The following is a 116,763-nucleotide window of genomic DNA, read 5'->3' on the forward strand; positions in this document are numbered from 1 at the left end:
GATTTCTGACACAGTTAACCGTCTTTATAAATTCTAGGTTGGTATCGATGGAAATAGTTCCGAATGAGCCTGAATCTGTGACAATTATGTTTTCTGCCTCCTTTGATGACAAAGACACTTATTAACTTAATTTTGCTTTCTTTGTGCTGATGTAAAATAATATTTTACTATTTTTATTCCACTTTACTATTATAAAAGCGACATCAAACGAGCTATATATAATGTGATACGTTTGATGTTTAACATGCGTTATAACTGCGATTAAAGTTGATTTGTAAAGACAAGAATGTCAACATGGTACAGACGTTTGCCTAACACATACAAAGTTAACGGTGCCACGACCACAAAAGAAACAAAAAAAATAAACAAAAACAATATTCATTCACGAACAGTTTTTAAAAATAAATTTCCAATAAGTCATGTTAGAAGTTAGATACCTAGAATAAGGATCAATGTCCTAAATAAAAAAGCTCCCAAACAATTTTCATTGATAATGGTATTTCAATGTCGACATTAATAAATCTACAAGCAATACACTATATGCGCACTATTTAAAGCAAACACTACGTTCATAATGATTCCCACAAATGGTTGGAAGTTTCAAGTAATTCATTCTCGTTTGTTCTATAAAATAAAAACAAGTCACTCATTCCCATATATTCAATAACTATTAAAAACTCTTAAACTGGACAACCTGTGAAATGATAGTTATGTCTTTGGAACTTTTTTGTTTTAATACACTTCCTTCCTGTTATTGCAATTTTGCACCTCAACATTACCGGGGAAGGAATTCTAGTTACATAACTCAAAGAAAGTTCTTGTCCGTTATCTGAGCCGAAACTCACTATCACCATAAAAATGCACGCGAGTGTTATGGCAAGGTGTAAAGTAGTGAAAAGTCATTGACACTAAACTCACTTTGGAGATATAACACACACAAATTCATTAACGCTGTACTTAAAGCATGTTGTTACAAGGTTTATTTCGTTTGTAGCTATCAAGATAAGTTTTGATTCTTGATTTTTTTATTGTATTCTTTATTTTAGTCGCTTGAGAGCTTGTGATCTACAGTATAGTCGACAATACTAACATTTGTACATACTCGCATTATGAATCAGGCATACTTGAAAAGGTCGGCATGGGTAACAGGTACTAATCTAAAATAATGTGTGTTTGTTTTCCTGGTTATCCTAGAATCGTCTTGATTGCTTTGCTAGCCATATTAATCTTAAATAATGTGTGTTTATTTTGGTTATACGAGGCATATTCTTTATCGCCATGCTAGTCGTACTATGTGTGTTTGTTTTCCTTATTTTGCGAGGTTTCGTCGAGAATAAATGAATAAAAAAAATCCAAGCAGCACGTTTTTTTTAAGAAGTCCATGTTTGTTTCTTCTACTGGGTATCTGATGTATGGTCATTATCTGCCATGTTATTCGTCCTATCGGTTCTAGAATAGTGTGTTTTGTTTCCTGATTATCCAAGATGTCAGTATTTTCCGCCGTAATAGTTTTGATATTTCAATACAGAATTATTAAATGGAATGCGAAACAGGAGGTCCTTTTTTGTTTCCTCTGCAAGTAATTTCTGGTATGGTAATTCTCCGCCATACTATTTGTGTAAGTCGGATTCCAAAGTAGTTGAATGATGTGCCCGATCAATGTTTGGTTTTTAAAGATATCCATGTTTTAACATCTACAGTTTATCCGAAGAAAGGCTCTTATCCGTCCTGTTAGTCGTGTTATTCGTCTCCTTATTATTAAACTGAAATGCCTGACAATTGTTTGTTTAAAAAGTTGCTAATGTTTTAATTTCTAAAGGTTATCCGAAGTAAGGCTCTTATCCGCCCTGCTAGTTATGTTATTCGTTTCCTTATTAATGGAATGGAATGCCCGATCAATGCTGTTTTAAAAGTAGTCTATGTTTTAACTTTTACAGGTTATCCGAGGAAAGGCCATTATCCGACATGCTTGTCGTGAGATTCGTTTCCCCATTGGTTAAATGAAATACCTGACCAACGTTTGTTTTTAAAGTTGTCCATATTTTAACCTTTACAGGTTATCCGAGGTAAATCCATTATCAGCCATGCTAGTTGTGTTATCCTCTTCAAAAAAAAAAAAACTATAAAAAAATGCCTAAACGAACTGCTTAGCTAGGTCTGGTATCATTTTCCCTAATGGTTGAATAAAATGCCCGATCAGCGTTTTCCTTTACTTGGCATTGTTTGTTTATTTTACTGTTTATCCGATGTATGGTCATCCGTAGCCTTAGTGTTGGTTGCCGGCCCTGATCCGGTATTCGATTTGAACATGGCGCCGTTATTTTGTACTGCAGATTCAACCTTTGAGTGAACAGCATGTATCTGAAACAATTAAATGTTTAACATTTCATAACAGGGTATGTTTATATACAATCAACATGTCTTTAACCAAACATTTATCATATTCGCTAGCTAGGCCTAAGTGTCTTGTCTTGTTTGCCATAAGTGTGCGAAGTATATGGGGATATTCGATAACGAGGAATATTTTATTTTTTTGTATTCTTATGGCCATTAAAATAAGGGACTGACATTCGTTTACAACAAACAATCTTAACTCTAGACTATACAATGTCAAATCGACTTGTTATAAGTTCGTGAAGTAAATGGGATTGGATATTCAATTATGTGACAAGTAGCATCTCCTTAATTACGAACAAAGATACAACTTTACATACTCCACGCCATTTAGAATACAACGTGGAACATTATATATGTTTAAATTTGTTAACGAATTAATAATTGATTGAATACTCACTTATCTTCCTTTCTAGGAATAAAAAAATGTATTGTTACAAAATAAGATTTAATAGCCATGCTAATGCAAACCGTTATCCAATGATGTCGTATACCTTTGGTAGAAATACCACAAGCTGTGTGACTGTAGTTCCAATGATGATACATCCGGACGTGATCCCATACAGCATGACAACCTCATTCTCCAGGAGAAGAGACAAGGTGAGGCCAACCGCGCTCAGGACGACCACGTTGTACAGACAGAGGCCAATCTGTTGAGAGTCGTTCAGGGCCTCGATCTTTACCTGAAAATGTTCATGGAAAATAGAACCTAAATAAATTTAGTTCCAATATTTTGGCAACTGAACTGCTCATGATTTAACGTACGACAAATAAAAAACAACAACTTGTTCTCGCTATTAAGTTACAATGTTGATATACGGTTAAAATAACATAACATAACATATCGAACTGTTTTTTCTGCATTAAATGCTTTCACATTTGTAGCCTTTAAAATACGTATACAACACATTCAACAAATATGAGTGTAGTCTGAGTGGTGTTCACACATTTGTGTTTCTAGTTCAATGTCTTATTGGTCATTGTCTTGTGCGTCGTAACAAACTGCAATGTAATTGTCATTAAAGTTTCATGGTCGTAAGCGTTCAGGGAATTTATCATCCGGATTTTTGGGAGACTTCCTAAAAGAAAATTTGAGAACTTCTGGATGTTTTGCTTAACTAATGGACTAAATGGTCCTATTTACAGGGTTTGTTATGTCTTATTTTATTTTATTGAGAATTTCGTCAAGAAGGACTTTGTGTTTATCTTTATTCATATGGCATTAATGGACATCTTAATTTGTAGTGTTTCATTAGATATACTTTAAACACATCGGAAAAGTTACTACGCCGCAAAAAAATATTGCTCTTAAAGTAGTATAACTATTTATTTACAGGCAGGTCATGAAATATTTAGATGATCCACGGACGGCAGTCAAAATATAAGGAGCGTCATTGGGGAACAGCGTCCTCACACGATATGTTCTACTTACATTTGCAAACAGCGGTGCGGAACGTACACAATAATAAATCGATTGAGTTCCAATTTACAATATATTATTAAAGGATCGTGCAGGGAACTCGAGTTTGACTGACCGTTTCAAAGCGAAAATGCTATCATTTATCAGGAAAGGGTTTTTCGATGCGTGTCTTGGTCTGTTTGTGTTGTGTGTAAGTATTTGAGTCTCTTTTAATGTCGTTTTGGTATTTCATATTTAATTGGTTTAAGGATCACAGTCGAAAGATAACGAGCGTCATTGTGGGACAGCGTCCTCACATAATATAAACTGATTGGACTTAAATTTGCAAACAGCGGTTCGGAACGTACACAATTTTTAAAAAATACTCATCATTTATCGGGAAAGGCTATTTTGATGCGATATGGTCTGTTTATGGTGTGTGTACGTTTGTGTTTCTCTGTTAGTGTCGTTTGGGTCCTTAACTAGTGCCTCTAAAAACGGTTTTTGAATTAATGACTACTGGCCTTGTACAAGTAGTTTACATTGTTTTATTAGTAGTTGTTATATTGTGCAAACATGCTTTACATCTCAAGACACCAGATACAACTGCAAGATTATTTTTTTTAAAAATGCATAAAATTGATACCGCTGTGTACAACGCATTGCATAACTGATGAAGCACAGCGAAGTGTTTGCTTATTTTTTCACTTAGACGAGCCGTGTCAGATATATGTGTGTTATTGAAATCTGTATAGCTACAAGCTGTGGGACTAATACGAACCAGTTTAAATCATCCTTACAGCTTTTCATTTCAAAAACCTAATTATCTTAATGTACAACTCGAGCACAGCTTTTAAAGCTTTACATTGAACAAATAGTAATAAATCAATCAAATGCCCCATACTAGCAAAGCCTACATTCCGTATACAAGTACCAATAGTTTTTTTTCTAAATTGATATTAGTTAAATTATATAATACAGCTAAATTAACTTAAAGATTAAGTATATTTCATGACACATATAATAAATATACTCGTTAGTGTAGAGCATGATCGTTCTTTGCTGTTATGTTCTAAAATTTCACATCCTTGACACCTGATTCATTCGTTTATGTTTTCTTAAATGGTGCATCATTTAGAGCTGACTCATTTTTTATTTATTATAATAGCGCCTTCTGGATACCCGACTTGTATGTTTGGTCTTAAATGGCGCCTACTTGACACTCTTCTTTTACGTATGGTTTTTATTGGCGTCTCCTTGACACTGGACACAAACTCGTACGCATTGTCTTAAATTGCGCCTGCTTGACACCTGACTCGTACATATGTTTTAAAACGCCTCATCCTTGGCACCAAACCCGACCCATAAGAGCCGACTAAAATGGTCCCTTCTTGACCCCCGACCCATGTTTCGAGCCAGAAAAAGCGCCTCAAAAATACCCGACTCATATAAATAGGGTGTTTCATAATATATGTCCCCTTTAAAAACTACGTTTTTCCTAATTTCCTGTTGGCCGGGCTTTTAATATGGCACAATCCAGGGAATTGTCCAGAAGTGGTAAAATCATTCAACGAAAGCAAATCATCAATTACCGTTAATATCAGAACCATAACAATAAATATTTGAATTCAGTGTTGAATATAAAACAAAAGAGGTTTGAAGAGGGCCAAGAGACAGACCGGCGGCCTAACAACCATTGATGTCTACGTCCCGTTTTAAAATGAGAAGTATGTGGAACTAAAGAAGATATACGATATGTAAAACATCTGAAAGGTCTGTTCTTCGGGTGTTAGTTGACATTGACAACGCTGCAAGTTCTACCAGTGTTTTTAGACTTCTAAAGAAGGATTTAAAGCATACACCATAAATTGTTTTCATAGCATTTATCATTTGAAACGTAAAAACATTTCAAGCAGTCATTTGTAAAATGGATGATTTAGACGAAGCCTATTTCCCTCTCAATGTCCACGTAAATAAAAAGAACTGTAGGTATTGTAGAATTGAAATTATTATAATGAGATATTCTTGAACGCTGAAAAAGTTACAGTCTGGGTAGCCTTGAAGTGTTGTACGAATTATAGAGTTGTTCTTATTAAGAATGATGATGGCAACAAATGCCATGACCTGAATGTTTGGAAAAATATATTTTGCAAGCATTGCTAAGGTAAGCTATTTATATACTATCTATGTTGTTAACGTAAGTCGGAGCCATTTGTAGAAAAACACTGGTGTCATAAGAAACTTTCAACGAAGACTTGCAATCGTAAATGCAGAATAAGGACGTCATGTGGAACAAATATTGTAAGCAGACTTATTAACAAAGCATACTGTAACGTAGATGAAATTATAGGTTATTTAACATTGTTCTGAATGGTTTAAAATAGCGCCTCCCTAATTGCCGGCTGTAATTATGGTCTCAAATTTCGCAATCCATTTACCAGACTCATATTCATGGTAAAAGAAATGTACGGCATTGATTCCAGACGCATGTTAAAGGTCTAAGATAGCATCTTCTTAATAAGCTTTTCAGCAGTTACTGCTTAGCAAACATTACAGTTGGGCGAATTCGATGACATATTACCTGACTAATTAGGTCCTTCACAGACGATTTCCATTTCGTGCCTTTTTTCTCTGTCGTAATGAATACGTTGAATGATTTTAAGTGTGGTTTTCCAACCAATGTTTTAAAGCGAAGCAATACATGTTGGAGCATATGATTTTCATCAAATACCCCTACGTACCGACTCACAGATGGTGTTCGGGTCATGTTTTAAATATGATAAGGCATTGTAAAGGATGACCTTACGTGTCGTGTTTCCCAGGCAAGGAATGCTCCAAACGACAGAAGGGAGCCCTCTATAATGTAGATGGCCCAGCCGAAGTACACCGAATAATCAGACCTGCACATGCGCACAAACGGTCGAATTTCAGCGTCGTTTCCTTCCATATGCACCTGAAAACAAAAATCAAATAATAGTTAATATCTGCATATCGACTTTTAAACATACTAAATACTATATTGAGCTTGTCCCTGTCGTTTTAATGTCTTTATATCATTATGATTACAATGTTAGAGTTTGACTTCTCTAAGAACACCTTTATACAAACAGTATAACACGAAGGTCACCTCTTTTTCTAGGTACTGCACTACCACCGAATGCGGCCCAACTGCCTCCCATGCAATAAGGACGCCGGTAATCACAGCAACTAGGATACCGATTATTGCAAGAAGTTGGTAGTCTTTTATTGTCTAGAAATGTTTAAAACAATTGTTAAGTAAATTTGTTTTTATTAACTCGGTTTAGGGGCAATTTACAGGGAACTCAGTCGAAATTAAACAAAAGATGCAAATAAAAATGCTTGTCGATAATAATGTCGACACATGATTCAGATGAAAGCCAAATGAGCATTGGCCGTTGTGTTTCTCGTAAAAAGTGGGTTTTATAAATTATTAAAATTTGAAACCAGATATTACGTACCTTAATACAAATATTTAGAGACTGTTCGTGCGTTTTGATTTGTTGCAACACGATACCATTAAGATGTTGTTTAAAACTCTTACCATTCTAAGAAGTTTTTTGTTGGTGAAAATTCTGTAAACTCGCCATGTTTTAGTGAATAGCGCACCAAATGTCACTGTAAACCCGATACAGAAGAGGCAGACGCGAGCCTATACAAGTAGAAAAAGGATAAACTAACAGAACCAAACATTTACAAAAGGAAAGATGTAAAACACTATCGAATACAGTTTTGTCCATTCCAACATCAACTTTTACGTGGATTGGTGGTGTTCGTACGTTTGTATCTCTTGTTAAATTTTGGCCCTTACCTTGTGTCTCTAAGGATTTATAAAAAAAACTACTGGGTTTGTCCCTGAAGTTAATAGTGTTTTATTGTAGCCTTGTTGCTTATATGTATGTGAAAAATGCATATTTCAAAGATAATATATTAATATTACCTTTTCCATGTCGGTCTAATTAAAGTTGTATTTGAAAAGCATGAAAACCCCATATACATGTATGCTAATTATGAAAAGAAACAGTGCTGTTTAAAACAATAATTGAATACCCATGTAACAGTGCAAGTTTATAAACAAAATGGCAACTACAACAAAAATGGAATACGCATTTATTATATACAAGTGAGTTTTGGGAAAAAATTTCAGGACATTGACAGTGTCGATATTTCACAATTCATTGGCAATGCTTGAAACAGTACCATCATACCTTGCACAAGCCTACGTGGTATCCTGGACAATAAGTACATTAAAAATTTAACATTAAAGGACCGTAACTTTGCATGAAACCACATTGCCTTCACATATCACAGCCATATTTTCTGAATATTTGATGTAAACGTATCGGTTTAATTGAAACTGTTTATTATAAAATGATATATGTAACGTTGTAAACAAACTATTCCATAGTTTACATTTTCCATAATCATCAGTAGAAATATACTTAAGTAACAAACAAGAGCGTCCCGTAGTGATCGCAAATACGTGTATGTTGTTCCTAATGGTTTCCTCCTGATAACTATGATGGTTCTTCCTATAAATGCAAAAATTGTCACATGCAAAGCATTTTCCAAGATTTGAATGAAAATCTTGAATTGGTTTTGTATTGTGCAAGGATGATGTGTTGTATTTTTTCTTCGACACACAGGCAAGCTTAAAAGGACCACGACATCACCTTGCAAACAGCTCCATGCGTCGTCTCTGTCGGTTTGAGAAAGACAGTTGAGTAGCACATCATACATCCAAACAGTAACACGTTGTTAATGTTCGGAGAGGCCATCTTCACTGATCTAGAAAAAAATAGTAAACGATATGTCGACTACTGGTTGACACATAGGATTAAATTAAAATAATTATATACATATTTAAAAACCGTTTCATATTGACGCCCTACTGTGTCTTGTACAAGTGTGTGAGGTAACACAAAGCATGACATGCTCTTCAACATTGGTATGATTCATAAAACAATTATGAATAAAACGTTCATACATGTTTCGTGTTGGCATTCTCTTCAATAGATACTTAAAAGGCAGGACTCGAAATATGAATATGAAATGACCGCACATTACAGTGTAGACATACCACGTGGTTTGTCACGTCACATTTGGTTATTGCAAGAAGCAAATATATTTCGCTTTTATAATTTGTTTTGGATAAATCGCTGTAAGTTTGATATTTCCATATCATTTTTACAATACATAGGGCAGACTTTGAGTAAAATTGAACACTATACCTTGTTAATGAGCGATATGTTGAGCAATTCATATTTTTATCCAAATGATAAAAAAAAAATGCTTTTCGTAATAATAGAATACAAAAATTCTTGTTATTGAAAAAAATAAAAAACCTTTTTGGTCCAAAAATATGCTAATATGTATAGTTACCACGTTCGCCTATCAAACGGAAGTTCCAGAATGTAAATTCTATCCACAGGGTATATATAATCCTACACATGAGGCCAAAATTCTATAGAAATATGAAATTTTTGAATTCTGTTATTACGAAAAGCAAAAATAATTTGGTTATAGGAAAAAGAAGTTTAGAAAGTTACAATGGCCAACCTCTCTCATTTTTTCCGCAAGCACAATTGAAACATGTTTTCCGATAAATGTTGTCTTACAGCATTAGAAAAACATATACATGTTTATATATGACTAATAAATACCACAATCATACTGCTTAGTAAGTCACACAATTTATTTATCAGGAAACTCATCCCATCAACACGTTGCACGTCGTCGGTTTTTGACAAAAAAGTAGAGGTATTGCGTCGTCGGTCGCTTTGAAATGCGAAATAGTTCACATTAGTTGTGTACCAATTTAAACCCTGAAAGAACAATTGTTGTGCATACACGTGTTTCTTTTTACCGAACATGATGTTGATTCGTTCGAATCGTTATGTCACGTGGTCAGCTTTTGTCTTGTGTTAGACCTATTGCCCACTAACACGACTTTTACATTGGGGGTCTCTCGTGTAATATTAGTATAGTCTTAATGGCTGTAAGTTTAAACAGAACCTCTGCTTAGTTCTGGACTATTGTGCCTACCCCTTTTTAAGAAAGTTTGTATTGTTTTAACGTACCTGTTTCTCCTGAACACAATGTTGAACCCAAACAAGGAGAGAGCCAGGATAATCCCACAGGCTGCCAAGGTGCACAAGGCTATGTACATTACTGGAGGGATGGTGATCTCTCGGTAGGTCACGTATGTAGAGTCACGTGGTATTTTGTTGTCTGGAAGAAATATGTAGTCTCAATTTGTAATGGCCGTCGTGTTTATACAGGTAAGTAAGAACAAAGACATTAGTCTTAAGCCATGTTGGATAGGAGCATTTTCTTTTTTTTATACCAAGCAAGTCTGAAGTGTTGTCTAGTATTTTTACGGATTGTTTTAGCGTCTATAAAACGTCGCCTTGTACTTCGTTTTTAGCTTTATCTTTAAAAATAAACTCAAAGAAATCCCACCATAATCAAAGACGAAAAAGAAATATAATGGAGTTAAAAAATTTCTTCGAGGAGTGACAATTTGTCTGCTATAACCATCTTAAACCGACAAAGTTATATACATCCGCATGTGGGAGATATTATTGTTCAAGCAACTTAATGTAAAAGACATCAAACTAGCCAATCAAAGTGTAGCGATTTTTGACTGTGTAAACAAGTCGATTTATTTATTTGGTAGTGACGTCAAACTTAATGTTTTTGTTGGCAGTAAACTGGTTTCGGTTTTATATCGGTTTCACGAACTGTGATTTGTTGTAACTGTTTCAAATACAACCAAAACCAGTTTTAATCGTTTCTTAATGAAAACCGAAACCGGTTTTTGACACTATCGAAACCATTACCGGAGGCGGTTTCATCGGTTCGTTCCATCCGAAAACTAGTTTACTTCGAAAACAACATGGCGGAAATTGATCAACCACGTTTGTTGAAACTCAATCTTTTAGATAACAATGCCTTACAATGGGCAAATGAGCTGAATGAAAAGAATTATATTAGTAATTGTGTGGCTCAGTAGCTCCGCCATTTTATTGATAATGTACACAAAACCATGCACTTGTTACTTCAAGCAAAACTATCAAAACCGGTTTCGTAACTGCTGAAACCATTGAAACCAAAACTGAAACTGGTTTGGTATCAACAAAAACGCCCTAAGATATTCAATGTACAAACAAACCATAGTCAATTGGTATTATCTTAACAGGTATTGTTCGCTGGGAAATACTATGTAAATTCAATGTCCGTTCTAAAAATAATTATTTGTAACATTATACAGTTGTTGCATGGGCATTTGTGTAACAGTCAAAATTGTTGTCCCGAGGTGGAGAGGATGACTTTTGAACTGACGTCCCGAGTCAGATAGGCCGAAGGCAACAGTTTAGAATGTCATCACCGACACCGAGGGGCAAAAGTTTTCACTGTTACAAATGCCAATGCAACAATTGTTTTATTACCTGGGGCCGTATTCAATAAGCATCTTAGTAATAATTTTCAACTTAGTGAAAAATTGCCATTTTTCTAATTTGAATTTTAAGAAAACGAACAATGTTTGTACACCAAAAATATGAAAATAAGCAAGAAAATGGTCTAAACAATATATGCATATGAATAAATCTGATGAAAAGTAGCGGGTATTTAAAATAATCATTGTCAAAAATTACGAAATTCTCACTAAGTTGAAAATATTCACTAAGATGCTTATTGAATACGGCCCCTGATTATATATTTTGTTTAAACACGAAAGAGACAAATGCCTTTGTAAAGCGAATATATTGAAGTTTCACATATTGATTTTAATTACAAATACCGGAAATTCACGAGTTTAAACGATATGCAGTTTATATTTACCTATGATGGTGCCTCACGCGCGTTTAACAGTTCAAACTCTCAATAGTTCAAAACATTGTAATGTTATTTACTATTTGTAAAACAGTCAAAAATAGTGAATTACATTTATATAGGGCATCGGTTAATAATTTTGAGTGATATTTTCAAAAACCTTTTCAAAGCATTTAAAAACAATTTCAAATGACACATAATAAACATTGTTTGCTAGGCACCCAAAATCAACATACTTTTAAATAAAATACCTTATGTGCGTTTAACCGATAATATATAGGTCGGTTATAGTTATTACAAATAATTCCCGTAAATTATCACGGTCGCTGTGGCTCACTTTGAATCAATTCGTATAATTTGTAATATATGAACTAAACCCTTTTCATGCTCAATTGTTTTTAAACAGAAATGTTATACGGTGAGTAGAAATACTATAACTAATTTTCAATAATGATAATAGGACGAGCACGATTTCAACATATTTGTTTATTTCACAGTACTTTTAGTTTACAGTCCTATCTGTAATACTATATGCTTTACAATATTTATTTAAAAAAAACATTTTCACTCTCCAGATAATATGCCAAGTTTGAGCAGGATATAAGGATTTTTTGTGGCAATAATACTCGGAATGTAGAAAGGCAATTGATATATGTACAAAACAGAGTACTCAAGACAGGATCGAAAAGGAAGCTTTAAAGCTAATGATCTGTTACGTCAGTAATTCAATTTTCTTGTGCCGGTGAAAAAGACGCAATGATTTAAACTATTTAACTGGTTATAATATGGTTGATAGGTTGAAAGTTCCCAGGGCTTATTCACCAAAAATTGTGAAGAGGCCTAGCCTTTTCATTTTGGGAAATTTAAACGTGTGAAATTCTGCAAATTGGGAAATTTAAATGCGTAAATGTCTCAAAATGGGAAATCTCACATATGAGGATTTAAGAAACCTTTTAAACACAGGTCAAGGTATCCATATGAAACTTGGAACTCATGTTACAAAAAACAGGCTCATATCATACATGTGAGTTTACTCCTAGCTGATTTTTTTCATAAATTTTATGACCTTTTTAATATGAAATGTGTACAAACACTACACAGGGTCAAGTTTGAAAGGTCTAAAATGTATCGACTTCCAATTGATACACATGCAGATCTTATTGGGGGGAGACTTTGACTGCACTTTTTTAACATGACGCAATGACAAGGGAGGGAGAGAGATTAGTTTTAATCTTCATAGAGTTGATTCTAAATCGAGGGAAAGAATTGATAACAATATATGGACTAATTGGTCCTCGAATAACATTTAAATTATACAGCATTCTTCTGATGTTAACTTAAAAGATAAAAAGAATAATTTGCTCAAATAGAATAATTTTTTATTGTAAATTTTTGAAGTAAGATCTTCCTTTTGGGGAAAAATATGCCATTTTTCCCAATTGTGAAGTAGCTTAATTTCGGCCCCTAGCAAAGAAGGTGAAAAAGCCCTGAAGGTGTTATACCTTTCCATTTCAATACTCCTTTCAGCCAATTTATTTGCTTGGTATTAGTCGCCTGTGTAACATAACCGACATTCACCCTTTTTCCTCCTGAAATAAATAGAACTTCAAGGAATATATTTTCTTTTCATTAGGAAACAGTAATTGATCAAACGACGATAAATTGTATCATTAGAACGAACGGTTATACGAGTAGAATTATAAACATAAAGTGGATGCTTTTTGCAGTGACAGTTCAAAATGTTTAAAATTCGTAAAATAGGCAACAGCGTTAACAGTTTCATTTGAATCCGGTAGTCAGTTTGTTTAATGGCAGGATAAAAACGAACGTTTCAAACATAATATTATCAAAATTAAGGCATGTTCTAAAACATTAAAGACCTTCTACCTAGACTTTTAACGTTTATACCAAACTAAATGCAGAAATTTTTACAAGTGGGTATTTATTAAGTTCTATGGCAAGAGTTATGCTTAATTTAATTCAATAACTTTACATATATTGTCTCCTTCTTCCTTGTATAATGAACCCTAAAATGAATCAGTATTCTAAGGCTGGAATCATAACCCTACATTGCAACCTTTATAAATTACCGTATAAATACAGACATAATATTTAAAATATATACTCTTAATATCACTATCCATATAATTGTCAACATTTTAAGAACACAAAACCACAACAGATATATTTGGAAATTGAATACATACGTTCATACATCAATATTTACACCTCAACTTCCATTCTTTCGGACTCCACACACATTGACCAACCCAACTGCGTTCATACCCCGATAATGACATTAACCCCGCAATTCATTCCTTAATTAGTAGTTGTACTATATTAAGTGTTTGCTTAGTATGTTATGACACATAATGCTATATATAATAGCAAGGAAATGGTAAGTAGAAAAGCAACGGTTTAGTGAATAAACCTTATGACGAAATGATTAGTTGTGTGTAATCTCAGTTGTTTGTTACTTTCCTTTGTTTAGGCAACGCGGATGCATTAAGACACATACAGCTTTCGAGATGCCTTGTGGATAATAAAGATGATTCCATAACACATATTAATAATATCATTAAAACAGCAATTATACAGCGTCTCGTTGATTGACATGCAAAACACATGCAAATTGTCTCCTATAACAAGTGTTCCAAGTTAAATTATTATAGCCCCACCGATTTGTCAGTTATGGCAACTGCAAAAACAATTGCACGACGCAAACCATGATGCAAATGACTTTACGGGTACCATAAAACACCATTGGTTTTCGAAATAGCAGTCGAGGTAATATCATGTTAGTTATATATAGTATTGCCAACGATAAGGATACTAACTATTTTGAATCCCGGATCTGTAAAACCGACCCTTGACAATTACAAAAGTACCTTGAATGCGTTGTAACACCATGCTCTTGTCAGGATCAGCGCCCCCATCTTTAAATGAGATGCGGCCGGATATTCCGACGAGTGACGAGTCCGCCATACAGTTAATTATGATATCGTTAATGTCGCCGTCGGCGTATGTAAACTCGCCGAGCGTTTTCTCATAACCTGTTTGAAAATCATAATACAACGTGGCATTTTAAATTCCTTGAGGTTAATTTGAGCACTTTCTTGAATATTTTGTATCACATGTGTTACGTAATTTAAGGAAAATGCAGGGATTAGAAAAATACAAACTCATAATGCGGTGTATTGCAACCAGAAACCTTAAACTAATAATTTAGCTACACAGAAAGTCTATAAATTGATTAATTTTTCCCCCAACTCAGATAAGTAGATCCAAAAATTTAACCATGCTAGTAATTCTTATCTTGCCCTCGGACAATGCTAAAACAAGTACCCGTATGGAACTCCTTTTTAATGGTCATCACATTGTAATTAACTCGTTTGTTGAAGACTGTGGTCTGTAGCATCATAGAAACATTGTCTTGTGGCAATATTTAGAATGCTTATTAATCAATTCTCGCTTCAGTTGTCCCCATAAAAAAGTTTTCACGCATCTTTCAATAAATAATGTTTCACTATCCTCAGAACTACTTAAAGACCGATCTGACTACTAACATAATCTGAATCACTGCGCGCATATCCATGACAACCACGAATTATCACATATCCATACGCATTTATTTCCACTACGCACAACAGAATTCTAGCAAAAAAATGCTTCACTCTCCTCAAAACTACTTAAAGACCGATCTGACTATTAACATAATCTGAATCACTGCGCGCATATCCATGACAACCACGAATTATCACATATCCATACGCATTTGTATCCACTACGCACAAAAGAATTCTAGCAAAAAAAAATTTTTTTCTTAATTTTCTTAAACTGAGGTGGGAGAAAAAGCATATACCATAGCCGCACGTGTGACAATGGTTCACCCCAACCCACGCGCAGATTGTTAAGCGGAAAAACTCGGTAAACCTCGTTTCCGCTAAACATCCCATACTCTCGGCCATGGGAGATACTTATAGTTTTATTTTGTCTTCTGTCGTATTAGTTAGATTACCTGAAGTAAAAACTTGGTATGGGCGTAGTGACCGTATTTTATTTCAGATAATCTAACTGACTAAGAATAGACCCTCATTGACTGACACATTGTCCATGCATCATCTGACTCAAGGAGTGTGTATTGGATGAGAGGCAGAAGACGGACCCGCGAAAGTTGAAAATCTTAACGATTAAGCTTAGTACCATCTGCAATTTCATTGGATGAAAATGTAGGTTATATTCTAAACCGTATCAGCCTTGAGGTCACACCAAAGAAACGCTAAGCATAACTTAAAAAAATCTGAATATAAGTATAAACATTGGTTAACTAAATGCATTTATGTCGTGTCCTTCTTGCCCAACATTGCTCTATTACCTCTACGCGTTAATTCAGAGTCGGTGCAGTTCAGTGCTAAGGCGGCAATCCAGATGTGGTCGTACGACTGGCCGACAACACTTTTGTACATATCAAGGTCTGTATTATAGCCTGGGTCGTTGAAGTAGCGGTCCAAGAATTCTGAAACTGTAAATATTTGTGTTTTGAAGGTGAATGACACATTTTTTCCTAAATATTCCTGTTCTACATCATGTGACATCAAGTCATATTGTTTACAAGCTCATTGGCATGTTGTTTAAAGATTGTTTTAACATGACGGAAATTGTAGATTTTCCATAAAATATCCAGAGCTTAAAACTAATCGAGCAACAACTATTTTAAATAAATGGACACATAGTTATCATTCACAGTATACCCAATACTATAAAACCACTTTCACCATATTATGCAGCTTATCATTCATTATTTCATACATAAATTACTTATGTTTAAGTTTTATGTTTTTAGCTATTCAACCATGTGACATACAAAACAAAACAGGATAGGGTGAACATATAAAGGAACGTTATCACTCGATGTGAGAATATATATACTGGCGTACTCATTTGTTGAAGATACACGGATAATTTGTTAGAGCTTGGTTGATTTTCAAAGAAATGCGATAACACCTCATGAAAAGAGGCATTCAAGTAAATAGTTAAATTCATGACCAATTGAATAAGCATTACGGGCATAATAAGAGCGACGTCTTCCAATATCGTTGGAGCAGTTAGTTAGCATTTTACTGACCGTTCCAAGGCGTTTGGAAATGTATATAACAAACTAGGAGGCAATTCACCTTGTCTTACATTTTGTTTGGTAACTAAATTATGGAGGTTTAAATATCGTTTACCCTTACACATGACTTTGTCCCTTAATAACAGTCACATATTATTGTAATACATTTTCCATCCATGGTGTTGTTACAACGTATGTCATAACGCTATTAGAATTGAAAGCTTTTTTTTTAAATGGAGAAATTTATTAGTTAATAACAGAGATTTGTCAGTTATCCCGTTGCCGATTTTTATGCTGATATTAGCTATGAACCACTGCCATTCGGGGATTGTTCTTATATGACTTGCTTTCAAGCTTTTTGGTGCAATTCGAACAATTATCAGTGTAATTACAACAGTGAAGACTATCATCTTCCAAAAAGGCTTTAAAATATATTATAGTAAATACATTATGATCAAGAATGAGTACCATACGCTTGAAACAGTACATAATGTAAAACATATACCGTTGTTATAAAAGAAAAATTGCATATGTTTAAATAAAGATAAGTGTTTAATAAATCACTTTCAGTGCTCACTTGATGAATATCAACCGATTTCCCTCCGGGACAGCCATTTTCTACATTGTTAAATGTTCTTGACAAGAAGAATAGCATGAGTCATTATAAGTGGTCTCATTAATTGCACCTCACAATTTCTCGATTTAACGATATATTGTTAAGACATTCTTTCATAAAATGAATGAGTAGCGAATGATTTTTCTTGTGCTTTTGTAACAAAACTAGTGAGCATTAACCTTATCTCTAAATTCAAGAAACGTTTACGAAATCGAGGATTATTAGTATAAACAAACATGAACATCCCATGCCATTTCATTTTAAATAGACGCATTCCACGATGTGTTTCAGTGAAGTCAGTGAAGATGTTTTGTTGCCTGAAAAATGTTTGCAGGGTTTTGAAATAAAAAAATATTTATGCAAATTCAGCAATTATTACATTGGAAATGATATTAACTAGCTTAGAAGCCAATAAGTTTACAATGACCTTTTTAACGATAAAAAAGGTCAGTGATACTGTTACTCAATATGCCAAAGTTGAGGTATAACAGCTTAGTGTTTGCCCTACATTGTCAGCCAATCAGGGGCGATATATTTTTAAAATGACCAGTTTCTTATTTGTGAAGAATCGTTACTTATTGCTGAAGACTTTTCATGAATAAGTTAATTGATATAACTGCCCATGCGCATATAGTCCCGCCTACTGTTTGCATAGTCAAAGGCGCGATTTCAGTGTCAATGCTGATTTAATTGACGTCACACTATTTTGCAGTGATTGACAGGTTTTTTTGACATGCGCACGGATTAATTGTAAAGCGGATTTTTGCAATTTGAAGGGCTAACACTAATAAGTCGGTTAGAATTTTTATTCAATCTCATTATTTTATAATTTTATATTGCTTCATGTTGTTCTCATGCTTATAGAATTTCATATTGTTTCTGATTTTAGATTTTTGTTTAACAGTATATACAACCATCTTCATGTACAATCTTATAGTTACATAAATACTGTCTAGTATTAACCAATATTTTCAATACGCTTAATTTCATAGCAAATATACTTAACAACTGAAAGGTCTGACTGACCACCTGGCCTGAATATGTATTTTAAAATTATTTATGTACAAATATTTCATTTCTGGTCCAGACAGTTATTGTATAAGACTATATAACATTCAGTGATGGTTAACTACTTTCTTATGCAACAACGTCAGGGTTTTGAATATATATACTGTCTTGGTTTAAAAACAAGCCATGTTTCATTATCATTTAAATTCATTACTGGCATGTTACTCTGGCTAATGAACACATTTAAGTTTGAACAAATTCCTGGGCGATACTATTTCCCGGTCCCGGTCTCATCCGGTCCCGGTCTCATCCGGTCTCTGTTTTCATAATTTTATAGTAGGTATCGGGCGTGATCGTGAAGGTGTGAATGACCGCGGGGGGTAATAGGATTACAAAAGATGACAAGATTACAGTTGATTAACGTGCTAAATAAACAACCATAATATATGAATGATAACTATTTCACCATTTATTTTATATTTTATTTCAATAAAACAAATAATATTTCATATTTTATATCAATAAAACAAATAATAAATTATGGCAAAGATAAAACAAAATGTACACATGTACGAAACATTTGTCATGAAAAACAAACATTTTTTATCCATATTAAATTCAGTTATAAATTGTATGTACTTTTGATGATGGTAATACAAATAGAAATAATGCATGGATACATGTAAATTATGCTGTAAATTTAAACACTTGTGAGTTAACTAAGTAATTCAGAAATCCCGACTTTTCTTGTTTACCTATTGATTTTGTTGCAGGAAATGCAATGCCACGACCAGTTGTCTAATGTATTCTTGCCAACAGATCGTCTATTTTTAGTTTTTATTCCGACGCATTTCATGTGGAATTTTTTTCTGCATTTTCTATTTTCGCAAATGACTATGCTATCGACGAAATCTGGCATTTCACATGAACATAATGTTTTTATTTTAAAAGTCTTGGGGATACCCGAAAACGCTGCCGATCGCGACTTTTCATTTTCTTTAGGAAACGGATGGAATGTTTGATTTTCTAGACAGCTGACAAGATGCTCCCTCATCTCACTAACAACGAAATTGACATTTGGATTTACACAGCCATTCTTAAAACAAAATTCTACAGCATGCGCAATTGCGAAGACACCACAGTCATGTCCATTCGGTTGTTGTTGAACTCGCGGCACTTTAATCATTAGCTGGACTTTGTTACTGTTATATATTTGTGTTAGTTGTATTTGAATATTGTTCTTGAGTAATTTTATGTTTTCACCTAAACTGTCAAAGTAATAACTGCTATCAGTGTCTCTGGTCGTCTGCATGCTAGTTGTCCAGTGATTTGTACCATCAAAGTGAATTTGAACTGAAGGTGGTTGTTGTCTGGAAATTTTCTTATCTGTACTCCATGATTTATATTGTTCAACATAAAATGGCGCTGTAGTTGTATCTTGCAGACCATTCATTTGCGGGAATTGTTTTCTTAATACGGCAGATACAGCGTTCATGTGTTTATCAGTTAACCACTCGTTTTCGACAATGAGATCTTTTTCGTGTAAAGTCATGCCCGGCAACCACGGTGGAGACTGCTCATTACAAAGTTCAGTGTTTCGAGTATTTTCCGAATCAATTAATATTTCGCCTTTTACGGGAGACTTATTTATTTTAGGCATTTTGATGATCGTTTTAGAATTAATATCGGGTAATTCCACTGAAGTATTTATGTTTTTGTCCTGTTCTAGCTTTATTTTCTTACTAGCGATTAAATCATCATTTTCACTTATCTCGACCGCTGTCCGTTTACTTTTAACCGGAGATTCAAATAAAATTTCGTTTATTTCAGTGTCTATTTCTTTTGCTAATTTGGAATCTGGGGCGGGAACAGCCGTTTCATAGTCACTTAATTTTGGTTTTTTGTGTCCAAATCGTTTTTGATTTTTTGGTCTGTTTTTATACCGCATTAGGCTTATTAATTTGCGTTCTTCTTTAGGTTTTGATACATCTATTCCAATACTCTTTTTTGCAGCAATAATATGATAACAGGTACCTGTAGATGGACACTGGCACACCTCCTTGGGAAATAATTTAACGCTATAAATTGAATCTCCAACACCGCGAATCATGAACGCATTCATTTCGGGAACATGCCTTACACCTTGATTTTTTAGCACTTTATCTGCCAAATCTTCTTGAGAAAGAAATCGCTTTGCTTCATCTTGGTACGCAGACTTATTTACTGTTGTTTCTTTTTCATTTTTATTTTTTTGTTCATCAACGGTTTCTGTTTCAGATTGGTTTTTTACATTTTCTTGCAAAAAGTCCTTAACATGAGTTAAAATTTCATCTGGCTTTATCACTTTGTTAGGAAAAATAAGTTCATCGAGTGAAATTCCGAAATGGTCATATTGTTTTTTTAGGGAATAATTTCCTAAGCCAGCACGACCCCTCAGAACCTCACAGTGTATGCCGTTTTGTAGGTAGAATATACTTAGAATCATATTGTCAACTGGTAGTTTTTTGTTGTTATTCACCCACTTAATTGTATGATTGAAGCTTTCGGAGATATTTGTGGTAACACCTGATTTGGGGCAGAAAATACCAGCTTCTTCTAACAACCATCTACCTGAGTGTGTGACAATTTCTGGTTTAATATGAGTTTCGAAGTAACTATTAAATGCAGCGCACCAAGGTCCACTTAATTTCTCAAGGGCGAGTTCAAATGTTTCCAAAGATTCTTTCCGAAGTAACGTATCTAAGTTTTGTAAATACAAGTCCGTGTTTGCAGTTGGGGACTTCTTTTGTCGCAACCACTCACGCACATCTCTTTTGACGTGGTTCCAGCAGTGGAAAACGGAAGCATTATTTAACGTTGCCTGAACGGCTTTTGTCAAGGCAGGTTCGCGGTCTGCTACAAAGTATACCTTTTTTTTTGCCAAATTCGGACATTTGTCTTTTAGAACAGTCAAAAATCGTTCATGGAACTTCTGGTCCTTTTTCTCATGCAACATAAAGGCAAGTGGAATGGTAGGTTCACTTTTAAATAAGAAATGTTTGTACACTATTGGAGTTAGGTAAAAGTTCCCACAATCAAACGTAGTGTCTCTAGACAAAAACATTTTTTTCTTCCTCGCCATTAACAGACAACAAATTATTAAAATCTTCAATTGTTTGTTTCATTCCCATAATAACTGTCAATGATGGATACAGATCGATTTGGTGAATAAACCCATCTAACTGAAACGCTAGTTCTAATGAATTGTATATGGTGTCTTGCGAAAGTCGTTTGTTATTTTCTTTAATTGCGGCCTGGTTTTGTTCTTGTTTTAAGTTTCGAGGTGCTTCGGACGCAGCCGCTATACCGTCGACAGAACTTTTCATGTCATTATAAATTTTCCCCGGCGCAATTTTTTCAAGTTTAGATTTTATATCATCAAAGACAGACGGACACGTTCGAGTATATGTTCTTGTTTCAGTCTTTTTTGTATTACCATGCTGTATAGGTTTGCAAACGGTATCGTCTCCAGTGTAATGAAATAGGAAATATCTATCACTTTCGATTAAGTTCCATTCAGTTCGAACAAAATCACTAGATGGTAGCGTTTTACCATTTGCAATAATTTTTACGCGATGTCTAACCTTACAAATATTGGGTGACTTTTTTGGCAGTTTTTTTACACCATCGTTAATCCATTGATAGTGATCACATCGCCTATCCAACTTATTTGTGAATTTCAACGTGTCAATAATAATAAGTTGTCCAGCAACTGGTTTGATTGCCCTTTCGTTACATATAAGACTGGGGTCGATTGTACCATCTATACCATGTATTTTATTCCATTATATTACATATAAAAGCAAATAAGATTGTCAAATTAGTTTAACAATCATCGGCAATAACATACGTTGCCTGAGGCCATAAGTTCTGAACCGGGAATTATGAGACCGGATGAGACCGGATTTTACGAGGAGAGACCGGGAAATAGTATCGCCCCAAATTCCCTTTTTGTTAGGTACCTCTCAACTATGCTAAGCGAGTTTTATAATAAAATATACTATTTTATAAATACAGATTATCAGTGTTCATTGACCAGAAACTGCCAATTCATTCATTATTGTTTTCATATATATTCACTAGTAATGTAAAATAAATAGAATTGAAATTTCAACTGATTTGGCTCTCTATGTACCAGGTACCCTCCAAACCAGAGCACAAGTGGTCTTAAACAAAATACAGCATAGATCAGCTAGGTCTTAAGACGTATATATTGACATCAAATATACAGTCAATCATTACGACCTGAAACAGTTCGAACAAAAAGACTGAATAACGGTCTATAAAACGGCTGAAAATAAGAAACCACGGTCGCTTTCTTAGATTTCTTTTTCTCGAGAAAAAAAAACATTTTATAAACTCTAACCTATACTCAGAGCTCTCAACGTTGTATTTTTCCAAACCATTACACAATATTGAGACATTAAAAATATTAGCCTGATTTGAGCCAGGCTAGTCTGCTATAATTTACGACTGAAGTTAAAAAGGCGCCGTCTCCTGCCAAGGCATCCTTGTTCTTGTCCAATCCAGTACACATAATTGTTAATTAGTAGTATAGGTCTTATAGAAAACTAAAAGCCGGAGCAAGCGGATATTTATTGCTTAACAATACGGTGTCATGAGAAGTTACTTAACTAATAAAAAAACAAGTGTCATAAGAAATAACTGAACTAATTAAAAATCATGTTTTATCAGAAACGACTAAACCAATATAAAACAAGAGCCATATGAAATAACTGAACTAATAAGAAATCATGTTTTATCAGAAACGACTAAACCAATATAAAACAAGTGCCATAAGAAATAACTGAACTAATAAGAAATCATGTTTTATCAGAAACGACTAAACCAATATAAAGCAAGTGCCATAAGAAATAACTGAACTCATTAGAAATTATGTTTTATCAGAAACGACTGAACCAATATGAAACAAGAGCTATAAGAAATAACTGAACTAATTAGAAATCATGTTTTATCAGAAACAACTGAACCAATATGAAAACAAGAGTCATTAGAAATTACTGAACCAATTAGAATTAGAATTAGAATTGAATCGCATATGGTTGAATGAATTACTTCGGAGGAAAACCCCGTGTATAAGTATACATGTTATTCTTTTTATCCTCGTTTTTAGTGTGTGTATGTATACCACGTGATAAATACGTCATAAATGCTACATCGAATGGCAATATGTGCTTCGCATGAAGACATAAAAAAGACAACTTTTCTTTTTCTTCACCATTTTGATAAATTTCCTCAAACACTTCGACAAACCAGTTTTCAAAATAATGTTTCGACTGTTTTCCCTCAGGCGGCGGTTTTGTGAAAAGGTTTGTCGAAGTGTTTTAAGAAACTAAACTACCAAATGCGGGACTCTGTAAGTGGCGTAGGTTTTATTTAAAATGGTGAACAAATAGTCTAAGGTATAAAGGGCTGTCACTGTTACATTTTTATACTTTTATTTATTGTTACAGACATAATTACATTATAATTTGATTAACCTCGAAACAGTTATGTCGAAGTGTTTGATGGAACTAATCACCTTATCAAACACCGGTAAAAAACTAAGACGGGGCCCTTTAAGCTGCAAAGACTGCCCTTTGTTTCATTTCAAATGGTGTATTAAAAGAAAAGTTAACTTTGTTTAAAGTCTTCATTTGAAACAAAATATAGCTTTTAGAGGAAGCATTTATGACGTAATTTATCACGTGGTATTTACACACTACTTTTTATTAGTATTAAGCTTGAAGAAAAAACAACGATGTGGTAAAATACACATTAACTTATTACATTCTGACATCTGTCTTATTTACAGAGCGCATAATTTACATATATATTGCATAAAGAAACAACAAAAATTTACCCGTCATTCCGTGAATACCCCTCTCTTCTCTTGGGTTAAAATTAACGGCTGAAGTTAAGAAGGCACCCTCTGCAACCAAGGCCATCTGCTCCTGAGTACAGTCAATGTCATCCTGTTTCACCAGCCAAAAAGTACTGGGGTACCAGCCCGCAAACACCCATACGATCTTGGCGCCGTACAGACCTACCTTGTATGCCTTTAATAGGCAAAATATTAAATTTATTCAATTAAAGGTTAACAATTTTGGTGAATGAGCTAGTCAAAAACAAGATAAAATGCGGAATTAAATAAGATTTTTTGAGGAATGATAGCAGTTAAGCAACTTAAAGGTTGATTACTTTTTTCCGGCTGTGTATTACTCTCAGAATTGTATATAGAACGGATCATTTACTGAAAAAAAAAACAATTTTGCATTGAACTTTCAATATTATGCATGGAAGCAAGTATTTAATGATTCAATATTTTAGTAGTAATATTTCGCTCTGAATACATTGCCAACACGGACAATTCATACAACAAAATGTATTTTTCACGTTGATTGGCTGTTCTTCACCTGGTATTAATAAATACATACCGTTTGATTCATTGACTGTTATCCGAAATATTGAATTAATACTGAGATGCTCAGATATTGATGTTCATAATGCAATGATGCAACCTTGATGATGCAATGATGCAACCTTAATGGTGCAATGAAGCAACCTTGGTTACGCATTGATGAAGTCTTGATAATGCGGTTTGTTAAATACTGAAAATGTAATGATGCAACCTTGAAAATGCAATATTTTTTTAATCTGTGTTCTGAAGTCCGACTGTTGAAGCTGAACATTTATTATGAAGAAATGGTAAGACCTTTTTAATGAACGGCTATTTAAACATAATATAATACTATTCTTACGGCACACAGCAATGATCTCGCTCCGTCTTCATACATCGCTGTCATGATTATCCTGGCATCACGTTTCTGTCCATTTAAAGAAGATATATATGATGAATACTACAATATATGTTTGTATTCCAAACATCAGTATATACTATTATACGAACAGTTACACATTCGTTTGTTAAACAAAAAAAGGTTTTAATTAGCTGTTGTTTGGCAATCGTCCTTACTTTCTTACGATTTTTTATCATGCAATGTTCGTATATTTACTTTGATGTCGAGATAATGCCATAATATTGTGTGTTTTTTCGATATATTTGCTTTTTTTAGACCAGGATTAGAGTACTTCCGCTTAAAATCTGTATTTATATGTTATAATGTTTATTGTTTCTTCGACACGACAACATGATTAAAAATTGTGTAAAGCGTCATTTTAGAAGTTTTTTGTATTGAAACCTTTTTGTTCCATCCATTTTCCACTTGCTTTAATTTGTGAATAGTATAAGAAACTTAAACAGTACCATCTGAGGTCAGTAATATTTAGTTATTACTAGAAGGTACAGTGATAATTGACCTACGGCTATGTTCCCTAGAACTGATGACCGAAAACCCGTATACAATGATTACTATTTGTTACTGATCTGTTTACACCAGACCTGTTAAATTCAATCGAGAAAGACGAATGACTACTCGTTGAAGCTCACCTTCAGGTTCTCGACCCTAGACATGGGATCGTGCACAAAAATCTCCTGAGTAATTATGATGGCATTCATGTCCGAAGCTCTATGGAAAAAGTCCTCCGTGACCTAGGTCAAAAGAAAAAGAAGACCGTTATAGTTGAAATACGAGATTCTTTTAATGAACATTTAATTAATGCAACCTTTTTCCACCAAGCATTTTCAACGCACAGTTGTTCCTTATTTTTTTGGTTTCGAAGCATTTTCGCACAGCATTTTAAAAACACACGTAAATGATCCCAACCAATTACGTCATTGAAGTATTGATTAGTACCTTCTAGTGTGATCGATTAACTATTTCGTGTTCTCATCATGAGAAAATGATGTTACTTTTGATCAAAGTATCGTCCAGGTTTCATTTCTTATCATAAAACTACGTCTACTTTTGAACTCCTTATTTTGAACTTGAACCTAAAATATATAATTATAATTTTCAACAAAATGATAGTTTCTTATGTACATAGTTATAATTGTTGTAGTTTCTTGCTTATGATACATCATATAATTTCTACATAAGACGGTGAATAGTTTGAGCAAAGGCCTCAATTCGAGCCAGAGTGCATGCTCGTAGCGCTTAATCCTAAAACTATCAAAGACTTAATGCAATCTGTCGGTTGTCGTCTGCGAGTGTATGAGTGTTAGTACTAAGATGGTTTAATTGCAGCGATGATGCTCATTATTGCCAAATCATTATGCTCTATATTGCGAATAAGTGTTATGTAACTCGGTTTATATCGGCTTTATGACAGTATAACCGGTATTTTTGTATTTAAGTTCGCGGAAGCGGAGCAATATTCTCTATAAAGTACACATTTAAAAAGTCTTATTTATGGTTTATAATATGTTCTTTTGACGGATATATTATTATTACGAAATAATGCCATAAGACGTGTTTAAACTATGTACGTGACTGGTTGAACCTTTCAAATATGTTGGTACATGCTCAAATATTGTCTTGTATTGACTAAAGACCCCAAATTTGAAAAGCGTTAGTAAAAAAAGAGGCTACCAATACATTCAATCAAGGTTGAAATATCAATTATCTTATGTATGAGTTATTGTGGGCGAATGGATATGTTATCAGTTTCCAAAATAAGTACTAAACTATCGTTGCCGCTCCCACTACAACCAGGTTTCTTTTATTCCTTGTTACTTTGTTCTTCATTTCCACGTTCTCAAGAATGTGCTGAAACTAATTTTGTAATAACTTGTAGTCTATCCCATTTGTTCTATTCGTGTGATTGTTTATTTGTATGTTTAATTTGATGTTAACACAGGAGATCAATCGTATAAAAAAAACGAACATTACCGAAATGTTCGCGTTACCACAGAAAATGTTCTTAGTGAGTAATAGGAAGTGCCAATACACATTAAATTAAGTAAACATGATAAGCCATCATCACGATATATGTCATACTAAAGTAACGGTACCTACCACGGAGAAGACCTCAAGCGCTTGATGGATTGTGGCGACCTTCTTCCAATTAAATTCCCGCATTAGTTGAATCCTCGCCTCGTTCACCATCTGGTCCGGGGTCGCTATCCGAAAGAACTTGGGGAACCGCTTCCGGTCTGATAGGATGGGCGAGGAGGAGCCGTAAGATAACTAAAATGAAAAGGTTTGAAGGGCGGTTGTTCATTTTGGTTTGTAACCCCCTACTTAACTCTGTTTTACTGACCGTTCCAAGGCGGTAAACCAATGTTTGCTTACATGGTTACGATATGTTCTAGTGTTTGCATCTGGCATGTTTTGTATGTTTGTGTCCTCGTTTAGCGGCTATTGGGTTATGGTATTGTTCCTTAAACAGGGTCATTGTAAATTGTTTGGCTGCTGGGCTTAAAAACCTTCACATTTTGCTTATAGTGCACTCACAAAGTCATGAAAGCTATTTGAAATATTTCTTCTGGATTGACCGGAGTAAACTAAGGTGACATAAAATTGACATGTTAATCCGAAAAAATATTATGAAATTTCTGTTTCTGACGAACAAGTTTATGCTTCATAACTTTTTAATAATCCATACAAAATTATATCGTTAAAAAACGTGAAATTAAACAAGGAAAATGACTTCTTTAAAGATGAGTTCTTGAAACAAAATATAGGGTTGAATATAGCATCCTTACATGAATAAGCTTTCAGTCCTTTGATTTTATGAACATTTTTTAATTCATGTTCATCTTTAAAACCATTTTTGGCTGACTCGGAGTGTTTTGGCATGTGACGTCAAATATTGTATATGGGTAATCATTTGGAAGAAAAGATTGGCTAATATATGTCGCTTTTCTTTTAATAATGTTTTCTTTATTTGTTCCCGGCCTTAGTACAATGATGCTTTTTATTATGAAACTCTATAATCACACAGTTTTAAACCTTTAAATGTATTTACTGTGTGTGATGCTCATAGTTTCAAACATTGAATGCATCGTATCTTTGAAAAGTTTTTGCATTAGGTCCTCTGAATTGTATTCCTCCGTCTGCAGATAAAGTTAGACCTCTAATCATTGAAGAACTTGGGGTTTACCTATAAGTTTATTATTATTTGATTTATTTTTAAGCTTCCTCGAGTAAATGCATACTACTATGATAAGATTTACCTTTTACGTTTTTTCTTTATTTGGGATTGTTGGGATAAGAGTGAGGTTTGTGCACTGGTTTAATCCCCCGGTAAATTTACATTTTACTGACAGCTCCAAGGCAATACCTAACAATCCTTGATAAACACACCTAGCGTTTTTAAATTTGAATAGAAATTTTAAGATTTACTAATTTAAACGAGATTATGGCAGTAACTTGAGGGGCAAATGTTGGATGAAATACCTGGAAATATGATTACGTTCAAACGTTTACATTATTGATTTATTTGGGATTGTAGGGATATGAGTGAGTTTGTGCACACAAACTGGTTTAAAATAGTATGTATGCACTGTGCTGTTTGTGGGGTTTTGTGCTTCCATGTTTCTTGTTTGTGAATTTTAGCTCTACTGGTCAAAGGCCAAAGGTAATGTTTATGTAGTATGTGCGTCCGTGCGTCTGTTAACAATTCCTTGTTAACACGATACAGCCTTCAGTTTTGATTGAATCTCGATGAAACTTGTTCAGTATCTACATATCCATTAGAGCTTGGTTCCTTTTGAAAACCAGATTCGCCCACGCATGCCTAGATTATGGGCCTTGATAGTATAAAAATCAGTGCGTCTGTAAACACTTCCTTGTTAATTTCGATACAGCCTACGGTTCGATTGTTTCTTGATGAAACTTGTAGGATATCTACATATCCTTTAGAGCTCGGTTCCTTTCGAAAACCATCCAGATCTGCCCATGCATGCATAGATAATGGGCCTTGTAATGATTAGCTTATGGGCATTGATAGTATAAAATATGCTATTGTGTAAAACATGTTTGCAAATATGATACAGCCTTCAGTTTTGACTTTATCTCGATGAAACTTGTACAGTATTCAGATATCCGTAAGAGGTTGGTTCTTTTCGAAAATAGTGATGTTGACCACACAAATCCCAGCCAGACAAGCATAGGCCCTTTGTGGCCTCTTGTTTGTTTCTATGTTCTATATCTTTGGCGTTTACCCAGTGCTATTTAATCGGGTTTAAACGTTTTGCTACGGGGCTTGTTTCTGTAGTTTTCGCATAAATTTTAACGAAACTGTGCAGAGAAAAAAACAACTTGACAAGTGTACAAAAGTTTTTTTGGAATTTTAATCTAAACTTCAGAACGATTTATGTATAAATAAATATTCATAAAATAATACTGTTGATATTGTATTCTATGAGGAATATATTAAAGGAAGAAAGCCATCTTTTCAATGGGTACATTTCGGAGCATTAATTTTCAAATAGACAATAAAGTGGTAGAACATTTCGCAATAAGAATATCGGTATGAATGGATATATGAATTTATTTGAACGCTGCATCAATGTAACGGACCCCCAGGGCCCCCTCCTGAGTTTTTAATTCATGCAAAATGCCTCACTGGAATCACTGATACCCTTAAACCAGACTAAAAATAGAAAGATCTAATACATTATCTGTCAATCTTGTGTATGCTTCGTATAAATGGCCGAAATTGGTCAAATGTTGCAAGTTTAAAAGAAAACAAATGTTGCCATTATCATATTCTAGTCACATTATAATCATGTACAAACGCACTCATTGTGACTAATATCCACTGTTTTTGTTATAGAAAATATTTCACGATTCATCGTGCAAAATTAATGGTTCGTATAAAATGTGAAAAAATGCTTGTTTCCATGATCAGATCATCAAAAGTTCAAATTCACAGGTCATTAGGTCGAGCCAGTATTCATTTTGATTATATTATACGTTCAATACACATATAACTGCAATTATACAGGTAATCACAAAGTTATCCTGATAGTTGATTTTTGTAAGCATGAGATAGCAGGAATAAGTCAAACTAGCAATTAAAATACACATATACAGAACTGAGTAGTAAGCATTTATGCTTTTTGTGAGCCCTCTTCAGTATAACATTATATGAGTTAACACGTGGGATGAGTGACAGGTTGACATATTTGACTCAATAATACACTAAAGTGGAATAAACAAATTTTGTTGATTTTTACAATTGATGGCGTAATCTAAAGACAAGAATTTTTTTTTTAAATATATATATAATCATGTATTTCTATATTTATTTGAACAGCATCTTATTGATTGTTGCAAGATGTTTAATTGATAACTCTGAAAGGGAGATGTAAATATAATACTGCCATCGTTGTAAATATCTTCAATATGATTTGTTTCCGTCATTAATCTCGAACCTTGTATAACGATCGCATGGCGTCCATTGTGGCTAGTGTTGGGAATTGGACAGAAACATAGCTATCGATAATCGGTTTCTGATACCGATCAATGATCGATTATTAATCGATTTAATCAATGATTAAATAACCTTTGATCATAGTAGTTAAGGCATACAGATACAGTACATGCATCAGTTTTAAGCACCAATGTTCCCTGACAATATTGTTTGTAGATTTCTTTGTATAAATGGCATTATTTATTCAAAACGCAACCATCTTTACGTGTTTACAAGTTACTATTACATAACATGAGACCACATGCTCTATTTTTGTCTTACATTTAATACCGTATACATGTGTAAAATAAACATATCAATTTCTTTTTAATTATCACCCATAAGACCTCTATCTGAGTAAGTACCAGAAACTATAACATATATTGCTATACCTGAGTAAGGTTTCAGAAGAAAATATTAATTCATGGCCTTATCTGAGTAGGATTCCAGATGAAATTCCTCAAATATTATTTCGCTTTGGTAGGATTTAAGAAGGGATAAGCTATATATGGCCTAAGCTGAGTAAGGTTCCAGAAGGAATTATTAATTTATGGTCTTAACAGATTGGAGTTACAAAAAGGAACTAGCAATATATGGTTCCATACATGAGAAGGATGCTAAAATGATTTAGCAATATATGGTGAGTTAGGTAAGCTTCAATAAATTACTAGTAATATAAAGTCTTACCTGAGTAAGGTTCCAAAGATATGAAACTTGTGCGGTGGCCGCGGAGCACGTTGAGCAGCCGTCCCCGAGCACCATGTGATATGGCAGACCGGCTATTAGCTCCCGGAACATCCGATACACGGCTACACCCTCGCTGCACTGAAATAATGAAATAAAAGCTTATACCTTAGATATGCTAAGGACGTGTGTTGACTTCTCACAATTTCGGTTAACTGTTTGGCATATTTATATAATTATGAACAGGATACATACTAATACATTCGTGTTCATCTAACATTAGTTAAAAGCTTCAAGTGCATTGCTCGTTTGTAGGGAAGACAACATTTGGATACATGTAAAGCTCGGTACGACTACAGGACTAGGTACGTGATAAATCCACATCAATAAGGTCAAGGTCAACTCTTTTAAGGCAAAAACAATAAAGGCAAAGCACACCTAGGGTTGTTTTGATAGCCATGAGGGAACTGTTAGTAGTGCTAAATCAAAGTTATGGTATCATCAATATGTATCAGTTTACCCTACACACAAGGACATGTCTATCTCATCTAGGTTTTGTCATCTTCCTTTTTGAGAGGCGACAACTAGGCCAAATCACAACCAAACTTAATTACGTTTTGAACTCGTTTACAGCCGAACTAATATCTACGGCCCAGTTACCCCCAAAACCCATCTTAAGTTATCCAGATTAAAACAGTTTAAAAAAATCAACGATTCAACTCGAGTGCCGTAGCCGAACACCTTATATTGACCAAGATACCTATCCCACTGAAATCATTTAATTAGTTACCTTTCCAATAACAATTTTCAAAACAGCACCTCACTCCTCCACTCACCTATAACACTGGGGACCGATTGGACTTATTATTTCTATATAAAGTAGTATTTTCAAAGCTTACTTGTCACAACGTTGTGTCCGGTTATACTATTGAGGCCAATGTTATTGCATAAACTAAATATGCATGATTAAAATTAATAGCGCACTTCTCCTGATATTTATATAATTCTTGCTAATACAGACAGGTAGTGTGTTTGTGAAATGAAGGAATATGGAATTTTGAAAAAAAATCAATAAGTTTATTCCTTATTTAATTGTCATAATGGTTTCCAATTTATAATACTTCAAACACTATTAGGTTTTCACGATACAATAATCATGATAAAAAAGTATAACAGCGCTATTTTGTTTTGCCTGTTTATTTGAAATGGTTAAAGGACAGACCGGTTAGATCCGTCCATGACTCAAGTAGGATGACATCATAGTAATTGTCAAAAACATTTTAAAATAAATAAACTGATACATATTGATGAATAAAATAAATAAATATGGAAAAACTGATCCCCTATATAGTTCCATATTTCACATGCTTAAATACAATTACCAGAGCAAAATGCTTTCTACAAATGTTTTTTGTTTCTCTAAGTTGCGACAAAAAGAAATATCAAAAGACTAATTTCCTTACATAAATGTCTTTTCCGTGGTAGAAAACAGTTAAAGTTATTTTGTTTTTTATTTTATATTGATTATTTTGATATGGGAAAGACACTCATTATTTAAGATTTATAATATTTTCGATTCAACTATTTCTGCTGCTCTGGACACATTATTTAATTGCTTTTGAAATATAGTTGTTTTTGTGAATTAATTGAATATATAGATTTATATTTATATGAAAAACTACCAAAACAAGCACAGTTGCCAACAGTTAAATTCAGTAAAAGGTTGTAAAATAATAGTTATGGAAATACATATTTGAGCGGACCACGTGACAATTTATTTGAATGATTTGTCACTGCAGTGATGGTTAACGTAGCTATATATGTATACAATTATGTTATAATTCATGAACAAGTGCTTTTTAAATATGATATTAAAATCAAATCTCAGAATGGTGTATTTTTGCAGGTATGCCGTGATGTGTACTCCTCAGCATTCAAGAACCCCATAAAGATTGAATTTCGGATAACAACTATTGATAACGATTATTCGCGAATGTTTTGTTTGGTGTCAAAGAGTACTTAATTAGAAATAGAATAGAATGAAACAAAGAATACGAAGTTCTAATTTACTGAGATAGAATTAATGTCATGAAACTGACATTTAAATTAGCCCTTCGTTCAGTAATAAAGATTGCAGCAACCGTATGCGATTTGGTTCCAACTTGAAGATAATGAGATTCATAGCAACAGAGATTCAAAACAAAATTGTGTGACAACGTGAGCGACTGTAAATCTTAATTGAATTCAGGGCAGGACTATGTTTGTATTGAGCAAATCATTTTTGCGCTTAACTCGGCTTAAGTATATTTGTTTTCAAGAAGTTAAAGACCAATATTATTTGTTCTATTTTGCAAATACAATTACACAGCTTTGTACAAACGGTGTTTTTTGCTTTTCTATTTTTAAAGATCGGGAAGGGACTCATTAGCTGAAACAGTCATCTCAACGCCTTATATATCATTTACTGCCTTAGCCTCTATTGATGAAGTGAAAGAAATCTCCCCTCTTCGAGTTTTTGTTCCCAAACTATTTAATTAATAGTTAACTCGCTGCTTTCAAAACGGAATTTCTCGAAACTTGAAATGACTTGTAAACTATCTTATTTCTAGAACAAGGGTATTTTTGTTTTCGAAAACTGGTAGTGTGATATGCAAGTTCGGTTACTTTCAGCTTAAAACATTAATTTTATTGGCGCCGCACTGAAGTGCGCGCCTATTATGGAATGGGAATTTATTTTAGTTAGTGGTAGGAGCGGTTTTTAAGTTGATTGACAGTTTGGTTTTACTGTTATTTTATTATGATTAAAAAATGCAAATTGATGGCGATTGCATGGGTGTTAAAAATGCTATTTATGGTTGAATAGATTGTCTTCAATTTATCTTCAAAACATTATATCGGAAGAACGACAAATAAGTTTAATAACTGTTCCCGATTCGTTTACGTTTTCCGATTGGTTACCTGTAATATCATGTGCCGAAAATGTAAATATTCGGAGGAGTTCCGAATGAAATGTAAAATGTGTGGACCGGTAATTATGTGAATGGGAATAATTATGTTTCATGTTGTTTTGTTATGTTTACTGCATTAATAAACCATGAGGTACGCTGTTTTCTTTAATTTAATCGATATTGGAATTAAATGTTCACATAACTTTATTTGTTAATGTGTTGAAGGTGACATTAGTAAAATTTTATTACGATTGCCCCCGAGTTGTTTTATTTTTAGAACATTACACATATCCGGATGTTGCTATTTTTAGAACCAGAAGGTATTTCCCCGCTATTCATAGGTCAATAATGGAATTTCTACATCGTCGATTAATAGTTGGAAATTCGGTGAAGTTTTTTCATGAATATACGTTTAAAATAAGTAAACATTAAAAGTGCACACTGACAGTTGATTACGATCTAACAATTTGAGTCATTACAGTAAAACATGGATTATAAGTGAATTATACGCGTAAGAGAAGATTTTCTGTCGAAAAAACTAATGTCAACAATCAGCATGGAACTGGGATATTCGTATCAAAGGGCTATTCATGTAAGTATCCTTGAGTAGTTGTGTACGTTTATGTGTTCAAAAATGTTTGTTTTTTAATTTATCTTTGGAATTCTTAAATCATTTTTATTTGCTAAATGTTAAGACAGCGTTTTAATATTTCTACTGGTTGACGGTACATTTCCGAACAGGGCACACATCCCGAACACCGGCTAAAACACGCGTTTGTTTACCGTGATCGATTATTCGATGATCAAGATCAATACAGAGGCTTGCCTTGACTACACTTGTGAAGTTTCATCTTGTTTTATTAAGTATTTTTCTAAAAAAATGCCATTTAATGTTTATACCTTAAAGATCAAAATGTAGTACATGGGCGAATGACGTCAGAGGGCGCACGCGCATCTTTAGGTTTTGCAGTTATGTTGACCTACATTCAAGGTATTTATAAATAGAAATCACGCTTTACATTTGAATTGCATGTTTTAAAAAACATTGGAAACAATAATTAACTTTGCAGTTAAGTGTTTATTTAATATAGCGTACTTATTAATTATAATTGTATGACCATGTATTTGCGCTTTTCAAGTGTTCGGTATTTGTGTCCTCCAAAGCATAAATTTAAGGGTGATTTAAGGATTTTCGACATGAAATTGATGAGATCGTGAAACTGTACTTCGACAGATGTTGTCACATTAACCAAAGATGTTTCATACGCAATTTAAACTTACTTGAACAAAAACTCTCCAAGATAATTGTGAAAACCCTCAAAAAGTGTTCGGATTTGTGACCTTAGCCAGTACATGTACTATAAATATACTTGTTACATACATGTACTTTACATCTACTTAAAATGCACCAGTCAATTGTAACCACGCCCCCCCCCCCCAGGTCCGAGGAATAGCTAGGACTTTGACTTTCGGTCCAGCCAACCCCAGGTAAAATCCTCGTCCTGCGGGGACAAACTGATGGTCAAATCCTCGCCATATACCCCCGTACCCCAGAGAGCCTATAGGTTAGGCATACTCCCTGCTCAAAGACAAAACCACCGCATTCACCCGGCACTGCGAGGCCACCTGAAAGGTAAAAACACAGCCCATTCCCCCGGCTATCCCCGGCATATCCCCAATCCTGGGGGGCCGTGGTTACAATTGACTAGTGCATTATATAAATGTTACATATTATTAAATGTACTTATGTAGATCATTTATGTAATTGATATGAGTATGTAATCTTTTATTTGATTGTTTTATCTTAGAAAAATATTAGACTTAAAAATACCCATTATTTGTTAATAAACTGCATATTTTCAAAATAAACCTGTATTAAAAGATGATGTATGGTTTCGGGCTGTAAGCCACGACAGCTTGGACACAAGCGACATTCATTTGCTTGGTGTAGGTCTTGTTGAACGCCATACTGTTGTGAATCATTATCAACCATATGCACAACAACTACACATTTGTGCCTACCAGCCCTTACTCTTGGCTAAAACGAATATTAGTGCAGAATGTATAATTAATACATGTGCATTTGTATTTTACGGTTGTAGTTTCTGTTGGTTGATAATCAGAAGTCTAATTTCTTTCAGGCAGGAAAATGACTGAATATTACTATTATATGAAAAATTCCAGCCTGCATTAAATACTTTGTTGGATCATTGAGATAGATTTGACATCCATGTCTATCCACAAGGCAGTCACATCTGATAGAGATGATGTGAGTATTTCATATAAAACATATTTGAGTTGGTGGTTGTTGTTTTATAAACTCACTGTATTCAATAATCCAGTGGTGAAGGTGGTGATGGTGGTGGTGATGATGAATTTTATTGATAAATTTAGTAATTTTCTTTATATTATATACATGTATGTATCAGCTTATTGTTGTTGTTTTTAAATAATGTTGAGAAATATTAAACTGTTTATATTTTATTTTGTATATATGTATGGCAGTATTATTATCTATACAAATTAGTTAGAAAGTACTTTTTATTTTATTTTACAGCACTAAACATTCTAGATGGGTAAAGAACCTGAAGGGGCATGAAAACCAAATCAGCATTGACTCAGCATTGAGTAATTATCATCTGTGCACACACTACAAGTACAAACGCATGGGAACAAACCAAACTTCAAATGTTGAAGAGTGAAGAATTATTGTGAAAAATTCTAAATGTTAGAATACCATTGACTAAATAAAACAAATAGACATCGATTACCAACAGAGTCTGTTTACATGTTATAATATTAAAAAGACATTAGTTGAGATCTTTTACTCTGACATTTTTGGAGGGGCATTACTGCCTACTTAGTGTTCTTCTTTCTTTACATATATATATATATATATATATATTCATTTAAAAGTACATTCATTGTTTTTAAATCTGAATTCTGAGTTAGTATTATATTAGTAAAATTCATTTATTTGAATGATTACATTTATGAATTAGTCCAATTAAGCTTTATCAATTTTAACAAGAAAAAGCATTTTGTTAGTTATAAAAACGTATAGTTACATGACATTATGTATATGTTCTTCAAACTGAACGGTAAATTGTCTTTTTAATTGTTCATTAGACATCATAGAAAATATATAAAATGATTTCAGCAGGTTGTCTTATTATTAACTATTTTTTATGAATTTATAAAACTGCTATATATTTTCAATCATCGAAATACTGCTCTGTTCCGAAGACTCACAAGATCAATCAAAATGATTTTTTTCCATGTATATCAATAACATGTTCGGTTGAGCTTAATTTTTCTGTTAACTGAAGTTTATTTTACCAGAAACTGTTGTGTTTATTTCATAATCTCTGATAATGTGGAAAAAAAATCAAATATAATAATAGACAAAGTATTTTTAATTCACGGTAAAAAAATCTTCAAAATTTGGATAAAAGTCCCATAGTGTTCCATGATAAAGACTATGTTGTTGGTAAAAGCTTTATAAAAGTGTGTATTACTTATACCTTAATTCAGTTTAAATAATTATGGCCTTTAAGGATTTGTGTTTTCATATAGATTTCCTGTTATATTGAGCTTTGTCAATTTTTGTTGTTGTTTTGTATTATGTACAATTACTACTTCTATTTCCTAACTTTTGTCTCATTTGTCAAATTGAATTGTTACCTATTTAAATGAGAAAAAAAACACACACTATTTTTAAAGATGCACTCTTACTCCCATATAAGACTTATCACAATTAATATTATAGTATTATTGTTTTGATTTTTTTAATGGGTTGATATATGTCAACAACAATGTTTCTAATGAAGGATCTTGAGTTCAATTTGCTAATAAGAATGAACATAAAACATGGTATTTCTGCCTTGTGATACTATAGTAGACCACAGTAAATCTTTTAGCAATCACCAATCATTTTATATTTGTCATGCTTTCTGTTATTATAAACAGGGTCACAAGCTTGTTATCAGTAAACAATATTTCAGTAAATGCATTATTTAGTAAGTAGTTATTGTTTTATCATTCAATTTGATGTGTGTTATAAATACAATTATATGTATTAATTTCAAATAAGAGTTTCACTTTAAAGATGCTCATTTAAAGATAATGAATAGACACACAAAAACTAGACACATTTGATACTAATTATATGAATGATTATTGTTTAGGTGACCTCTGATTTGTTTTAGAGATATTCATAAATGGGTGTTATTCTTTATTGTCTTCAGTTTCTTATACATTTAAGGATTTTTATAATTGCTTTTCTGGTATATATTACAATGTAATTTAATGCAAATGAAAACACACTTTAAACTAGACACATTTGATACTAATGATATAAATGATTATTGTTTACATGTACTCTGATTTGTTATGAAGATATTCATAAAGGGGTGTTCTTCATGTTATTATACATTTTGGACTTGATTTAGTATTGCTTTTTTGGTATATATTCATTTAATGCACAAAGAAATTATTTTAAGTGTTCAGTATCACTTTCACACATTGTTTACTATTATATTTTTGCATATTTGGCCTATTTATGCTTATATATGTGCATTGTTGTATTTCAAAACCTTTGTGAACAATAGAAACAGTATTATTTCTTTCATACATAGTCTGATACATATTCAGTTTGAATGCGTTATTTTTATCATATTTAAAAAATTTGCCATTGTCCAATAAGACACATGCTGTTTTTGTGTTAATATCAACTAAAAACATCCATTTTTCAACTCTTCTTTACTATGTAAATGAAGAAGTTAACATAATAACTCCATTGACCAGATTTTAATGCAATTTTACATTACATTTTAGTATTATTAAACAGCTGAAAACAAGGCATGTTATGTTATAAATGTATTTCATCTAGTAAACAATGTTCACTTTTTAGTTCAATAATTATGTTCTATTTATGTTTGCAACTTTCAGACGAAATGATAATGTTTATTAAAGTACTACAAAAATTGTTAAATTGTTATTTTATATCATTTCCTTATGATGAATGAGGTAACTTTTTCTACCCTACAAGTTGTCATTCCAGCATGGTGACGTTCCCCCCGACCCCTATATGATTAGAACTGCAGTGTACATGAACAATAACTCTATTTCAGCGTATTGCAAGAGTTATTCCCTTTGTATCTTTTCCAGTCCGGCGCATAACTAGAAAACTACTTTTTTGGAATTTCATTAAACATCATTCAATGGTATTTAGCACAACGAGAGGAAGTGCAGTGGACAATGACTATAGCTCTTTTTAAGCTAATTACATAATTATTGCCCTTTGCCGCTTTTTCTTGACCAGAGCATTACTTTAAAACTACTTATGGTATTGAAATAAAACTTGGTATATGGGTAGGTGGCAATGACAAAAAGTACAGTGCACAAGCAACCTAATTCTGTCGTGTTCATTAATGTACCCCACCCCTAATGCAATGTTCAACTTGAAACTCTTCAATTTCAATCCTTTTGCCTATGTTGTCAAGCAGAGTACTACAAATATTGTGAGAATTTCATGGATGCGGTTCAATGCACCATAATATGCTTGTTGGCCTTGACATTCCTTGTTTTTCAACATATAACAAATGCATAAACTATTAAACGGCGCCCTTTGGTGCTTTGCATCAATGGTCTTTCTTGTACTGATTATAACGCAAGCTGACAGATTTAAGAATCACGATCGAGGCCGTTTCCTTGGAATAGACCAGTGCTGAATATCCATTTTGAGAGATCACGAGAACTTACCCCTAATGGGGGATGAACCCAGGACCTCTTGGAGAGGTAGACCCTTATACCACTTGACAGTTTCGTGCACTTCTTTTATGTACTCTTCTTGTACTTTAATACCTGCATATATATCACGAATTTCAGTCGATTTTGGGGTTATATAACGCCTACAACGACAATAATAATTGGAACCGAAAGAGAACAACCGTGCCTAATCTGTAGATTTACAAGATCAAGAGATCATTTTTAGTGCAAAGATATAATCAACGGTTATCAATGAAGTTTTTTTAAGTGCACTTATTTTCAAAAAATGTACGAGAACATTTTTATTTTAAGCTGAGCATGAGTACGTAACCAACTTACTCCGCCGCCATTTATTGAATGAAAATTTTAAAGTTTGAATGTGTTAGCAAAACAATTGCGGATGATCATTGGATATCAAACATTTTTCTTAGTTTTAGAATGTGTTTCATGGTACATGGATATTCAGTCATATTACTGTCAAAGACCAGTCTGTTTCGCTTGAAGACAGGTCGTTTTCCACGTAATGATGAGGAAAACGCTAGGTTGTTGACAAATTTTGAGGCGTGGGTGGCGTAAAAAAAATCAGTTAATCTGTAAATTGTGTGAATTACGTGTTACAACGCCAAACATTTCAAAATACATTTGAACGATGATATAACATTCTATTTATGTCCGAACAGTTGTGTTCGTCTGTAATTTGTTTGGTTTGAAAACAAGTGTTCGAACATTCAGCTTCAAGATCAAGGAAACGTTTGAAAAACGAGATAACTATTTTTCTAATAAAGAATTGTTAATTTCCAAATATATCTTTACTTTTACTTGTGAAACATTTCTTAAAATAGTTGTGCATACATTTTCTGGTTCAAAGTTAAGTGTTCTGTTTTGATAAAGGGGAAGAAACTACAATGGATTTTAAAAGTAGTTCTGAAAGTGGATATTTTCAATCCTTGTTTTGCAGTGAAAATATCAAATTCACTGTTGTTATTTCACTGATAAAACTCCATATTTCATCGAAAAGCATGAAAGAAAGGGTCCTCACTCATTTTATTAAAGGAAACACTAAAACGAAATTTAGTCAAAATAATAAATATGGTATTCAACTGTATTAAATGCTTTTTAAAAGCTTGGAACTCCACATTATTTGTTGAAAAGATCAGTATAATCGAGAACATTGCCAATTTACGTAAATAAGTGAATTCCCATATAAATAACCTTCTTGATTGCGAACTATTATTTCGGGTAAAACTTATTGCATACTTATTGCTAAAAACTTGCTGCTTATATATTATGAATATTTAAAATGCCAATTTTCAAGGTCATCGTGCTCTCCGTTTTTGAACAGTAACGAAAAATATTGTATTTATTATAAGTGAAAAAAACAATTAACGTGTATGTAACTTTTATTTAAGGCAAAACAACAAGGGGCGGATATAATCTAAAACGACTTTATTTTTTTGTAAAACTATTTTTAGTTTTGTATTGACTTTAATATTGGTATATTCATCCGACCTAGAAGTTTCTTTCCAGAAATAAGGTATTGCTTGTTTTAAAATAATTACTTCCGCTATCCAATTCGGTTTATTGTTGAGTGTGTTAAGAATACAGTACATGTTCACCGAATTCGACGAAATATCGTTTATGTAAGGTTCTTTAATAGTTCTTTATTAGAGTACCTTTATTTAACTATTCCTATTAATGTATTTCCCTATATGATTTATTTCCTTATCCTGTAGTAGCTTTGGGTGTTTTGTTTGAATGACTGGTGGTGTTTAAACTGAATCCATAAATAATAATAACAGAACATTTTTTGTATTATACATTGAAATTAATATGGAATAGGATACAATTCTTCCCAACATAGTAAATTCATGTAGTTGCATTGTATATGTGTCGCGAATGAAAATGGTTCGTCTCTCAGGGCGACTGGAATAATCCAAATACACTTTCATGAAGAAATAAAACAATAAAGTTTCCAAATTTATCAAACGATGTTTACGTCTCCATCGAAAACATATGAGTGCAAATTCATCAAATTACACACAAGACAAATTCACACAATGCCAACATGTATATTATAGTAATAAATCATACCTGGACTTATCCAAATACATTTTTATAAAGAAATAAAACAATAAAGTTTCCAAATTTATCAAACGATGTTTACGTCTCCATCGACAAAATATGAGTGCGCTGTGCACGAGGAAAATACCGCGACCAGTTGTGCACGAGGCTAACTAGTAAATATAGAAAGTGAAAGCGAAAATGAAAGTGAAATTAGTATATGAATTAGTGGATGATAGGAATGATTGAAATGCCTGAAAAGGAATGAAAGAATAGGAAAATGGATTATCACAAGAAAGATGGACTTGGGAGGTATGTGTACTGGATAAACATACATGTAGACATATGACACTAACACAAACATATAGAGCAGGGCAAATTGACCCCGCGACATATGATTATATCCAAAAATTCAAAACCTTACAGCGTGTTCCCAATAACTGTTTTACGCTTAATTGTACTTCTATTTCAACTCCAAAGAAATTACAAAATCATAAAGTTTATTGTCTTCATTATCAGGCGTTATGACATTGTCAGCAACTAGAATTACAACTTTTGGAGCAAGTTTATTCGTAATGTTAAAACATATATTCTATTTTCAATGAGGGTTGTTGATGTGCACTTATATTGCTTGATATAAAGGTATGAAAACATTTTTCTTAAAATATTTGCTTATACTTTATACACATAATCCAATGGGGAAATAGGTCACAAGTTGTTAATATATTATCGTCACCTTTTCTATATGTATGCAAACATTTTAACTTTGATTTTGATTATTCATACTTGTTATCAAATGATTATCCAATTAAGTCTAAAATGTTATGTCAGAACGTTTGATAAAACTCTACCGTAATACCATCAAGTCAAGGACTTGTTCTTCTTAAATCATTAAAACACTCTTGTAGTGTTTTTGTTTTCATAAAAATGCCCCCAAATTGTTTTAGGCTTATTAGAATACACGTTATAGTCAAAGTCAATAGCATTTTATATTGGTTATTATGATCCTCGTCTTTAAAGTTTTATGTTTATTAATCTAAAAGTTTATAAAATTTCACCTCCTCATTAAAATTTTAGTATCTAAAATTTTAAGGCATTCAGGTTCCGTCCATCTTAACTGAATAAATGAAATCCTAACAACGTCTATATTTTCAGGATTTAATTTTTCAATATTTTTACAATTTTGAATACGGTTTCCCTATTAAAAAAACTACCTTTGTTTGTTTGTTTTTCTGAATCATAATTCAACTTGCCTTTAACTACGGTAATATTAACGAAAATTATATCGTCCGGATTGTTGTATAACGATTCATATAAGAATAATTTATTGTTTTTATTTTCGAATTCATTAAGACGGCTATGGCGAGTTTGTGGAGTGTATTTTGAAAGGTCAACCATTCTATTTCTAAATGTTATTACCTTAAAGTGTAATGATTTGTTGAATAATTGTGTCAAGAAGACTGATGAGTTTAGTTTTATACTTATTATCAAGAAGATAGTTCTTTAATAAAATCCTATACGCTGGCATACTTATCTTATGGTACATGAAATTGTTTGTCCGGAAAAATGAAAGCTGGCCGATTTTCATGGAACTTGGTACAATTACTTCTCAATCAACGTACCTCTACTTTATCAATGTATGTTTAGAATAAGGAGATTTTAATTTATTGAGATACAGCCACCCCTAGAAGTGCACGTGCCTTTTTGGGCTAACGTTGATAAAACAATAAAGCATACTGACTTAACGGCCGGTTGTATTTCTTTCTTAGGATATTGCTTCTTGCATTTTGAAAAAAAAATATATAGTATTTCGAATCTTAAAGTAGACAAACATTTATTATTTTATAGGTCTTTTAACGAAAAGTTGTTAACTATGATGCAAAAAAACCACTTCTTTCACCAGGTAAATATGACGTTTATTTTCAAAACTGAGTCCGTGAGGCCATAATTTGATTGCATGGATAGAAAAATAATAGAAAGCATAATGAAAAATATATATTAGTGCGAAAATGGCCAAACAGAAGTATTTATAAATGACAACAAGTTCGAATCCATGCGTTATTATGTTACGATTTGTATCCATTTCTTTGATTGATTATTATATGTGCCAAATATTCTTGATTTTATCGATTTGAAACGCAATAGGGCATGCGAGCAATTGACCAAGAAGCGCTAGCACGCTTCATGGAATTTGCTCGTGTGTCCTACTGCGTAATACAGCATAAACGCACGAAAATGCGATCAATCCTTAAATGAAATTAATTGTCTTCCTAAGTTTCAGAGTTGAATCATTAAATGACACTCACCATCGAGTCTATGTAAGTGTACGTTAGATTGTATCCGGGTAAGATCCGAGGATCATTGTTGATGTCATGGAGCGCCATCTTGACCGGAAGAAGCACCGCCCCACCCCCGACCCATCCTTGACCGCTCATTGGCAGCAACCCGAGTAACCGCAATGTAGTGTTAGCCTCGTTCCCATAGCAACTGTTCATGCATAAAAGGAATATCGCAAAATACATAACTTTCATCATTTTTCTTCAAATTTATGAACACATGTTGTACTGTTTTTCTTATTTATGTTGCGATAATTACAAAATGTATTCATGAAGAGAATAACAATCCTTTTATACGGAACTCATGCTTAAGTCCTTGTGCTACACGCTTCTCTAAAAGCTTTCATATAATTGAAACACATTGCTTCTTATTTTAAATTTATCGGATATATTATTGGTTTGCTTTGACGTATTATTTCTCATCAGCTAACGACAATTTTGTTTCAAAGACCTGAATTGTGCATTAAACTAAATACGAAACATTGCCTGTAATCTGAAACGAAACATTCCACAACAATCATGGACTTATTGAAGTCGATTACATATCTCATTACATATCTCATTTAGTACAATAAATTGGCAATTAAGAATCCATGACAGTATTCACTTCCCAAATGAAAAATGGGCTTTAACCCACTTAAACGCGTTTGTGTTTGTGTTTTTTTTATTTCTATAAAATGTGTTTTACGCGGGTTTTTTTTTTTTTTTTTTGTTTTGTTTAAAGATGTTAGTTTTTAGCGGAGGTTTTCGACAGCATATGTGAATTTTATGCACAAAACAAGTAGGCTTAAGTAGATATCTTTTCGACAAAAGTGAGCAAAAAGCATGCCTTTTACAATTGAAGTGAGACTTTATGTCCCTGAAGCGGGGTTTTTACTCTAAAAAATGAGTTTTCAGACACAGAAGTGAGTCTTTCAAATTGGATGATTAAAAAAAAATGCGTCTTTTCATAATTAGTGAGTTTTTCGCAGAAGGAAGACACTATAATCAGATTCAAATTACACCCGCTTTTTAAAGCGTGTAATTTTGCTATGCTGACTTTTAGAGAATTCAAACATTCTTTAGTGTTGATTTCCTTCCTTTTATAACTATTATTTATGAAAAAGACACAAGATCAGAATAACATCATTAAGAAATATATTTGTTAGGAAATGATCTAAGATAGTGTGATATTTTAATTATCACGAACAAAAAGTAGGCTTTTCATCAAAGTCAACAAATGCAAAACAGTACAATTTCTAATTTTTCTCGTAGCATCTGTTATTATGTACTCAAGAAGAGCGATATCTTCAAAAAATGTCCTTATTTGAGGACACCATGTTTGGTTTTATGAAATCGGTTGAACGTTAAGCCAAATTAGGGGATCTTCTAAATTAACTAATCAGACAAGACCGATTTTATGTAATATATATAATAAAATCCGGGTGTTTCATTGGTTGACATAGATCAGAGAATGCACTACGACCTTTCGATAATGTTCTCTCCCTGGGCGATTTGGGGTTTATTTAAAATTCTAACTTTTTATTTCACTGATGAACCATTTTTTGATAATGTTAAAAAAAAAATTAAGAAAAAGTGGAAATTTCCGGTAACCGACCGGTCTGTGCCGAACGGCTAAAGCGGTTGTCTGATTTAATGAAAAATTATTTCATCGGCCTCGTAGTGCGCGGCTTTCGATACGTTTTGCTCACTTACAAGTATGTAGGTAAAAGTGAGTATTCAAACTCGTTTTTAAGGAAAAGAATGGTTTGTTGTTGCTTTTAATTTTAAAGCTCGCTTCTAAAAGTTATGTGCGTTTTTTTCATCTATCAATGGGTTAAAAGTTTGTTTTCTTTGATCTTAAAGGGAGTCAAATATGCGGGGTTTTTTTCATCGTGATATGGCTCTTGGTAAGCTAAAAGACCCGCTTAAACCTGGTACCAATACCATCGTGTTTAACATAGGTCAAACACTGTTTAACACCGAGTTTTGCTCGCTTATTTGGGACGGGGAATAGGGCATTAGAAATAATTTTGATCAATTTTAGGGATGTTTACACCAAAGATTGTCTCCTAAATTTTAAGCGACTCGCTTACAGCGTTTATATTGGTATAACAGTTACTCTGTTTCTACAGATGACATAAATTATATAATTAACTATATATGATACCTGAAATAACAAATGAAGTACAAATTATAGGGAATAAAAAATATTGCTGAAAAGGAACCATATGATAAAATTATGGCACCATTTTACACTGAACAATATGTTTGTGGAACGATGAAATCTCTTAGGGTATATATGTATCAAATATCATGTGCCACCTATGAGCATTCAGTAAATAAAATTCAGCTTTGATTATAAGGGTACCATATGTCAAAGGTTACTTTATTTCCACTATAATTTTTAGAAACAGATTAAGAGTATTGTACCACTATATTGAAAGGTGCCTAACTAATAAGAATAGTCATGTCACACTTCTTTGCTATAAAAATAGAAACAGCACAATGTGTATACAATTGAAATATTCTAATGCAACGTATTTATTTTAGTAAGTAAAAAACTTAAATGCGACTTTTTTGAAAACATGATAAAATCACTTGCAGCATTATTGCACTTAAGGGGCGATCTTTCCCAACTATTAAGTATTAATTTCAAAAGACATATAGGATCGCAAATTCAAAACGCATGTCTCAGCATTACATTGCATGGGGCTTTTTTTAACTTGCATCTACAATTAATTTTAATACTTAAAGGTTACTAAGAATAGGCTTAAAATCGATTACATGACTGAACATCTTTCAATATAAACTGGCCAACTAAGTGTTCTAATAACAACAGCATAATCATAAATCATGTAAATTCAAAAGGCAACAATTATCAAATTTGTAAGTTGATTTTCCTTACTCTCCGCGCACCACAGCTGAATACTTTGCCAACTGCCCTTCTCTTTATATATATTAGGTCGAACAACATGTATAGGTATATTAATCAATCTTCACAATATTTCATTCGGGAGATGAATACATAACTCTGTCAATATAGCTGTAAAAGTTTTCATCTTACTTTTTTCCCCTGAATAGTATTATTGTTTTCCCATTATTACTAGAGATGAGCAATCGGCTGGATGTTTATTATCGCTTGCTCGGACAGACAAACCGATGAATTAATCGGATAAATTGAAAGTTTGAATGATTTTATTTAGTGTCATTTCGCATCGCGTTAGTAGGTGCATGTAAACTAACTCACACTTATTTAATGGATTAGGAATCAAATAAAATAAAGAAGCAAAATAATAATGTAGTCTGTAAATTTGTATCTTTTTCCAACAAATTGAGAAGCACAGATATGTCAAATTGTCAACAAAACAATCACAAATATTAGATAAGTTGTGTGTGAATTTAATGTAGGGTCAGAAAACTGAATATTCAATGAATCATGATGAATCACAATCAGTCCCTGCCTAGAATAAATTGATAACAAACTCATAATATGATAGAGCATTTACACTCTCAACAATAATGACTGGTAGTACTGGACTCAAAGTTAAACGTATAATCTCAAGTAAATATCAAAGAAATTATCACTAACAAGTTGCCAAATGCTTTATAACTGGATACACGGGTGATGAACAAAAATGTCACGTGACCACAATGTGGCTTTTTGTCTAAATCTATGACATTTTAACACTAGATACGTGTGTTTGCATTCCGGGACACTATTTGTTTCGAAGAGTTCTTGGAAACTATGCAAACATGAATGGTGACCTATACACCGATCGAAAGACAAAACAATGCATTCTTTTTTTGCGCTATGTCTCTTGAACGAACTCCCGCGTATAACAAAAATATTGATAAGAAACTTACCTGGGATGACGATCAATCGAGCCAAAATACTACTTGCGTTTGCATGTGTGGTCATGTGTCCTTTTTTGTTCATCACCCGTGGGATAATAAATATTACAACTTCAACTAATATAAAGATACACTTGTATTCAAAATCAATACATTCACTTGTATAACAAACATACATTTTGAGTGATAAACCTTTCACCACTTACCACATAATGCGTTTATGGAAAATATGTATTACTGATAACAAGGTTGTAACCATGAATTTAAAAGCTGAAGACGCTAAAATATAAAACGATTGGTGAGTACTAAAATATTTCATAAGATTATCATTCTTCCTCATCACTTGTTTTCATAAATCTAGTTAATCATCAATATGATTCAATATTCGTATTCAGGAATATAAACATATATAAGCGTACGACGCAAATGTGTTTTTTTTTTCTAATACGTTAAATGGATTATCGTTAGATCATGCGAGATATAGTCAAAGCTAATCAATAACATTTCAGATCATTTTATAATAAGAAGCAATGTGTTTCAATTGAATGAAGGTTCTCAGAGAAGCGTTCCGATTAAAATGATTGTGATTCTACTTGTAGATATTGTTTTGTAATAATCACACCATGAATTAGAAAAAAACAAACAATATATATATATATTTTTTAAAACAAATATGACGAAATTTATGTTTTATGCGATATCTATAATATGCATGAACATTTGCTATGGGAGCGAGGCTAACACAACGTTGCGGTTGCTCGGACTGCTGCCAATGAGTGGTCAAGGATGGATCGGGGGCGAGGCGGTGCTACTTCCGGTCAAAATGGCGCTCCATGACATCAACAATGATCCTCGGATCTTACCCGGATACAACCTGACGTACAATTACATAGACTCAATGGTGAGTGAATCACTTAATGAAAATCAAGCAATTCTTTAGCATAGGAAGGATTGCTTATTTTGTACAACTTGAGTCGTACACACTTTTTACTGTTATTGTACTAGTCGTGTAGCTTTAATATCTCCGGGAATGACGGTAGCAATGTTAATACCTAGCTATAGATATGTTTTATGTGCTTAATTTTATGTTCCCCTTTTTGATAATTCTACTGGCAGTAAAAATTAAAAGCAAATATACTCCTATTTCGTACATGCCATTATCTGGGTGATTGACAATAACTACATTACGAAATGGAAAAATAGTATTTTTAAGACAATCATACCTAACTAACAATTACTGCTTGTAAAGGACAAACAATTAATTTATAAATAGCCTCAATATTTCATATAAACAAATATCGAACGTAGACTTTTAACATCGCTCAAAGCAAATTAAACAAAATATATAAATGTTTCCAATACAATACTTCCTATTTTTTGCGAATTTCTTAGATCGGATGAATATACAAATATATACTTCCTATCAAAGTCTATACATAACTACGTTTACGTTTGCAAAAATGCTAAAGCAGTTTGGGATATTATCTGCGATCTGATTGTCTCTGCCTTGAATAAAAGTTTACTCACTAAAATTGTTAATTCTTGCGTTGTTGTACAAAAAAGGAGGACCCCAAAATCATGAAAATAGGCGACCTATATTTATTTTTAATATCCATTATCTATTAGCAGTATTGTTAAAGCAGTACGGCTGCAATCAGTTTTACCGATTCTTAAACATCTCAATCAAAAAAGTAATATATTTAAGTGTATATATACTTAACATTAGATTAACTGGTGACGCTGTGGATAATACTGGTATTTTCAGCAAAGAAGTTACAATTTAAGGATTTCTAAAATCTTTTGATACAGTGGAATGGAAAAATATTTTAATAGTTGCGCTTCATAGATTTCTTTTGTTGTTGTTGTTTTTGTTCAAAATGTGTGAAGACCCTTCATTCTAATATGATATCCGAAATCGCAAATATTGGATTGATCTCTGGATCTTTTCTATAACGTAGTATTCGGCACGGTTGTCCTCTTTCTGTTTTACTTTTTGTTTGAGTTGATGACATTATACAAGCCCTACTAAAAGTGTGATACGCAGGTTTAAAATAATTAAGGTTTTAAATTTAATAAAACAAAAATACATGGTATTTGGATAGGGTCAAAACTCACCATATTTATATTTATTTTTATGACATAATTTATTTGCGCAAGCAGATTTAAACCGATGAATAGTACCTATGTACCATTCATATTACGGTTTGATAAAATTACAGCTCATTTGAAAAATGAAAGTATTTCTATATGGTCTTTTGTTCTATTAATTATGTTACTTATATAATTGTTTAAGCAACTTGTACAAAATCTACTAAGCACGATTTTAAACTATTGTTGTTGACAGCTCTTTGTATGTATTGTGGGTAATATTTGTGTATGCTCTGTATCCAAGAAGAAAAGTCATAAATTAACAATTACAAAAAGAAAAGAAAGGGTTCTAGAATTCATAGGAGATGTCAAGCTATCATATTCATACATGTTTTCATGTCGTCACCAGTATTATAACTCACAAACTCTGGTAAAAAAACAAATGATCATTGTCTCGATTTCCAGATAGCAGATCGTTACGATCTTTTAACGAAAAACCTCTAATGTTCCATAATTTCATATTTGTTCCCAATATAAATACACATTGTAATGTAAATTTACGAGTTGTATTTACCTCCAAAACAGATTAATTTAATCCATATTTGTATTGTTTAGCATGGGTTTTTTCACCCAGAAATGATTACAAAGCATTCCAAAGCTGAAACATCACCTCCAAATACATCCGTTGTCTCAATAGCGGAAAGAATTTTATGGTTTCCAAAGCTGAAACATCACTTTCGCATTATTCAGTTGACCTAACAGAGAGTTGATTTTTAATTAAATTGTTCGGTTACAAAAATTGAAGAGGGAGATATCGTTTACGTAAAGAATCTTTAGCCTACGCAATACGTGCTCAAAAAGGCGTTGCAAAGACTGTTTCGCTTAGTCCCCACCCCGTTTTGTAAAAGAAAGAAAAACATAGCTGAGTAACTGGATCTGCAAAAACCTTTAAAATGCATTGGTTCTTTACATCTTGGAAATGTTCTACTGAAAAGCAAAGTTGATTTATGCAATACAAACATGGCTGAATTAAGGCTAACAGTCGCTCACGATGGCTAACATTAACAAACTGTTTGTTTTGTATCCCTATTGATATACAGTGCATTCACTGCAAATGGGAACCAAATGGCAAACGTTTGCCGCAAACATCATTACTGAACGAAAGGCTATTTTTAATACCAATTTCACGACATCTACTTTTATCTCTGTAATTTAGTCTCTCGTCGTCTTCGTTTAATTCCATGACCAAGTAATCAGTACCATCCACCAAAATGTCAGCTAATAATCGTTTTCAATGGTTGATATCCGGAATTCAATCTTGATTGGATTCTCGAAGGCATGATTATGTGCTCGTAGAACTTCACAAATAAACAACATTTTGTGAATCGATATCTCCACTTTACTTGATTAGAACCAGGCGTGAATGATTACTTTATATATATATATATATATATATATATATATATATATATATATATATATATATATATATATATAATATGTCGTTGTTATTTTTGTGACACTATAGTTAGGACAAAGCTTTAAAATGAATTTCTTTCAAGATATTGATTATATATTTCTTTGTTTATCATATAGACTGCCTGCCTGTAATTTCAAATGTGATTAGAATAAAAGAAGAAGAGCTTTGTTGGTTTCAATCATGCAGATATTGTGCAATGATAGTGACATGTTGTCTTGTGTTCTTTTGCTCATTGAAATAAGTTTAACCAAAGTGGACACAACCGTTTGACAGGTAAAACAAATATGTTTGTGGAAAAACGTATGCTTAGAAAAAGCCAACTTAGGGGATGAATTTAGAAGTAAATGAGTCAATCAGTTCATAGTATGAGGTGATCTGAGGAGCGAGATGAATTTTGAAAATCACAATTGAAAATTGAAAATCTGACCAATAAAAAAGATTTAACGGACATTTTGTTTCATTTAAGGTGTTTGTTTACGGTACGCGAGTTGATTCGTTAATCATACGTTTAAGTCTGGATAACTTGAGGTGGTATTTGAGGGAAACTGGAACGTCATGCGTTTAGGTTCTAAACGAGTTCAAAAAAGTTATTATGCTTGGTTGTGATTTAGCGTAGTTATTGCCCCTGGAACAAGGTACTCACGATATCTATACGGGCTATTCACCTACCTTTGTATTATATATTGATAATGTATTGAAACTATCCTTTTTGTGATTAGGCGCATTTTTTGTTGCAGTTCCACATTGGTTATTTAAAAACCCGTACATTTGTGCCTTTATTGTAATTGATTATGGGGATGACTTTGGCCATTTGGCCATTGCTGTGAGACATTTAACACGCACATAGTCCCTGTGGTCAGACAAAGCGAGACATGGTTTCCGATGTTGTCTTCCCATCAAACGATTAATGTATTAAAAAACTTTTATCATGCAATATTGAAAAAAAACCTATTGATGTCATCCTGTCTATAATAATATAAATACGTCAACTTGTTTAGAAGTTTTGAAAAAAGTCTTCAAACATCATGACGAAACGTCGTTTATCTAAGTATAAAGCATTAATTTCAATACTTCAGTGCACAGAGGGCGTAGCCGTGTATCGGATGTTCCGGGAGCTACAAGCGGGTCAGCCATATCACATGGTGCTCGGGGACGGCTGCTCAACATGCTCCGCGGCCACCGCACAAGTTTCATATCTCTGGAACCTTACTCAGGTGAGTCCATATATTACAAATTATTTATTGAATCTTACTCAGCTTAAACCATATATTGCTAAACCCTTCTAGAATCCTTCTGAAGTAGTCCCAAATATAACTAATTCACTGGAATCTTATTAGATAAGCCCATGTATTACTAATTTAATTATTTGTTGGAACTTACTCAGCTTAGGCCATAAAGGAAGGTGATATATTACAAGTTCCTTCAGGAACCTTACTCAGTTTAGGCCATATATTGCTAATCCCGTTTTGAATCCTACTTAAGGAAGGTAATATATAACAATTCCTTCTTGAACCTTACTCAGTTTGGCCATGTATAACTTATTCCTTCTGGAACCACTCTCTGGAGAAGCCCGATATAACTAAATCCTTCAGGAATCTTACTCAGGTTAGGTCATACGTTGCTTATTCCTTCTAGAACCTTATTGAGATTAGGCCATATATTACTTGTACATTTATTTTGACTGTTGACTCAGCATTCCGCCATAAACAATTCCTATTCAACACTCAAATCGTATGGTTATATTGGTTGCAGCTTAACGGCAGTGCATGTGCACTTAAACTGAGAGGACATCTTATCGAAGAGCGTAGGGCCAAAGCTTGTACGATCAAGAATTTTACTTGAATACTGCTTTTAGATCTCTTGGGTTTGCAAAAAAGGCTCTATTTTGAACTTTTGATTATGTTCTGTCATAGTAACAAACATTTTGATCACATTTCACACTTATTCATTATTTATAACCCTATGAATCGTGAGAGATTCTCCTTAACAAAAAATATATTAGATACAAGGCCGCGAGCGTTCCTTTGTCCAAGAATTTCATGTGACTTGGAGATATCTACATTGGTTATAAACATTTATATCAGAGTTATATGTCGATTGCTTAATGACATCGTCTAAATTTGATATTGACATCATGTGTTTTCATGTTTATTTTGCAACATTTTATTACATGTATTTACAAGTTCACACTTACAAAAGTAAATGAAACATAGTTCTATACAAAACCTTTTTTTAATAGTTTCTACATACTAGTGACCACATAGGTTATCCTTACCGAGGAAAACAACTATATGATAGGCTCTGAATTTTGAAAGTCGTTATTTTTCAAACAAATTCTTCCTGAAATGAAATAAATGATATGAATGTATGTTTACAAAACATAATTATACAACGAAATACTTTCAGAAGCGATTTACAGGTTATACATTGCAATATATTTGTATACAAGATTTATCTTACAGTGTACTTGAATTAACTTATTAGTCTGGTTTAAGGGTATCCGTGATTCGGGAGGGGTATATTGCATTATGCTGGAGGCGCTAAATATTTGGATGTGCTCGAAACTCAGTGGGAGTTGGTAGGACCCACTAAACAGCGTTCACATCTATGAATATATCAACTTATAACAATCTTCTCTTTGCCATAATATCCATTATCTGGCGAAAGGTTCTACTACTTTCTTATCAATTTGAAAAATAAGTGTTACGTAATGCAAAATACTCCTTTGTGTTGAACGCTCGTGAATTGTAAATATGTGTAAACATCCTTCATTATATTTATTCATAGAATAGAATTTAAAAAAAAAATAAACGAAATATAATTTCAGGAATTTTAATATTATCAATCCTTAAATTAGGATAGAAAAATCAAAATAAACCCGTTTGATCATTTGTCAAGTTTTTTTCTCTGCTCATTTTCGTTAGAAGTCAGTCTCCTTTTTAACTACACGTTTGTTTCAACTATATACTTTTTACCCGCGTCATAAAAATCCTTCCTAAATGCATTTCGTGATGTTTGGACTTTCAGTCATTTGATTATATTCTGCGTTACTAACAAGGCAGTATGATTAGGTTACAAATAATGGAGTATGATTGGGTTTCTGTATGCTATCCTCATCCGTAATAATTACTCCGTAAAAGAGTGGGCATATGGAGGTGAAGGCCACTTTCGTACATGATGGATCGACATAGTACTTAGTCGTATCATCAACCAAAGGACTGGATATGGCGACAGGAGCTATACTTACAACGTCGACAAAAGATTTAAAATTACCGGTGATGAGGGAGTTGACAACGGCGACGGGGAATGACGACAAATTGCGGGCGAGTAACCGCCGGTTTGCTTGAAGCACCTATGGTGTTTAATTACAAAATTCAATAACAATGGCGACGACTGGAAAAAGAGCGATAGAGCGACTTTGACATGGACAACATTATACCAGACAGCATAAAACAGATATTCACTTTCCTCGTCTACTATGGGTCATAAGGCTCTCAGCCTTTGGCAGAGTTTCATTTTTAATTAATAATAATATGTAATCACACGCAAGCAGTTATTAAAGAAAACAATGACAGCAAAAAAAAGCATTTCTAAATTACACAAAAACCTACTTTTTAAATGAAAAAAATGATAAAATCCTCAAGTGCCCTATACCCATTCCGATCGTTCGAGTTATATTCGCAATACTCATATACGTGTTCACAGAACGTCTTTCAGCCCATTCTCTCTTTGATCCAGGTTATAGTGCTCGTTATTATAAGTATCTTCCATGGCCGAGAATGTAAGAAAGGTTCATTCCGACCCGAGCGTAGGGTGTTTTGCGGAAACGAGGTTTACCGAGTTTCCGCAAGACACCATGCGCGAGGGTCGGGATGAACCTATCTTTCACGAGCGGCTATGGTAGATGCTTTTTCTCCTACCTCAGTTAAACAAAACTAAGTAAAAATATATTTTTTGCTGGAACTCTTTTGTGCTAAGTGAAAATAATTGCGTATGGATATGCGATAATTCGTGGTTGTCATGGATATGCGCGCAGTGATTTCGATTATGTGAATAGTCAAACCGGTCTTCAAATAGTTCTTAGGAGAGTGACGCATTATTTCTTGAAAGGTGCGTGGAAACTAATTTATGGAAACATTTGAAGGGAGAAATAATTATTTAGCGTTCTAAATATTGCCACAAGACAAGGTTTCCATGATGCTACAGACGACAGTCTTAAACAAGGGGGGTAATTACAATGTGATGACCATAAAAAGGAGTTCCATACGGGCATTTTATCTTCGCCCGTGGGCAAGATAAGAATTTCTAGCATGGTTAAATTATTGGATCTACTTATCTGAGGTGGGAGAAAATGTCCTCTGTAATGTCAACACATGGGAACTGGTTTCTGTGAATTTAAATGTTTTTAAATTTGAATTAAAGAAGCGTATATCCGCAGTGTTGTCGAACTAAATTTTTATTTTAACATTAAAATGTTATATTACATTTACTTGAAAGTCATAATAAGATATTACTTATTTACTCTTTTGTATTTTGTTCGTCAGTTATATGTCATCCAAATTAAGTTCTTTCACTCACTTCTATGATATTCTTGCACCACACAAGGAAACATATGAAATAAAACATTTAATGACTTTATGAGTGCATTTCAGGTAAGGTATGTCGAACATATTTTTTTCATCAATAATTCAGTGTTATCTACTGGGCAAATGACTCTGGTTAAGGCACAATGCCAAAGCCGAACAAACACTAAACGAGAGATGCAGAGAGTACAAAACACGGACATACGACAAAAAAACGTAAACATATTAGCAAATGTTGGGGTTACCGCCCTAGAAGGGTCAGTGAAACAGAAGTTGACTAGGAGGTTATAACCCTTAATTTTAATAACAACAAGCTTTCAAACATTTCTATTTCAGTTATCATACGGCTCCTCTTCGCCCATCCTTTCAGACCGTAAAAGATTCCCAAAGTTCTTTCGGATAGTGACTCCGGAGCAGAAGGTGAACGAGGCAAGGATCCAACTGATGCGGAAATTTGACTGGAACAAGGTCGCCACAATCCATCAAGCACTCGAATTTTTCTCCGTGGTTTGTACAGTCGATCTTACATATGAAATACATTGTGGTGATGGTTTCACTCGCAATATTTGTTTACACTTTATATATCAATTCTGGAAACTTTATCTTAGGTCATGAAGACATTGTCAAATAAGAATGAAGGAAGGCAAAACGTATTCGCTTCGTTTTAAGCATTCTAAAACTACTCACCTTTTTATAAATACTTTGTGGTACAAAAGGATTGTTCTTCGATTCATTGAACTTAAAATCAAAAACTATATAGTTTATCATATCAAAGGAACTCGTTCATGTTTAGTCAGCACCTAATATGAGTTTACACGGTAATGCATCTGAACTCCCTTATAGTATATATTTTACACTCTGATACCCAATATAAAAAAAACCTGGTTTGGGGGTTGGAGCAAACCCACGCTTGTACAGTCACGGCAAAATTAGAAAACTGATACTATGTTCATTCGTCCTAAAGGACTCATAAATATGCCGACGGATATTTGAACCTTTATTGAACACTTTGGTAGCATCAGGTGATGATGTCAATGCGCTACAGTCTTTTGCTGAATCGCGTTACAATGCCGCTTTGCAAATTCGTGCACTTCAGGCATTTTTAACATTACATTAGCACTATTGCCTAATGATGCGGTAATAGTCAGTTTCTTTGCTGTTTCGAGGGCCGTAACCATCATATAATTAAACTGTCTTAATACTTACGATCATGCTTCCGCCAACTGGATTGCCGTATAGAGTCTGATTTAGAAATAATTTAGAAAGTTTCTGACGGCAAACCCCAGATTTGCATGAAGTCTTTAAATTGGTTTTATTAATTGGGTTGCTAAGCGGTTCGCGCATGAACGCTGGCTATAATCGAGACTTCGTTAACAATCCGCCAGTCTTATCCCGAATCAATAGGTTAGTTAATCAAAAATAAAGTAATACTACTACATACTTATTAAAATAACCTTTTGTTGAACATTATGATTATATAATACAAATTAGATGTTAAAAAATCAATTTAAGCTCAAGTCGAATGTAAACACATAAGACAGATTGCAAATACTAATACTAATACTAATACTAAAAATAATAATAATAATAATAATAATAATAATAATAATAATAATAATAATAATAATAACTTTATTTCATGAGTTTTTTTGTTTAATAACGAAATTGGTTTACATCATAAACAAGTATTTATAATCCTTTATATTTCCGAGTGTTTTCCTCCGCGCAGCGAACATGCATTATCTTCAAACCAGGAAAAAAGAATCAACTGTGCGTTAATAATGCTTGGTGGTAAGCCTTTGCCTGGACGGCATTTTCCTTAAACAGATCTCGTCTTTAATATCAATTAGTACGGTCTTCCTTTTCTTTTGAATAGGTCACGGACGACTTTGTTCGGAGAGCTTCGGATCTGAATGTCACTATAATTACCCAGGAGATTTTTGTCCACGATCCCATGTCAAGGGTCAAGAACCTGAAGGTCAGTAATAACGAGTAGTCATTCGACTTTCTCGGTTCCATTTAACAGTTCTTGGGTAGAGAATCTTAAGGTCAATAACAACTAGTTATCATTATATTTTTCTTGGCTCTTGAGTAGATAACTTAAAGGTCAGTAACAACTAGTTATCATTGTACTTCATCGGTTAAGATTACAGTTAAGGGCGCAAAACTGTAATATCAGTAGTAAGTAGTAGTCCATGCATTTTCCCGACTACGCTTAACACGTCTGGGCACAGAACCTTACAGTACGTTTTATATTGAGTAATCTGGTACATTTTCGGCTTCGTTTGACAAGTCTAACGTGCATAACCGTTAGGTCAGTTGCAACTAGAAATAATAATTTCACACTCGCGGTTTCGTTACACAGGTCTATATAACAGAACCTCAAGGTCAGTAAAAACTAGTAACATATAGTTTTAATTATATATTATCGACAACGCTTAACATGTCTACGGTTCATAGTACGATGGTCAGTTACAACTAGTTATAGTTGTGTCTTTTCTGATATCTTAATCAAACCTAGGGTACAGAACCTTTAGTTCCGTTAAAAGTAGAACATTTTAATTTTTCATTTACGTCTATAGATTATCAAAGATTGCGCATTTGACTCAACCCTAACCCTTAACCTAACCATAACTTTAGTTATGATCATACAATGATCTCCTGTTGTCTTGTGTCCTTTTTTCCAGTTTTTTTAATGTAAAATTTCCGGGTTATAGATTGGCGTCCCGGTATCTTTCACAGTTGACATTGAAGATTTATTTCGTGTTATAAAAACAACAGTTTTTTATCTGATCTTCAGGAAATCAGTCAGAATACTAGGTAACATGATATTTTACTTTTTTAAGCATAATAATGGAAGTATGAGTCATCTTGGATCAACGACTGGCCCAGACCAGTGTAAGTGTGTGTCTGCAGCATTTAATTTTAATTTTACCATTATAAACATGCATCTTGCAAAATTGCTTTTATAAAGATAAAAAATTCGGCCTAATGCGGTCTGTATTGACCCTTTGTACTTTTGTATTACGGGTAGAGGGTATATCCATAGTTGAGGGACTCTCGTATTCATTTAATGTTGGCTAATATTATTGTCCTGTTTGAGGAAGCTTTTGATGTTACCATTCACAATGTTTGATGGATAAAACTAGTGCAGTCTTGTATTAGTTCTAAAAATATTACTAAAATGAAGTCAATTAACAGAAATGATAAGACTGGTATCACAGAGACTACTTTGATACTATAATAGTTGTTAAACAAGGGTCAACTCTTTTTCCACTGTTATAATTAACATTAAAGATGCAATAAATCTTACTAATCTGACTGAGTCAGATTTAACTTGTTATCATTTGTATGCTGATGTTTGCTGATTATATATTTTCCATAAAAACAGGTAACTTTACAAACTCAATGAGAATGTGTGTATTGGTATTCGTGCAAATTTGGTCTGTAAATAATGTGCAAAAATTTGAAAAGACAGAAAACTATTTATAACCTCGGATGGCTTAAAAATTAGAAAAATATAAAGGATTGCTTCGTATGAGTTATTTTTCCTTGAACTGTAAATACGCCTTATAAGCGGTCAAAATATTAGGTGAACAACCTTTTAATAACCAAGAAGTCTTTCGATTTCAAAGATTTGATTTAACTCTGCAGACCTCTAACGTTGCAACGTGGACGTACATGGTGTGTTAACCGTAACATTATTCAATCGGAACACCTCGTTCATTTTTCATCGAACGAACCTCGGATGCATGCCGTTACATTAGTAGAAGTAGTTCGTAAAATTAATAGTAAATCTATTGATTAATTATAGCGTTTTAAGGTGTTATTTGAATCATTGATTTCAAATTAATTGCCAGTGAAGTGTCTAATTGCATAGATAATTATTTTTCCTTAGAGTATTAGAGTAAAATTCCCTAGGCTTTACTGATAAATTGAAATGACTACGCGATTATATGCAGCATAGTTACGTGTAAAGAAGTCTGATATTGTAAACCATCCATTTACATCCAAGGTTGTTTTCGATGAAAAATGGCGGTAGTTCTCCGATATATCATTGTCATGCGAGGAGCGAGTACTAAATTAATGGGTGTAAAAAGGCTGACTGCGCTAAGTCCTTGTTAACCAAATATATATAGAAGTAAATAGCACTCGTCATGATCACGCTTGCTATGTTTTATTGGTGATTTCTATCAATAATTTTGGTCTTGGATTTTGTTCAATATTTTTTATACCTCATAATAAAACAAACTACTGTTAACGCAGAAAATAAAAATATCAGTATGTAAAACATGGTATGAGTTTTTATCTAATCAAAAAAATGATGGTTATCGTTTGTTTGAAACTGATTTGTATTAGAAACTCACATCATCGATGTTTAAATATATATAATAATGCTATAATTTATGTCGCAGAAATAATATTTGTATAAGATATGCGTGGCTGACACTGGTGAAATAACAATACTTCATGTGTGGTGTAAATCAGTGAGAGCATTAGAGCATTATAAAATATGAAAATCAGATAGGATAAATTAAATAGTTTAGCTGCTTTAAGAAAGACCTTTCTGCTAAAAAGTAAATAGATTCGTTCTGCTAAATTTTAACTTGGCTTAATTAAATTGTTTTCCAAAAAACATGTTTGTTAGGATTTTCATATTACTTTTTATGAATGGATATAATTCAATTCTTACATACTTTCATACTTATGACATGAACATACCTGTGGTATAATTGTTTGCAGTTATTAATATTTGATATATGTCTAGAATAATAATAATAATCATGCATGCACATGTCCAATGGTAGGCTATGCCGATTGCCCATAAACTCTAAACCAAAACCATAGTTGTTGTTTCTAAAGCATGTAAAACCATACACTTTTCATTTCATACTGCTGTTTTGTATGCATGCATTACTATAATATTATTCTTAATATCTATCTTCTTTATATTGTCAGGAGCATGATGCGAGGATCATCATGACAGCGATGTATGAGGACAGAGCGAGAGCAGTGCTGTGTGCAGTAAGAATTATATACAAATGTGTCGTAAATAACACTTCTTAAAAACGTTCTTACCATTTCTACAAAGAAAATTGTTCAGTTGTAACATTCCGACGTCCGTATACAGGTTTAAAACCATTGTATCGTCAATATTGCATCACTACTTTATCAGGGTTCCATCATTGCATCATCAAGGTTCCATCATTGCCTTATCAAGGTTCCATAATTGCATCATCAGGCTTGCATCATTGTATCATTAAGGTTGCATCATATCATCATTAAGGTTGATTCATTTTCAAGGTTGTTTCACTGCATCATCATGATTTCATCATTGCATCACCAAGTTCCATCATATCATCATTAAGGTTTTTTTTTTCATTTTCAAGATTGCATCACTGCATCATCATGATTTCATCCTTGCATCATCAATGTTACATCATTGCATCATCACATTAAGGTTGCATCATTGCATCATCAAGATTGCACCAAGCATCATCAAGGTCGCATCATTGCATCATCAGGCTTGCATCAATTTGTCACAGGGTGAGAAAAATGTGCAGCCAGACCGGGGCGCGAACCCGGTCAAATGCAGTAACATTCTAAAATAGCATGACCACTTTTTCATCAGTGTGTATTTGAAACCTCTTCCAATATTTCTTTTAAAAACAATACTTTTAATTGTTCTTCCATCTTAACGATATCAAAGACGATACAGTTATAACTAGGATGCATTCAAACTGTTAAGAAAATAATTAATGTTTGTCAGGATATTTCAGTACGTGAATTAATGTGCTGTTAAAGGAGTTTTGTGCTGTTGTTCCATGTTTCTTGTTGGTGACTTTTTGTTTTGGTGTTCTATGTCATTGGCGTTTACCCTGTACCTTACTTTTTATGTATTTAGTTTCAAACGCGGTGAAGTACAGACACCTATCGAGACAAACATGTTTTGTAGCATTGTCCCTTTTTCCTTTTTTACAGCAAAAAAACTACTAAAATATCAACAAATATTTTCATCACAGCATGATTTTGGAAGTTTATTGCATTAATGGCAGTATTAGTTTGTATTTTCCACAAATATTTTATTCCATATCTATTTAATAATTCTGAAAGAAATACTCAGCCGAAAACACAAGGGTAATAATCATCCTTACTTAACTCTTATAATTCCTCAAATATCTGATTAATCTCAAAGTTTCAACTGATTTTTTGACTAGCACATTCAACGTCACTTTCAACGTTAGATCCAATAAATTAATTGTTTGCCTATCAAAGGCATACAAGGTGGGGTTGTACGGCGCCAAGATCGTGTGGGTGTTCGCGGGCTGGTTCTCCAGAACTTTCTGGCTGGTGAAACAGGATGACATTGACTGTACTCCGGAGCAGATGGCCTTGGTTGCAGAGGGTGCCTTCTTTACTTCAGCCGTGCATTTTAACCCCATAGAAGAGAGGGGTATTCACGGAATGACGGGTATATTTATGTTGTTTCTTTATGCAATATATATATGTAAATTATGCGCTCATGTTTGTGTCTGTAAATGAGACTGATGTCAGTATGTAATAAGTAAACAATGTGTATTTAACCTCAAGGTCGTTTTCGATAAAATCAATATTTATAAAAGAAGATAAGCAGAATTACATGTATACACATACACGTGTATTGCTTCCAAATACCTCGTAAAAATTGGTTCAACAATATCTGATGACAATTGTTTTCTAATTGGTTCAGTGATTTCCGATGACACTTGGGTTTTTTAATTGGTTCAGTCATTCTGAAAAAAAACATTGTTTTTTCTAATAAGTTTGGTATTTTTTATACTAGTAACACTTGCTTTTTAATTTGTTCACTAATTTCAGATCACACTTGTCTTCTATCTGGTTGTAAGAGCAACACATGTTCGCTTGCTCCGGCTGTTTTCTCATTGACTGTCTCCTATAACACTAACACTGCTTATTTTAAAATTACGTGTAATGGTTTGGAAAAGTGTGAGGTGGGCTTGGTAGGAAAGAGTGCCTTCTTAACGTCAGTCGTAAATTATAACCCCATAGACTGGCGTTGATTAGGCTTATATTTTAATAGTTCAAGAATGTGTATTGGTTCGGACAAATGCAAAGTTGAGAGCTCTCAACTAATATAGCTCAACACGACCCTTCAGAGAGTTTCAGAATCACTGACCTTTTGAACATTTCGGTTGTTTTGTAGCTTTTATGCATTAGTCTTGTACTGTTTAAAGGGACTTTGTAAACCTGTTGGCTACTTGAATGGTTAATGTAATTCACGTTGTGGTAATAGCTGAATTTACATCAATAGTGTCACGTCAAAACTATGCCAACGATTTTCAGGCCACACAAAATCTTCATTTACTCAATTAAAATGAATAAGACCTTACACTATCATAAATGACGCAACGCCATTGGTCCAGGACTGGTCACGCGGTGACCCTATATTTTTCCATATTGGGTCACCAAATTTATATCGTATCATAATGGCGTCTATTTTCCGATTCCGATGAATATTCTGATGAATAAAAGAAACATTGAAACATGTAAACAGGTTATCGACGTGATATATACCTTACGGGGTCACCTACTTACCCCGCAAATTATCCTTAATAAGCCCTTTTATATACCCCTTTGCCGCTCTTTTTATGCCCCTCACACATCGTCGAGGAGGTAGGCTTTCGTTCATTCGCCGACATGTGGATAAATAGTTCCATTTTTTTTTAAATTAACTATATGATAGTGTTTTACTGCAAACAGCTTATAAACATTCATCAAGATCTTTTCATAAACGCATTTACGTCCAAAATAATAACATACAATGCACGACAGGATGAGGATTAACATTGTATTAATTTTTTTTTTCCAGTTTTGGGTTTGTTTCATTGAACATGTTGTCAAGATATATGGGTGTTCAATCATCTTTTATATCAATAATCAGCCTGATTCGCTTGTAGACGGGTCATTTTCCAGATTAATAGTGAAGAACACGATTTTCTGACAGTTAAACGTGTATTTTTAGCAAATTAGTGTTTGCTTTTACCGGGAAGTCGTATCAAAGTAAGGCGATTTGAAAATATATTCGATAGATGATATAACGTCCGCTATGCCTAACTAGTAAATACTACATAATCTTCACCATTCATAGGTTCCTGCAGGTGCTATTTTACTACCAGCCAAATAAATGCGACAACTTTCCATTGATCAATTACAGTGTGTGTATACCACGTGATAAATTACGTCATATATGCTACGTCGGAAGGCAACATTTTTAAAACCTGCTTTATATCGTTAACAGAACAAATGGAATCAAGGTACAACGTAAGAATCAAACAAATAGTAATTTTGTCAAAATTATTGTGTAACTTAAATCTATTACTTATAGAAACTTACCACTTGTATTGCGAAAATATTGAGCTTTAAACCATAAAATACCTATTGAAAGACGTCTCTTTTTTAATGTTCGAAATATTATTCAATTGGTGATGGATTTGAATATTTGCTTGAAAGCCACTTTTTAAGGGATCTTATCACATTTCTTTGTAAATCAACCAAGTTCTTACAATTCGGAACACTTCATGAACCGTAATAATGAAGCAAAACAGTTGAAACTCTAGTATAGGATATATTGTAAATGCGACCTGTGTCCATTTTTTTCTAATAGGTAAAACAGCTATTTTAGTTTACGGATCTTCAAATTTCATTATCATACAACATATATAAAACACAGGCCTGAATTATTTTCATGAACATGTACATAATATGATTGTGATGCCCCATGATGTTAAGCAATTATGTAGATAAATGTGATAGTCACCTTCAATAAACAAATATTTACAGTTTCAGAATTCTTGGACCGCTACTACAAAGACCCAGATTATAACCCAGACCTTGAAATATACAAGGTTGCCTTCGGCCAGTCGTACGACCACATCTGGATTGCGGCCTTAGCACTGCACTGCACCGACACTGAACTAAGACGTAGAGGTAATAGAGCAATGTTTGTGCCCAGGTTGAAGGACGGAATTACCAACCAGGACACGACACACATGGACATTGCATTAAGTAGACCAATGTCTATAACTATATGTTTTTCTTTCGTTATACTTTGCGTTTCTTCAATGTTATCTAAAGGCTAATATGATGTAGAATACAACCTACATTTCAGCCATCGAAAGTGTAGATAGTACCAAGGTTAATCAATAAGAATTTTAACCTTTTGCGGGTGTTTAGGATTCGCCTACTGCCTCTCAGCCGATACACACGCTCTGCGTCAGATGTTGCGTTCACAATGCGTCAGTCAATAAGGATGTGTTCTAAGTCTGTTAGATGACTTGAAGTTAAAATAAAAAAAATAAGGAAGGGCTACGCTCACTCCGCCCATTCTTAATCATTTAGAGTTTTCTTTATGTCTTACCATTACAAAGAACTGTTTCACAATTTATAAACTTTTTTGTTTGGCTAATGTTTTAGTTAAAGGTTTCTGTTTGCCATAAATTCGCAGTGTGAGCTTGTACTTGACTAATCCATGCATTTGACTATAATTACATTGCACAATTGAAACAATACATTGTGCTCAAATAAGTCTCTGTGAATAATCATTGTCATGGTGTATCATTCATATTTTTCAACAGGTTACGAGAAAACGCTCGACGAGTTTACATACGCCGACGGCGACATTAACGAAATCATATTCAACTGTATGGCCGACTCGTCACTCGTCGGAATATCTGGCCGCCTCTCATTTGCAGAAGGAGGCGCTGATCCTGACAAGAGTATGGTGGTACAACACATACAAGGTACTTAGTAATTATGTTGATTTTCGCTTCAACGTGTACCGTATTAAATATAAGTATTATCCTTGTCCTAAGACATGCCTCAGTGATTCCATTAAATCAAATGACAAACTTATTTTACAGTCCATTCAAAACACTCGTATACTCATCAAAAGTTTTTAGCTAAAATTACCAAATGCCCTTTCCAAAGGAGTTTGTATCACACCTCGGGGAAAACATTTCACATTTTGGCCGATAGACCAGTGAAAGCATCTATATTACCCATAATGCAAGGGCCCAAACGACAATGAACTAGGGACACAAAACATATAAACACCACATACACAAATACAAACACCACTAACACCCCAGACATTCATGAAAATAACTTCTTCTTTGTATATCTTGCTGTTTGAGTTTTAGGTCATCCGATTCAATTTTAAAAAAAAACAACGTCTGGATTCAAAATAAAAACAAATGTTTGCAGTATGCTTAATTTACGAAAATTTAATATTTTGAATAGTCACTGCAAAGAGTAAAACGCTTTATATTTACAACTATACTTGAATAACTGTTCCTACTTATAATACAATTCATCGTCGTTTGATCAATTACCTTTGTCTTAATGAAAAAAAATCCTTCGACCATCTATTTCAGGAGGCCAAAGAGTGACAGTCGGTTATGTGACACGGAATACCAATGACAAGCAAAGTAACTGGTTTGACGGAGTGCTGAAATGGAAAGGCATGTCATTGTTGAACCTATCCACCACATTATTACCAGTACAATAGTCAACAAATACTAACATTTCTTTCACCAGTACAAGCAGTTTGAAATACTGACAGAACATAACATAAGCTTCAAAGATTCTTTTTCAAGTCTGTTTTGATTGTTATGCTTTGAACATACATCAATTGACTCTCTACGTTTCACGTATTATTGCCAGAGGCATCCTTCTGTTATGCGCTCAGTCTTTGCATATCTGGAAAGTGAAAATGTTTTTATTTTAAATAATTATTGTTAAACCTAGGTATGAAAATATAATTAATGTGAAATAAAAAGATTTGTTGAAAAAGTGCGTGTCCTACTAACACTTTTAAAACTTAGTTATAGCATTTCTACTCACCGTATACCATTTCTGTTGGAATAATGAGCATAAAATGGATGTAGTTCATTCATTAAACAATAAACGAATTCATTCCAAGGGAATGATAGCGACCGCGGTAATAAATTCATTTAACTTCTTATAGTTACATGAGCTATAACCGACCCATATATTATCGTTGAAATTAACGTAAGGTTTTCTATTTACAAGTATGTTGATTTTGAATGCCTATTAACCCCAGATTATTTTGTGTCATTTTAAATTGTTAATGCTTTGAAAAGGTTTATGTAAATGTAATACTAAAACGTTACAAATAATTGTTATTATTAGAACGGTCAATTTACATAGAAGTACTAAGCGAGAAATTCCTGTTAAAATAATATCAATTGACTAAGGGGCATCCAAATGTAACATTATTGCTAATCGCTTGATGAGATGGCAAGTTGATTTGTACACTGAATATCTTAAAGAGAGCATTAGGTTTGACGTCATTACCAAATTACATTTTAAATATATTTTGCCACGTAGGCCAAAAATACTTCGTTTTGATTGGCTTGTTTGATGTCATTTACTACATGTTAAACAATTATATCGCCCACATGCGGATGCCTGTAACTTTTTCAGTTTAAAATCATTCTTACGTCAGGGCTGTAGATAACTGTCCTTGTAATTACTCATTTGGTTTAAACAGCGCAATATTTATTTTGTAATATATATATAACAGTACATATAAAAGTATAGGAATGAGGAGAAAAGCTTATAACGAACCCCTTTACTCATTTGTATTAACAAGACGGCCCTTTAAAAATAGTGTACACTTGTTCCTTTCAGACAACAAAATACCACGTGACTCGACATACGTGACCTACCGAGAGATCACCATCCCTCCAGTAATGTACATAACCATGTGCACCTTGGCAGCCTGTGGGATCATCCTGGCTCTCTCCTTGTTTGGGTTCAACATTGTGTTCAGGAACAACAAGTATTTTAAAACAATATACTATGTCTTGAAAATACGCAAGGATACAAATGTGTTAATTGAAACCTCAGTGGTAGGCACAATAGTCCAAAATTAAACAAAGATCCTGTTTAGATAAACACCGATAAATGCCAAACAGTCACTTCACGAGAGACCCACAGTGTAAAACACGTATTCATAAAAAACAGGTGTAACACTATTTCCTTTGCTCTAGAATGGACAATGAACAAGAGTTGAAGTCATAGAATTCCATGATGTCTAGTGTCAAGTACATACACACGCCAGCTAGTTTATTTCTTTACATTATGATCAACGTCAGTATGTAATTTTATAAACATATGTGGGCATTTTGGGTGTATTTAAAAATATGTATTTTTATGTATGGGAAAAAATCATGATATCGTTCTTTGAGATGTGTAAGTTTATAAGTACATAACCATTTTAAAGAGCAATTCCAAAAAGTTTTGTAGTATGTGAATTGTACATTGAAAAAGTGTAATATTTATTTGTATCTTCTGACGATCATGCGTGTTAAAACATGTAAAAGACCGTATATTCATAATTGTTTTAGTATCATTTTATATGATTAATTCAAGTAAATCTTACCTGTCAACCAGTAGTCGACATTTTGTTCACTCTTTTTTTCTAGAATAGTGAAGATGTCCTCCCCGAACATGAACAACGTGTTACTATTGGGATGTATGATGTGCTACTCAACTGTGTTTCTGAAACCGACAGAAACGACGCATGGATCTGTTTGCAAGGTGATGTTGTGGTCCGTTTTAGTTTGTCTGTGTGTCGGAGAAAAACAATGCAAACACATTATTTTTCCACATTACTTAAAACCAATTCAATATTTTCATTCAAACCTTGGTACATGCGATGCATGTGACCATTTTATATTTCTAGGGAGGACCATATTTCTGGAGATAATAATTTAAGCATTCGGCTTTGCCTCACGTTCAACTAAGAAACACAACGTACAAGTATTTGCGCTCTCTATGCGGCGCACTTGTATTACTTTTTAAAAATTCTGCTGGTTCTTATTATTATTGTAAATGTAAAATATGAATAGATCGTTTACATCGTTACACATATTATTTAATAATGAACAGTCCCAATCAAACCGATACCGTTCACATCGAATCTACAGAAAATACGGTTTAGCTATGTGTAGGCAATGTGGCTTTATGCAGAGTTACGGTACTTTTATGTTTATTTTTTAATGTACTTCTTGTCCATTTAGGGTAGTGTGAAGGGTGATTGATTCTGTTCCACTTAAAGCATTGTCAATGAAATGTCACATACCGCCTCTGAAAATATGTGATTCCAAAATGTTATTCGTATGGAATTGTTGCAATTTCTATTTAAGCTTTGTTTGCCATTTTATTTATAAACTCGCATTGCTCCGTGGGTATTTAATTCTTGTCTAAAGCAGCACTGTAGTTCTTTTTAAAGCATCCATGGATAAGTGTTATTTTAATTTTCAAATATCATTTTGATTTAACCACATGTAAAATGAAATTTTAATATATAATATTGAAATTTACTGTGTATATTTGTAAAACAATTCAAACAACTAAGTCACAATTATGCACTAATAACTATAGGGATAAACCAATTAGTAAAACAAAAAAGGTAAATGCGGTTAAAATGTACAAGGTAAAGTCATAACGACTCATAATGAGAGACACAAACGTAGAAACTACTACATATCCACGAATAAGTTGATGTTGGAATGGACGGGACTTTATTATAGTGTTTAATTTCTTTAACTTTGTTAATGTTTGGTACTGTAAGTTTATCCTTTTCTACTTGTTTAGGCTCGCGTCTGCCTCTTCTGTATCGGGTTTACAGTGACATTTGGTGCGTTATTCTCTAAAACATGGCGAGTCTACAGAATCTTCACCAACAAGAAACTTCTTAGAATGGTAAGAGTTTTAATCATCATCTAAATGGTATTGTATTGCAACTACTCAAAAAGCATGGACAGCTTCTTATTTTTAAAGACTCGTTATACCTTCCTTTCAATTGTTAAGAATTTGACAAAATCTACTTTTAACAAGAAACACTCTGACCACTTTCGTTTCCAGCTGACTCAGGTGTCAACATTATTAAACCACATTTGTATCCGCATCTATTATTCAGTTTCGACTAAGTTCACTCTTACTTGCTAAATTACCACTAAACCATGCTTATAAAACACATTTACTCAACACTTGTTCAAAACATTTCCAGACAATTAAAGACTACCAACTTCTTGCAATAATCGGTGTCCTAGTTGCTGTGATGACCGGCGTCCTTATTGCATGGGAGGCAGTTGAGCCTCATTCAGTAGTTGTGCAGTACCTGGAAAAAGAGGTGACCGTCGTGTAATACTTTGCAATCTCTAATATTGTAATTATTATGACATATATTGAAATTCAAACAACAGGGACATGCACATTATAATATTTAGTTAGCACAACATATAAAAAACTAACTAACAACATAAACAGCAAAGACATTTTCAGCATAAGCGAAATACTGATTAATTAGCTTCATATACCCAGCGTCAAGATGCAGACATGAGAACTGATTTTATTTTTGTTTCAGGTACATATGGATGAAAACGACGCCGAAATTCGACCGTTTGTGCGCATGTGCAGGTCTGATTATTCGGCGTACTTCGGCTGGTCCGTCTACATTATAGAGGGCGCACTTCTGTCGTTTGGAGCATTCCTTGCCTGGGAAACACGACACGTAATGTCTTCTTTTACAATGCCTTCTCATGTTTAAAGCATGACCCAAACACTTTCTGAGAGTTGATAGGTAGGGCCGATTCTTAAAACAAAGAAAAAATCATGTGAGGTGGGCGCTAAACCATAAATGTGCATTTCATAATTTCTGACCCATTTCTGACCCCATTTGTAATGTAACACTAGTACCTTTAATACAGCCAAACACAGTACAAATCAGTTTTCTTACCCTTATATCAGAAATAAACCAGTTTTGTGTTATGTATAATACATATAATTTACCATTACAACAACCGTTACATTATTATTTGTTAATAAGTCAGTTTACTAGATATGCTATACATGACGTCCATATTCTGCAATTACGATGGCAAGTATTCATTGCAACTTGCTTATGTCACCAGTGCTACAAATTTAATTGCTTTTAGTTTATATTTGGATCATATCGGGAAAGTGGGATCGCCATTCACAATATGTCTGCAATTAAATGATGTCAGTAAATTAGTTTAGATTGCCTTCGCAATGCTCCTTTGCAATATTGGCAAAAAATATCCTTCAAATCACTCATGTAACGACATTTGTAAATGGTGTCTGCATTGTCATCATCAGTCTCAAATAGAAAGACCCTGTTATACCCGGCTACCCAGACTGCAACTATTTCAGCGTGCAAGGATTTCTCAATGTAATAGTTTGAGATTTTAGTTTTACAATATCATCTTGTTTTCCTGGGCATTAAAATGGGCTTCCTCTAAAAGCCATACATTTTCAACAATGTGGCTTTTTGCAATCATCCATTTTGCAAATGACTGTCTGCTTGTAATGCCCTTACGTTTCAAATGATGAATGTCATGGAAACAGTGTATGGTGTGTGCTTTAAAGCATTCTTACAATTTATAAACATTATAAAACACTGCCAGAACTTTTAGAGATGCTTATGTCAATTACCACCCGAATAACCGACCTTTCAGGTTTAACATTGCATAGTCTTCATCTGTTCCATGCACTCCTTATTTTAACACGGATCGTAGACGTCAAAGGTTGTTAGGCAGCCGGTCTGTCGTCTTCCGACCCTGTATCTTCAAACCTTCAATGTTTTGAACTATTTGTTTCTTGTTCAATTTCACTAAATATGAACACTTATTTTCGAGGTTTTGATAACTGTTATTGGTGATTTGCTTTTATTAAATATATTTACAATTTTTTTAACTGTTCTCTGGATGATGCCATTTCGAAACCATACGTCATAAACGTAGTTTCTATAGGGGGCAGCTATAATGAAACACCCTGTTTATATGAGTCGGGTATCATTAAGGCGCATTTTCCGTCCATAAACTTGAGCTGGATGTTAAGGAGACACAATGTTATTCCTCACTTATGAGTCGGGGTTAAATCAGGCGCCATTTAAGACCATACGCATGTGTCCGGTGTCAAGGAGACGCCAATTAAGACCAGACGTATGTGCCCGGTGTCAATGGGACGCCAACTAAGACCATACGTATGTATTCGGTGTCAAGGAGACGCCAACTAAGAACATACGTATGTGTTCGGTGTCAAGGAGACGCCAACTAAGACCATACGTATAAGTTCGATGTCAAGGAGACGCCAATTAAGACCATACGTATAAGTTTGGTGTCAAGGAGGTGCCATCTTAGACCATATATAATAGTCAGGTGTCAAGAAGGTGCCATCTTTGACCATACGTATGTGTTCGGTGTCAAGGAGACGCCAATTAAGACCATACGTATAAGTCCGGTGTTAAGGAGGTGCCATCTTAGTCCATATGTATTAGTCCGGTGTCAAGAAGGTGCCATCTTAGTCCATATGTATTAGTCGGGTGTCAAGGAGGTGCCATCTTAGTCCATATGTATTAGTCGGGTGTCAAGGAGGTGCCATCTTAGACCATATGTATTAGTCGGGTGTCAAGAAGGTGCCATCTTAACCCTTATGTATTAGGCGGGTGTCAAGGAGGTGCCATCTTAGACCATATGTATTAGTCCGGTGTCAAGAAGGTGCCATCTTAGACCATATGTATGAGTCGGGTGTCAAGGAGGTGCCATCTTAGACCATATGTATTAGTCGGGTGTCAAGGAGGTGCCATCTTAGACCATATGTATTAGTCGGGTGTCAAGGAGGTGCCATCTTAGACCATATGTATTAGTCGGGTGTCAAGGAGGTGCCATCTTAGTCCATATGTATAAGTCCGGTGTCAAGAAGGTGCCATCTTAGACCATATGTATTAGTCGGGTGTCAAGGAGGTGCCATCTTAGACCATATGTATTAGTAGGGTGTCAAGGAGGTGCCATCTTAGACCATACGTATTAGTCGGGCGTCAAGAAGGTGCCATCTTAGACCTGGTGCCATCTTAGACCATATGTATTAGTCGGGTGTTAAGGAGGTGCCATCTTAGTCCATATGCATTAGTCGGGTGTCAAGGAGGTGCCATCTTAGTCCATACGTATTAGTCGGGTGTCAAGGAGGTGCCATCTTCGTCCATATGTACTAGTCGGGTGTCAAGGAGGTGCCATCTTAGACCATACATATAAGTCCGGTGTCAAGGAGGTGCCATTTAAGACCATGTATACAAGTCGGGTATCCGGGAAGCATTTTTATAGAACGTATAAATAGGTTACGAGTAAATGAAATGCCATTTAAGAAAATATGTATGAGTCGGGTGTCGAGGATGCAACATCTTAGAACATAACAGCAAAAAAGACCATGCTCTGCGCCAATGAGTATCTGTATTATATGTGTCATGAACTATAATTAATAAATCCAGGTCTGAAACAGTTATTTTGATATAACTGAGTTATATCAATTACTTAAAAAAAGGTATTAGAAAAGGGAATGTAGGCTTTGCCAATATGGGGCATTCATTGATTTATTAGTATTTGTGTTCAATGGGAGAAATTATTGTATCTTTAAAGCTTTGCACGAGTTGTACGTTAAAGGGATTAGCTTTTTGAAAAGAAAAGCTATTAGGATAATTAAAAGTGATTTAAAATTGGTTCGTATAGGTCACACAGTTTGTAGCTACATAGGATAAAATAAGTTCCCCGGTTGCTCAACTGGTACAAGACAGTTTAAAGACGGAGTATAATTACTCGGGGTTGACAGCGGTATTTTCTTAAAGGAGCCCGGCCGGCCGGAACTTAGACCACGTTCCAAGGCCGGGCTCCCCGGGTTGGACACGCAAACGTGACGGCTATTTCAAACGGTACCTCGTTTGGCCCGATCGGACTGCCGGCGGCGGAGATATGAGCAGGCAAAGTTTCGACCGGGCTAGCATATCAGCTTTGTATTGCAGAGATGGTTTGGCACGCAAACAATTTCTTATGATAGTCATTTTTTATAAACCAGCTCGGTGTATGTTAATGGAAAGGTTATAATTGTTTAAATTAATTGTTAAAATAATATTTTACATATAACTGACATCGAATAGAAATACTTTTAAAAACAAACTACAAATGATGGTGTTTTTAATTGAAATACTTTCAATAACAAACCCACCTCTTGCAAGTTAACCGGATCATGGTAATACATATATATTTGTTTCAGGTGTATACCGCAGCGAGAGTTCTTTTTTTACACCTAATGCCCCCCACCCACCCCCCCCCCCCCCCCAAAAAAAAAGAAGAAAAAAAAGCGGGGAGACATATTGTTTTTGTTCTAATTATCTGGGGGGGGGGCGTCTGTCCTTCCGTCTTTCCACCACCAATTGTGTCCGCTCTAGATCTCTTGAACCGCTTGAAATTTTTCCCCATATTTCGACTACGTGAAGAGCGCATGTTACAACCAGCATTTGACTATATTGTGTGTTCGCTCTATATCTCTTGAACCGCTTTAAGGATTTTACAACTTGCAACAAATAATCACCATATTGAGATGATGTGCCGAGGGCACATTATTACACGACATTATTTCTTTGGTCTAGTCCAGTTCAGTATATGTTTTATTTCGAAATGTGTCTTCTTTCTGGTGTATTACATCTATTACGTATTTTGAAAATGACGTGATTTTGCCCTAACAATTTAGCGTCATATACATATACATCAAACCTTTATTCTAAATGTAAGTAAGAATTTCTTTTTTTGGCAAAAAAGTGTCATGAGATATAAATTTCATACTTAGAAAATATAACATGAGTCGTCATTCAAGGCGATATTTATTAATTAAACGAGTATTTAAGGGTCGGCCACAATGCAAACGTCGATCGAAGGACCAAAATTTAAAATGTTTAAAAACATCTACTATTTTCCATTATGTTTTTGAATAACTTTTTTATTTGAAACGATATCATCAAGAACTCTCAAGACAGCTTTGATTAGATAGTCTGTGGCATTTTGACACAAAAATAAAGTAATAATGTCGACAGACTTTTCCGAAAGAATGTGAATGCTTTTTGATCCCAAATCTGTTAAAATCTTCTTTTGTAAATTTGTTCAACTCCTTGCTACCCCAAAACAGGTCACCAAGAATGTATGTTTTACTCCTTAAAAAGATCGTTCCTCAAAACTAAATAAAACATGAACATTTAAAACGTTTTATTTTTTACCTTCCATACCCACTTTTGCACTGTGGAAGGTCCTTGAATTATAGAAACGAGCCATGTCTTATTTATACCAATTGCTGTATACAAGTTAAATAAATTTCGTATTAAACAACAATGGATGAGAAAAACTATATCTATTATATGCTTTCAGATGGTTTAAAGGGGTAAACAGAGAATCACAAAATTGATATTTCAGTGTTCTAAACAGTTTTAACGTCTAAATCAAACGTCAGCACGCACAAGGTTGGGATAAAATTTCAACGACGTCATTTCTTAAATGATGTTACTATCGCATACAATTTGGCGCGATTTCTTTTACAACCTGCAATTAAATGCCATTTAATATCCCTTAGGCTTATTATAAAAAAAATATTTTAGTTTCAGTGTTCGATCGCACATATTTCACCTCGTGATCACGAAAAGTAAATACTTTACTCATGGCTCCACCACTTGTGAAATATGGCGTTGGTGCTCACTCAGTGAAAAACATAAGCTCAGCAATTTGTGGTGTGTATATTAATTCGTTAGCAGTTTGGCATTCCAAACATGGGACCTTTGTTATTCGGGTTCTTACATTTTGTAAAATTTCAGGTAAAGATCGAGGCCCTGAACGACTCTCACCAGATTGGCCTCTGTCTGTACAACGTGGTCGTCCTGAGCGCGGTTGGCCTCACCTTGTCTCTTCTCCTGGAGAATGAGGTTGTCATGCTTTATGGGATCACGTCCGGATGTCTCATCATTGGAACTACAGTCACACAGCTCGTGGTGTTTCTACCAAAGGTGAGCGATATCATTGGAACTACAGTCACACAGCTCGTGGTGTTTTTACCAAAGGTGAGCGATATCATTGGAACTACAGTCGCACAGCTCGTGGTGTTTCTACTAAAGGTGAGCGATATCATTGGAACTACAGTCACACAGCTCGTGGTGTTTCTACCAAAGGTAAGCGATATCATTGGATAACGGCTGACATTAGCATAGCCATTGAATTATATTTTTTCAGAATTCGATCATTCTTTGTTTTCTTGTTAGGAAGATTACTGATTATTCATTCGATTATTAATTCGTTAAAATTGGTATCTGATGTTCCACGTTGTATTCTTAATGGAATTGTTTTTGTGAAGTTGTATTATTGTCTGTAAATAAGCGAAAGCTATTTGTCAGGCACTTGAGATGACCATAAATATCCCATCCCATTCACTTCACAAACGTTTGACAAGTGGAGTTGAATTTGTATAGAGTTAACTTTTATAATCGAATGTCAGTACCTTATTAAGATGGGCATAAGAATAATGAAGTTTTTAGTAAATTATTCCCCGTAATTGTATAACCAATTCCATAAATTTATGAAGTATATGGGCTAGGCAATCACATATACTTCACAAATGTATAGTAATAACACCTGGCTGTCGACTATGTCACATGTTTCGTTTAAGTATGTTGATTGTTTCAAAATAGCCTGCTATCAAACTGAAAATTAAAACATTTATAATTGTTTCAGATACATGCCGTTCACTCAAAGGTGGAAATCGAAGTACAAAATACCGGCATGTCCGCATCGAATACCAGATCAAGGTCGGCAACTAACACTAAGAGTGGGGATGACCATGCCTCGGATAACAAGTAGAAGTAACACACAATGACTTGTTTAGAAACAAAAGTTGGACGGGCATTTCAATTAATCATTAAGGAACAGGATACCAGGACTAGCCGGGCGGTTAATGACCATAACGAGTAAAAGAAACACAAATGGACTATTTAAGAAACGAATGTTCGTCGAGCATTTTATTTAATAATTTTGGGAGAGGATAACACGATTAGCATGTCGGATAATGGCCTTACCTCGGATAACCAGTTGAAGAAAAAGCATGGACAACTTTAAAAACAAACATTTAGGGCATTTCATTTAAACATGAAGGCAACGAATTTCACGACTAGCAGGGCGGATAATGGTCTAACGTCTGATAATCTGTAGAATTTACAAACATTAACTTCGTTTAATACTTATGTGAAAACATACAGAAACAAGCTCGGTAGTAAAATGTTTAAACATAAACCCGGTTTAATGGCACTGGGTTAAACGTCAAAGACATAGAACACAAAATCAAAAAATCACAAACAAGAAACATGAAAGAACAGCACAAACTCTACAAACAGCACAGTGCATACATACTATATATAAAAAACTAAGCATGTTTATCAAGGATTGTTAGGTAAAACAAAAGTTTGTCTGGCATTTCATTTAATTATTATTTGATTGGGATATCAAAACTAGCATAATTGTTGAATATTACCAAACCTTGGATAATCAGGAAAACAAACACACACCGTTCTAAAACTGATAGTACGACTAGCATGGCGGACAATGGCCATACTTCGGATTATCAGTAGAGGGAACAAATATGGACTACTTTAAAAAAGTTCTACTCGGATATTTGATTCAATCATTCTGTAACCGATTAACACGACTAGTATGGCAGATAATGATCGTACCTCGGATAATAACGAAATCAAACACACATTATTATAGATCCGATAGTACGACTAGCGAAACGGATAATGACCATACCTCCAAAAACCAAGAAAACAAACGCACATTATCTAAGATCAGAATGAACGACTAGCAAAGAGAATAACTAATAGTTACCTCGGCTAACCAGGAAAACAAGCATATTATTTTAGATTCGATAGTACGACTAGTTGAGTGGATACATTCGGAGCTCATCGGCCATTTTTATCGAAAACAACGGTACATCAGTTAAAGTAGTTCATTTTTTTTTAATTATATCATTAATTAAATGTAGTGTTTTAGAGTTGTATTTATTGATCTAAGTTTAAATTGATTGCCAGTGAAGTGTATAATTGCAAACAAAATTAAGATTCCCAAGAGTTAAGTCATACATTTAGCTGCTAAATAAAATTACTACGCGATCTACTTGCAGTTGACTGAAACATACCACTTTTTGTGTATGTAAACCGTCGAAATACACCCGAGGTTGTTTTCGATAAAAATGGCCGAGGAGTTCCGAATGGAGCGGATAATGACCATACCTTGGATAACCAGGCGAAATAACAAAAATAGACTGCTTTAAAACTCAGACTCTATTCAGTACGTCTTTAGTATAACCTGTTACCCATGCAGACCTTTGCAATATGCCTGATTCATACTGCGAGTATGTACAATAGCCAAAACAGTGTCGACAACACTATAGATCACAAGCTCTGAGATATTCAGATCAAGCGGAAAGAATAAACTTCTATTTTTCAAGAATCAAAACATATCTTGATAGCTGAAAACGAGTTAGACATGGAACACAACATGCTTTAAGTACAACGTTAATGAATTTGTTTGTGCTATATCTCTAAAGTGAGATTAGTGTCAACGACATTCAACTATTTCACACATTTCCATATCACTCGTGTGCTTGCTTATCGTGATAGGAACTTTCTTTGTACGAGTATTGTATTTAGAATTGCTGTGTGTGTGTGTCTTTCTGTAGTGACAGTATGTGTTGTCTGTTGGTTAAGTTTGTACCTTTGACTATATGTGACAAAAACTCCAAAACATCTAGCATCAAGAATGTGGCGTCAAAGCACTTTCTATGTATTCAAAAAAATAACACTACGTCCACGTAGCATACGTTAACCGACAAAGGACTCAGCCATTAAAACTCAGGGCCCGCATTCTCAAAGCATCATGATATTGATTTTGATTTTTTGAAAAAAAGTGAAGATTTAGTTAGACAAATCTAATATAACTATTATAATGTAAACTACAGGGAAAATCTCAGTAGTCAAGTATTATTGAATATCCTTAAAACAAATCATATCTCCTTCTAAATTATCAGCTATAAATTTCTATCACTATGAGTTCTTACCAGTTGATGTTTTCATGATGCAAACCCTTACTCAAAGTAGGGTTTGAGCAAAAAGAGATCAGCATCGAAACAATTCGTCAAAATTCACACAGAAACTTGTGTCTTGTAGTTGTTGAACTGCATGCCCTAAATACATGGTGCCGGTTATTTGCTTTTCTAATGGTGTGTATTTGTTGTATTGAAACTATTACGACACTCATTGCATAAAAGAAATAGTTTTACTTTAACAACATATATAAATTAACTTGTTTTGTAAAAGTTACGTTATAATCTAGCATGTAAATTACGCTTATCTTATTCTGCGATTATCCATTATCAACATCCACTGAAAGAACCTAAATTCTCCAGCAAATTATTTGGTGATAACGTTAGTTTGCAAAACAAATGCATTCGTTACAATAGTTTCCCTTCAGATTGAATTGATCAAAAAGGCAAATTAACAAACGGTTAAAATATACTAAAGATAAAATAAATTAAGCGAAATATTAAGGAGCCCCTATTGCTTCCTGAACTCTCTCAATATTTTTTTTTCCTCTAGTGATCTGATCTTGATCAACACATTTACTCTCCTAAAAGGTGTTCGGAAAAAAAACGTCAAACGGTGCTTGGGTTGTGCGCCAAGTGTTGGATGCGTCACCTCATAACCTATTGTGGCTAATGTGTGTCCATCCCTGCCCTTGTTGTTATTTGTGTAGTGTATTTATATTAAATATATTGCTGCATTGTTTAATTGACTAGTTGTATTGTTAGTTGACCTAGATTCATATAAATAGACTGTTGTTCCCTTTTTGGTGATTTTAATGCATTAATCAGGATTTGCTTAGAGTGTTATAGAATTTTCTATTCATTGAATGCATAGAAGTTTTAGAATCAACAAGATTCGAGAAGATTTGAGAGAACTTTCTTAAGGATGTTTTGTGCTTGGGTAAACTTAAAGATTCTAAATATATCTGAAATATTGGATTTAGTTTAGTTATTCTATGAGCATAACGTTTCAACCTTTTGAGGGAATTATTTTGAAAATACTGTTGGATTTATAGTGTGTTCAATATTCAATGTGGATTTCATCATGGGGACATTCAAAATACCAGGATCAGTGAAGATGTTTTATGAATGTTTTCACATTATTTATTCTAGGTATCTAAATTTAAGCATTACTTCTTTGAAATTCTTTTGTAAAACTGTTCGTAAATAAATGCTGTTGTTATTTAAAGTTTGTTGCTGGTTTGTTTTAAAGGTCGTTACATGGTAAACATTGTATTATGATATCCTCTAGGCATATTTCTGTATCCAGAAGGCGTCTCTCTCTCTAAACAAAAACACTTTTTATCACAGTTATGCATATAAAACATAAATCGTATAAAATTATGTCAACTTTGATAAATATCTTTTGATATCGCTTCTATTAAAGGGAGGTAGAAGAAATACACAGTCGAATCTCGTTGGCTCGAATTCGAAGGACCGGCGAATTATTTTCGAGCCTCGGAAAATTCGAGTCAAGCGGGAAGGCTTACCTTCAGTATGAATAAATCGGTCCTTCAATGCAGTTCGAGCCAACGAGGAATTCGAGTCAAGCGGAAAGGCTTACCATCAGTATGAATAAATCGATCCTTTTCATTCAGTTCGAGCCAACGATAAATTCGAGCCAAGCAAGCCAACGGGTAGTCTTGAGCTCCTTCCCCTAACACTATCGTTATCGGTACTGTATAGAATATCAGTAAGCAGGGAACCAGTCTAGCCAATGTGGATCTACTGTAGTAAAATATTATTATTTCATCAGCAAAATAAAGTTATAATTGCCTCTGTCATTACTTGTGGACTTGAACAGAAATGTCTCCGAGTCAGGCTACTGCATCATTACGAGACAACAGTAATATATATTTATATATAGGACATGGCGAGTTTAATCATATTGTAGATGACATGTTGAAGATTTCTTTTTCTCATACATGTATATTTTCTTTCGGTTAGAAATAACGAATACACTAACCTGTCTACACCTGCACCGCCGAGGGACGACCACTACACATCGATGCCTTTTACCAAACAGCATTCATTGTATAGATGTAGAATCATGATATTTAAGTTTAAAACGAATTACATATTTACATATTTTTTAACGTTGAAAAGAATAAATATTGAGATGAAATTCTGCAACGTCACAACATAAACAGTAGAATATAAAAACAATTTGGTGACGTCACATTTGTTTTGATGACGTTATGATGTTATATTTCATTTAGCTATAAGTGAATACATTGGTTATATTCTAAACATCTTAAAGAATGTCTTAATGAGATAATAAATTGTTTTATTCTTATGATTTTATTGAAAGATATAAAACTACTATATCAAAACACAGATTTATCATAATGATAGACCGAAATGCAGGAATTATACCTATTAAGAAGATGTCTGTTTCGGAAAACTTATTGACAAATATGCGAAGCGACATATTCCCTGACTCTTTTTCTGAAATAGAGCATTGTGTTATTACACATGTGTCAAATAAAAAAACACATAATGGTTCAATTTGACCGGAATCAATATGTTTTACGTGATAAAAACTTTTCAGCTCAAGAAATGAGTAGTGAATGTTTGTCATAGTGTTCAAAATATTTAAAGAAACTCAATACAATACCGAACCTGCACAAGATCCTGTTACAAGACACAACAATGAATTCCAAACAGTTACTAAAGCATATTTATACTCCCTGACGGGCTTTGCCCATTCGGCGAGTGTTCCATTAAGAGTGTTAGTCATTTTAGGCTTTTGGAGCATAGTGCACAGACATACTGCAACCCTGGTTAGAGCTACCCTCGGTCAATAACGTGTACCAGTGTACAGCACTTTCACACGGGACCCCCATTTAACGTCCCTCCCGGAAGACGATTAGTATTTTTAGTGGTGCGACGGGGAATCGAACCTGCGACCCCTGGATTAATAGTCAAGTGTGTTACCACTTAACCACGGATCCGCCACTTGTTACCAGTTCAGTACCTTTACATATTTAACTTTACTTTTTCACATTTTCATTATGTTTGTCAATTTGGTTTGTGCAATGCATTCTCACACACATATTACAGGATAACTGAAAGAAATAAACAAGCAATAAACAAGAGCTGATTATCTTACTTTATTCTAAATTAATGCTGGTCATACACAGTCTATGGAAACGTACGTTTTTTGAAAAAGTCTTAAAACATGCAAGTATATAACCATAACATATGTACAATGTTCTCCGAAAGGGTTTTGGACTCTGTAAGGAATTTATGTTTTTGATAATCAAGATTTGGGAAAGGGTTAATTGACACATGGAAATGTTTCAAAACGTAGTGCCCAATAAATAGCATGATCAAGCAGGCGGTTGTTTTGCTGCAAGCGCCCGCGCGAGTTCCCGAAGTGATTTCCAGAGGATTTTACCGGAGGCGGTCCTGGGTATTTCCTGTATAAACTCCACCCCACCCCGCAGCTTCATGTGGGGAGCCACCTGGTCTGAAATGTTAAACAAATTTCAAAATGTTAAAACAAACGACAAAAAGCCAACAAAAACCCAAAATGGAAAACTTTGAGTTTATGTAGTAGTTTAATTAATTATTCAAAGACATAAATCGACTTTAGCATAAAGATATCCGACCCCAAAATACACGAAATGTAGATGCCTAGTGAGTCAATTTTATTTTGGAATAATTTGTGAGAATATTGTTTGAAGAAATGAAAATGTAAAATAGTAACCGTAAAAAATAAAGCAAACAAGTTTAATTGACCTTCAAAGCTTGTAAAGTGTGTCATTTTTGCTCGATTTCAGAAATTAAGAGACAATATACATTCGGAAATAAAAAATATGTATGTCATACTTTCGGACATTCCACCAAATTTCAGCACGATGTCACCAAATTACATGAGATCAACAGGTATCAACACTTAACATAAAGGTTGATGACCTTCTGGCTATGTTGCATCGCTGCAACTAATCGTCCCGAACGAATCCCAACCACCAATGATACGGGCCCTCCATAAATGAGAGCCTTGATTTCCTGACGAGACTCCTGGGTAGAAGTCAGTGTCAGCCTCAACAGTGACCTCATGCATGTGACTGATCTCTACATTGTTACCTCGACCATGTGATTGACATCGACCATGCGACTGACTTCGACCATGTGATTGAACTCGACCATGTGATATCGACCATGTGATTGACCATTGACCTCGACCAAGTTATTGACCTCGACCATGTGATTGATCTCGACCATGTGATTGAACTTGACCCTGTTATACCGACCATTTGACCCCGATCATATGATTGACCTATACCCTGTGATATCGACCATGTGACTGACCTCGACCATATAATATCGACCATGTGATTTACCTCCACCATGTTATTGACCTCGACCCTGTAATCTCGACCATTTGACCCCGATCATGGGATTGACCTCGACCCTGTTATGTCGAACATGTGACTGACCTCGACAATATGATATCGACCATGTAATTTACCTCCACCATGTGATTGACCTCGACCCTGTTATCTCGACCATGTGACCCCAACCAGTGACATACTGATCTCGACCAAGTGACCTCGACATTGTGATTGACCTTGACCATGATACCTCGAGTATGTGAACATTAGGGTGAAGGGTGGACATTTGTTCTACTGGATAATCACACCCTTACTTCATCGTTCTCCTAAATCGATGGCAAGGACCTTTATTTCATAAAATGTAAGTAAATTTATTTCTTAACTTTGATGTTTTATTGAAACTGAACAAAAATGAACTTATAACTTCATAGAAAGAGTGTCAATAAATTCGTAAAGATGTGTTTTTAAGATATAAAAAATGATTTAAATTTAAACTCATCTCACCATCAACGAATTTCCGAATCTCCGCTTCACTGGCTTCCCTGCCTTGTTTCCTGACGACGTACGCACGCGGGAGCTCACCTGCCTCCACATCCGGCATCCCGACGACACCTACGTCAGCGATTGCGTCATGGCGTAGCAGGATATCTTCAAGGGTTGCCGGGGCGACCTGGAAGGCTTTGTACTTGATGAGCTCTTTGAGTCTGTCCACCACAAACAGGTACCCGTCCTCGTCCTCATACCCGATATCACCTGGTACAGAAGTCGTGCGGAGATTAAGTTTGTCAGGGTAAAAAGTATGTGCAAAATACTATTATCGGACGGTTTACAGAGTGTTGAGTCTGCACTGCACTTATACAAATACCGATACTAAATTTGGTGAATACAACGTTATTTTTGCAAAGAAAACTGACTAGGAACTTCAACAGGTGTATCAGAAAATGTTTACTTAAGTGGTCCCGTTCAAGTAGACGATATTTGCATAAAGATGCGCTCTTATTCCCAAATAAGATTTACCACAATTAATAATATTGCTTTATTATTCCAAAAAGGATGTATAAACATCGAAAACAATGGTTCTTATGAAGGCAACCGAGTCTAATTTGAAAGAAAGTATTTCTACCTTATGAGACTATAGCAGATTACAGTTAATCACCAATCATTTAATATTTTTGCGCTTTCTGCTATTAAATACACGTTTACAATCTTGTTATCAATAATTAATATTTTCCATAAAAGCATTATTTGGTAAGTAGTTGAAGGCTTAACAGTCAAAAATGATGTTTGTTATACATGTGTATGTATTGATTTTGAATAAGAGTGTCACTTTACTAAGATTGAAATAAATTTGGAAAAACTTTTTATTGAACCTACCATTCTCTAACGCAGGCGTTGCACATAATTTTTTTTTATTATGTTGAAGTTATAAACCACTTAGTCAGAGACTTTGTTCATTCCACTTACCGGTTTTCACCCAACCGTCATTGGTGAAGAGTTCACGTGTCTGCTCGGGAAGCCCCAGGTAGCCTCCACATACCTGCGGTCCGCGGATCCAGATCTCTCCTTCCTGTCCTGGTCCTACGGGCTTCCCTGTCTCCACATCCACAATCTGTAAAACCATGATTCGTATCAACTTATACATTTAGTTGTCTCAATGAAAAAAATACCATATTAGTTCAAACTCACACATTATTACTCGCGAATCCAATGGAGCTTTGGATTTTACTATGACAATTTTGCCCATTGCACTATTGCCCATTGCATTATTGCTTTATGATACTATGACACTTTTGCCCATTGCACTATTGCCCATTGCATTATTGCTTTATGATACTATGACAATTTTGCCCATTGCACTATTGCCCATTGCATTATTGCTTTATGATACTATGACAATTTTGCCCATTGCATTATTGCTTTATTGAACTATGACAATTTTGCCCATTGCACTATTGCCCATTGCGCTATTGCTTTTTTGTACTATGACACTATTGCCCATTGCACTATTGCCCATTGCACTATTGCTTTATTGCACTATGAAACTTTTGCCCACTGCTCTATTGCCCATCGCACTATTGCAATTTTGCCCATTACACTATTTCGCTATTGCCTTCAGCCTACCACTTAAAACTTGTGCTTAACGCTAACCGACTAATTCATTAAAGAAAACTCAAAATTGATGAGTAAAAAGGGAAAACAAAATAAAAGTTTGTAAACTGTAGCTTAAACGAAATATTACAACGGTCATACCTTCATCTCTGTGAGGGGAAGCAGCTTGCCTACAGATTTGTACCGAAACTCCCCTCGACCGTTCAAATGGGTCACACCTATTTCAGTCATGCCATAACCTAAAGACAAACGGAAACTACTTCAGACATAAAACATAACTTAACAGTTCACAAGAAGTGGTAAAGCAATTGTTTTTTTTTATAATTTGAGCATGCTTGCCTAAGATATGCATGCAAAAGGATAGGCAAGTCATTGTCCGCGGAACATAAAGGTTGAACAATCTAGGTAAATTCACGTTGGAACACGCATGAGCTGCTCCATCTTCATTCAGAAATGTTCATGGTAGCATATATTTGCTTCTACTAGGTATAAACACGATAGAGAAAGCATGTCCATGTCTATGGAACTGTACGTTTGCCAAACCTTGGTAAAGACACGGTAGAACAAGCATGTTCCAGCTCGTGGGGCCGTACGCTTGCCCTGTCTTGATAAGTCCAAGGAACCGTTTGTTGGCTCGTCTAAGTAAATATACAGCAGAGCAAGCATGCCCCAGAAGGAGAGAGATCAAGGCTGCCTTGTCTGTTTAACCGTTCACCTTGTTTAATACACAAAAGTACATTCATGCCCCGTTAGTTTACGGTAAAGCGAGGTTGTCCCTATCCGTTGAACAGTTCGTTTACCGCTCCTTGGGAAAGACAGGGTAGAACAAGCATGTCCTTGTCCATTCAGTTGTTTGTTTCCTCCCCTTGATAAAGAAACGAAAGAGCAAGCACGTTCTGGTCCGTTTAACCCTACGTTTACCACTCCTTAATAAAGACAAGTTAGAGCAAGCATGTTCTGGTCCGTTTAAACCTACGTTACCACTCCTTGATAAGAGCATGTTAGAGCAAGCAGGGTCTGGTCCGTTTAACCCTACGTTTACTTCTCCTTGATAAAAGCACGTTAGAGCAAGCAGGGTCTGGTCCGTTTAACCCTACGTTACCACTCCTTGATAAAAGCATGTTAGAGCAAGCAGGGTCTGGTCCGTTTAACCCTACATTTACCACTCCTTGATAAAAGCACGTTAGAGCAAGCAGGGTCTGGTCCGTTTAACCCTACGTTACCACTCCTTGATAAAAGCATGTTAGAGCAAGCATGTTCTGGTCCGTTTAACCCTACGTTTACCACTTCTTGATAAAAGCATGTTAGAGCAAGCCTGTTCTGGTTCGTTTAACCCTACGTTTACCACACCTTGATAAAAGCATGTTAGGGCAAGCACGGTCTGGTCCGTTTAAACCTACGTTTACCACTCCTTGATAAAAGCACGTTAGAGCAAGCAGTGTCTTGTCCGTTTAACCCTACGTTTACCACTCCTTGATAAAAGCACGTTAGGGCAAGCAGGGTCTGGTCCGTTTAACCCTACGTTTACCACTCCTTGATAAAAGCATGTTAGGGCAAGCAGGGTCTGGTCCGTTTAACCCTACGTTTACCACTCCTTGATAAAAGCATGTTATGGCAAGCAGGGTCTGGTCAGTTTAACCCTACTTGTACACAACACGATTGAGTCAGCATGTCCTTGTTCTTTCAACCGTAAGTAGCTCCTCCTAGGTAAAGAAAAAAGCATGTCCTTGTACGTCCAACCGTACATTATCCACTCCTATGTAAAGATAGAGCAAGTAGTCCTTGTTCGTTCAACCGTACGTTAGCCCCTACTTAGTAAAGATAGAGCAAGCATGTCCTTGTTCGTTCAACCGTACGTTAGCCCCTACTTAGTAAAGATAGAGCAAGCATGTCCTTGTTCGTTCAACCGTACATTAGCCCCTACTTAGTAAAGATAGAGCAAGCATGTCCTTGTTCGTTCAACCGTACGTTAGCCCCTCCTAGGTAAAGATAGAGCAAGTATGTTCTTGTTCGTTCAACCGTACATTAGCCCATCCTAAATAAAGATAGAGCAAGCATGTTCGTGTTTGTTCAACCGTACGTTAGCCCCTCCTAGGTAAAGATAGAGCAAGCATACCATGTCCTTGTTCGTTCAACCGTACGTTGGCCCCTCCTAAGTAAAGATAGAGCAATCATGTCCTTGTTCGTCCACCCGTAAGTTAGACTGTCCTAGGTAAAGATAGAGCACGCATGCCCTTGTCAGCCCAACCATTCGTTAGACTGTCCTGGGTTATGATAAAGCAAGCATTTCATTGTCCGTTCAACCGTTAGTAAGCCATTCCTAGGTAAAGATAGAGCAAGCATGTCCTTGTTCGTCCAACCGTTCGTTAGACTGTCCTGGGTTATGATAAAGCAAACATGTCCTTGTCCGTTCAACCGTTAGTAAGCCATTCCTAGGTAAAGATAGAGCAAGCATGTCCTTGTCCATTCAACCTTTCGTTAGACTGTCCTAGGTAAAGATAGAGCAAACATGTCCTTGTTCGTCCAACCGTTCGTTAGACTGTCCTAGGTAAAGATAGAGCAAACATGTCCTTGTTCGTCCAACCGTTCGTTAGACTGTCCTTGGTTAAGATAAAGCAAGCATGTCCTTGTTAGTTCAACCGTTAGTAAGCCCCTCCTCAGTAAAGATAGAGCAAACATGTCCTTGTTTGTCCAACCGTACGTTAGACTGTCCTAGGTTAAGATAAAGCAAGCATGTCCTTGTTCGTCCAAACGTTGGTTAGACTGTCCTAGGTAAAAATAGAGTATGCATGTGCTTGTCTATTCAAACGTTTGTTTACCCCAGTTTGGTTAAAAGACGGTAAGGCAAGCATGTCCTTGGCCATTCAACCGCCCCGCTGCCCTTCCTTGGTAAATAAACGAGAGTGCAAGCATTTCCTTCTTCGTTAAACCTTGTATCCCAACTTTGGTTAATACACGATAGTGCGAATATTTCCTTCTCCCTGTAAAATGGTTTCCTGCCTTGCTCAATACACAGTTATAAATACTGGACCTTGTAAATGCAATTTTCGTTGACAATTCGTAACAGTCTGCTGGTCTAATATTATAAAATCGTAACCGAGGAAGATTGGCAATGCTCCTAAGCACCGGTTTATATGCAAGATTCTCTTTTGATTTGCATGTAAGGTTCTTAACAAAGCATAAGCATACTATACCACAATGTGCAATGTGAACGAAACTGTTCATGTTCTCACCTTGAAAAATGCACGGCAGTTTTAGTTTCTCTTTCACTAAGTCCTCTATCTCCTTACTGAGTGGCGCAGCTCCGCACGCTATCTGGGAAACAGACGATAGATCGTACTCGGAAACCTTCGGACTTTTCGCTAACAGCACCATGATGGGAGGAACTAGTTGCAGATTTGTTGGCTGTAAAACGTGGAAACAGTAGTGTAATACTAAGCCACATGTATAACCTATTTATTGGAAATAATATAAAGAACGTAAAATAACGCTCTTGTACATCGATTTGGTCAAATCTGTTTGGATCTCATAGAGAGCGAGTAAATAAATCCACCAGGTGTGGTGAGGGTGGTGACGGCGGTGGAGATGGTCAAGGTGGTAGTTGTAGTGATGGTTGTGGTGGTGCTGTACTGGTAGTACTGGTAGTAGTGGAGGTAGTGTAGTGTTTTTATTTGAGGTGGTGGTTGTAGTGGATACGGCGGTGATGGTTGTAGTAGTAGTAGTAGTAGTAGTAGTTTTGGTGGTGGTGGTGGTGGTGGTGGTGGTGGTGGTGGTGGTGGTGGTGGTGGTGGTGGTGGTGGTGGTGGTGGCGGCGGCGGCAGCAGCAGCAGCAGCACTAGCAGCAATACAATTATTATTATTATTATAAGTAGTAGTAGTAGTAGTAGTAGTAGTAGTAGTAGTAGTAGTAGTAGTAGTAGTAGTAGTGGTAGTGGTAGTGGTGGTGGTGGTGGTGGTGGTAGTAGTAGTAGTGGTAGTAGTAGAAGTAGTAGAAGTAGTAGTAGTAGTAGTAGTAGTAGTAGTAGTAGTAGTAGTAGTAGTAGTAGTAGTAGTAGTAGTAGTAGTAGTAGTAGTAGTAGTAGTAGTAGTAGTAGTAGTAGTAGTAGTAGTAGTAGTAGTAGTAGTAGTAGTAGTAGTAGTAGTAGTAGTAGTAGTAGTAGTAGTAGTAGTAGTAGTAGTAATAGAAGTAGTAGTGGTAGTTGTAGTGGTAGTGGTGGTGGTGGTGGTGGTGGTGGTGGTGGTGGTGGTGGTGGTGGTGGTGGTAGTAGTAGTGGTAGTAGCAGTAGCAGTAGCAGTAGCAGCAGCAGCAGCAGCAGCAGCAGGAGAAGGAGCAGTTATAGAAGAAATAGTAGACCCTAGCCACTCAATAACTCGGTCAACAGCATTTCCATAGTTAATTAATTTCAAACCAACCATATATTTCTCTATTAGCCGAAGAAAGGTTTCAAAATCAAAGCGCGGCATGATCACGATGCGGGCGCCTGGACAGTGGCCGACGAAACACACCATGTAGAGTCCAAGCGCGTGGAAAAACGGGAAAAACGTCACAAATGTGTCCTTATCGCTGTTCAAACCAGCACACCTGTAAATAAAGCGAAGGCGATGGCTAAGGCGTTGACAGGGTTGCGCATACCACTGGTGTTAGTGTTCAGTTTTATTTTTTCTCTTGAAAAAACCACACAATATGCTAAGGAAGTGTAAACATGTTACATGTTATACAACTAACATTTGTAATGCAGATCATACAGATGAAAAATAATGTTTTACAAAGCTGTACGGCAAAGTACAGATCGAAAACTTGAAATTAATTACTGTTGTTATACATTGAGTAAATGCTAGGTTAATTTCGCAATGCTTTCAATGATTTTAACATTCTTGCTCATAATATATTTTAAACCAAAAATATATCTGTTAATATTTTTGGTTTAAAATATTTTATGAGCAAGAATGTTAAAATCATTTAAAACATTGCGAAATTAACCTAGCATTTACTCAATGTATAACAACAGTAATTAATTTCCAAAGGTAATAAGTTTTCTTTCCATAGAACTGTGGGAAGAGATTAGAAGATAATAGGGTTCAATTTCGTTTAGATGAAAAATGTTGCATTTACGATTAATCCTGATGTCGATGAATCATATTGAGTCTGTTGTTTCCACACAGTGAGTGCATGTCATGTCTGTCCCAGCATGGACATGTAGAAGATTCAAAGAGACATTATCACGATCTACGTCATCAGACGTTTAAATAGCTGATTAGTGTCACCAAGATGTTTGCAACATTGGTAAGTCACCATCATTGTTCATGATATTTTTATTGCAACATATTCTACAGTTTGCGACTGGCATATTCACATTCAAACTTCCGAGTTCTTAAAGAAATTGAGTTAGTTGCATATCCATATACTTTGACCAATTCTGAGTTCGACTGTAATGTTTTCCAAATATTTCGGCTAAAAATCCCCTGAACTTAAAACTTATGTTTTCCTTCCGGATGATGTTTTATTTTTCTTCTTTAATGTTGGTCTTTACATGTTATCGAAACTGTTTTGCGTGTTCAGGCCCCTATGTTCTCTTATGGGAACCCATCCGGAACTCCTCGGCCATTTTGTCGTTATTTTCGACAAAAATGGCCGAGGAGCTCCGAATGATGGGGACCGTGACCGGTACTTACATCTGCTGGATTGTGTTGGCGACAATAGCGTAGTGTGAAATACAGACGGCCATAGGGAATCCCGTCGTACCGGAAGACGACATAAGGGCCGCTACAGACGTCCTCGGATCCAATTCCGGTGTCCGGTAGGGGGCGTGACCCGGATCCAGGAGGGACTCGAATGTCTCGTAATCACCCCCGGCTTCTCCATACAGTAACACCTATTTTAAATGTGTTTTTTTTTGTAAATCCATTCATCCAATTTTGTGATAAAATTATTTCGTTTATGAAAATATAATAAAAGTATACTACATGTATATACAAAAATAAGCTTTTATTTGTTTGGTTTTCTAAAAAAAAATCTTGACCAGTACGAACAAATTATCTTACGATGTTTTAACAAAGCGGTTTCGAAGAAGTTATAAAAGGAGCAAAAACGTGTGCAGGCTGTTGCTTGGAAGACCATAAACATACGAAAGTCACGAAGCAATTCTTTCAGCAGTGGCTTATAATATAATATCATGTCTATATGACGAGATTAACCCGTGGACATATTTACCCAAGGGGCAAATGTTTCTCATATATGCACATGGTAATGGTATTAAATTGCGATGCAAGGTAACTCATGATAATATTGGTATCATTTTGAAAGGGTTTACTGGTTGTCTGTTTGATAACGATTATGCAGATTAAACGACGCATAACAATTCTAGATGATGTTTTTTAACAAGTAAATACTAAATATGTGTGTATTCTATATGTATAAAACTCAATGTAAAACCATCCAAGCGTGCCGACAATATACATAACTACATTTAGTACCAATCACTGACGTGTCATTGAGAAACAGTGCGGCGAACAAATCATTAACATAGGGATATAATTCATGTTACAATTACTGTAAATGTTAAAATTGCCTTGAACGGTACGGAATGGTTAATATTGTTTAAGGCAAGTTCTAACATGGCCGCCAGTCGGCCATCTTAAATTCGATCGAGAAAATATCCATATCGAGCACCGCTAGTGTTCATGACAGTTATTAATGTGGAGTTGCAACAAAATAAGAATAACATGAAGATGTAGTTCGATCCATAAATTTATGGCTTGGTACGTATCAGTTCTGTGAAATTTCATCAAAATATGTTCAATACCACACTAACAATGGTTGTAAATCAGTGAAAACTTACTCGCGCAAAACATAGCGATGTTTATGAACAACTATGCTCGGTACTTATAATTCCTGTGAAGTTTCTGCAGTTTTGGAGGTTTCGCTCGGACAAACTTTGCGACATGTCTGTCCATCCATCCATCCAACCATCCATCCGACATATGGAAAGCACAGCTACTCTTTAGCGGGGACATTATTCAGCTGTAATTGTGTTTGATAATCTTCCATAAATAGTTGTCTTGGAATGCCGTTATCCTTTGCACTATACTAACATGAAACAATACTGTGATGCATTAATACCTTAATGTGTTCCAACCCCTGTGTCGCTTCCTGTACTTTGGGCAAAAGAGCAGACACGGTAAACAGGAACTTGGTGTTGCAGTCTCGGAGAACTTTGGCCAAGTCGTCTGTCGTAAAGGAGGAGAAAGGAAAAGAACAAAACGTTTATATAATAATAAACAATGCTAAGAAAACATGTATCAGAATATTAAATATAATCTGATTGTTCAGGTCTCAGCCTGTCTTCCACGAAATTCACGGTTCCATCTCCGACCAGGTGCGCATGCTCGTGGTGTCTCATAATCAGACACTATATTCGGTGTGTGTGTGTGTGTGTGTGTGTGTGTGTGTGTGTGTGTGCGTGCGTGCGTGCGTGCGTGCTTGCGTGGGTGCGTGTGTGCGTGTGTACAACGTGATAAATTACGTCATTTACGTCGGAAGGCAACATTTTGTCCTAAATGAAGAATTTAAACAAAAATAATCAAATTCCAGTAATTAAACGAAGGTAGGTCTCTTTAAGCGGCTTATATTATTATTAAAATTGACGCACCCTTGGTATACATCGGGCTGATTGGTTGGAGTGTGGCTCCCACCAGTGCGCATGCGTAGAAGGTGACCAGATAGTCAGGATGATTCGGTGACAACACGCCGATGGCGTCATCTTTCATCACACCTGTCGCCTGCAGACCGGAAGCTGCCCGTTCAATGCGCGTGACTAGCTCGGAATATGTCGTGGTATTCTCGGTTGTGGCATCGACCTTGACATAATTAAAACGCATCTAGACTAGGACGTTTTGTCGTAATGCATGAGGAGGTCGGAGATCTATATTTTCTTTCAGGCTACTGAGAGCTCATGTATATTTGCAGACACCGTGGCTTGATGACAAAGACTCACAGATTTACAATTTTTACAAATTTTAATTTTTGTCTTGGAAAGAGGAAATTTTTGCGTGAATATCTGCAAAACAATGATATATGAAGGCTGACAAAAATCAAATTTTAGATTTTCATATTTCCGTTCGAAAATTGATGTTTAACGGTTTAAGAAAAATGCATCAAACATCAATTTTTGAACATAAATGTAAAAATCTGAGATCTTATTGTTTGTCAGCAGTCTTTAATAACTGGTTTCCATGGATTTTCGCAAAAATTTGCTCTTTCCAAGACAAAAAATTAAAAAAAAAGTTGTCAAAACGTTCAATCTGTGAGAGTGCAGCTTTAAAGTCATGACAAAGGCTCTATAAAGTCATAATAATCAGTTCAACTAGCCAAAATGATATTTTACACATACTTGAACATGTATATCATTAATATATTGACATTGCCTTTAACATAAAATGAGATTTGACAAAACAATAATATTACAGAGATTGTCATCAAAACACTGTGTTTGCAGACAATTGAAAATAGCCAATTTTATATCAAAAGATTGGAGACTAAAGTGCAGAGCGGCAAATTATGTAAATGCATGTATGTATGCTATTTCACTGATATCTAAGTATGCCGATACTTGATAGCTACATAAAAAACAATGATGAGCTCATACATCACGCGAATGACTACTATCAGTATTTATATGAAATTGTTATGTTGGTTAATAACACAGCTGAACGCCTCCTACGCTTCCAGGAAAACCTTGACAACGATGAAGTTGCCCGTGTCGAGATGGATAAGCGCACTAAACTGCAATCTCTGTGCGAGACCCGCTGGGAAGCTAGGGCGGATGCTTTACACACTTTCCTATGCTCATTTAGGTAATCTTGAGTAAACATACTTAAATTATACAATGCCTAAATGCTCTTAATCAATATTCTTCAAAGTGTTTATTGTATTTTTTCCTAATTATGTGATATTTCTTAGTCTGTTATCTTATCACTTTTTTATTTAAATTATGTACGTCTGAATAGAAAGGCTTTCGATTGTTCGCTCACAAACCATGCAATATCGAAACATTAATTGTATTGTGTCATGAATTTCCAGAGTTGTTGTAAGTTCCTGGGACAACTTATTTGCAGTCATATGTTACTAAATGTTTTTCCCATCTTTTCACTTACAAAAAGAAAGATGGACGTTGCCGTGCGCTTTACTAATGCGTTGTTTAATGTTACGTCACTATCAAATATCATTTCAGTCTGAACGCAACGATCCAACAGCATGGGACATTATGTACGAAAAGACTATGTCACTAGCAAGAGACATTGGGGTGGAACCGTCCATTCCTCGAGTCCCAGGGCGACAGGCAAACATGCCTAACGCACCAGCGGCAACACCCACAGAATACTGGAAGGTCAACATGTCCCTTCCTTTCATTGACCACCTAGTTGTTGAGTTAACAACCCGCCTGCTTAAACCGCATGGGAGATTTACTGCACAATATCTTCTGCCGACGAAAGTAGGTTTTCATTCATCCTTGATGAAATAAAATATGTAATATCAATGAAAATACTTGGAATTGCGTAATGTTATACATGTATAGTTAAATAAAATAATGGGGCTGTTCAAAATGGGTGAAGTCCGAAGGACTCCACCAATATTTTGAACTGCGCCATTGCATACCATACCCCAATAAAATGCAACATGTCGAATTTTAATACTTTTATTTAAATTCATTTAAATCTACATTTCTGCTAAAATAAATTGATTATTCAAGAGCATTTTCTCTTTTTTCTTTCTCTCGTTGTTCTCAACGGTGGGTAAATTAGAACAGCTATCGCAACCTAATTTTATACCACAATGAATGCACAGATAAAATAGTTCCTTATTTATATGATTACTTTCTATCTTTTCAAGGTCAAGAATATTATAAATACGTATTCTTGCTTAAAATGTGTGTTTTCTGTCCGTTATCGTTGTGTATTAAAACGCAAAAACCCGGGCGTTATCGGTAGAAAACGTGCATTATTCAGTAAATTCACGTGCCGTTAATGCCCGTTTTTTTGCTTTACATATGCGCTATCAGGGCCCGCATCATAACAATGAAGGCTGAGCGACCAGGCTTTTGACCGAAAGTTGGTCAACGATGCTAACTTTTGCACAAAAACATATTTTAGCATATATAACGTAGCTGCATACAAATACCAAAACATGAAATAAACCACATATAACTTACATTTTTTCTACTGAGTTGTCTTTTCCTGTCAAGCTGATGTGTTTACTAAATAGTTTGTTCTGCAATTGTTTTGACTATTAAAAGCACTAAATTATGTCTAAAACGACTAACTCCTCCGAACTGTAGTTATTTCTGTCGATTTTATTCAGAACATACGACTTATATGGACATGATTCCATTACGTCGTATGCAATGAACAAAGAAATTTCAAAGATGTTTTCTCTGATGCTGAAGATGCTGTTCATTTTATCAAGAACATGTTTACCAAATTTTCAGGCTTAAATTAGTTATCAAAACAAACAATGGTTAAAGTATGACTGAATAGGTAATTAATTGATTACCCAATAGGCATAGTGTGTAAATAATCCAAGTAATCCAGTCAATTTTCTAAAAAACAACACTTTCAAAACGAATGAACACTGCAAAAAATGGCGTCGAAACAAAATGCAGCTGCTGAGTTATGTTGCGGCCCGAATCGAGCTTAATGTAAAACGTTTTCAATGACATCACTCATGACGTCATACAAGCACCCGTCATAGAGGTTATTTTGAACTAACTGTTTTTTGCATTTTCGTGACATTTAACAGCCTTTTTAAACACCAACGTTTCTTCAACTGTTCCATCCATCATGAAACCATCTACATTAAAATCAATCAAATTATCGTTGCTTATCTTTTTTTTAACTGCTTTACTACATGTTACAGTTTTGCATGTTGCCAATATTGGCAAAAATTTTACTACGATTTCATTGAAAAAAATAGTTCCGTAGTAAATATGCCCCGCCCCTTGGTATTATTGCGCCCAATGACAGGACAGAAGTATCGAACAAACGCACGCGATATCGATGGGAAATGCCATTGCACTTTATACAGAAATAAAGTGCAATTGATAAACAACAACCATCGTTTAGGAATGAAGTGTGAATGTAAATATTCTTTAATGGTATCTTAAAACCATTTTTTAATTGTGATAAATCTTATTTGGGAATAAGAGTGCAACTTTAAAGCATGACTCTCAAATAGTTCAGTTAAGTATCAATAGTTCAGTTAAGTATCAATCATTGTGCAAAGAAACAAGTCCTTACAAAATACAAAATGTTGAACATAATGTAAGGTGAATGCTGCAACTTCAATAAAGAATGATAAAATATGATATAAATAACAGCTGTACATTTACATAACATTTATTTTTTATATTGACTCGTTTTCGAGTTAATGCTAGCTTTGATAACCAGCAATAATATTCGGTTACAACAGTCTAAAATTAAAAAGTGTAATTGCATATTAAGTGTTTCAAGTTTTGTAACGAAACCAGCCATTATAATATGATGTTAATTGGAAAAAATGTACGTTGTCCAATTTCTGGCTCATGTGGGCATTAGTGTTATAACAAATATGTACCAAAAATGAACACAATGATGTATGGCAAAATATAATAAAACATTTAAAGCTGCATTCTCACAGATTGACCTTTGACAACTTTTTTTTTTTTTGTCTTGGAACGAGCCAATTTATGCGAAAATGCATGGAAACCAGTGATATAAGATTGGTGATAAAATATCAGGTCGCAGATTTTCATATTTAAGTTGAAAAATTGATGTTTTATGCATTTTTCTTAAACCGTTAGTAACCCTTTTACCCATAAAACATTAATTTTCGAACGGAAAGTCTTTTACCACTGGCTTGCAGACATTTATGCGAAAATTTGCTCATTCCAAGACACACAAAAAAAAGAAGAAAAATAAGTTGTCAAAACGGAAAATCTGTGAGATTGCAGCTTTAAATGATACATTCATCAGAAATAAGAACAGGCATAATTGCTTACATTGTGTTAAAAAGAAACTCTACTATCCGATTAAGGAGGCTGAACACTCATAGGTTGGCCTAATTCGTTACTCAGATCATCAAAATAGCTACGTTGTATTTGCTTCACATGATTCAAGAAGAAAAAGCAATCATCGACCATTACATAACTCGATATACGATCTCCTCAATCGCCTACGCAGTTATCCACCTTGACGAACAACGAAAAACGAAAGCTAAAATCCGGGATTATAAATATTCTGGTTTCACAAGCTAATTCCCCGGTACAAACATAAGTGTACCGTTTTAATATGCACACACTACTTTGGAAACAACCGCATTATTTATCCGCTACATTAAATTCAATATAGCTTGAATTTCACCTTTTTATTTGTACCGCCATTGGAAAACCAAGTTATGTGAACTCCGAGTTTCATGTATAAGCCGCTAAGTTGGCAATCTATTTTGAACCAACCAATATGTGGGCCATATGTGAAATGCACACATACTACCAGGCAAGGCCATCGCCCCTACTACCCACCGAGGCTCGGAGAAATCAGTAATTTAAATGGCCCATCAAGATGCCAGAAATAAATGTTGTGTTATTCTTACCATGGCAACCTTGTCCCCATAGTGCCGGATTTTGTCAAGCAGGTATGCGGTCATGTTTGTCACAGGAATGTCTTCTAGGCGGAGTGGCGGCTTTTCCGACATGACGGCAAATACGTGGGATATTGTGAAGATGTACGATGACACAAGTCTGATCACAGCCTAGCTTTTAGCTCACAATACGATATTTCATATATTGGTATTCAAATACGGCACCCAATCCAAGTATTGTTTCTGAACATTAATTGTCAGTGGCAATTCAATAACTGATTAAAGCTTTCCACAAATGTCGAATCTATCAGTCAACCGACATGTCCTCGACACAATGGAATTAAGTTGAGTTAGTTCACTTACTTTAAAAGTTGTCACAGCTTGCATAAGTCATTAAGATCCTGTTATAGTCGACATGCACTAACTCCATAATTATGCAGTGTTAAATCAGCATCTTTAGAAGGTCACTAATTTAGCTAAAACAATTAAGGCAAAACACGAATCAAATTTTCATAACATAACTTCGTATGCACTATTATACTAGTTCTATTTATAGCCATCTGGGAAAAATGAATATAGATTTCAGTGTTATTTATAAGAAGTAGAGCGTAAACTATCAAGCATTATAGGTCGTTCACTGAAACACATCTTGCATAGCTCGTTCAATGAAACACATCTTGTATTGTTTAGTCAAGATCATTTGAAAACAATAATGATAAAGATAAAATTACAGGAAAAATTATATTAAATTAAATTAGTTCGCTGCTACATAACTACATTTTGTAAATATCGACCAAAATCTAAATAAAACCCATAATTTTCATAAACACTTCTGTTTTCATATCGCCGATGGTTTAAAAAAATAACAATATGTGTACATAACCTCAGATCTTGTTCTTCCACCTCAGATAAGTAGATATGCTGGAAACACATTAAGATAAATCAAAACGCTGAAAGTGCTGAGAGCTGGGAGAACGGTATTGTAGGTAACGAGACTTATTTTATTGACGCAAAGTAATTTAAAGCCACGAAATGATTTTAAACGAGTAAGGCAACGTATGTGAAGTACATTGAAGTTCAATAGTAATCTGTGAAGCAACATTAAAATGATCTAGAAAGGCAACTGATGTCATGTAGTTCAATAGTGTCATATATAGCAACACTAAAATGTGCAAGTAAGGCAACTAATGCCATGTTGTTCAATAGTGTCATATATAGCAACACTAAAATGAGCAAGTAGGGCAACTAATGCCATGTTGTTCAATAGTGACATACATAGCAACACTAAAATGAGCAAGTAAGCAACTAATGCCATGTAGTTCAATAGTGTCATATATAGCAACACTAAAATGTGCAAGTAAGGCAACTAATGCCATGTAGTTCAATAGTGTCATATATAGCAACACTAAAATGTGCAAGTAAGGCAACTAATGCCATGTAGTTCAATAGTGTCAAATATAGCAACACTAAAATGATCTAGTAAGGCAACTAATGCCATGTTGTTCAATAGTGGCATATATAGCAACACTAAAATGTGCAAGTAAGGCAACTAATGCCATGTAGTTCAATAGTGACATATATAGCAACACTAAAATGAGCAAGTAAGGCAACTAATGCCATGTTGTTCAATAGTGACATATATAGCAACACTAAAATGAGCAAGTAAAGCAACTAATGCCATGTAGTTCGATGGTGTCATATATAGCAACACTAAAATGTGCAAGTAAGGCAACTAATGCCATGTAGTTCAATAGTGACATATATAGCAACACTAAAATGATCTAGTAAGGCAACTAATACCATGTTGTTCAATAGTGACATATATAGCAACACTAAAATGAGCAAGTAAAGCAACTAATACCATGTTGTTCAATAGTGACATATATAGCAACACTAAAATGAGCAAGTAAGGCAACTACTGCCATGTTGTTCAATAGTGACATATATAGCAACACTGAAATGAGTAAGTAAGGCAACTAATGCCATGTAGTTCAATAGTGTCATATATAGCAACACCAAAATGAGCAAGTAAAGCAACTAATACCATGTTGTTCAATAGTGACATATATAGCAACACTAAAATGAGCAAGTAAAGCAACTAATACCATGTTGTTCAATAGTGACATATATAGCAACACTAAAATGTGCAAGTAAGGCAACTACTGCCATGTTGTTCAATAGTGTCATATATAGCAACACTAAAATGAGCAAGTAAAGCAACTAATGCCATGTAGTTCAATAGCGACATATATAGCAACACTAAAATGAGCAAGTAAGGCAACTACTGCCATGTAGTTCAATAGCGACATATATAGCAACACTAAAATGTGCAAGTAAGGCAACTAATGCCATGTAGTTCAATAGTGTCATATATAGCAACACTAAAATGTGCAAGTAAGGCAACTAATGTCATGTTGTTCAATAGTGTCATATATAGCAACAGCAAAATGAGCAAGTAAAGCAACTAATGCCATGTAGTTCAATAGTGTCATATATAGCAACAGCAAAATGAGCAAGTAAGGCAACTAATGCCATGTAGTTCAATAGTGACATATATAGCAACAGCAAAATGAGCAAGTAAAGCAACTAATGCCATGTAGTTCAATAGTGTTCTATATAGCAACACTAAAATGAGCAAGTAGGGCAACTAATGCCATGTAGTTCAATAGTGTCATATATAGCAACAACAAAATGATCTAGTAAGGCAACTAATGCCATGTAGTTCAATAGTGCCATATATAGCAATACTAAAATGATCTAGTAAGGCAACTAATGCCATGTTGTTCAATAGTGTCATATATAGCAACACTAAAATGTGCAAGTAAGGCAACTAATGCCATGTAGTTCAGTAGTGACATATATAGCAACACTAAAATGAGCAAGTAAAGCAACTAATGCCATGTAGCTCAATAGTGTCATATATAACAACACTAAAATGTGCAAGTAAGGCAACTAATGCCATGTAGTTCAATAGTGTCATATATAGCAACACTAAAATGATCTAGTAAGGCAACTAATGCCATGTAGTTCAATAGTGTCATATATAGCAACACTAAAATGTGCAAGTAAGGCAACTAATGCCATGTAGTTCAATAGTGTCATATATAGCAACACTAAAATGTGCAAGTAAGGCAACTAATGCCATGTAGTTCAATAGTGTCATATATAGCAACACTAAAATGAGCAAGTAAGGCAACTAATGCCATGTAGTTCAATAGTGTCATATATAGCAACACTAAAATTCGAAGTAGGGCAACTAATGCCATGTAGTTCAATAGTGTCATATATAGCGATACTAAAATGTGCAAGTAAGGCAGCTAATGCCATGTAGTTCAATAGCGTCATATATAGCAACACTAAAATGTGCAAGTAAGGCAACTAATGCCATGTAGTTCAATAGTGTCATATATAGCGATACTAAAATGTGCAAGTGAGGCAACTAATGCCATGTAGTTCAATAGTGACATATACATAGCAACACTAAAATGAGCAAGTAAGGCCACTAATGTCATGTAGTTCAATAGTGTCATATATAGCAACACTAAAATGTGCAAGTAAGGCAACTAATGCCATGTAGTTCAATAGTGTCATATACATAGCAACACTAAAATGAGCAAGTAAGGCCACTAATGTCATGTAGTTCAATAGTGTCATATATAGCAACAGCAAAATGAACAAGTAGGGCAACTAATGCCCTGTATTTCAATAGTGACATATATAGCGATACTAAAATGTGCAAGTAAGGCAACTAATGTCATGTAGTTCAATAGTGACATATATAGCAACACTAAAATGAGCAAGTAGGGCAACTAATGCCATGTAGTTCAATAGTGTCATATATAGCAACAGCAAAATGAGCAAGTAAGACAAATTTTGACATGTAGTTTAATAGTGACATTTATAGCAACCCTAAAATGGCAAGTAAGGCAAATTTTGCCATGAAGTTCGATAGTGACATGTATAGCACAACACTAAAATGAGCAAGTAAGGCAACCTATGTCTTAAAGTTCAACAGTGACATATATAGCAACACTTAAATGAGCAAGTAAGGCAACTAATGCCATGTTGTTCAATAGCGACATATATAAATAAAATAAGCAAGTAAGGCAACCTATGTCTTGTAGTTCAATTGTGACATGTTTAGCAACTCTTAAATGAGCAAGTAAGGGAACAAATGTCATGTACGTGTAGATTAATAGTGACATGTATAGCACAACACTAAAATGAGCAAGTCAGGCAACCTATGTCTTGTAGTTCAATAGTGACATATATAGCAACACTAAAATGAGCAAGTAAGGCAACCTATGTTTTGTAGTTCATAGTGACATATATAGCAACAATTAAATGAGCAAGTAAGGCAACCTATGTCTTGTATATGTGTGCATTCACTCTCCCTTGCAATTTAAGCTATTATGTAATTATGTCACTCATGATGAACAAGAAAGATCAGAGATGAAATATAGATGGAGTAATGATTGTAGAGAACATTTTCGCAAGGGCATTAATGGCTGTTTGCCACGATTCAATAACATTTTTAATAATATTGATAACACTAGACAATCTGTAAATGACGCTGTTAATGAATTTACGAATGTTATACGTTCTGTTGCTGACCCTTTATTCTCATAATGTCATAATGTCAATAATAAAGCATATTTCCATGTGGACACATGTATTAGAAATAATGATTGGTTTGACGCTGAATGTATTGAAGCGCATAACGTGTATTTACAGTCATTACGTTTGTTTAATAACGATAAATCGCATGAAAATAGATTGTTATTAGTAGAACATAAACGTGTGTATAACAATATTGTTAGTAGAAAGAAAAATAATGCATACAGATTAAAAATGCAAGAAATAGAACAATTAAAAAAAGTAAGCCTAGAGATTTTTGGAAATATTTTAAACCAAAATCCAAACCAACGGCTGACAGTATACCAAATGAAACATTTAGGGAATATTTTTAGGCATTAGGTAGTAGTGTCTTTGAATGTTTTAACGAAGAGTCTGAATTTTTTTGCAACACGCATGATTTTGATAATGTTGATGTTTCATTTTCCGAATTAGATCAGCCTATAACTGTCAATGAAACACATATTGCTATTAAATCATTGAAGCATAATAAATCTTCTGGGAGTGACATTCTGATGAATGAATACTTTATAGAGACGTTCGATATTTTGCCTTCGCATGTATGTGATATTTTTAACGGTATTTTAAACTCAGGATTTTTTCCCGATAAGTGGATGGAAGGTGTTATTATACCATTGCATAAAAAGGAAAATTTAGATGACGTTAATAATTATAGGGGAATTACACTCGTTAGTTACCTGTCTAACCTTTTTACAACTGTACTTAATAAACGCATCGATACATTTTGTAATGAACATAACATAATTTCGGACGCTCAGTTCGGATTTCGGAAAGGGCGATCAACTGTAGATGCTATTTTTATTCTTACCTCATTAGTGCAATAATATTTGAATGACAATAAAAGACTTTATGTTGTTTATGTTGATATGATGAAATGTTTTGATTCTATTTATAGAAATGCTTTAAGGTTGAAACTGTACAAATGCGGTATTCAAGGAAAACTACTTAGGATAGTACGAGATATGTATCAAAAAGTTAAATCTTGTGTTAAATCATGTTTTACATATTCTGATTACTTCGACTATGCTGTAGGCCTCCGTCAAGGGGAAGTTATGTCTCCTTTTCTATTTTCTCTCTTTGTTGAAGACTTAGAATTATTTTTACAGAATGATGTAGATTCTGGACTTCTAATTGATGATATTGTCCTTACATTGTTGTTATTTGCAGATGACATGGCTATCGTAGGAAAATCACCTGAAGAAATACAACAACATTTGGATAGACTTTTAGAATACTGTAATAACTGGGGTTTATCTGTAAATATACTTAAAACAAAAAATATGGTTTTTCGTAAAAGGGGAGGGCTATTGCCATCAGAACATTAAACCTACAATGGCCAGTCTATTGAAGTTGTGAATGATTTTAATTACTTAGGAACTGTTTTCAACTATACTGGTAATTATGCTTTAAACCAAGAACATTTAACTGGTAAAGCTTTAAAAGCATTAAATGCATTTTTATGAAAATGTAGGGAATATGACCGGAAACTAAAGATTCTATGTCAACTATTTGATGCTTTTGTAGCCCCTGTTCTAAATTATTCTTCGGAAATATGGGTTATACCAAGTCTAAAGAAATTGAAAGAATTCATTTAAATTTTGTAAACTTCTATTAAATGTTAGAAAAATACATGTACAGCAAGTGTTTACGGTGAGCTTGGCAGATATCCTCTTTATTTACATAGATTTGTTAGAATTATACAATATTGGCTTAAGGTTGTAAGAAGTGATAATATCATAATGCGCACTGTATATAGGTATGCATTATCAGACTGTGTAATAGGAAAGAATAATTGGGTATCAAATGTTAGAAAGCTTTTGAGCGAGTTTGGCTTTGGATATGATTTGATAATGCCAGTGTACCAAATGAAAAGTATTTTTTGTGTGAGTTAAAAACTAGAATAATTGATTGTTTTAGGCAAGAGTGGTATGGCTCTCTTGATAGTCCAGTCTTGTTTTTGTATAAAGACTTTAAAACCACTTTTGGTTATGAACATGAAAACTTTATTATAAAGATTTGCATTAGGAATTGCTCAGACACCGGAAGTGATTTTTTTACAGTTTTTAGAACGAGGTTTTTCTCATGTGGGATTAAATAAATCAATTTTATCGATAATGCGACTTTAATTAAAACGTTATTTTAAACTTTCATTTTTATTGATTTCATACTCAGCTCTTAAATTATAGTTTAATAACTCCATAACTTTTAATGGATTATTTACGGGAGAAATCTCAGAAGAAAAAATCAGCTTGAATGGTTTAAATATATAAAGCGATAATTCCACATTAAAAATATGTTTTATATGACTTACATATTATGAACAATACATAACCAGATTTTAACGAGACTACAAGACTGATCAATCTGATTATTTTTGAAGAAACATAAATATCAAATATCGAAAAAATTTCAGTTCATTCAACATCTATTAAAACTAAAGCAAAAAACCTGAATAAATGACTTTTATTTACATATATTTAATGTTTCTCTGACTCAACCTCCAAGCAGTTTTTTGTTCTGTTTGGTATTCCATTGGGTTGGAAAAGGTTTGGGAAACCAATTTCGAAAACAACAACTTTTCACTCAAAATATTTAAAACACAGGCATCCTTTTACCTTAGTTTACTTAAAAAGGCTTATCATTAACAGATATGATAATATTAAACTGATTTATGGCGTAAATTATTCAATATAAATTTATATATAAAGTAATGCGATGAGTTGGTGGGGATATTTGACCCTGAATATCTCCGTGTATTTTACAATTTAATAGTAAATTTGTTAAACAACGAGAACCATGTGCTCTAAATTAAGTTTGATGCTACTATGTAGAAAGAACCAATTAACTAATTATACCAAGATTTAATTTCAGCACAAATCACAAACTCAATTACTTTTACATCCCACTTAATTATTCCGTGTTTTTTGAGGGAATTTACGAAAGAGCCTTTACCAGTTAAATATAAAATAAAACTACATAAAAGTAAACTTGTATATATTGAGTAATTTGCTTTAAGTGTTATTACATAATGTTATAAGTCTGTCTTTCCTTTTCATTATCTACTTAAGCTTTAATTTCGCAATTAGCTTAAATTGAAATTCAATGGGCAATATAACCTAGATCTACATATATGAACAGGAAGTACATAAAACAACAAATTCAGCAAAAAAAGTTATCCATACGGAATTCATCTATCAGAATTACTAAAAACAACAACATACACATGTGATGTTTCTTGCGGAATTTTCAAAAATCAAATTTGGCCTTGCCGGTATCCATAGAAACCATGAACAATAAGAACTTTTACAAGACCAGATCCACGTGTTTACAAACTTGAGACATTGCTCTTAATACCTGGCGTGTGTCAGAAAAGTATATCTCGGAGACTATCTTAAATTCGTTTGTTTCTGTAGTTTTTTCATGTAAATATTGAAGGTTGTTCTAACAATGTTCTCCTACTTATTGCATATTTGAATGATATGATTGGTTTATAGCAAAGTTTGGATGCATATAGACCAATCAGTAAACGTTTCGACTAATTTGGACAAAACGAAATTATTAAACACTTGTAAACAATTGGTTTTATAGTTATGCATTTCATCAATATGCATTGGAAATATGAAACAGTCTGATAATAAAGTTGATATGATACGGATCAGATTGGTGGACCGATTGCAAGATAATAAAGACCAGCAGCCAATAATAAACAAGTCAAGTATCTATACGTTGGCTAGATTGCAAGGGACTAGAACCAAATGGTTCGAATATCGCCAAAAGAGCTTTCCTCAAAACAAGCATAGAACAAGTCCGTTTGTGGCCGATCATATTTATTTTTCCTGACAATGATAAACGCAACAATCTTGTCGACCCACACGCATTTTAAGCTAAAGTTCACCGTTTAAAATTGCGCGGAATGGTTTCCACAATTTAAAAAAGCTCTATATCATTTTTTCGAACACATTCCAAGTCACGTCATCGTTTCACACACTAATATGTATAATGCGTTTATGCCAACTCGCTATTATTTTTGTGGCAGATCCGTGGTGTAATGGAAACACACTTGACTGTCAATCCAGGGGTCGGTATACACGAGTGCACATTTAAGAACCAGGGTAACATTCTGTATGTGCACTGTGCTGCAAAAATAAAATAAAAAGACTAATAATCTTATCGGAGCACTCGCCGAATGGACAAATCGAGTGCGAGTAAAAATAAGCTTACGCTCCACCAATCGCTGTCATTTTCAGCAGTGTTTATCTCTTTCAAAGGTTTCCATCGGTCATTTTTAACACAGATGTTTTCGTGTCAGGCTCTGTGTCGGTGTTTTTTTTAGCAATTTCGCGTAACCTTGCACTGTTCGTCCGTTTGGGAAGGCATAAAGTGTGCATATTTAGTATGTAAAAGTCACGTTAGTATTATTGATAAATAAATCGACTCTATTATTAAACTAACTGGACTGTGCTGAATAGATAAACCAAGCAGATGTTCAAACTGGACAAATGCGCAAAAGCTACAAAAAGTATGTGTCGTAAGAGATGTGATACATCAGTAAGTAAGATTCAAGGCTTTGTTTACCATGTTATCAATATTACGTTAGTTTTTGGCAATCTATTTTTTGTCTTGCATTTTTAGTGTCATCCGGTGTCTAGTCCCTTTTATCGCTGGTTAAAGTTGTCCTGTGGTAAACTTAAACCTAGTTAGTAATTTAATTCGAGTCATTAAATCCGTTTGTATAAACGCATAAAAATGCAGTGGCTAAGGTAACCTACTTTGGCATTTTAACTTAACCACTGCTAACAAAACATCTCACAATGCACTAAAAACATGGTTCCGGTCAGTGCGTGTTTACCGCTTGTTTTCTGTAAACATTGTTACCTTTTTTCGGCAAATACCACGATATTAAAAATCGCTGTTTTTAATGAAACAAAAATAACAAACAAGTCCATTAGCGCTTTTATTACCATATTAGCGTAAAGATGTACCTGTTTATTATATATATATACCAATATATAGGGCCTATGGTGTATCTTTAATACTGAAATTTGACAAGTTTGTGGCTAAAATGTCATTGTTCTGACTACTGCTAATATTATTAGTTCAGTAGTATAAGTTAAAAAATGCCCTTACCTGTTTCAAGTGCATATTTCCTTTTTTATTGAATTCTGTGCATCGGCAGCTAGTTAATAAATGACAAACTTAATTAAACCTGCCAAACATCTTATAATGGTAGGTATTCAACCAAATATCTGAAAATGTTTTCAATGTTTAATCTCCTTTGTTCACTGATAGTTTGATAATAATACACACGCAATTCACCTCAGGGGATTAGCTCATTTCTGAAAAAGAGGTGTTGAACTGTTACTTTGCACACAACTGTTGATCTTGCATCAATTTATAATGCATTAGCATGCGAACACCATTGATATAATATTCACCAATGTTCCGCAATTTTTTTTTAAAGTAAATACCAGCTGCCAAGATATTATAATGCTAACCCGAAATATAAATATCACTTTTATTCAAATGTTAAGGTATCGTCCATTCAAATGTTATCTAATCGGCTAACATGTCATTAATAACTGACAAATAGACTGAACGAAGTCAATGCTGTATGCTCATAAGATGGACTTTAGTTGCATATTGAATACCGCCCACTGCCTTAGATATGTAATCAAAATATTAAGAAGAATACAACCATTTAACTACTTTTCACATGTCTTTTGCATCTACAATTATTTGCTTCTTATTTTGAATGATTTTCTTTGATAGTTTGTGGTGACCTACATAGTCTTACGCCTATGTTTGTTAGATACTCAAACGCCAGTACATCAGCAATGGAAACATGAATGCGTCTTTAAACTGTACTCTCAGAAGTCGGTTAAAGTTTTTCCGAAAAAGCTTGCATCATTCGCTGGTGAGGATAACTTAATTTCTATACAATTGGTTTTCGAATAACTTGACAAAACGAGGGTGATAATCAAACGATAACCACTGGTTTGGACTAATCCACGTCAATACCATTGACTGAAGTTAACAGACGATACTGCCCATATTTGAGAAAAATCAAAGAATCAAAAATTTCCTTATGGTTGAAATGCCCACAACACCGTAGCCACACTGTGGCACATCGAGGCAGCTTCCTTGGTTCAAATTTGCAGAGCAAATAATTGAAAACTAATTTCCTAATAACATTCATGCAATTTAAAATCAATTATATGTTTACCTGTTGGTTCCTGAACGTGCGTTTGAACGCAGCTTTAGAGCTTCAAAAACACTCAAACATGAACACAATCAACCATGATAGACCCTCGTTCATAAAAAACATTCAAAGGAATACTCTGCGATTTTGGGATTTTCTCAGACATAGAAGATTTGTTTTGTCTTTTGATTCAGATAACCAAAATTCATTGAAAATGTATTTGGTATATCTGAAATCATTGTTTGCTTACTTCAGTTGTCTTGCAATGATCAGAAATTTGTTGAAAATCAATTCAATCTCACTTCATTTTAGCGAACTTGTCCATGCCCCTTAAATCCAATATATGATTTTAAGAAAATATTTTATTTTCGCTAGCTCGTTAGAAATAAAAGTGTATATATAGTGCCAGTAGTACGAAATTTATGGCAGTACACCATGACCGAAGTGTCAACCAGGACGCACAAGAGAAGTCCTAGAAATAAATCTGGGGATCATATCTCCAGAATCTCATAGATTGCCTTGGTTTAAATATGTCTCTCGCTATGGCACTGATGGATTATAACACAAACTAAAAGACAAAATTGACTGTTTCATATCCAAAACTGTTAGCCCCTTTAAAATATTATTGAAACTTTAGGGCTTTATGATGTCATACCTGTTTAACGACTAATTATTTATATCCCAAAATCAATGGGCGATATGAATTGATATACTATATAACAGAAGTGAATTAGGTTTGAGCGACACTGTAACAGATATTAGTTATGCTCATAAATACCCGACCGAGTTTGGTAAAAAATGCATTATATGGCATATTTTGTGAAATGGTCAATATTTTGTTAAATGATCACATAGCCGAAGTCAACAGCTTAAAATGGTTGGTTAGCAAAATGATGTATACAATTAATACCAAGTTTGGACTCAATTTTGTGGCTGGATAAGAAAACTATGCGTCAACAAATGCAATTAAAAGATATAGAACATTATAACAATATACAATTATTAATTAATGCATCAGTTGGTTTACTACCTTTAAGTAAACTACAGCTACATGCTGGGTACTAAAATGAAGAAAACAAGATTTATATTTCAATCAAAACATTCATTGTTAAGGAACAATTGTGGCCCTGGTCCTATTTTGCACGCAACCACCTCTTCGATATCGCCTTTTCTTTATCCTAAAAATACTTCACACAGTAAATTCGATTAAGTAATTCCTTGCGAATGACACTATTTCTATTCTACTTAATAAACGACGTGCACAAAATTATACACGTTTCTGTCCATCTATTTTCTACGAAAACACAAAGTTCATTGCTAGATCACTCGTATCAACATCCAGGATAAAAGGTTGTGCAGTTTAAATTGGTTGTTTGGTCAAAAAGCATGCACTTTGATTGGTCGCAATCGGCAGTTTTATTGGTCAAAACAATTCTGATATAAATAACTATCAAAGAGGAATCCGGCTTGCAATATTCGCTATGCATTTCATTTTAAAGTAACCGACTATAAACACACTTAAGAACAAGTAAACAAATTTAATTCATACCATAAGAAAAGTACTTCAGTCCAGTATATGTTTTTTCGAGTAAGACTGCAAACGTTTTGGCAATCAAATTAAAATGTGGAACATCTTTTGCGTCACAATCAATAGTTTAACACGACTTAGGTAGAATTCGTCACAATTTTATTTCACTGATAAATGTTAACAAACCAGCGTACAGCATTAATTTAGAAGTACTAAATATGAAAGCTGGTAAAGTTTTTGTCACTATACATTTATCAACAAAATGTAATTGTAAAATTGTAACATCTTTTAATTTCATTTTTAGTGTTCATATTATCATATATAAGGTACATTTTTTTGGTACAGACAAGTGAAGAAATGCAAACCAAAGCAACCAATTTGAGGTTCAGGAAAAAAAAGATTAATAAAAATTATATTTAAAGGCTAAGCCATATTACAAATAACATAAATCATTATAGTGCTTGTTAAATGTTATTCAATAAGAATTTGTTACAGTTACAAGATCATATTAAGACTGAATTGAAATTATACGTACATATACTTGTTTCTATAAGTTTGGCTTAAAGTGGGAAGCAACAAGGAACTCTGTTTTAATCGAACACTTACATTTTATGAACGAAAATTATAAAGTACATGAATACGACAAACAACCCAACGTCAATTAAAAAAACGAAAGTAGATCACTTGAGAATGTTTCAACCATTTATCTTCGGTAAATATTAAATCTTTCTCTTATTTTACAGTTGAATTAAAATGTAAAATTCTGGAAAAGCCTGATATTGTTTTGGATTCGATCAAATTACAAATGTGATGCTAAATTTGCTTCATTGAAAGGACGTAATCAAAGTATCTTCATTCATTTTACGAAATAAAGTATTTAATAGAAACGAGATATAGTATAAGCTTCAATGTCCTTCTCAATTCTGTCGTGAATGTTTTGTGTTGTACATATATCAAATGTCCACTCTTTATGTCTTAGCTCCATAGTTTATCCTTTGCATTATGCTAGGCTTTTGATTATCTTGAATTTTAGTGCGGAGATCCGTACGACTCATTTACATTTTGATTCGTCTGTAAGCTTCCATGTGCATGATAAAGAGTGGTTGAGACGTTACACCACTCAATGAATAAACAAACTTGGTTGAGTAGTATTATTCATTTTCAAAAGGTAAGTGGCCACAACAGAAAAGAACCGGTACATGACCTCGCGTGGCCAACCATGGGGAATCCCGATAATGATATGTAAAAAAATTGGAAGTTTTCAAAAAAATATGCGAATACATCAACAAGGGCGCCGCTGAGCAAACGCCGACGTTTATCTGTTGTTCTTGTCGACAAGGGTCAATGTTTAAGTTATGGCACAACGTCAACAATAACACCAAGGCTATCCTAGTTCCATGAAACATTTTCCCATTAACAGATAAATGTAAAAACATTAAAAATCAACCTTTACCCACTACACATTATGAATAACAGATGGGCACTAAACTTTTCAATTGAAAATGAACACAGGGGGTTGTAGAGTCAACTTCAACGAACTTTTGTATTATTTTTTTACTAGTCTAAAAACTGGAGTACCTTAACTCATTAAAGTTAAATATTGATTTGCCTTGCATATGTGTATTTCCTCTAACAAACAACCTCTTTGTACTTAGTTTTCTTTGATTATCTTCAATAGTTTTTGACTTCTGGACAACGTGTTTTGACACATAGTTTTAAATATTGTTAGTACCAATACCCAAAGTATTTTCATCATATTAGTAACACTGTATATCATTGTATGCTATTAATATGGCTATTGTGTTGTTACAGTCTACGTCCCACTGTTATATTATCATTGTAAGCTATGAAACTTAATGTCTATTCAAGGAAAGGAAACCGACTTATACTTAGGAGATCATTTGCTAGAAATTATTTGTTCAATCGGAGAGAAATTCGCTGAAAGGGGCTTTACCGCGAATGGCGTTAAGGACATCTCGTTAAAGAGTTGCTGCACAGACCGAGAAAAAGATAAAGCTGTGACTTCCTGAGAGCAAGTAATTACCATTCAAAGAAATCCATTATCCTAATGTAGAGTATAAGTATCTTCCATGGCCGAGAGTTTAAGATAGGTTCATTCCAACTCGAGCGTAGGGTGTTTTGCGGAAACGAGGTTTACCGAGTTTCAGCAAAACACCCTGCGCTAGGGTCGGGATGAACCTATCTTACACGATCGGCTATGATAGATGCTTTTTCACCCACCAGAGTTAAACAGAATTAAGTAAACTGGAACTCTTTTGTGCTTAGTGAAAATAATTTCGTATGGATATGCGATAAGTCGTGGTTGTCATTGATATGCGCCTAGTGATTGAGATTATGTCAAATCGGTCTTAAAAAGTTTGATGGAGAGTGAACCATTATTAATACTGTCATTTGTTTCCGTTCCGGATAGAAAAATCTAACCCGAGGGCACCTGCGTTGCCAGGTAACTAGGCTTGCCGAGTTACCGGCCACGCTGCGTGCCCGAGGGTCGGTTTTTATTATCCGGAACGGAAACACATGATTGATATTTTTTCTAGCACACCTTAAATTACATTTTTCTTGCGAAAACAATACATAGAAAAGCGCATTTTTGTATTTTCACCAAAAAGTGCGTGCGATGATGTTTACTGACGTCATGATGCGCAGTAATTTTTATTCAATGCATACGTCAAGAAGTTCCTTCATTATCACGTCTTTTAAGGGTTATTTTGTTTTGTTTTGAAGGTATATTTTTGTAAAGTTAATTTTTATGGAACTCATCTATTGAAATCTCATATTGATGGTCACATGGAGTGTAAAATAAAAGAAATGAATAGTATGACGTCACAGCGTGTGACTCATCTGGCATGGGGGGATGCCAGATGGAGTTTTCCAGCACGGCTGAATTCACAAAAAATGCCTATCCGGTGTGCTAGAATGGTTCTTGCTTGCACATCAATATGGCAAAGTAGCTATACAGTACAAGAGTTTGTCTTATTTTTTTAAAACACACAAGAGCCGTGAAATAGGGGACAAATGCTTCTTAAGTGCAATCAGATTAAAAGGATAATGCAATTACTAATATACATATGTCAAGAAAAAGTAACATATAAGCGTATGCCATACCCATCATGTTTGACATAAAGTGTTTGGGAGTGATGAAGTAAGAGGTAGGGTCGTCGGTCGTGCATGCGACACATCTTCTTTATGTACCAACACATATGTAAAGTGATTTATAATCCCTTCTTGCACAACAAAGCTACAGGCCGCTACCAAATGCGATTAAACGTCATTCTGTTTTGAGCACAGATACCTATTATTTCAAAATTCATGACAAAGTTTAAGCCCGGACATAATTACTATATGTGCATACATATAGAATGCAATACTGAATAAGCTCTTAGTATGACCTTGAACTTTTAAGTAGGTTTGTAGGTCTTGCACACTCCACTTCGCATTTATGTACCCAACACAATTGTCAATTTATATTAAATTCAACTCGAGCATGACAAAGTTATATTATACTGTTCATGCAACTAAATTTTTATTTATGGATTGTTTTACTACTCAATGACTTCAAAACGGTTCCCTTACATCAGGACATGTAACCCAGTGGTCATTTTGAGTGTGTTTTCATTTTAGGTTAAGAATATCCGGTCCCATTTTCTCGAAACTTCTTAAGTCTCTTATAATATGATCAAGCTTAGCTCGATATTTTTGGTTTGTATTATTTGCGTCATATGTACTTCTTTAAGAGATTTAAGACTTGAAACAGGAATTATTTTTATGATAATCACGATAAACTTAATGTATTGTGGTGTTTTAACGTGAATTTTGCATGTCTAAGATTAACTTGAATGTCAGTGAAGTGTACTATTGCATAAATAATTCAGATTCTCAAAAGAAAAGTCATTAAGTTTAACTGCTAAATTGAAATTGAACGTCTTCTTGCAACGTAGTCAAATGTAAGGATTTCTGACACAGTAAACCGTCTTTATAAATTCTAGGTTGGTATCGATGGAAATAGTTCCGAATGAGCCTGAATCTGTGACAATTATGTTTTCTGCCTCCTTTGATGACAAAGACACTTATTAACTTAATTTTGCTTTCTTCGTGCTGATGTAAAATAATATTTTACTATTTTTATTCCACTTTACTATTATAAAAGCGACATCAAACGAGCTATATATAATGTGATACGTTTGATGTTTAACATGCGTTATAACTGCGATTAAAGTTGATTTGTAAAGACAAGAATGTCAACATGGTACAGACGTTTGCCTAACACATACAAAGTTAACGGTGCCACGACCACAAAAGAAACAAAAAAAATAAACAAAAACAATATTTATTCACGAACAGTTTTTGAAAATATATGTCCAATAAGTCATGTTAGAAGTTAGATACCTAGAATAAGGATCAATGTCCTAAATAAAAAAGCTCCCAAACAATTTTCATTGATAATGGTATTTCAATGTCGACATTAATAAATCAACAAGCAGTACACTATATGCGCACTATTTAAAGCAATCACTACGTTCATAATGATTCCCTAAAAAGGTTGGAAAGTTTCAAGTAATTCATTCTCTATAGAATAAGAACAAGTCACTCATTCTCATATATTCAATAACTATTGAAAACTCTTAAACAGGACAACCTGTGAAATGATAGTTATGTCTTTGGAACTTTTTTGTTTTAATACACTTCCTTCCTGTTATTGCAATTTTGCACCTCAACATTACCGTGGAAGGAATTCTAGTTACATAACTCAAGAAAGTTCTTGTCCGTTATCTGAGCCGAAACTCACTATCACCATAAAAATGCACGCGAGTGTTATGGCAAGGTGTAAAGTAGTGAAAAGTCATTGACACTAAACTCACTTTGGAGATATAACACACACAAATTCATTAACGTTGTACTTAAAGCATATTGTTACAAGGTTTATTTCGTTTGTAGCTATCAAGATAAGTTTTGATTCTTGATTTTTTTTTATTGTATTCTTTATTTTAGTCGCTTGTGAGCTTGTGATCTACAGTATAGTCGACAATACTAACATTTGTACATACTCGCATTATGAATCAGGCATACTTTAAAAGGTCTGCATGGGTAACAGGTACTAATCTAAAATATTGTGTGTTTGTTTTCCTGGTTAACCTAGAATCGTCTTTATTGCTTTGCTAGCCATATTAATCTTAAATAATGTGTGTTTGTTTTCCTGGTTATACGAGGCATATTCTTTATCGCCATGCTAGTCGTACTATGTGTGTTTGTTTTCCTTATTTTGCGAGGTTTCGTCCAGAATAAATGAATAAAAAAAATCCAAGCAGCACGTTTTTTTAAGAAGTCGATGTTTGTTTCTTCTACTGGATATCTGATGTATGGTCATTATCTGCCATGTTATTGATCCTATCGGTTCTAGAATAGTGTGTTTTGTTTCCTGATTATCCAAGATGTCAGTATTTTCCGCCGTAATAGTTTTGATATTTCAATACAGAATAATTAAATGGAATGCGAAACAAGAGGTCTTTTTTTGTTTCCTCTGCAAGTAATTTCTGGTATGGTAATTCTCCGCCATACTATTTGTGTAAGTCGGATTCCAAAGCAGTCGAATGATGTGCCCGATCAATGTTTGGTTTTTAAAGATATCCATGTTTTAACATCTACAGTTTATCCGAAGTAAGGCTCTTATCCGTCCTATTAGTCGTGTTATTCGTCTCCTTATTATTAAACTGAAATGCCTGACAA

General features: G+C 34.4%; 5 protein-coding genes across 5 annotated transcripts; 2 read left to right on the forward strand and 3 right to left on the reverse strand.

Moving 5' to 3' along the window:
• Nucleotides 1-2,232: 2,232 nt before the first annotated feature.
• LOC128227261 (gamma-aminobutyric acid type B receptor subunit 2-like) lies at nucleotides 2,233-14,632 on the reverse strand. Its single transcript, XM_052937625.1, has 9 exons — nucleotides 14,536-14,632; nucleotides 13,150-13,236; nucleotides 9,892-10,042; nucleotides 8,485-8,599; nucleotides 7,356-7,463; nucleotides 6,921-7,043; nucleotides 6,600-6,746; nucleotides 2,889-3,077; nucleotides 2,233-2,361 (listed from the first exon to the last, which is right to left on the reverse strand). The coding sequence occupies exons 1-9, from the start codon at nucleotides 14,630-14,632 to the stop codon at nucleotides 2,233-2,235; spliced, it is 1,146 nt and encodes a 381-aa protein (XP_052793585.1).
• Nucleotides 14,633-15,984: 1,352 nt separating this feature from the next.
• On the reverse strand, nucleotides 15,985-32,101 carry LOC128227268 (gamma-aminobutyric acid type B receptor subunit 1-like). The gene is made up of 6 exons (XM_052937638.1): nucleotides 32,060-32,101; nucleotides 31,432-31,569; nucleotides 27,342-27,512; nucleotides 25,874-25,975; nucleotides 24,287-24,482; nucleotides 15,985-16,169 (listed from the first exon to the last, which is right to left on the reverse strand). Exons 1-6 carry the CDS (start codon nucleotides 32,099-32,101, stop codon nucleotides 15,985-15,987), a joined length of 834 nt encoding a protein of 277 aa, XP_052793598.1.
• Nucleotides 32,102-49,088: 16,987 nt separating this feature from the next.
• On the forward strand, nucleotides 49,089-65,835 carry LOC128227274 (gamma-aminobutyric acid type B receptor subunit 1-like). Its single transcript, XM_052937652.1, has 8 exons — nucleotides 49,089-49,277; nucleotides 53,021-53,158; nucleotides 56,864-57,034; nucleotides 58,404-58,505; nucleotides 61,487-61,552; nucleotides 62,804-62,999; nucleotides 65,369-65,515; nucleotides 65,762-65,835. Exons 1-8 carry the CDS (start codon nucleotides 49,089-49,091, stop codon nucleotides 65,833-65,835), a joined length of 1,083 nt encoding a protein of 360 aa, XP_052793612.1.
• Nucleotides 65,836-66,230: 395 nt separating this feature from the next.
• On the forward strand, nucleotides 66,231-77,301 carry LOC128227280 (gamma-aminobutyric acid type B receptor subunit 2-like). The gene is made up of 9 exons (XM_052937665.1): nucleotides 66,231-66,327; nucleotides 66,961-67,047; nucleotides 68,240-68,390; nucleotides 69,037-69,151; nucleotides 70,211-70,318; nucleotides 70,626-70,748; nucleotides 70,983-71,129; nucleotides 76,266-76,454; nucleotides 77,176-77,301. The coding sequence occupies exons 1-9, from the start codon at nucleotides 66,231-66,233 to the stop codon at nucleotides 77,299-77,301; spliced, it is 1,143 nt and encodes a 380-aa protein (XP_052793625.1).
• A 5,382-nt stretch (nucleotides 77,302-82,683) lies between these two features.
• On the reverse strand, nucleotides 82,684-98,914 carry LOC128227284 (uncharacterized). The gene is made up of 10 exons (XM_052937679.1): nucleotides 98,648-98,914; nucleotides 93,675-93,882; nucleotides 93,146-93,252; nucleotides 91,699-91,898; nucleotides 90,439-90,607; nucleotides 89,259-89,430; nucleotides 86,167-86,264; nucleotides 85,381-85,525; nucleotides 84,421-84,669; nucleotides 82,684-83,048 (listed from the first exon to the last, which is right to left on the reverse strand). The coding sequence occupies exons 1-10, from the start codon at nucleotides 98,747-98,749 to the stop codon at nucleotides 82,909-82,911; spliced, it is 1,590 nt and encodes a 529-aa protein (XP_052793639.1). The 5' UTR covers nucleotides 98,750-98,914; the 3' UTR covers nucleotides 82,684-82,908.
• Nucleotides 98,915-116,763: the final 17,849 nt, after the last annotated feature.

This window comes from Mya arenaria, chromosome 1 (assembly GCF_026914265.1).
Source record: "Mya arenaria isolate MELC-2E11 chromosome 1, ASM2691426v1".
NCBI classification, from domain to species: Eukaryota; Metazoa; Mollusca; class Bivalvia; order Myida; family Myidae; genus Mya; species Mya arenaria.

Coding starts and splice junctions, on each gene's coding strand:
- LOC128227261 (XM_052937625.1), bottom strand. CDS start 14,632: ATGGCGGACTCGTCACTCGTCGGAATATCCGGCCGCATCTCATTTAAA. Junction 3,078..6,599: donor TTGCCTGGGAAACACGACAC/GTAAGGTCATCC, acceptor GAACATTTTCAG/GTAAAGATCGAGGCCCTGAA. Junction 2,362..2,888: donor TTGTGGTATTTCTACCAAAG/GTATACGACATC, acceptor TAATTGTTTCAG/ATACATGCTGTTCACTCAAA.
- LOC128227268 (XM_052937638.1), bottom strand. CDS start 32,101: ATGGGTTTTGGGGGTAACTGGGCCGTAGATATTAGTTCGGCT. Junction 31,570..32,059: donor CCGTAGATATTAGTTCGGCT/GTAAACGAGTTC, acceptor TCATTATTTCAG/TGCAGCGAGGGTGTAGCCGT. Junction 24,483..25,873: donor CTAGGGTCGAGAACCTGAAG/GTGAGCTTCAAC, acceptor TGCCTATTAAAG/GCATACAAGGTAGGTCTGTA.
- LOC128227274 (XM_052937652.1), top strand. CDS start 49,089: ATGAACATTTGCTATGGGAGCGAGGCTAACACAACGTTGCGGTTGCTC. Junction 53,159..56,863: donor ATCTCTGGAACCTTACTCAG/GTGAGTCCATAT, acceptor TTTCTATTTCAG/TTATCATACGGCTCCTCTTC. Junction 58,506..61,486: donor CAAGGGTCAAGAACCTGAAG/GTCAGTAATAAC, acceptor TTATATTGTCAG/GAGCATGATGCGAGGATCAT.
- LOC128227280 (XM_052937665.1), top strand. CDS start 66,231: ATGGCCGACTCGTCACTCGTCGGAATATCTGGCCGCCTCTCATTTGCA. Junction 67,048..68,239: donor CGGAGTGCTGAAATGGAAAG/GCATGTCATTGT, acceptor TGTTCCTTTCAG/ACAACAAAATACCACGTGAC. Junction 68,391..69,036: donor ATTGTGTTCAGGAACAACAA/GTATTTTAAAAC, acceptor CTTTTTTTCTAG/AATAGTGAAGATGTCCTCCC.
- LOC128227284 (XM_052937679.1), bottom strand. CDS start 98,749: ATGTCGGAAAAGCCGCCACTCCGCCTAGAAGACATTCCTGTGACAAAC. Junction 90,608..91,698: donor GCCAACACAATCCAGCAGAT/GTAAGTACCGGT, acceptor CTTTATTTACAG/GTGTGCTGGTTTGAACAGCG. Junction 83,049..84,420: donor GATTCGGAAATTCGTTGATG/GTGAGATGAGTT, acceptor TTAACATTTCAG/ACCAGGTGGCTCCCCACATG.